At 39.4% G+C, this 144,179-nt stretch overlaps 2 protein-coding genes and 1 pseudogene across 3 annotated transcripts; all 3 read left to right on the top strand.

Moving 5' to 3' along the window:
* Positions 1 to 45,005: 45,005 nt before the first annotated feature.
* On the top strand, positions 45,006 to 100,515 carry KNDC1 (kinase non-catalytic C-lobe domain containing 1; the record flags this gene model as incomplete). Its single annotated transcript, XM_084210569.1, has 30 exons — positions 45,006 to 45,110; positions 49,651 to 49,849; positions 53,126 to 53,184; positions 67,533 to 67,679; positions 69,783 to 69,900; positions 70,252 to 71,273; positions 78,632 to 78,746; positions 81,817 to 81,888; positions 81,991 to 82,052; positions 84,247 to 84,405; positions 84,737 to 84,814; positions 85,432 to 85,522; positions 85,694 to 85,856; positions 85,953 to 86,794; positions 86,902 to 87,046; positions 88,599 to 88,690; positions 90,087 to 90,484; positions 92,332 to 92,422; positions 92,521 to 92,618; positions 92,894 to 93,105; positions 94,401 to 94,514; positions 94,920 to 95,067; positions 95,312 to 95,491; positions 96,553 to 96,768; positions 97,080 to 97,162; positions 98,420 to 98,570; positions 98,969 to 99,091; positions 99,194 to 99,253; positions 99,874 to 100,031; positions 100,284 to 100,515. The coding sequence occupies 30 exons, from the start codon at positions 45,006 to 45,008 to the stop codon at positions 100,513 to 100,515; spliced, it is 5,733 nt and encodes a 1,910-aa protein (XP_084066695.1).
* A 10,753-nt stretch (positions 100,516 to 111,268) lies between these two features.
* LOC311156397 lies at positions 111,269 to 115,898 on the top strand (annotated as a pseudogene). The gene is made up of 3 exons: positions 111,269 to 111,420; positions 114,822 to 115,481; positions 115,587 to 115,898. The product of its transcript is annotated as an uncharacterized misc_RNA (transcript).
* An 8,268-nt stretch (positions 115,899 to 124,166) lies between these two features.
* On the top strand, positions 124,167 to 126,017 carry LOC311156310 (uncharacterized protein; the record flags this gene model as incomplete). The annotated part of the gene is made up of 4 exons (XM_084210159.1): positions 124,167 to 124,205; positions 124,381 to 124,747; positions 124,919 to 125,157; positions 125,658 to 126,017. The coding sequence occupies 4 exons, from the start codon at positions 124,167 to 124,169 to the stop codon at positions 126,015 to 126,017; spliced, it is 1,005 nt and encodes a 334-aa protein (XP_084066285.1).
* Between the last annotated feature and the right edge of the window lie 18,162 nt (positions 126,018 to 144,179).

Genomic DNA, 144,179 nt, shown 5'->3' with positions numbered 1-144,179 from the left:
CACATGCCCTGCCCCTCCAACCTGCAGGAGCTGCCAGCTCTGGCCACTGAGGGATGGACACACTTTTGTCTCTGGCACTATGCAGTGGCCTCCTCCAGCCAACAGCTGACCTTGCACACCAGGAGAGTTTCACTGCAGGTTTAGGTCATTTCACAAAGGTCATTCTGCTGTGAGCTCCAGGAAGGTCCCTCTCCTTCAAACTCACACTTGCTGGCTAACCCTGAGCCCATTGCCCAAGCCAGAAGCTGGAAAGTCCCAGTCCCCTTGGCAAAGATGGCATGAGAATGCAGCATCAGCATGGAGGGGTAGTTCCCCTCCATCTGGAATAAAACATACTGAAGCCTTCCCTGTGTTCCTATATGTGAGAACAAAAAAGCAGGGAGGAGAGAGTTAAATGACCAACTAATCTCTGCTAGGATAATAAGGGGAACAGTTTAAGTGCTGCAACAAACAAAACAAACCCCCAGCCATTCTGAATCAGTATGGAAGCCTTAATTCCAGCATTATAACAATGTTGGATTCCACCTGACAGCACAGCACAGGCAATGTGACACCCAGTCAAGGGCTATAGTACATTCAAAGTAACCACACTTCAGCCACAATGCTTTTCCCCTGGAACAAAATGAGTTGTACACAGTTGTACTGGGGAAAAATTTTCTGCATCTTTTGATACACTGGTGGGCTGTCTTAGATTAAGGACCCACTTAGTGTGGACATGCACTTAAAATGTTTTTGTACTCTTGGAGTGAAAAGAGAGAAAGTTACTTTTTTTTTTTTTTTTTAATTACACAAAAAGTCAATCCTCAGTTACACTGAGATTTATTTTTCTTCAGTATGTAGATCACACAGAGCCAGAGAGCTGCATAACAGGGCACTACACCAAGAGTGAAAAACAACCACAGGAAGAGGGGAAAAAAATCCTCTTACTATCACCAGTTCTCAAACTTATCTGTAAGGGAATGATTTCAGATCATGCAATCTGCTTCATTAGCCTGCTCATCTTCTCAGTGTGTTATTAAGGTTCAACTTGCTTAACAAAACCAGGAAGATCAGAATATGCCAATCAAATCTGGAATGTCTTTAAGAGTCTGTGGTATAAGTGGTTTACATGTTTCCTTGTAGGGGAAACTGCTGATACAGACAAAACATACAGGTTATAATTTCAAAGGCCCTGGAGCTGTAGGATGAAAAAATCTTTAGCAAAAGCCTTTTTCCTTATACAAAGTAAGAAGAAAATATCTATGTAGGAAATAGGAGTTTTGAATTTAAATCAGTGAAACAATGAAAGAGACTGACAAAGAGGCATTTTGAACAGCTCAGCACAGGCTTTCCTTCCTTGTGCAACCAGTGCTGGATGTAAGAAAATGTTTAATTTATGCGGTTCTTAGTCAAACTTTTTTCCTTTTAGATGTGGAGTTGAAATTATAGGCATTATTGCCTTTCCTTTGGTTGCCCCAGGTCTCAGACTTAAATGCAGAGTGAACAGCAAAGGCTCAGCTTATAGTTTAGAACCTAAACCAGAGCAGACTGACAAACCACAGACCCCACTAAATGGAGACTTTCTGTCATAGCACGGGGTCACAAGTCCTGACATGCATCACAAAGAGAAGGATCCAGAGGAAAAGTGGGTGGAAATGAAGGAGAAATGGAGTGTAAAGGGGAGGAGGGTGTTGTGATGGGTTATTGAAGGAGCACAAGTGCCTGCTGAAATGGTGTGGTTGTAAGAGTAACCACAAGCCCTGGATGAGTAAAGGAGGGCAATGAGCAGGACCAGTGAGCCGGATTCTGTTGTGATGGTCACTCAGTAAGGATGACAAAAGATTAGGTGATGTTTGGACAGCAGCCTCAAAGATGGGCTGAAAACTGGAATTATGCTCAAGGCATGCAATGTGTTCATGTTACAGAGAGAGGGAAGAGAGGAAAAAATAATTAAGTGGTTTAATCACTGTCCACAGGTAACTAAATGCGTAGAAAGTACTTTACAGGAGGGTCTTTAATCTAGCAGCGAAGGTATGAAAAGATCCCGTGATTAGGAGCTGAATGTAGCACTTCCCCTTTAATCTGGCAAAGTAATTAACTTCATAAAAATGTCTTAGTGATATGGTATGTTGAAAGGTTTACCTCAAGAGAGCATATCTTTCAGCAGTGTATTTTTTCCTTCAAACACAAATTTTTGACCTTGACGTTATAAGAACAACAGGGTAAAATTTTCCAGGCAGTTTACATTATATTTGATGTTCACTTGATTTAGCCTCAGAAAAATAATCCTCCTTTCAGATAGGTATTGTCAAGGTGAGGTAGAAAAGGAAGGACAATGTCTCTACCTGCCTGTGGTGGTTGGGACATTGAAAATGGGTTGTATTCCAACAACCTTGACTTTGGCCTTCATGGCACTGTTCAGTTTAAGTGCTATTTTAATGTTTAGCATTCGAGGTTCTTTGTAAGCTGTACATTTGAATGGAAAATCTTTATATTCTGCAACATAATAAAGTTCCTAGTTACTGTTTATAATTAAAAACTCCCTTAACTTCTGACAAAAACCACAATGGTGCTTGCTTAACTAGATGTTATCACTATGTCCTGCAACAGTCTACATTCAACCAAACTCTTCCTTATCTCCTCTTTAGCACATAATGACCTAATTTTGAGATATATTAAGAATTTGATGCTTCTAATTTAATTTCATTCTTACAAACTTCTCAGTATTGCTGACAGTTGAATGCATTCTTAAGAGTCTTCTATTTTTCTCTTTTATATAAATAAATAAATAATTCCAGATTTCACATTTACAGTTGTAGAGAAATTGAAGATCTTGAAAGTTTCTCAAAATCTTGTTCCAGTTTCTAAGTCCAACGCTTCATCTTCCTTATTCTATATATTTACTTGATCTTGATGTAAATGACTGAGCTTTAGTCTGTTGGGAATGAGGTAAAGCACCTGTGCCAGGATCCCAAAGTGCTGCAGGGAGATCAGCATCTCCTCGCTGGACACAGCCCTGGCTGTGCACTTCCTCTTTGTGCAAAGTCCCAGAGTTTGTACCTGTGGATATCTGTACTCCTCAAACTGTGATGAACAGGATTTCTGTTCCTGGACTACACTAGGAGATGGTCCTTTTTTGTCCCTCTTTCCAGCCTCATGCAAAGGTTTTTTCTCATATCCTCCTGGTTTTCATTGCCTGACTTTGTGCACTGACTGCTCACATTGCTGTTAGTCCACTCACTTTTTCTTGTCTTTTTAGAAAGGCAGCTCGAGTTCAGTGCTGACCTCAGCTTACCTGGCAGCCCCAGGTCTTGTGCTGACAGGGTAGGTCATAGCTGTGATCTGAAATGCTCTTTGCTGTCTTTTTCTCTCTCCTCCTAGATATGAATTTATCCAGGGAGATAATTAAGCTGCAGTCCCCACACTCTCTCTGTTTCTCCTTCCTGCTGCAGCATGCTGGGTCCTATGACCAAATCACTTGTGTCCTTTCTCAGGCATGTTGTGTAACTTCAGTGCCAGGCAGCCACAGTGTCCTCTTCTTTATTCTTCCTTTCTGAAAATGCTTTTGCTGTGCAGCACATGGCTCTGCCTGATTTTCTATGTTATTTGTTTTGAAACGTCCATTTATTGGAAACGTTGTCCTGATTAAAGACCTGTGGCAAAGTGGATTGAAATTATTCTGCTTCTTCTTTTAATAATTATTTTATTTGCCCAGTCACCACTTGTTTATGAGTACTGCAGCATAAGCACCACAGGCAGTTTGGAAATGTCCTCTGCTGACATTCCCCAAAAGATGGGTTTATCTACCAGGACGTATCATTTCTCATTTATGTACTAAGCCATCTGAATTCTTCATTTTTCACTCCTGTGTTGCCCCTAGAGCTCCTTGCTATATCTTGGATTTCATCCTCCTTCTCTCTCTTTGCTCTGTGTGGCTCAGACAGCATCCAGATGGTCTCTCCCTGAAGTGAGCCTGTTCTGGAAAAAGCCTCAGCACTGTCATTCACCAGAGGATGAGGCTGACCTGAAAAGACTGTGCACAGCACAAAAGGTCATTTTTCTTTCCCTGGCACTTAGGAGTTACCCAGCTCTACACTGCAGATGTGTGTGTGTGTATGTACAGATTGTACATGTGGAGATTCACACACACACTCACACATATATAAATTAACGTTACAGAGGTATCAGCTGAGTGTGCTTGTTGCTGCCTCCTTCTGTTTTGAGCAAGCAGATGATGTTTTCAGACTATGTCTTCTAATCTGAAATATTCTGAGTATTTTTAATATTTCCTACTGGCTTTAAATGGATCCTACAATTTTCTAAGTGTTAAAGGTAGTCCAACTCTGCATAAAAGGATTTAACAATTTAAAACCTTAGAAGGTTTTTCAGTAGCAGTAATTGCTCTTTCAAGTATCTCCCCAGAGGTACAGGGAGTTATAATATTAGTGATATTTTTAACACAATTTTGCACAGGCTAGACAAAGTTAGACCTTTTATATATTTCAGATATACATTAGCAACTTTAAATTCCTTTTACAAAATTTCTCTTCCTTGGGAGTGTCTTGATTTACAAGCAAAGAATACTACCATGTGTTATTTTTAGAGAATTGAAGCCATGAGGTTCTAATTCAAATTATTTCAGATGCATGTAATTTGCAAATGGAAATTCCCCCATAAACCATTAGATATTGATGAGTTTCTCCAGTTAAGAGTTAAAAGAGTCAGACCACGGTCTATCTAGTCATAACAATTAGAGGCAGAAATCATTAATAATTTAATTTAATTATAATTACTCTTTTGACTGTGGCTGGCGTAGGAGATTGCAAATAGGAAACGCTCGCATAATTATTATTCTGAAGATCATTCAGGACAAATAAAAGTCTGAAAAAGATGTTAAATCTCTTAAAGGACTCACTTTAATTATTTTAAAGTCATACATTAATTAAGGTGTTTACTTATTAATCCTTGGAAATTGAATTCTGTACTCAGAATTAAGTGCTGTAATTTTCTTGAGTAACTAAGTGCTGTGTTTCTCATACATGAGAGGTTGAATTGCTCAACCTTAACTTTAGAATTTTCTATAATAACTTGAGGGATGCTGACAATTAACTCACTCAAAAACTTCTCTATGCCTCCAGCGAGTTTTGTGGCTCTAACATTCTCTCTCTTTAGAAATCTTGTTGGCCTAGTTTTTTTGGGTCATTTACCAGTCATTGTCTGCTGCTTCATTTCTTACTGCCCTAATTTATCCATCTGTAATTGAGGCAGAATGAGACAGAATTGATTCTGTGGCTGCCATTGCATGCCAGCTATCATAACCATCTGAAGTTGAAGCACTTTGACATTTGTGGCCACTCTGGAGAATCCCCTTCTCACAGACATAAGGGATGGGGGTGTTGACTGTTCTCACTGCTTTTTTTTCCTCATGCTGCTGGCCCTCTGAATGCAGTAAAGAATCTTCACAGGCCTTCTTACACATCACACCTCTCCTTGGAGTATCTTTATTGGTCAGAGTTTTAGCTATCACATTTTAACAGCCTAAAACTCAATCTGCAGGTTCATGGTTTTGTTCTTTACCTCTTGTGTGCACCACATGCCCCTTCCTACCCTCTCTTGGGTCACCCATATAAAACCCACACAGCACTTCATCCTCAAGCAGAGGATCAGCCTGAGTGCTTGTTTAAATATACATGATTATGGTCCAAATATTTTTTCCTAGGAAAAGTAATGTTTTGAGGTACGTGGAACATTGTAATGAGGCATGAAAGAAATCAGGTTGTTTAAGACAATGAATACTGCAATATATTCAAGGGGTTTTTCAGGCTTTTCAATGCTTACAGGTCCCTTATAGCCAGAAGAACTTCACTTTGCCTTCTGTCCTGCAGTGCCCAGGGAAAACTGACAATCCTGCATCTTCAGCAGAAATACAGAAGCAGAAAATCAGAAAATTTCAGCAGAAATCTCCCTGCAGATGAAATAATGCAAAGCCACAGTTCTGCAACAGCAGCACGTAGAGTGGCCTGGATGGGCACTGTCTCGGGAAAAGGAGAGGTGCCTTCCAGAGCCTGCTTGGCTTGGCTTGGCTTTGCTCTCTCTCTCTCACTCCCTCACTGTCTGTACAGGCTGTGAGAACTGTCACTGCACCAGCTGGAGCAGATTTAAATTTCACATGGGAAGTAAAATGTTTCCCATTGTGCTGCAGCGCAACAATCACCGTTCCCTCTCTCACAGCCCCAGCTCACAGACAAAGCCCAGCACTGTAGTTGTAACCAAGCCTGAGTATTGGACCCTGAAGCAATTTGTCTCCTAGCTGGCTGCTCTCTTCTCCCACACTGCTGTCTCTGGGTTATTTGAAGTTTCTCCTCAGAGCTCTTTACCATTTCTGGGAGGTGGCTCTGGCCATGATGGGTTGCCCTTTCCAGCAGGAGATGTCATCCTCTGAGCTACGACCACAGCAGTCTGACTGATGGCTGTTCCTGAGCTGCTGCAGAGACTGGTGGATGCACCCAGTTTGTTGTGGCCATCCCATTCCAGTCATGTGTAAGGTCTGGGCCGATGCTGGCTGTGAAAACAACTTACCTGTATTTGATTGACTCTTCTGTTTATTCATCAAAGCCTTCTAGAAAAGTCTGGACAAGCATTTAAGTGCTGAGGTCTGTTCAAGCCATTCTAAATTTCCTAAGCATACATATGTCATTGATTTAAAGTTGACAGATCTGTTGTCTGCAGCATCTTCTCAAACTACCCCCATCAGAAGGAGCAATCATGTGTTTGTGAAATTCAGTTGCCAAATAAAAGATTAAAGCTTCGGGCTTGATTGTAGCTGTTAGCAGCCTTTCAAAGACAGTAAGTCATTGGTCTAAGGTAATTTACCTTTTCATACTGTTGGGCATAGAATACATAGAATTTCTCTGAATGCCCATCTGAAATAGCTCTTATCTACAGAGTCACTTATTGATTGCACCTGTGATTATTGCTGTAATTGAGAAGGTCTATTTTTCGCACATTAGACCAAAAATGAAACATTTATTTTGACACATTGGGCTACAGCCATCTGTGCCCCAGCATCAAAACATTTTTTTAATGTTCTATTTCAGCTGTTCCAGTTGGCCTCAAAAGAGCTTAAAATCTGGCAAAAATAGCACCAATGTTTAACTGTGCACAGAAGGTATTATTTATATGTCAGTAGAACATTGTTCGCTTTCTAGGTCTTTAACAGCTGTATATAATGACACAATCCTTACACATGCTAGTTTTTATAGAATATGTCACATGGCTCTTCAGTACGAAGCTGGGGGGCAGAAAATAATTTTATATTTTTCTCTTGTATACAAGACAATACACAGGCACTGCATGGATTTTCATCATAAGCCAGATACTATATTATTTCATCAAAAGCAATAATGCACTTTCCTGGCATTTGTAGAAAATTGATTTCTGTTAACCTGAGTCTTTTCTTCAGATATTGGGTGGCCAGTTCTGTTTAAATCTCTTTGTATAGACAGATAGGGTATGTAATATCCCCACGGGCAAGAGTGAGGACTTGGCTCTCAGATGACCGAATTTTGAGAGAGACAATAAGATTACTGAACTGAGGTGCAGCTGATCTAAGAGCCCAAGGCCACCCCTAAGCTTCACTGCAGTTTATGTGATGGAAGGTCACCTCCCTTTAGTGTCTGTAAATTGTAAAACAAACAAAAATGTCAGTGGTGCAAAAGGCCTCACAGAAGCCTCTATTTTAATCAGAGGCCAGTTCTTTATTTCAAAGTTCTTTATAATACTTCTATTGTAATTTTTAATTTAGTATAAAAGACTACTGGACACAATATGTTTTTCTAAATTCTAAAAATAATTGCAACAGTCAGCAAATAAAAACACAACAATCATTTTGGCTGAATATTAGAAGAATATGATATAAGTCATCTGAGAAGTAATAACAAAATTAATGTGACAGTTAACTTTTTTTGATCTCAGATACTGATAAAATCTTCCAATTCATAAACAATAAATTCCAGATGTTGCCTGATATGACTTTTTTTAAAACTTAGGACACACATCAATCTGTAGACACATTGCTTATGAGTTACAGGGAAAATAAAATATCTTCAGACTGATTTTTAAAGGAAAGGCATGAATTGGTCTCCTAGACAAACTGTGGCAGTTTATCCACAGTTGTTGGTGCTGAAATGAAATCATTACAGAAATAAATATCATTCAATTCAAACTCCCCACATCCCATTGGGACAGCAGCATGAGGGGAAAATAGATGTTTCAGACTTGCCCAGCTGCAAGCTGTGTCCTTCCCTAAGTTACTGCCCTGCAAAAGCCAGCAAGCATCCAGTGTCCCTCTCTTCACTGGCCAATCAATGCTCAAGCACCTCAATTCAGTTAAAAAAAAATCAGAGAAAAGGGTAAAATTTATTAAAGAAGTTCTGCATTTTTTAATGCATGTGAAGTAGTCTAAATGAGAAATTAATACAACGAAGTTGAATTCATACAATTCTATGAGTGGTGAGCTGGGCATCAAAATAGCAGCAGGATGATCTGTTCAACTGCAAGCTGAAAGCCATAACTGGCTTAAAAAATAGGTAAGCTCCTGCTTTTGACTGCAGTGTTTAACTAAACTTTATTCCCTTCCCTATTTTAATGTCTCATCTCATTGTCTCAGCACATAACAAGTATTATTACATTATTTTTTTCCCACATCTCAGTGTTGCTCAGGAAGCTTGGGGTTAACAGAAGTGAGCTAAGAAGTCTATTTTTGAGACTGTCTAGGAGCTCACTTTGATTATTCAGGGATGAATCAGCATGTCGTCATCTCCGTGGGTCCAGACGCAAGAAAGGTCCAAAACCCCAGCCCAGGCAAGTCACGACTGCCGTGCAAGCCCTTTGTCTGAGCAGGGTGGGAGCACAGCCACTCTGCAGTCAGATGCAGGCTCAGAAGCAGTCAAGCAACAGCAGTTCAGCTGAAGCTCTGGGGAAGAAAAGAAAATCCTGGCCCAAAATATTGTGAAATAGAAATAACAAGACCAGTTTGGTTGCATAAGCATATGCTGAATGACATGTGAAAAGAACAATATCCTATAAAACAGAGGAGTCTCTCTTTCCCCAAAGGTAAGGCCATTCAGGGCCGTTTCAGACTGTTCTTGTGACTCTGCCATACCTGCAAATACCATCTGCACTGGTGAATTTTCATTGCCTCAGAGAGGAAGGTGCATGGGCATCTAGCTATATTTATTTAGTCAGCAGCTTCAATATTTTCCTTTCTCAGTAAAACTCATGTGACATAAATGCAAGAGCTAAAGGCTCACTAGGGATTGTAGAGCAATGCAAATTTTATAGAAGAGATCAGCTATTATCTAAAACTCACTTGTTAACAATTCTTCAAAGTCCCATAGGGAGTTGGTGGACATTAAAAGAGGTTTCCACAGAAATCTGGTGATTTGCAAGCCCATCCTTCAGGACTTTCCAGTGGAAAACCATGGTTTAGCCACTGCACCTCTGATGGGATTCCCTGCAATGTTGCCTAACCTACAGTCTTTGGTGAGATTATTATCTCAGGGGCAAAATTTTCTGATGTGGGTAAATGTAAGATACTGAGGTAATAAGTGGAGAAAAAGCTTATATTATTTAAAAATAAAATAAGTTTGTGCAAAAGACTAAAATATTGCTTCTGCCTAGAAAATATAGCTATTTGGTATGTGTTACAAGGTGTGAAGGCACAGGCAATGTTAATGAAGACCAGGGGAAGACTGTAACAGCTACAGTGGACTGTACAGAGCAAGTTGAACCATCTGATTTGCTCCCCTACATTGCAGAATGACCCTGCTGGCTTCCTACCTGTGAAAAGTCCTCAAGTGCCTTGTATGAGGTTTCTTTTTTATTCAAGTAGATTTAATACATTGATCTGTGTGTGCTGTTCTGTATTTGAAATAAAAATTCATTGCACCTTGTCTATGATTATAAGGAGGTAAAACAGTCTGTGGCCCCATACCACCAAGCTGGCAGATGCAACTCGTCCATCCAAATAAAATTAATGTGAAAATATCTGTCCAGTCTGGCCCACATCAGCACAGGATGCCTGAAATATACAGAGAGAGATATCAGTGAGTAAATGATAGTCAGTGTAGATATTTTTTAAATTTTCACGAAAACAGAGAGAGATGAGAGAATATCTGGAGAGGGACCAATTACAAATAACCCTGCACATGCATGCATAATTAACAGGATTCAAGAAGCAGTAATGATCATTCTTTTAACACAGTGTAAGTCTGCCTAGAGAGGTGAACACATCAAAAAAACTCAGCATGAAATTTTTAAAAAATCTTTGACTAGTTGGGCTTTGGGGAGCTTGTCAGTTTATTAACATTACTTTAACCTAATTTTAATTTTGTTTAATGTGATTTCTATTTCTGCGAAGCTCTTTGAAAAAACTGTTGTTTATGCAAATAAACTACATGGAAAATTGGTTTTGTAACTAAATGACAGCTGACAGACTAGGCTGTAATAGTCAACTGGGAACTTCTAAAGCATGATTTGTTTACTCTAGTGCAAATTGCATAGCTATGATTATTAGGGACAGTAAATATCTTAATAGTGGCTATTTTAATTAACAGAGTCCTACTGCTGGATCTCAGTCCCCACTAAGACTGTTTTGTACTGCTCCAGTGACAGCAAAAATAGCCTTAATTATTTCACTACTTCCTCTATTTAATATTTCAGAGGAGCTGGCATAATGAAGGTCAGATATGTCCCATTCATTTCCTACCAAAACAATGTTTCTTTTTTGACTGTTTGCACAAATCATGCATCCTATCATTTTTATCTTCACTGGCAGCTCTGATTTCACTATTTGCCTTCATCTGACTTCATAGGGTTTTTGTCTGCCTGGGATGCAACCCCTTTAAGAAATCTCTCTTCTCCAAATAATTATATTCTATTCCAGTGTCAGATCTTTGGAATTTTTAGATATTATTTCTTCATTTGAACGACAAGGTATTTTTGTAACAGAGTGCTACAGAATTTAAAAAAAAAAAACCAAAACAAAAACCAAACATAATCAGCAGCAACAATAAAAAAAACCCCAAACACCTACCTCTATAACTGATGCATTATCTGTAAGTATTAAAACAATTTTCTCACATTTTCAAATGTAGAAATATGGATGCTAAGTAGGCAAAAAGCTGTTGCACAAGTTGCCACTTTCCTGCCAGAACAAGGTTTTGCCTGCTGACGACAATTTAAAATAGCACATTATTATGGAATTATGCAGCATCATAGGCAGCAGCTTCATTTCTGAAAGCCTGGTAGTCTCAGAAATATCTTTATTAACTGATCAATATTTGATCATTGTGTTAAAGAAATTTGTGCAAACATCTGAGTCTCTGTTCTTCCTCACATCAAAGCCAGTGCTCTGTCAAACCCCCATCATCCTAAAAACAGCTCCTCTACAGAGGAGGATGAAGGGAAACCAATTCCAGAGACCATGGAAACTCTCAGCAGGTGAATTACCAGGGGGTGAAGGAGGCCACCAGCTCTCTCCTCACATGAGTGCTCTCATGAGCAAGTGAACTCCTCTCAAAATGACTGAATGTCAATGTATTTTCTCCTTGTTCTACTTTCTTAGGGTCCTTTCAGACCTGTGGATTTCCCCTATTAGAAGGGAGTGGCAATTTGCTTTCTAATCTGCTTTGCTCCACCCCTGGCTGCTCAGACTGCCCCAGGCAATGGCACAAATCAGTGAGGATGCTGCAGGGTAAGGGTCGTTTGAGTCATTTGAAGCAGAAAAAGCTGGTGACAGCAGCAGTCAGGTGAGCAGAGCCTTAAATGTAATATTCCTCATCTAGCTAAGTGATCACCTGAGACTGAGAAGTAGTAGAAATATTGGTATAGGAATTAAAATCATCTGAACAACATAAGAGATGAAACTGAATTATGATGCAAGGTGTCAAGCCAGATATAATCAGGGTAGCCCAGCAGAGGTAGACTAATAATAATAGGGTGCAACATAAATAGGAAGAGTATGCATTGTTCAGGCAAGCTAGAAATTAAAGGCAGGGTAGTGAAAGAGTATTATAATGTGCTAGTCTTAAAAAAAAAAAAAAGTGATAAAATGATAAAATGGATAAATTTGAGTAAAAAACAATTTAGGGAAGAAAAAGGTTTGGATGATGATGTCTGCTTTAGCCCTCTAGAGTTTAATTTGTGCTGGATAAAGATCTCCATAATGTTATTAGAAAGAGAAATATTAGCATTAGGGAAGATTTACTGTCTTTATGGAAGATTTTGACCTTCCAGAAACAGGCTTTAGAACAATTACTAATAATGGCACAGTGGAGGAATATCTAGCCATAGTAAGGAAAAGATCTTTTCACTGAACAAAGGAGGTAAAAGAAAGCCATGCATTTAGGAAGGAAAGTAATAATGATGCATTTGGAGTTCAACATTTGAACAGTCACAATATATTTGTGAGTCACTAATGTAATAGGGAAGAAAAAAAGTAAAAGCTGTTCTCAGATACATCAGGCAAACTAAAAAAAAAAAACAAAAAAAACCCCAGAATGATAGAGTTTATCTGCAGCACAACAAACAGTCTGGTTAGCTGTATTAAAAAAAAAAAAAAGCATTCTGATAGCAATTTGATGTTAGAGCTCTTCTATTATTTGACCTGAAAAGTACTTACAAAAGAACAATATATAACAGCATTTGAAGGCAGAATAAAGTTTGATAAAAGATGATCTTGGCTTGTTTAGAGAAAATAAATCAGTGCTTCAGGGAGTAGTAACACAAGGAAAGGAAAAGAATTATTGAAGCATAAATGATACCATTGGCTGAAAACAACTGGACCTATGCTAATTCAAATATAGAATAAAGATCATTAATCACTGGAAGATTTAAATTCTCAGACACACAAAGACAAAGAACACAGTGAAGTTATAAAGCTGTAATTTAATAAATTGAGGTGGTCACTTCAGGTGATCCTTGCATCCAGGAGAGATGAGGTGATTTTGATTATTGGCACCAATGAACAACTGAGATATTTTATCCTGAGATTTAGCATACTTTACAGAAAAGAGTGATTTCTAATTTGGTTGTGAGGTAACTGCTTTTCATTGCTCCCTGATCTTACATACCTTTTCACTTCTTTGGGTAGTGCCACAATATATACTCTTACAATAACTAAGTCACAGGCTATTCTTTATATAGATTTATTTGAGCGCATTTAGAAGAAAAATGAAAAATGAGAAAAAATTGTTATATTACATGCTATAATTCTATTCTAAATATATAATTTCACAAATTAAATGGTTTTATTTTTATTGTGTTACTATGGAGATGCTATATTGAGAGAAAAAAAGGCATTTGGTTAGATAGATGCACACTCTCATAGTAGCATAATGAAAGGGAATTAAAATGAGTATGCACCCCTCTAGAGGTGAATTCACATGGGGAGGGGCACTGAGGTTGCTTGGTCTGTTCAGTCTGGAGAAGAGGAAGCTGAGGAGAGACCTCACTGCAGTCACAACTTCTCACGAGGGGAAGGGGAGGGGCAGGCACTGATCTCCTCTCTGTGGTGACAGTGACAGGACCTGGGGAAATGGCCTGAAGCTGTGTCAGGGGAGCTTTAGGATGGGCACCAGGACAAGGTGCTTGACCCAGGGGCTGGCTGGGCACTGGAACAGCCTCCCCAGGGAAGTGGTCACAGCAGCGACCCTGACAGAGCCCAAGAAGCCTTGGACAAAGCACGGGGTGTGTGCTCTCAGGCACAAGGTGTGACTCTTGGGGATGTTCCTGTGCTGGGCCAGGAGTTGGGTTTGATGATCTTTGTGGGTCCCTTCCAACTCAGCATATGCTGTGATTCTGCGATTTTATTATTTCCCTTTCAGGTTCAAGAAATGTGACTTTTGCTGGCTGCAGATTCAAGTGGACATCTCTGAATTATTTACTTTGTTAGCAATGGTTACTACAGGTAGCCTTTCCTCCAGAAGTCAGTATTTTTCCATGAGAACTAAACCACTATGGCACGATTATCTGGCAAACTACAAAATAAAGTTACCAAATATATGGTATGGTTAGTATTTCAAACATCAAGTGCAAGAGCCTCAAAGTTTCATAAAGCACCCTGGGACTTGTTACATAAATAATATGATACAAAAAATAACTTCCACCATGGTAGGTGATAAAGTGTCTAAAGCTATTGCCTTTTTAGATCATAGTAAATCCTAATGACCTGTGTGATGGAGACTAGCTGAGAACACAGAACTGTTTATGTTGCAGATATATAATGAAATGGAGTGGAGTCTCTGCCAGTGAAGACTCTTAAGCTAATGTTAGAGATGGGGGAAACAAGCATCAAGAGAAGCAGCCTGGTCTTCCTCAGCTGGCTTTGTTTTGTCTAACTAGAATCCCCTGTTATATAATGCAATGCCATACACTCTGCCTTCCCTTAAAACCATCTTGCACTCTTAGTGCCAGGTGTTCCCAGGCAGTGATCAGGATTGATGACCTTACAGCATGCTCTGGCTCATCACCCCAGAAGCTCCTCCATGCTTTTATTGAAGCCACCACCTCACTGCTGAAACTCAGGGCTAAATGCATCAGCTAGAGCTGTCAGGGCCCTCTCAGCATCACCTTGCAGAAGTGAAGCATTCAGGCACATTAGGAGGGCTACAAAAATGCCTTGGTGACTGACTAGAGAGAAGCAATAACCCATAGAGAGCCACCTGCAGACTGTCAATTAAAGCTGCCATCCCACAGCTGAACCTATTTTGGCTCCATACTATGGGATTGCTTTCTGTTGATGCATTAAATGCAGTCAGGACATGCATCCTTTATTTTGTACCCTGATAGCTTACAAAAACCTAGCTATGCATTGCTTTGGCTTGCTATGAATTAGAATAAGTAATTTTATGACTTTGGGAACTAAAGTCTTTACTCTGTCATTCACTAAGAATTAATTTGCCAAAAAAATAAATCAGTCTAGGCTGTTCTTGTATCAAACAAAAAGATATGTCTGAGCTAAGTTGCCCCAGATGAATCATAAAATATAACTTAATAGGCACATGCATCTGTTTCATGGAAACTGCAGGGGAGAGGAAAATAATGTGAGTATTTTAAAGGTTCTTTAGTTATGATGAGTTCAATTGTATTTTGAGAATGCAAAATTGAAGTTATAAAGAGGAAGTTACACAAGAAATTAACTTCTTTTTCTCTTTTGATTCCCCTTCCTTTCTTATTTTATGTGTATTTCAATAGATTGCTCTTATGAGAGAGATTCTTTTCTGTGTGTTGCCCCTGACATGCAGATTTGTTTGTATTTATTTGTCTCCTGAAGCTAAATTCAGAATTGCAGAAGCACTTCAGGCAGAGTCTCTCCTTATGGTTGGTTTAAACTCCGAGACCACTGTAATACTGCTGCGGTTTCCAGGAATGATGTAAAGAGACAACTGACCTTTATTTTCTGCCCTCAGATACCTGACCTGTTCCAGGATTACAAAAGCTCATGGTCCTCTTACGTGGCAGAGGTCAGAATTTACCAAGATGAGCATTAACTGCTATAGAGAACAAAGCACTAAGGTAAGAAATATGAGGAGAAGAGCATGGAAAAATATCATATATTTCTCTTTTGTGATACTGAAGGGGGAATATTGGCTTGTTTTGTGCCTTGCATTATCCAGACAAGATTTCTTCAGTCTGTCACCAACACAGCATCTTGTCAGCTGTGCTGTCTGTCTTGCAGGCGCAGAAATGTCATTTTTGCTTTCATCCTTTTTTTCCTGGCAATACAGTGGGGGCAAAAAAAAAAGTTGTTAATGTTGAAGAGAACATTGCTGCAAAACTCAACAAGGACAAAAGCAGGCATTTGAGAGTCATGGAATGGTTTGGGCTGGAAGGAACCTTTCAAGGCTGTCCTGTCCAAACCCCTGCAGAGAGCAGGGGCAACTTCAAGATCAGGCTGCCCCATCCAACCTGACCCTGAATGTCTCCAGGATGGGACACCATCTTTCCAGGAAACCTGTTCCAATGCTTCACCACCCTCACTCTAAAATAATTTCTCCCTTATATGTAGCCTGAATCTACCTTCTTTTAATGTAAAACCATTAGCCCTTGTCTTATTGTACCAGCAATAAGCCCTAGTACACCCTTAGAGCACTGAAAAGCTGCAATAAGATTTCCCTGGAGCTTTCTCTTCTCCAGGATGAACAAAAACAACTCTCTCAGTCTTTTCTCATAGCAGAAGTATCCCAGCCCTCTGATCATTTATCTGGCCCTCCTCTGGACTTGTTCCAATGGATCCCTGTCTTCCCTGTGCCAAAAACCCCAGAGCTGGATGCAGCACTCCAGGACTCCCCTAGGTCCTTCTCTGTAGGGCTGCTCTGAATGATTTCTTCTCCCAATCTGTACTCATGTCTGGGACTGTCCTGATCCAAGTGTAGCATCTTGCATTTGGCTTTGTTGAACCTCATGAGGCCCAGGTCCCTCTGGATGGCATCCCATCCTTCAGGTGCGTCAAACCACCACTCAGCTTGTGTCACCTGGCAATTTGCTGAGGGTGAACTAAATCCCACTGTCTTTGTCATGGATGAAGATTTTAACCAATTCTCATCCCTGTATGGACCCCTGAGGGGTACCACTTGTCACTGGTTTCCGTCAGGTCTCTGAGCCATTGATCACAACACTCTGGATATGACTGTCCAACCAATTCCTCATTCACTGAACAATCCAATTATCAAACCCATCTCTCTCCAGTTGAGAGAGAAGGATGCTGGGGGGGACTGTGTCAAAGGTTTTACAGAAATACAGACAAATGCCATCTGAAGCCTTTCCTTTGCCCACTGATGTATCTCTCCATCATGGAATGCCCCTGGGTTGGACAGGCAGGATTTGGCCCTGGTGAAGCTGTGCTGGCTGTCCCCAACCTCCTCCCTGTCCTCCACGTGCTTCAGCAGAGCTTCTGAGAGGATCTGTCCCATGATCATCCCAGGCACAGAGAGAGAAGGCTGACAGGGCAGTTTCTGGGGTCCTCCTTTCTGCTCTCTTCAATAATTGGTGCAGTGTTTGCCTTTTTCTTGTCTGTACAGAGTGATGTAGCTGCCCAGTAATGCAAAGCCAGTTAATCTGTTGTGAGGTTACATTGCTGGCAATACAGAGAAAGCATGAAATTTGAACATGAGGTTCCAGCACACTGGCTTTTGGAGATTCCTGAAAGGGACAGATATAGTAACCAGGAGGCTGAGTCATTCAAAACTTACTTGAATTTCATGAACTTCACTGGACTGCAAGCAATTCCATTCTACACAGGGAAATTTTCATTCCTAAATGCCATCAGTCTGTGTGGGGGTTTATACACTGATCCTTGATGGATGCGCCAGCATGAGGGCAGACTGCAAAAATTTAATTTGAATAATAGAATTACTGTAACTGTGAAATTTGGGGCTTTCACCTGTTGGATTTTGTTACTGGATTAAGAAATTTTCCAACAGTAATAGTAAAAGCTCCTTGCTCTATCCTTTCCCTTTTCTTTCCCCAGCGCACATGAATAGCACTGACAGTTGTCAGCATCCCCTTTGTCATCATTGCTGACAGGCAAGAGGATGTACAGAGAAATGTGTTTATTTCACCAAAATAAAAGCCTGTGATGATCATAACTCTAATGCCTCTGAACTGTAAGCCATTCCCCCTGAAACGTCAAATAATGTAAGCTGAACAGAGAGACAAACAACTTGGTCACAAAGAGAGGATATCTCTCCTTCAAAATAAAAGAAAATGAAGCCACCACAAACACACACACACAAAAGAACAAGAGTTACAGACATTGCTATTATAGCTAGAGCTTCCCAAAGGATTCCTTTTCTCACAGGAGTTCTTTTTCACAGTTAAGAATTTTGAACAAGGTAGACATTTGCCTAGCAAATACTGTGGGCAAATGAAATCTGGAAAACATTCCATTTATGTTTTTATAAATGTATGAGAAAAATCACCCTATATTGGGAAGCAAAATTTTCACTGTCAGTCTTTCAAGGACAAAAACATTTTCCTACAGCTATTGGTTGTAAATTATGACAGTAAAAATAGCTCTTGGAAGGATGAAGGCTCTCCTGTACTAAGTAGCAGCTACACTGGTGGTTTCATGCTCTCAAAGATCTTAGGAAGGCCCCATATTTGACATAACATGGCTATATAAAAATTTTACAGTTGTATATGAAAAATAATTCTGACAAGAAACATTGTACCAAATGTCTCTGAAATTATTGTACTCAAAGGTCTCTGCCTATTGCTATGTGAAGCTCTCATTTTATTTCATGGACAGAGCGCAATTTTTCTTATTTTAGTCATGAGTAAAATTGTTTTGATAAACCAGAAAAGGCTTGATATAATAAAGTTCAATATAAATCTATTTTATATAATAAAATTAATATAAAATAGGGTTAGAATTTATCTGCACAAACTTGCTAAAGAGATAGTGTAGCAACTTCTCCTCTTTGCTGTGGCATTTCAAAACACTGACCATTTTTAGTGAGGTGTGAAATACTGGCCTTGTTATATTATGCATTCCTGAGACCAGCCCCTCATAACTCCTTTTCATGGGCTTTGGAGGCCAGAAGTGGCCACCTACTCTGACTGATATGTCAGAGCCCAGTGACCATTTTTGATTAACAAATATTCTCCAGAAAGCAAATTGACACTTTTCGTTATTACTCATTTCAGTGGTTTATCTTAAAACCTGTGCTGTCTGTACAATGTAAACCTTGTCTTCCACTTCCAGTGAGTATTTTTGATCCCTTCCAAGACTGTTCTTGGTGAGCATGTGTTGTCCTCTTTAGAGATAAACATATTAAAATCCAAACTTTTGGATTAGCTAAGCAAATTCATTTTGCTAAGTTGTTGTTTGGTATTTCTCAGGGTTCTACCATCATGATTGTGAAGCTGGTTTTGCAGTTTCTTGGCATCTTTTCTTTTATATGCTGGGCACCAGGGCTGTAAACTATTTTGCATTGCTTTCATATTACAGTTATTGGTTCAAAAAACCCATGTGATTCTATACACTAAATAACTTGTATTTATAGGGTCAGTTCCAGCCAATCTTCAAGATAATTTTAAAGAGAACTGCACAGACATGCTTTCCCCCCTCCCCTTGTGAAAGCGATTTAAGTTAAACAACAGCTCTGAAATGAGAAATTACATGGTCGTGCATATGTCCACCCTGCATAAGCCCACAGAATGAACAGCACAGTCCATTACCCCAGGCAAAGCAAATTGACAGCTTGTCTGGGGAGATTTCATTTGCTTCCCACTGGCTTGGCAAAGCCCTGCAATGTCTGCCTTGTCTGCCCATCACTGAGCGTGGGGAAGTGTGCTGAGCATGGCCTGGGACCCCTGCAGGCTGCAATCACTTGTCTGTGACACCAGGAGAGGCACTGGTAGCCAGAATTTCAGAAGAGAACTGTAGGGATGATATCCAGAGTGAAATGTGAGACTCTCTGGCTGTTTTACACATGAGAGTGTTAGAACATACCTTACACAAGTGAACCTTGCACGCCAAGAGATGCAAATCTCACCAGTCATACACTGGAAAGTTTGGCCATGTAGGCACAAATTGCAATGTGTGTGTGCCAGAGCCTGTATTGCTTTAAAATCTGCATGCATTGCATGCTGTTTACTGTCACTTTCAAATTAAAAGATAGCCTGGATGGTATTTGGTGGGCCTCTCTTTAATCTCTACTTTTATAATTCAGATATACAAGAAAAAAATTAATCTTTTCCCAGATCTAACTTGGAATTTAACTTGGTCTTTGTTGCATTTTGTTAATATAATCCCTTTTTAGTATTTTTTTTCTCCCAGAAGAAATCAGGCACAGATACATTATAATTATTTTTAAAGTCCTTCTCAAGAAACTTCTGCATTCTATAATTTGATCTTATATCTGAGATATTGTATTTTGAGTTCAGGACCTTTTATACAAAAAAAAAAAAAAAGGCAGCAGTGTTTCAGTCCATTAGTTGCTCATTTTAGTTTGATTCTGCTTTAACTGGATTGACCATTGTGCTAATGAGATAGATTGGAAATGGCCTTCAGTAGAATGAATGATTTGATGATGTCTACTAATTTGCTATAGGACAATGACCACATTAGGGAGATGCATTTTTTCTGGCCTAGAAAAGACTTCAGGCTATGTACTAATGGGGGAGAAAAAAAAAAGGAACTGGCTCCTATGCTTTTTTGATATCCCTTGTCCAAATATGTTTCCAACACACAGAAAGAGAATTCTTTACAACTAAAAAGAGCACTTAATGTGCAGATTTGCATTACATTTATATGTGTCAACTTTCTTTCACTTGTCCAAACTGTTGCTCTCATTATAGCAGAACCTGCAGCTTATGTTTCATTTCAAACCACTGTTTGTAGAATAGAGTTTCTAATCATCTGAAGAGTCTTTACCTCTCTAGCTCTGTAGTATTCAACAAGAAAAATCCTGCCTTGCTAGAAGGATGGATCAAACACATCCTTTTTTGCCCTTTTCACTAGCAGTCAGATTAGAATGAAATGACCCTGATTAAAATGCCAGTGGTTCTCTATCAGCAATGAAGTTGCACCACCAATGAAAATAGCTAGCAGTAGGAGAAAACCTGGCAGGGACAGTGTTCAGCTCTAACAAGAGAATTCCCAGTGGGTTTCCAGGCCAGCTTCCCCAAAGCAGGCATTCAGCAGTGCACTCCCATGCAGTGCAGGCTCCCAGCAAGCCCCTCCCCAGACAGGTTGCCCCAGCAAGCCAAGCCCAGGGGCCCCTCAAACAAACTGCTGTGGAGCTCAGCAAGGAGGCAAAAGAAAGGGTGAGGTTCGGTCATCCTGAATTTAGAGGCAGTGTATTTGAAGATGTGACTTGCAAGAGTGCTGAAAAATTCTCCTGTGTGTTAAAACATACAGGATCTCTGGTAGGAGTTGCTCACAGCCCAGAACATTATATTCAATAAAACCTGGCATGGGGTTGGAAGAAGAAGAAGATGCTGGGAAGAGGGTATTTTAAAAGTTCTATTGTTAAATAGTCTTTATTTGAACATCAATTTGATAATTTAAAATTACATTTTCTGTGTGTGAATCATGAAGTGGCTTTTAGGTCAAGCTAATCAGAACAGCTAAAACCACCTTCTTGCTGTCCTACAGGGTCTCATTAACCTACACAGAAGAGGAAACCTGCCACTTCTCACTGTGTTTCATTTAATTTCTGCTCAAGTAACCAGCCTATTTCCACTTGTCTAAGCTGTCACAAGAAAAAAAATTGAGCCTGAAACATTAGGTTTATAAATATTCAATGTGACATGCTTTTTTTTCTTTTGATACATAAGGCTGTGTCACAAGCAAGTCCCATGTTATCTCCAGAACTGACCAGTAGAGGAGGAGTCAGAGTGCCACCATTTACCAATATTTTGGAGCTCAGTATCCCCTTGTGCCTAAACTGAGTCTCACATTGAACAGGCAGTGTTGGATGTTGACCTTTTTTCCCCATCAGCTGAAATCTGTACCACCTACTTTCACTGACAAGCCTGGCTTTTAGAAGAGAAGGAGTCTGTATTTCATTAAGCAGTTGGAGCATTTAAAGTACTGAATGCTAATCTTTACTAATTACAGCTATTTAAATGTTAGGTATCTAAATCAAGCTTATCACAGAGAGACAACAACTGACCTTAGAGGCAAAAATTTTAAATCAAAAATTTGTCCATTCCTGAGACAGGCAGGATTTATCACCTTCTTTGGAAGCCTTGTTGTCTCCCCTGTCTAAACACAACCTAGCAAATGGCTCATACCATATGCCTGACTTCAGATGGCTGAAGTAGGTGAGACAAATCCAACCTTTAAGGAGGTAGTGCCTACCTGGTCACTCCCCTGCTTATCAGATACTCCAAGAGTTTATTCAAAAGCCATTTCTCTGTCTCTGCCCTCTTTTACTAGCAAATCACAGTTTGAGTCATAACTGGACCCATTAAAAAAGGGTTTTTGTGACCTCATTTGAGCTTGTCTCTTCTCATTTCAATATTAAATAAATAAGCAAGAACCCCCCTATTTTCAGCTTGTCTTCACAAACTCCAAAAGCTCATCTGCAGTTTGACTGGGCTGAATGGATTATTCAAAGCAGGCATGTTTGCCACTTGGAAAGGGAATTGTTTTGGTTCTATTCATCAGAACAGGAGTGAGATGAAAACCCAAATGTGCTCACTGTGGGTGCCTGTAATGCCTTTATCCATATGCATTGCTGTAGTCACATTTTGTCACATGGACCCTTCATGTCAAGTGTGAATCATCTTGCACCCACTAGTTAAGGTATTTTAGGAACACTTTCTCATTTGATAACTTTTTCCTCTGCTATCAACTTAAACATTTAAAGACAAATCATCTTTTGCCATCTTCTTGTAAATGTATAGTAGTACATAAACAACAGCATATTTGAAGTCTGTAAACTTTCATACTTATTTAGGATTTTTGTCAAAGTAAATTACTCCAGTGTCCATTTTGAACAAAAATTAGTTCTCTTGTGGCTAATTTCAGTTTACCGTTTCTCCCTAGTTTTACTGAACTTTGATTGTCATTTTAAAATAATGTTAATTTTTTTTTTAAAACAATAGATTAGTAATAGAAAACACTTCAGGAACTAAAGCAAATAAATTCTTTCTTTTTTTTTTAATAGCAACCCATAATAAAGTTCCCTATTGCTCCTGTATGTCCCTCCAGTTATGATATAAAAGACAGGGTGACAGATACACAGGAACAATGATTTTTCTCCATGGTTTCATAGAAGTTTTTATGTGAGTAGTTCAAAATTATCACAAGGTAAATGGCGCAAGGCAGAGAAAGGCTGGGCAGTCTGGGGAGATCCCCAGAATCTCCCGTTTATTTCTAAGGAATAGCTGTGCTGTTTGTCTTTGAGGTGTGATTAATGGGTTCCTGGAGGCAGCAGGTACACCCCAGTTCCAAAGGCAATTGTGCTGCCACAGGCAGGTCTTCATGCCACCTTCTCCTCTGAAATGCACGAGAAATTTAGACAAAGGCACACAGACTGTTTCTCTGCGCTGAGGCCCCGCACTCTCAGCATCTTCTTTAGCAGAAGGACACTGCAGACTGGCGTGCATGCTTGGATCAAGGCCCAGTCTCAGATGGCAGTTTAGTATAAATTATTTTAACCTTGATCAGGAGGCAGCAGACAGCCTCACATGGTCACCTAGCTCCTCCACCCTGCTGGCACACAGCTGCTCTCCGTGCGGAGCCGTCCAGACGCACGTTCGGTGTCTGGCTGCACCGCCAACCCTGGGGAACGCTTACACACACTTGGAGGGTTGAATTTTGTCCCGAGGAGTTTCTTTTAAAGTAGGTGAAAGTTAATGAAGATTGAAGTGTCATACTGGAGTGGGAACACTTCCTGGCTCCATCACAGTCACACAGTGACACAGGCTTGTCCATTCCTGTGAGTTTGAGAAGAAGGGAAATGGTGTAAGAGGCAAGGGTGACCTGAGAGTGAAGCCAGAAAAAGGTATTTTAATACTCCTGCAGGCTGTCTAGCAAAGTATCTTAAGACTGCTGTATAGTAAACTGAGAATAATGTGCTTAATAAAAATAATTTTATTATCAGGAAATGCATTTCTGTGATGAATAGGATTCCTTTAATTGGTTTGTTCATGTGGGGGGCTTTTTTCTAGTTTGTTTTTCTGGATGGGAGAGAACGGGGAGCTGCCTCCCTGCCTCATCCTGGCTGCTGCTTTCTGGGTTGGGGAATGGTAGAGCCTAGGGCAAGACACTGTAAGCCTTAGTTAAACAGAATCTTAAGCCTGGAAAAGACCTCCAAGATCATCAAGCCCAGCTCTTAACCCAGCACCACCACTCTTCAAGTGCATATATTTTATCAACACTTCCAGCAACGGTGATTCCACCCCTTCCCAGGGCAGCCTGCTCCAATGCCTGGCCACCCTTCCAGTGAAGAAATATTTCCTAATCTCTAATCTAAACCTCCTCTGGTGCAACTGGAGGCCATTTCTTCTTCTCCTGTCTCTTGTAACCCTTGAAAGAAGGGCCCTTGCAACAACCTCCCCTTCAGAGAGCTGTAGAAAGAGCTAAGGTCTCAAAAGCACCAGATTCTCTAATTGCACCACATTTTCACAGAATGCAATCTGGAGCTGGCACAGATTTGCAAGTTATGTTTGGATAATTGTAAACATTGTCTTAAAATACTCAAGAATTATTTTCATTAGCGTATTTCACATGGCTATGCAATGGAAAAATATTCAGGCTTCTAGAAAGACACTAAATTGAAAGAAACAAGTAGGTATCTTCATACACCAAACCTTCATCATCCCTACAATTGAAAACATTTCTAGTGTGTTAGGGTTAAAGAAACTGAATTTACCCTTATGCAAAGGCTAGCTTAAGGTTTTGCATTATTTAAGTCATACTTACACCATATTTTAAGGTTTTAGGTGAGATTTAAGTGACTTATCAGCTTTAAGCTGAATTTCCTCCTTAGAGAAGTAATCTATATGCAAAGAGTAAATCATAGATACATTAATTTCTTTGGTACATGACTTCAGTAAGAAATAGGGGGGTTTATGTTTTAGGACTTGAACCACCTAGAAAGCACTGAAAAAAGCCCAGTTCATCATTGAGATGCCATCTCTGCTCCTAAGGATGAAGGTAATGCTCTGTGACACTAATGTATCCTTGTACCATCTGCTTTTTCAGTCAATAACACTCAAAGCTGTTTCTTTCAGAATTCATTCATTTTAAATGTTTACATTTTCTGTGGAAAGTATTTGGATCATGGAGTTCTTTTTATATGCATTTTCATTTATGTTGCCTTTATGTGTTTTAAAATCAAAAAGGACAAAACCATATACTAACAAGCAAGAACTTAGTCGTGCAAAGTTCTTAAAATGAGCTTTTTTTTTATGAGCTATCACTGATACAGAGATACAAATCCTCTGGGAGGAATGTATATTATTCAGTAAGTTTTTCTGTACATTTAAAAGATCTGAAAGGGGGAAAGAAGTGCTCAATATTTCTTTTTCAATAAATTTCAGAATGAAGTAAAAACTCAGGATGGGCTGACAAACATAATCATGAGTTTCATGATTTTTAGGTCTGGGAAGCTGATGTGTAAACTGTAACCTAGCACTGAGCAGAGCTGTTCAAACACACAACTGTGCGCGTCAGCTCAAATCACATCCAAAGTCATCTGGGGAAAGAGGAGGAGCACTAAAGACTTATTCAGGGATATCTAAACTTCTCAGTCTCCAAACTTGAATGTTCTCATATCAAATCTTACCTGCCAATTCTCTTTGGAGATTAAGAGATCCACCAAGTCTTTCTGTATGTAGCAGTATAACCTGCAGTACTAGAGGTAATGTTTTCTTTGTCTGCCCCTGCCTGAGGACAGGAATGGTCTTTTCTCACAAGTCTGAATCTATTTCCTTAGCAAAGCCTTTGTCACCATCACTTTATGTTGCTGGAGGTTCCTCTGCTTGCTGATACAAACACTGAAACCAATTCAGCCGTGGAAGAACTCAGGGGTCCTCCACAGGGACATTTTATGCTAGCAGTGCCTTAAGACCTATATGATGAAAATCCACTTTTGTAGATGCTCCTGATATTTTGGCCAGATATTTATTAATCAGTATTTTTTATTATTAAGTATTTATTAATAAAGGTAGGTGTGCCAAAGCATCAGTGAGCCTAAGGAAATCTTCTGTGCACAAATTTTAATGTGTGACAGGGAATGCGTTTGCATGGAAAAAATTGAAAGAGACACCAGAGGAGTTACTGTGTAATGTGAACAGACAGAGCAAAAGGGCTACATGACAATCCAGGGAGAGAAAGAGAACTGTCAGATAAAATATAAAGGTGGAGCAATCACAGTGCTTGGGACTGTATTAACTCCATCAGTGCCATGCCAGGTGAGTCCCAGGATTTATTGTACAGTTTGCATTCATCATCCTGTATGTGCCAAATTGCTACGTCCCAGATAACTGTGGTTGGAAGCAGACCTCCTCTCCAGGCTTCTCTAAAATATGCAGCACAGTCATACACAAGCAAAGGATTAAAGCAGATAAAGGGCAGGAAAAATTTGAGAATATGTATTTTGCCAGTTCCTTCAGAAGACAGATTAAGAATTCATGGGAGAGGAATGTTAGACACTGCACTCCATTTCTGCACTGGTCAGTACTCACAGGCTGCATTCAAAGGTCTCGTTGAGATTCACCAATGCAAAGAGAAAGTTAATAAAAAATAGATCCTGGGTTTCTTGTTCTCATGTGTAGCTGATGTTCTGGCAGATCTTTCTCAAACTGTGATGTGAACTGGCAAGTGAGCTGTCAAGAGTGAGATGAAAAAGCATGACAGAGACTCCAGAGAATGGTAACAGTATTCTAATCCCAGCCACACTTACACTGTTATTTTATTTATTATTTGTTACATACCTGGGGTATGCTTAACACATTGCAAGACTAAAGGAAAGATATTTCTCTGGTGCCTTAATGCACTTTGCAGTGAAACACACAGCTGTGTCTTTTGTAAAAGCAGGGAGGCAACCTTCCATATTTCTGAGATGCGAGCCCTTCAGAAGCAGGAATTCTAGTAATTCAAGGAATTATACCTGCAACTGCTGTGAGATTTACTGAATAAAATGTTTCAATTAGATTGTTTTTCATGCAAAGCTGTGGGTTTTAACTTTTTATTTTCCCTGGAAAGACCACTTTAGATTTTTCACACAAACGCCATTAATGAGAGATCCTTCAACATCCCACTCGCACCTCTAGAAATTTGTATCCCATGTCTGGTCTACAGAGATGGGATGCAATTGATGTATCAAATGTGTTTTATAACTTGTATCTCTCTGATATGTCATACCCATAATGAAGCCTCTTAAATCATGATTTTCACATCTTAGCAAGCCCTTCCTTGAAGGAAATTGGGAGTTTTATTTATTTAGTAATACTCTTACTAATTAACAAAGGTGGGCCAGATGGATCAGATTCTAAAATAAGGCAATTTTATTACTCTAATTCTGCCAATAGGACTTAGAAAAGGAACACTTCATGTCTTCAAGGAGTTGTGTGCCTTAAATTACACCATTTTATAATCCTCTATGTTATTGTCCCTCCAAAGGTGCAATTTTCCTGTGTATTTGCTAATAGACCTTTGAACTAAAGCAAAAACAGTCCTCTGGTAAATCACACCTTTCCCAAGTGATTACCTGACTGGAATCATTCCCAAGGGCTGAAATAGCCACAGGCATGACATACACATTCTCTGTCGATGGAAAAATCAAACTCAGACTTCAGAACTAACCTGGGGGATAACATGTAAAACCTAGTCAATTTAAATTTCCAGTAGGTGTATTTATAACTTTGTGTGAGTGTATGAATAGATTATTTATATCTTTTTACTCCCAGCAACTGGGGTTTTATATAAATATAGATGGACAACTGCTACATGAGTAATATAAGTTGGCTGAAGTCAAGGTCAAGGGTGATAAGGGATGTATACCAATAGAATAATTTTGTTCTTTTGAACTTCTTGGATATCTTTTTCAGCTTTCAGGATAGAAAAAGTTGGTGATGCCAGAAAGCATCTCAGAATTGGATGAGGAGAATCCCAAATTTTGGTGTAACTTAATTACCGTCCTGTTCCAGGAAACGTGACTTTTTCACTATTATTAATAAATAAGCATGATAGCACTAAGGAATAATTTGATTGATGTTTCCTAATCAAATTTATATGAAGGTTCCAAAAATGACTGACAGGCTCAAAAGTGGATCATGAAGAATATTTGTTCAACAAATCTTAATTTCTAGTTCTCCAGAACTTTTATGCTGAATTTTTTTGAGACAATTATAAATGCATTCCTCAGTGTCTTACTTGGAGGCAGGCAGGTCAATATTACATATTTATATTAAAGCCTCAACTGAGAATATAGTTACATTTCCCAATCCTGTTATAACATGCTAATAGTTGGGCTCTTTCAGAGAAAACTTAATTAAATAGTTCCCTAGATGCACTAAGTTAAGCATTAAAACAACTAATGTGACATAAATCATTTAACAACCTTTATAAATGCATTTTCCCCTTACATTTCCATGTGTCTGTGTCTCGCTTTTACTCAGAATCATCTGAATAAGTTCCAGGAAATTCAGAGCCCAGCCATGCATTCTGGGTTCAGAACATACTGAATGGCTGAACTTAGAGATTTGATGAGGACTGAGTGGCAATTTGCTTATTATCACAGGTTGCAGCTGTGGTGGGCAGGTAAATGTCAGCAGGAAGAGCAGGATGGGAGTTTCAGGGTGCTTGTGCACAACAAAACTCAGGTTAAACAATACACTCACACCCCTTTAACAAACACATTCTATTTCATCCTTTTATTATTGTGGTGGTTGATATTACTTCACTGTGTCCTAGTAATCTGTCATCCTCGGCATGCACGGCACTTCATCCACTCTATAATGCAGCCCCTCTTCTGTTGGGGAGCAACCAGGGCTTGATGGAAGTGGGGCTGTCTTCCCACCTTTGGCCAGAGAGGTGATGATGTGTGAAATGGTGTCCTTTATTGCAGGAGATAATGCTCTGGCACTGTGCTGCCCTGGGAGGGAGAGAGCCTGGAGTGGGAAAGCTCATTCCCTTGAAGTAAAGGAATTAAGCTGCAGCATTTCTGCTCAGGTGAGCTGCTGATGCTGTGCTCTGTTCCCCTTGGCATGCCTTTTGCAGCTGCAGTGTGCTTGTGGTTTTCTGAACCCTAACCCTAACCTGTTCTTCGATGGAAACACTGCTGTACTCAAGTCACTCCTAAGCACATGAACAGTATCAGGACACTCAACTCTGACACTAAGTAACCCACTGGGTATCTAAGGAGGATGGTAGCCCTGATTTTCTGATGAATCACTCTAGTTTCACTGACTGCATTATGGTTACATAACTCATGGCAGCAGAGTATAGCACCATTGCAATTAATTTAGTTGGACATTAATGAAAGCTGTGTTTCAATGCTGTTTGCCATTTGCCATAGTATGAAGAAATGTAATATATCATGTAATGATATAATTCAACCAGGAACACTTCTTCTGTCCTGTAATCACTGAATCACAGAACTGACTAGGCTGGAAAAGAGCTTTGAGATCATTGAGTCCAACCAAACTTTCAGTTTCACTTCCAGATACACAGACCTCTGCAGGTGAGCAGGCATGTGCACAAGAAAACAAGAATTACTTTTGGAACACTATTCAAAATTAAATGTAATATTTATCTGGCTTTTCTTCTTCTCAGAGTGCTGTAGGAACTATGAGTATGCATTCTTAATCCCTTACCACATACTGGAAGGAAGAGGGATAAGTTTTTTGGCATAAGTTAAAAGTGTCTCTGTCAAACTGTCTCTGGTTTGCCCAGGTGTGTTCTTACTCTAAGTAAATTCATAGTTTTGGGAAGACAGGTTTGTGTCTGTGAAGCAAATTTAAGAAATTAATCTAGAATTAGGTTTGTTGGTTTTTTGTTTTTTTTTTTTGTTTTATGGAGTTTGGTTTTTAAATGAAAAAGAAAAAATGGTATTGGTAGTCCACTATTAGTACAGATGTTGGCATGAAACAGCTGGCAACTGCACTGAGTTTATGCAGCTATAGTATGTCAGACATTCTTGTTATATACTTCTAGATTTTTACCAGTTATCCTGATGTTGTTAGAGCATTCTTCTACTGTATTGGTTTTTTGCTTTTAGAGACCTAGCAATGAAATAGTTTGCCTGACATAGCAGAGTTTATTCTCTGGGTTTGGTTACTCGTGGTCTGCACCACTTTCCTGACAATTATAAGAACATTCTCTTTAACTTGACTGTTACTTTGTCCCTTGCACAAGGCAAACTATAATGAAATTACACTTAGAGAATGGATCTGCAGGTGGAATTCCATAGTTTCTAATAGATAACCAAAGCATATGAGTCAATTGAGCCAAGGAATAATATTCTGGGAAGTATCTGTTATGACTATGCAATATGGAGACTTGATGATTTACTGTGGATGGAGGCAGCTCATGTGCCACAGCTGCTTGTGTTCCCAGCCACTTCACTTAGGGACTTTCATGCTGCTCTCAAAAGATTGAGGCAAGGAGCAGATTTCATGTCCTGTTCTTCACAGAGAAATGTATACAACAAAATTGATTGGAATGCATTCCCTCTGACACTGCAGTCAAAAAGCAAAGTATTACTTTGGAAAATAGCTCTTTTAGAAAAAAAATATTTTGGAAAATAACATTCCTGGTCAGCTTTTCTGTACAAGCAAACCCATCAGATGAGATTGTTGCCATATAGTAACACTCTGGTTTTGATAGGAAGCAATTTGCTGATCAAGCAATGGCATGCAAAAAAACCTTGCATATACCTTTAAATGACAGGTGATATTGAAGGAGAACCTTTATAAAAACCAAGTTTTTACTATTAATTTTTACATTTTCTGAGCAAAACTGAATGCAGTGGTTATAAGCTTTGACCATGATCCTCTAAGAACAAAGGAAACACACCAGTCTACACATGTATGAAGGGGTGTGTGACAATTTGCCACTAGATAAATTACACTTTTATAATGAACAAAATATATTTTTCATACTTGGAAGATGCTTAGAAGGTTTTAGAGGAAAATATATCACCATATTAACTAGCAGACAATGCAGAAGAGGAGAGCCTATCAAATGAAGCAAGACAGAACTCCATTATGTAAGATACATATGTAAAATCTCTACATAGTGAAGAAAATGATTTGACTTTTCTGACTGACCTTTTTCTCACTGAAGTTGTAAAACTTTTTTAAGTATAAAAGGGAAATTTGATGAAAGTTATGGAAGGCAGCCAACCTATTATTTAATATTCCACATGACTGGATAATATTATTGATGGATAACAGGCAATTTGTTGGAATATAGTAAGAAAACATACATATTTTTTCCACTTATATGTGCAATTCCCTGTGTAAATTAGTTTTCTTCCTTTTATTATTTTTCCTGTAGATGGAAGAATAAATAGAAATTAAGGGAGATAGCATAAGGTACAGTTCTTTTCAAGAGGACTATATTACTCTTCTAATTTTGTAAAACTCTTTAAAAAATAACTCGGGAAACTAATGTGAAACAAGAGGGCATACTGATGGATTCACAACAGCATCTTCAAAATAGAAAAATGATAAATAATGTTCCCAAAGCCTAACTGTGGTATACCTTAGAGGTTTCTGAAATCAATTTTCAAATAAAGAAAAACTCATAAATCTTGTAAATTTAGTAAGAAAGAATTTATAGCATACTCCTTTAAAATGCTGTAAAGACTTTTGGACATAACAAGTCCTGAGGAAAACCTTGGTGTTTCAAATGAAGTGAAACTAGTTTCTTTGTCTATTTTATGGGACTGCTAATTTTTGTTAAACATTTTTTTGAGAGGTACTTATTCTATTGTTCTCTGCCCACTATTTTTTCTGTTATTTCTATTAAAATATAAACAAGTTACTTTAATATTACTACATAGCTCTAATTTGTCACTTCTACTCTGTGCAAAGTTCCCCTGGATCTAAGCTTACAACCTCTTTTGTCTATTTGGTTTTCAAGATGTGAGAGCATTTCTAAGGCACATTTTTCCCTAATTGGCCATAGCAGATTTTGCAGCTGTTGTCTCACAAGCTTTGCTGCAGTGACACACAGCTTTAGAAGGGCACTGAGACCCTACCAGCTTGCAAAGTCTGATGAATATTTTCATACCGACTTGGTAAATGAGTCACAACCTTTGTGAATTGCCTGAGGGCACAAAGCAATTCAAGGGAAGAGTCATTTAGAGAACTCATCTTTCCAGACTCCTCTTCTCTCTTCACTAGTTAACAAGGATCTTTTTGTAATCACAGTAAAAAGCTGATTTCTAAAAGTGAGGAGGGATCACTCTGTACACGCTGTGTTCATGTAGTCTTGTTTAAGCATGTGCTATTGACCAGTGGCAGAGGCAGAATTACTGAACTAACTGGATCTCCAATTTGAGATGGTCATCAGTTTTTATAATTAGGCAAGAGACCTCATATTCCTCCTCAAACAGCTTAAAGAAAAATATTAGTTAATTAATATGATTAATATGCATTTATTGGTTATGGGGAGGATTTACACTTAACCCAGTTCTGAGGAGACCTTGTTGAGCTGTATGAACAACCACCTCCGACATCCCTAGCAAATGTCTTTGGGAAAAGAGGGTAGGAGAGTAAGGGAGCCTGGAGGAGTTCAATATTACTTTTTGAAACTTTCAAGAGCAAGTTACAAGAGCTCTCTCAGTTTCAGTCTTGCATCTCTTCTCTCATGGTCTGGAATCACACAAGTGTAATTTAGATTAGACTGGAAATGTGGAAACAATTTGGCCAGCGGTGCATAAGGAACAGAAACCAGTTCTCCCTTTCTGATCCTCTTCTGTCAAGACAGAGTATAAAAAGAAAACCATCTCTGCCTCCCTTATTAAAATATGGTTCCTAATACTTAATATTCAAAGGGAAGTAATCCATAGAATACAAAGGCACTGTTAAGACATAGGTAATTTAGAGGGTGGCAGAATGTGTCATGTAAGGCTAGTGGAAATGCAATACAACAAGGGATTTGTTGTAAAACAGTGAAGTTTTAAATTAGACTTTTTCAAGTGTTCTTTTCACACACTGCCTGTTGCAACTGTGTGATACAATAACATAAAATTGCTGTCATTAATAGTATGGACCTATTTTGCCTGCAGAATTAGTCTCAGCAGGATGGATCATTATTAAATTGCAGAAAACCTTAAAATAAACTCTGGGTATTGAGATAGCTACCCTGGATAAAGTTTTAGAAGCATGATGCAATGTTGAAGATTATGTAACGCTGAAAAGCAGAGTGCCTAGAGTAGACACGGCAAAAGAAATTGAAGTCTGTCCTTTAGTTATCAAACGAGCAAACAAAATCCCTGGCCAGTCACAGAGGCTGTCATGAAAATGCTGTCATATCAATTAAAGCTGCTTTTCCCCTGGCTGAGGCCCAAACAAAAGACTTGTGATATCCCAGCCCAATTTCTTTTTGACTTTCTGTAACTTGCATAAAAGTAGGTGAGTGAACATCCCATTTTCATATGATTTCACTGCAAGTCTTTAGAACTGGGAGGTCTATGTTTGCAGTACTTTCAAACTAACAGCAGAGTGCCCATCCAGTATGTTCTTACTGTCAGTGCTGCTGGTGGACCTGGCATTCAGATCTATTGCCCTTACCCTGATGCAGTGCATGGGGGAAACAAGGTGCTTTGAGTTCTTTCTCTGAGCTCCCAACAACATCATCCCCAGACAGCCAGGATTCACACACAGCCTGTGGCAGTACTGAGGTGTTTTGCCCATGCTGTGAGAATGCTCTGGTTGCTCTTCAGCAACCAGCTGCTCACAATGGCCCAAGAGAGAACATTGCCACGGGAGTCACAATGATGGGTTCTTACTAGATTTGGTAAATCTCATGTGGACACAAAGAAATTACACTGATGTCATCACCTGAATCAACAAATACGGAGTTTCACTGAACTGAGAAATAGGTTCTGTATTTTTATTGGAATAAAGGATGATAAATGATCAAAGCAGAGGCATCCAAAAGGATATATGTCAATATATGTCAATGCATATTTGTCAAAATATGTCAATGCAGAAGACTAAAAGAAAAGAATAGCACACTGTGCTCCAGTTCATGGTAATTATTTCTTTGTGAAAGGCAAATACTATTGTTCTCAGGGTTGGAACATATTTTCTCAAATTGAACTTTTAGGGAATTTCATTCCTTTGATGTCACTGTCCATTTTAATTCATGATTACCCAAAAAGCCACGATTGGACCCTAGGCAGAAGGAGGAACTGAAAACTGGTCAAATTAGGGAATATGTGGAGCAAGATTGTTGAGTGAATATTTGTTTCCCTCTAGCCTTGCTGATGTTGATGGGGAGCAGCAACACTGCAGCCAGAGGGTTGGTTCCCAAGGAGCTTTGTTAGCAGGATGGCACCAAGAGCAGGTATTACAAGCTCTGCCAGGGTACAAATACTGCTTTCTCAGATAATGAGAAAAAAATTGGCAAGAGGTCTTCACAGGTATTTCTTACCCACAAACTCACCTTGTCCCCTCTTTCAAACACAGAAGCAAGGTTCATTTTTCCTTAATGCACTGTATAGTGGGGGTTGAAACCTGCAGGCAGAAGGCATGGCGCTGTTATTATTACTTACTCTTATAAAAGACAACACAGGGATTGCCATCAGTGAATCTGTCTCTCAGAGCTAGGTTTGAAATTTGCAGTCCTCAGCTACCTGGGCAGGTTTAGGGAATAATTTCTGTTATTTGTAATATATGAAGCAATAAAATGCTACTAAGAATGATTAATAGCCAAAGTGAAGCTCAGACATTTCATCGATTTCAAAAGCCATTTATTGCAAGTATATGAAAGCAAAAGAGATTATTGCTATTATACAACAAACTATAAAATCAGAAAGGAGAAAAATGCATCTTTTTCTTCTTGCAGATGATAAAAAGTATTCTGCACTTTTCCTCTCTGCTGGATTTTCCATTGGAAACACATGTTGGAGGCATGAGTGGGATCAATAACATCACAAAGCTTTAAAGACTGATTAAATGATCAAGGACAGATACATTTGAGGATAAGCTGAAAAACTGTTCACAGAAGCAGCTGGTGCCGAGCAGAAGTGACTGGACTGGACAATGAGGGTTTCATGCGCAGATACGTTTGAATTTTTCTGCCTGGAATTCTGTGCTCGTTACATAACCTCTCTTGATGAATTGAGCCCCCGTGCCAGGTTGTCAGCTGCAGCTGAGGTATGTCTGGCACAGCCAAGGGGAGCTGGCACACCAGCCTGCTGCTAGGTTTTACCCTGTTCCACCCCAAGCCTAGGACAGAATAAGCCACAGGAACACTTGATGGCCTGGATGTTCCCGTGTTGGTTCTGTACCACCTGAAGCCTCTCCTTCACACCAAACAAAATGTCACACTGGTCAGAGCAGTCCCACAGAAATTCTGACTTCAACAGAACATTCCTAGAGGCCCCATGCTCTGGTCATGAGCAGACAGCCTTTTGCACAAGGTAAAAAAACAGCCACTCCACTGGTCACGTGCCACTCTAACAACAACTAGGTCTGGGGGACCTAGAAGACATTAGGGGCATTAGGACAAAACTGGAATTTGTTATATTTCATATGTGATTCTAATTTTGTATTTATAGGTCCCAAGTGGAAGAGGGTATTCAGAGATAAGTTATGGTGAGAGGAGTTTTCCCTTTATTCCATGTAGTAGTAAAGAGTGAACAGAATTAGGGAAGTCTAACTAGGGAAGGTTGCATGCAGGTGAACTTTTTTTTTGTTTGTTTTAACCATTTTTCCTGGCTATGCTCCTACAAATAATAGGGGTTTATTTCAAGAAGTTGAATTTAAATAATTTACTGTACTTGTGAAGCAGATGAAAATTGGGGTGTATTGCCTGCAAGAGACAAATAACTGTCTCTTTTCTGCCTCTTGAGAGGTAGGTTCATGCAGACACCAATGCAGAGAACAAAAATTTCATGAAATCAATGAAATCTTATGCAATACTGGATGGAAACACTAGCTTGTATGCTTTCTGCTTCTCCCTGTGTGCTAAGAGACTTTCTTTACTGGATATTCTTCTAAGCTAAATGCTTGCTATACACAATCTTTCCCTTTTTTTTCCTTAATATAAATCAACTATCTTTACTAAAAATGAAAATTTAATAACATGTTATAGATTCAGATGAATCAATAGCTCTAATGGTTTGGAAGAGAGTTTTGCCCAGTTGATTAATTTAGATTATCAAATTCTGGAGATGTAGTCTGCAGTTTATGGATTTTGTGATGCCCATGATGACTTTGCCTTCATCCAGGAGGTAACTGACGATGCCTAATTAATGACAAATGTTTCAAACACATACTTGCTGTAGCTACTATAGTCTTTTAGCTGAACTAAGCAATTTATCTTTCTTTCTGGCTCATTAAACTCTATTTTGAGCTCAAAAAATGTACAGCTAATGATCAGATCTTTAGGAGTATTTGCAAATCAGTCACCTCTGCCCTGGAATTAGTTCTTAAAAAGTCTAAAATTCTACAATAATATAAAAGAGTGCATATCAATCCCTCAGGGCCTATATCATTTGAAGGTTGGGGGGATATTTTCTCCTTTCTCTTGATGAGATCTCTTGGTAAGAGGAGCTCTTCTGGTAAAATCTCTCGTCCTGTTAATCTGCATCTGCAATGTACAAAATTCAGTCTCAACTGTGTTTTCAGGTTGTATTTATAAATTTTATGGCTAGATTCTGGGTATCAACTGTTCCTCCTCAGAGGAGCATTTGCCATTATAAAGGAGTCCCCAGTGGGACAACAAATAGTTATTACTAATGTATCCATCAGCAAATTATCTAGCCAGTAGTCAGAAAATTGAGATTTGGTAGAAAAAGTAATTGATTTTTCTTTTCACTATTGGAGCTGAGTTGAGAAGTTAGAAAAGAGTCTTAATTTAAGGTGACTGGAAATTGAAGTGTTGGGGTTTTTTTCTCAGGATGCAGAAAGGGCATTCAGCGGTGTTTGGCATCAGGGTTCAAAGCCAAAATAGGCCTGCATAAAGGACCACTTCTTCCATCTGCCACGAGCATACTCTACTATCATAGCAGAGGTCACCCTTAGCAAATTCCCTTTTCCTCTTCAGTTGTGGCTTTGTGAAAAATAAAAGTCTCCCTGGAACTATTTTGGAAATTAAATTTGCATTTTTAATAGTGTCAGTGTGGCTCCTGCTGTGCTCTTCACCAAACATTTTCTGATACCCTGTATGAGATTTGCCTCAGTTTGTATGTAAAAAACCTCTGCTCTTCTGAGGTCAAGTGACTTTATTGGATGATCTGTACCTTTGAAAGTTTCTCCGAATATCTTTGTTACCTATTGAAGGGCTCAGCAGAAAGATCACGTTCAGCATTGTGATCTGAAATTGATTGGGATCAGACTCATCCTAATCAGCTCTGGCACAAAGTAACATAGCATAGGGCTCTCTGCCAAGAACAGTCTGATCTCAGCTCCTGAGTGCTTCACAGCAAAGCACTGCAGCCTCTGGCCTTCCATGGAGAGCAGTTTTTTTCCTAGGGTAAGAATGGAGAACAGGTTGCTGGATTAGCAATGCTTTTCTTTTGGAGGGTCTGTAAGGAATCTGGAGGACAGCACCAGATATGCTCCCAGATTTGTGGCGTTGTGTCTTGCACAGGTGGAATTTCTTAATGCTTTTCCAGTTCAGTGTCAGAAAGAATGAACTGCATTGACCCAAGTGTGAAACACAGTAGCTAAATCCTCACTGAAGACAAGTAGTCACAGCAAATCAAAAAGATTAAATTGTAAATATTGTCTATTACCTCTGTCCCTAGTAGAAAGTGTTATCTATGTTCTAGTTTGTCTTTCTGTTTTATTGAGAAAGATTCCCAGAACAGCCATGGTCATGTCTTTGGGGAAAGGAGCAGAACACAGACGCTCATGGATTGTGTTTGGGACACCAAGTGATTGTTTTGGAGACTTTAGGTCTTCAGGATGGGCTTTTCCTGCATGCTTATTAACTTCAAGAAGAATTTTAAAAATTCAGTTTGATTCACTGACCCATAGATGGAAGACTACTTTGCCCTGTTAATATTCTTCTTTTCCTTATGAGCAGCTGATAATGATCTCATACATCTCTAGAAGAAATAGCCAAATGTCAAAAATAAAAGCAATCTCAGGGTTAGAATATGGCATACACTTAGTTAATTTTTATGTTTCTTTCATAGGAAATTAAGTCTTAGTTAATCATTATAAGATGTTTCTCTGAAGGATGGTTGGTACTATGCTATATCTTATTTTCCCATGTGAAATTGCCACAGGCACCATATTAGATTTTATTATGCACATTTTCTTTTAAATTTATCTTCTGTGCAACTTTTTCTTGTGTTTTCAAATGAACACCACTAAAATGAATTAAAAGAGCAAAGGGACCAATAGGGGGTTTAAAGACAATATTGTGTTATGAAGACAATATTATATTGTCAAAACTAAACCAGTTCAGAATCAATTGCAGAATATTTTGCAATTATTGTATAAATTTGGCTTTCCAGTTTATGGCTTAAATTTCCATTTGGTATGAGACTCCTGAGTAATGCTGGAAGTTATTTTCATGATGCCTCACTTTACCACGTGAAACAAGCAGAGTGGACGACATTGCAATAGAAGCTTATTGTAAGATATTGAGATAAAGGAAGTCATATAACACTCCAGAGTGATATCAATAGGAAGAATCCCATTATCAGTCTTTCCACGTGTGTAAACACACACATGTATATTTCTGGATAGATACTGCCTTTGAAAAACCTAATAATCTGATTGAATTAGTGAGACAACAACTAGGAAATTCCCAAATACCAGACTTAGCACCAGATTCATTTTGGACACATACCTCCTCCAGTCCTAATTTTCCAGTGGTGAAAAAACCAGGTGTGTTTGCATATCGGATGATTACTAGGTTATTTGCCCATTTGCATACAAATAAAAACAATTCCAGTCTTTGATCTTGCATATCAGTGAGTTATATAGGAAATTATGCCATGACAGTTTTGCTTTTACTTCAATTTGGGCCAAATTATGTTCTTTACTTCTGCTGTCTATCTCTATTTCAGCTGGCAGAGAAGGGTAATATCCAACTGCAACAGCATAGGATTGTCATTTAAAGAATGACAAAGTGGAGATGCCTTAGAGCACATTATTCTAAAGTAGCTCCTGATGGGAGCTATCTATGCCTGGAGTGCCACCTAGTAGAGTTCATGTGAAAAGAATACAGGAATTGGAGAGGCTGCTGCAGTTCATTTGAAAATGTATTAGATGGCTGAAAAATGTCCTGAGGAAGAGAAGGGTCAAGAATCCTTTTATCATGTTTCATATGAAAACAAATGAAACTACTATTCAAAGATGCAGTGAAATCAAAGTCTTTAGACAGTGGACATGTGAGAAATTATGAAGATGAAGAAAAGCACATGCCTAAAGAAATACATCAAGAGGAGAGATACAACAGGAAAAGATCAGATCTCCTAAGCACCTAAGGAAGTTATGAAATCAAGTTTTATCAGTATTATAAATACAACAAAAGTGTAGTGTAGTAGAAAAGCAAACATGACTAGAATGGGGATTTAAGAAAATGCACTGTTAGGAAAAGATAAAGACAAAGTCAAAGGCAACAGAACAGATGTATACATAAAGTGGTGATTGGTAAATAATTAGAACTGAGATTACAAAATAAAAGACAATGTTGGGGCAGAAGTGAATGAATGTAAGGAAGGTCTGGAAATTAAAAAGTTCCTAACATGTAGGAGCAGGTGGAGTTTGATTATTTCTTTGAAAAGAATGATGTGACAGGTGTCTATAATGACTGCAGACTGTGCTTCATGACACTGAAGTTAATTGTTTTACCATTCAACCCCATGAAAAGAGGAGGCCTCTATGGGTTTCCCCATATAGTAAGCAGTCTATGCATGTAGTTTTCTGATCTTCTTCATGAGTGCATGGCTAACTCACCCCTATTGCCTTTGTAAGATTAAGTACCTGGAATACAAACTAACCTACCCCTTCAGGCAAGCAGAGCTATACTCCTCTGTGAGTCATAGCAGTAATGGGGCTAGTTTAAAAATTGTAGTTCCTTACCTTTGAATTCTTTCAGGCTTTTCAGTAGCAGCAACACAATTTGCTTTTTATTGCAATGCTTTCTCATTGCTGCCACAAAGGCAGCAGCAGTTGGCAATTGGCAGAAAACCTGTCTCTGTCTTGAAACCCAAATAACTGCTAAAGGAAGAATGGTAGTTTCATAGACTGTGAAAGTATTAAAACCCATGGCAATAAAGAGATCTCTGATTAACAAAACCTAAACAATTGAAAAAGATACAACTCACACACACAAAACCCCCAATTCTTTATACAGCAACCTTTCAGTTCCCTCAGTTTCACCCAAACTAAATTAAAATGAGAACCTTCGGGCAAATTGCCATTAAACGAAAACTCTTAAAAGGAGAATGTACAATCTAATTATAGTGTAACAAATGTGTACCTTTCATCTACAAGGCTGGTACTGCAAATTATAATAGTCAATTATGATTATATAATCTATTAAAAAGAATAACCAAAGTGCTATAATGAAAAGTTAAAACCTACAAAAGAACATGAAAGACATCTCCAGTGGCTCAAAGTGGTGTAACAGAAGTACCCTATACAATTTCCTTTCTCATGTAGCCTGCATTTAGACTATGTTGCAGAGACAGGGGTGCTGGCAGTCGCTTCCTGAATTCTCAGGAATGCATTCTTTATGCCCAGGGCCCACTGAATTATTTTTATCATACCCCATGAATGTAGCTGCCTGGAAGTAAAAGGCATGCAGTTCATAACAGCAATATCAATAAATCACAGTTAAAAGAAATGCTTCCTTTTATTTTGCAGGTCATTAATATATTTGCAAAAAATCCTTCCTTCCTTCCTTCCTTCCTTCCTTCCTTCCTTCCTTCCTTCCTTCCTTCCTTCCTTCCTTCCTTCCTTCCTTCCTTCCTTCCTTCCTTCCTTCCTTCCTTCCTGCCTTCCTGCCTGCCTTCCTGCCTCCCTCCCTCCCCATTTTTTAATTACATAACGACACAATTAGAAAAAATACTGTGAAATTCTAAAGCATGCTCAAAGTTATGGAGCAGTTTCAATTCTACAAATTAACAACTAGAGCAGGGCCTTTCAACCTGAAAAGATGAAACTAGGGGAGACAGGAAAACTTTACAGTATCATGAATTACAAAAAGATAACACATAAAGAAACTATCCACCACCTTTTTAAATACAAGAAGTTAGGGGGCTCAAATGAAACAAAGAATTTACTATATGTGTGGGTCAGCAGAGGAATTTTGTAATAGGATATGGTAGATAGTAAACCCATTCAGACTCAAAAAGTGAATGAACAAATTCATTAAAGAATTTCTACTGGTCTCTTGAACCAGTAGACACCACCACTGCCTTAGGGACTATCTGAACTGTGACACTCTGGAGACTCTGGGAACATGGTACATTACTACCTTGTTCCTGCACTCTTCTCTAGACAGCTGCTATCAACTGCTGTCAGAGACGGAAATCAAGTCAACTGCTTCGCTGCAAATGCTCCTTGTGTGAAAATTACAAACTTCCCTAACTCTAATCCATTTCCTATACAGCTTAAGGGTGATTCCTACAGAGGCTACCTGGAACAAAGGCTGGACAGTATTGAATGAATAAAGTAGGTATTTATTAAAAAGGCCTTCAAAGGATACACCTTGGGCAGTACAAGAGCTCAGCCATGGCTCTACCCAAGATGGACCTAAGATGGGGAACTGGTCACGAGTTTTCACGCTTTCATCAGTTTTGGTCCATTTACATATGGGGGTTAATTGTTACAGTTACAGCTCCAGGTTATGAAGTCACATCCCCCCAGATTGCTCTCCTCAATTCGCTGCTGTTTGCACTTTTGGGGCCGTAAGCTGCAATGGCGTCCTTGGTTCTCTGGCTGGAAAAGGATTGTTTCGTCTAACTAACCTGTGAAGGGAACTTTAACAGAGTCATAAACTATAGCAGTACAGAATCTGGAAAATATGAAAGCTAAAACTTAAGGCATCAAGGGGAGTATGCTAAAACTGGGAGGACTAAAATCAGGTGTATTTGATCCCTTCCCTCTGCATTGTCTGTGATCATACAGCCTAAACCACAAAGCTCCATGTGATTTAATCACTTTTTGGTCAAGAATTTTCTCATGTATAATATCTATGCTATATTTGGAATTTACCTTTGCTTCGCTTTTCATCTCTAATCTAGTATTAAGAAGACAAAATCTCTAGTAATTGTGATTCCTGGTGTAATTATTGCTAAAGAGATCTCAGTTCACATGCAAAACCTGATCACAGGTAAGTGAAACCTCTCTCTGGTACTTTCATAGTAAAGCCTGTCCCAAATATCCTTTAAAAAAACAATTTTAATCACAGTTTATGCATTTAATCAATGCTAAAATTTCTTATTTCTTTTCCAGCTATAGACTATTATTAGCGCAAAGTTTTTATTTCTGCCGTTTGAGAACTCTCACCTATGATAACCTGATTTGTCTTCTATATATTTGTGTTTAATGTTTACCTGCATATTCAGTCAACCTCAGACTCAGAAATAAATTTCCACAGACATACATCCATCAAAATGCTTTTCAAAAAATGCCTACCAATAAAGATGTCCTAGGAACTTACACTTCCCTAAGCAATATTGTGGAAAAAAGAATGGAAAATATGACTGCAGACAAACTGACAGCTTCATCTACACATGGGGTTCTTTATAATGCTGAACTGTGTAGTGTTGCACGTCCTCCAACAATTCCCGTGAGCTGTGACTAATTGCAGAAGTTAATAAGAATGAGTATTCTAGCCTGAGAATTGCCACGTGAATGTATCAAACAAGTTGCAATGCTTTTTCTGACAGTTGCCTCAGCTGTGAGGAAAGCAAAACAACACTATTATTGATGAGAGCAAAGGCTTAGCATAGTAATTTTTCTGGAAAAAAAGATACCAAACCATGTCAGTTCCAGGGACTGTTCTATCCTGCCCATCATGACACTTGTAATAAGGCAAAATCCACTACAAGTTTTGTTTACAGAATAATGTTGTGTATGTTTCATTTTGTTTTCCATTTTGTGCATATTCCACTTCATATAAATAGCTCTTCAGTAGAGCAAATAAGTTAACCAGAGCAACCACGAGACAGGTCTGAAGCATCTTGGATCACTTGGAGACAGTCAGTCAGGCACTTTGACAAAATCTACCTAAACCTAGATTCAACAAATAAATAGTGCATGTCCAAATAATGCAGGGTAGGTGTGTGAACCTGAGCCTGCTAACCTCACAGGGAAATGCCCTATCACTCAATTACTCAGAAAGGGAATTCCTCGGTCAAGAAAAAAACATTGATGCTTTCAAAAGTAGCATGTGAACTTCTGTACAGCTTCCACAGGTTTACGTTAAGCAATCTTTTTCCAGAAGTATTTGTGAATGCTCAAGCAGCGATTGCAATGGAGTGCCATCTAAGATGTATTGATGGGTGAGTGTAGACATTAGGCCTGATTTAGGCACCAGAGAAACTTTTCCTGTTTTCTCTCTCTTTTTTTTTTTTCAATAATGTACTTCAGTCCAGCCCACAAAAGTCCAGAATTTTCAGGTTCTTCTTGGGTAGATTGGGCTGCCTGAGGAAAAATATTTTGCCAAAAATGCTGGTAAAATACAGTTTAGGAAACTTTTATATAATTACTGTTACTGCCATGTTGGCCTTTTTTTTCAGAAGTACCAGGCATTGTTTTCCATGCTTCAACACTTGTTCACAAAATCCTGAGTTACCAGACTGTAAGTATATCCATTGTCCATACCAATTTAGTTCAAAAATGCTAGTAAGAAGACAACATATATATGAAAGACTGCAATCTGTCTGAGTTTGGCTTTTTTCTCAGTAGCATGCCATGACTGTGGAATGTATCCAAATAACATTCAATTGGGAGAAATCTTACAACAGCAGGATGACTTTTATGGGGCAGTTAATCAACGTACCTTTGTTTGTTTCACAGTGCTTGTTAATGTTTATTTTAATAGAGTATTAATCTTTTCCATAGAACACCACATACAAAAAAAAAACCCTCTTGCTTTGCTTGATTGTACTATGTGCAGATTAATTAATTAACATACTTCATTTTGACAAAGAATTATAGATATAAAGGAAAACAGAATAATGAAATTGGCACCATTATTTTCCAGTAGCTCTAAAATTTAATTACAGGAGAAAAGCGTTCTCTCCATCCACCATGTTTTGACAATAAAGATAAAAGATTGTGATGTGGCTTAAAGTTATATCAGGAGACGCCGGATCAGGGGTTACTTGTCCATTACCAAATGCCGATTCCCATTCCCAGGCTACAGCCTGTTTACTCAAAACAACCTGAGCTTTCCAATGGGGTTTACTCGAATTAAAAACGGGCTTATGCGGGTGGTGGTTTTGGAGGAATCCTTGATTGTGAACCGACGATTTCAAAGGGGAGTCTTAATGAAGTTCCTTGAGGCACTAAGCCCTGTGGGTAGCAAAAATGGGCCGGAGCTAACGAACGTCAAGCAAGGTTTTGCTTGTGGTTGTTATGGCTCGAACTGCGTCAAGAGTTATGCCATGAGCGTGCAAATACTTGGCCGCCTGTCTTAATTCTGAGCACTGGTTTATGCAGCAAACCCGGCGGTGTGGAGAGCCGGTGGCGGTAACGCGAGCCCGAGGGCTCGGGCGGGCAGGGCGGGGACCATCGCCGGCGGCAGCAGCGCCCCGGCACAGCGCCGGTCCCATCGCGGGCACCGGGCACCCTCCCGCCCGACACCAGCCCTCCCTCCCTCCCCGCCGCTGCCGTTCGCCCGCAGAGCGCAGCCGAGAGGGACCGGCCCCGGCTCCCGCGGGGCCTCGGCGGCCGCCGCTCGCACTGCGGCGGGCGCGCTCCTCAGGGCGCAGGGCCACGGCACCGCCACCCCCGGGCGGCGAGGCGGGGCGGGGGCCGCGGGGCACACAGCGCGGGGCGCGGCCGTCCCCGGGCGACTCCCGGGGCCGCCCGGGGCGCGGCGGGGGCGGGCGGCGCCGCAGGAGGGCGGGAGCCGCCGCAGTGAGGCCGCGCGGGCGAGGCGGCGGCGGCCGTTGCCATGGCAGCGCTGCCCCGGGCCGGGGCCTGAGCGGAGGGGCGGGGGCGCCCCGGGCCGGGCCCGGCAGGGCAGGGGAGGGGGTTAAAGCGGGCGGGCGGCGCCGCGGGGGTCGCTACCGGGGGCAGCCCGCAGGCGGGTGTGAGGATGAGCCGCGCCGGGGGCCGAGGGCCGTGCGCCGAGCGCACAGGGAGGCTGCGGAGGTGAAGCCTCTGCTCCCTCGCCGGGCGGGATGGAGACTCTTGGCGCTGCAGAGGACGTGTTTTATGAGGAGGAGGAGGAGGAAGAAGTGAACTGCTACGACTTTGAGCCTCTGCCGACGCTGCTGGAGGATGAGGTGAGTGAGGCAGGTGCGGGGATGGAGCCGCCGCCCTTGCGCTCACCTGTAGGGTAGCGGCCGCAGGGGCCGCCCGCGGGAGGCGGCCGGGCCGGGGCGCACCGGCCCCCGGGAGCGGCCAGGCCGCGGCCGCAGCCCCGCTCGATTTCCCTGTGTGCTCCGCCGGCTCCTCGCTGCCTCCTGGCCCGCGGTGCCCGCCACCAACCTGGGCTTAGCCCATTGCCGTGCACCGTCTCCACACAACAGCAAAGTCATGGTCCTCGAGTGCGGGATGTCTCGTCACTGCTGTCGTAGCCGTGGGTTAATGCTGCAGTCGGCAAGTCCGTGTCCTTGTCGCACCCGATCAAGGGAAATTTACATGGGTAGAATAATTTCCCGAAGCTGCCAACCACTTTTTTGAACAGCCGTATATTGCTGCCCTGTGCTAAAAGGCCTTTGACACTGGGGAATAAAAACCAAAAATATCAAACTGTTAAATCTGTTTCTTCAGTTGTTATGCTGAAAACCTGTAGCTAAACCAGTTCTTGTCATTGCAATTGTCTGGCTCTATTATTGGTTTTGCCCTTGCTTTTTGTTGCTCTTGCTCATTTTTATATCTTTTCACTTGAAATGTGTTTCTTACCCCCTTGTGAATGTTGGGGCAAAATGTTTGGAGATACTTTCCTTTTTTAAGTAAAGGCTTGGTGAATTGTATGTGAGCTGCCCATTCCCCAAACCAAATCTTGCAAACTTCCTAACTTGCATGTCAAGAATCCATCCTGAATCAGGAGTTAAATGTAAGTTTGAAAGGCAAAGCCCCTTTCAGTTTTCCTAAGTCACCCATTGGCTTGGCAGTTTGGCTGTTCCACTGTCTGTACTGTTCACTGCTGTAGGCCCTCTCAGACTGGCCCATGCAAAATCTTGGAGGAAGATGGTAATGGCCTTATTTTTTACACATTGGCTTAAGTACTTAGAGTATTTTCTCGGAATGGAGAAGACTAAGGGTCAACTCTTCTGTACAAGAAAGAACGGGGCCCATTTTTCATACCTGCTCAATGTATACTTTGATTGTGGGTTCCCACAAGTCCCATCTATTTAGTTATTACAGAAACATAGAGTTTCGGTATTTTTCTTGGGAGAAAGAGCATGACCTATCACCTGGTGATCAGATAAGTTAATAAAAAAGAGCTGCTTTGAAGAGTACTCAGAGAGCTTACTAAGGCAATCCAGTGTTTTTCTTCAGATGTGATGAATGTAATGGATGGCATTTGCCACATTTTCTCTGATTCTGGAATAGAATGTTTTGAAGTTTGTGTGAATTATTGTGGCAAAAAGTTGTCAGAAGGCTGCGAGTGCTGTTGTACTGAACTCTGAGCTGCTTAGTCATTTAGTGGAGTCTGCTCTTCTCATCATTGAACCAAGCATAAAGAATGATGCTGGTGTCTGATGCAGGTGTTTTTTTTGCCAGTATGTGAAGCAGGAATCTGCCTGCACTGAAGAGTAGAAAATGCTAAGGATGAGGGTGTGGTTTCAATTTCCTCTCTTTACTAGAACTTTATTCATTTCATACTCCTTAATATTTGATTTCAAAATTTTTAAGAAATAGTCTGTGGCCATTAATTTTTTTATTCCTACTTTCTCTTAATAATCTCTTCTTAATTATATGCTACTGAACAGTTTTGTACTTGCTGAAGAAAATTTGAGGGAAACCTGAAAGCTAAAGTGAGCAGTTAAGCATGGTTGCCCGACAGGTTTACTTTTTGTAGTTCTTAGTGTTAAAACCAGACACTTTCATGTTAAAACCAGACACGTGTCTTTTGCTGAAAGAGACAAAAAAGAGGCATCAGCATCTCTGACATTTAAATGAAGCAGCTTCCAGTGGTCCAAAGTACTGAAGCAGTTGCTCACCAGAAATTTCAGCTTGCCAGAACCTCCTATGTTTGAGTGTTAAAAGGATGGTTTTTTTCCACAGTGGTACCTCTTGGTCTGTGTTGCTTTGGAGATGCAAGCTAGTCAAATGCAAGTCTCAGTGTTTTCAATGCTTCATTCTCTACAAAGGCCTTGCTCAGCTGCAACAGCAGCTTTAATAACTAAGGTCAAGGAAGAATGATCATTTGCGAAATTTGTGGTTTCTCTGAAGTAAGTAACTTGTTGCCCTTGAGCACTGCAAATAGAAAGGCCTGCAATATGGTGGTGGTGGTATTTTGCTTTATCTTTTTTTTATGTTATTTTTATCTTCTCCTAGCCATCCACTGCTGATGGAAGCCATGGAACATTCATAGGACTTTTTTTCCTTTTTTCTTTCTTTTGTTCTTTTTCTGTATGACATAACTTTCTTATCCCTGGGAAGGAAGATAAACTAAGCTTATCTGACATTCAGTCATTACCTTTTGTTTATTTCCCAAATAACCACAGGACAAAGATGTTTTCTAGGTTTGTTCTGTAGATATCATTGCTGATAATTATTATCTGCAGTGGAGTAGAGCTTCAAAGCTTAACTTAAAAGTTCTCTCAAGTCCATATTGTGACTAGAATGTGATGCTGAGGCTGTCTTAAAGATTGCAGGTTTACTCTAAATTGAACCTCTTACCTCCATATGCACAGATGAAATACATAGTTTTGCATCTTGATTAGTGAATCATTCTTTTATTTCTCTGTTGTGGCAAATGCCCTCGTGTCACCTAGCTGGAGGATTCTAGGAGAGTTTAAAATAATTGCTCATTCATTGTTTTGATCATAGAGTTTCTATTTTTTTAACTCTTTTTGCTGGCCATAGAATAAGAAGTGGGTCTCCTCTTTCCAAGCCTATCCTTATCCCACCACTCAGTTTGGTAAGTTTCAAAGCCTGTTTGTAGGAGAGTTTCTTGCCATGTGTTTTTGTTTGTAGATAGAGGAATTTCTCTACTGCTTTCCATGCTTGGAACAGCTTCCCTATGGAAATTTGCAAAGCCTTCTCTATCCACCCTCACACTCTGATGGCAGCATTACACAATTGTACTGAGCATAGCACAGAGAAAATAAGATTTTGTGCTGAGATCTTTTGCTGTTCATTACTATGTAGGACTGAATTTGATGAGACCAGGATCCATGATTAGTGCTAGAGGGCACTGTAATAATGCTGCCATTAGTAAATCAATCCACATCTAGGCCATGTCTATGAAAAATAAGACCATTGAGAAGAGAAGTTAAGTTTGCCAAATAGCAGTGGGTGTGCTTTATTTCTTACCTCATATTTATTTATTAAGCATTATACTTTAGACTAAAAAGCACAATACACTTTTGGACTGAGGTTTGCTTCTTATTTGAAGGGTATTATGAAAGCAGTGCTTAATTCTCTGAAAGATATGTTAATAAACTGTTAACCCCTTCTGTATATGTTAATCCAGATATCGCTGATGTTCTTCAGTGCTGGAGTTGGTAAAGAAATTTATAATTGTTCTCTAAGGGACTAAAAGTTTGAACCACAACAGTTTTCTGAGCTATAAGATACTTAACATCCTCTTTTGCTGATTATGACATAATTTATTTTTTCTCTATGCTAAGCAATGTGGATCTGCATCTTCCATTCAGGGTAAATTTAATATCACTGTGTAATCAATAGTAGTTATAGCTCTGATACAAAGTAACTTCTGTAGATTACCTTCCATTTTTGTCACCTTACTTTTCCTTATAGATGGAATTGATGTTTTGGTTTGTTTGGGTTTTTTTTCCTCCTTATACCTTTAAGTTTGTGAAGACTTTACTTCTGTAGCTGTGGTTAATGTATTGGGTTTGTTTTCCAAAAATATCCATAGAGAGGCTGGTTGCTTTGAGCCAAGCAATGTTTCTGAACATCTTGACCAGGAAAGCCACATTAGAAACACATTTGTTTGGGAATGGACTCATAGCCTTACTGAGATAATAGGGTTAATACAAGTTGACTACAGTTTAGGACAGCAACTTGGAAACTTAAGTCCATGAGCTGTTTTGATCACCAAAAGCTCTGGATGTAATGGGGAGGCCTAGGACAACCGAAGTGTTTGGTTTTAAGTCCAAATATAAAACCACTTCTCCTATGGCATGTTTGGCTTTTCAAAGTTGGTCTACACCACTGACCTTCACAACAGCATCATTTTTAAGACAGGCTAATCTAAAAGGTACTTTTTCCCAAATCACAAATGGTAGGGAGAAGTGCTGTGAAGAGAATTTTTTAGTAGTTTATATAAAGACACCTGGGAAAGCTTGAAAAGCACGGATGAAACAAAATCTTTTCATTTAGTCTCTCTGCTTTTACCTCCAAGTGGTCTGTTTCCTTTGATGTAGTGTTTATGTAACTTACATATCTCCCATAGTATTTTTTTTATGTTGGCATACTGTGATATCTTTGTTCAGTTTAACTGTGCTTCTTAAAACATCTCTGTCTTAAGAGCACTTGGTGTTTCTTGGGGTGTTAATCAGTGTCCTAGAAAGTCTGAGAACTTGCTGGAAACATTACTTGTAGACAATTGTGTCAAATATAATCTATGATACAGAAAGTAGTGCCTTGAAATCCAGGGTAATTTATTAATTCATATCTTGGCAGGAGAATGTGTCCCTTGCTGATATTTTGTCACTGCGGGATAGCTGTCTTACTGAGCAAGATATTTGGGCAATTTGCCTGGAGTGTTGCCATTCTTTGAAGAGCATTGCCCATTCTGCAATCTTCCAGACACTCTGCATCACTCCTGACACTTTGGCTTTTAACACCAATGGCAATGTATGCTTCATGGAACAGCTCAGTGGTGAGTATTTATGTTTCCAGGTTGTTTGTTTTAGAACTGTGGAAACTCATGGCGAGAAACTGCAGTAAAACATTACATTCTATTTTTAAGACTTACAATTAAAATAAAGACAAAATAAAACTTACTTGGGAAGGGGTGTGTATATTTTCATGTGAAACTACATGTTCAGTTTTGTACTTGATGAACAAAGGCTGTTCTGAATTTGCTTAGAAAATTCCTTCTGGTTATTTTAAGACTTATCCAGGTGATAAGTCTTTATTTCCATTTTAAACACACAGATTGTGCACCTATGTGTGCAAGTCTCTACCTTTGTAAAGCATGTCCTTCACCTCTTACACATCTTTGGATTTCACAGATATGTTCTATTTCTATAGAAGTCTGATAGTCAGTGTATCTTGGTGTTTGTGGCCATAAAAAATGGAGCAATTATATTGCATATTTGCTATTGAAAAGGAAAGTTCTCTCAAATAAAGGCCTTTTTTTTTTTTAAGCTCTCTCTTGAATAAAAAATTATTACTTTTTTAAGTAATGATTTTCAGACTTGCCAAGTATTGGGACTGATTGAGAAAATAATTTTAATATGTTAAAAACCAGTAGTAGCATGGAAGATGTTCAGGTATAGCAGATGAACAGGGAGATGCTTGACTTTAAAAAACTTCTTGTTTCAGGTTAGACAAAAAAGCATGTTGTGGTTGTTGTTCCTTTCTCATGAGATTCATCTCAAGATAGGTCTTCTGTCTCTTAATGATTTTACAGAAGAGTAAAGAAAACCAAACAGCTCTTAATCTATGGTACTTTTAAAATTATGTTTGCTCATAACTAGGAGAACCATTCTAGTCCAGATACACACCAGTCAAGTTTTTGTTGTGATTTCTTTAGCCTAATTTATTTTTAAATCTGTCAGGATGAGTGTTTATACTTTCATGCAAAATCTAGATCACTGTATTTAGAAAAAATACTAGAATAAAAATGAGATAAGGTAACATTGCAACAAATGAAGATTTTTTTGCCTCTTTAGAATTAAAGATAGTCTTTCATATAAATGGAACATCATAAAATATAATTAATAGAGATGAAAATGTACCTTGTGTACCTCATAATTGTTGTGATATTTTTTAAATTAAATTCTTTAAATAGACGTGAGACAACTTTTAGTTCCATATTAATAGGGTAGTGTGGAATCAATTTCCTTTATTTTAAGGAGCTTGTCATACCTTGAAATTAAAAAAGAAAAAGAAGCTGGCTTTGTATAAGCCAAGGGTGTATGAAAGACTTGTTGAAGAGCATAAATCTAGTGGATGAAAAATGCCCCTCAACTAAGATCTTTGCTTGTAGTTGGGGAAGAGAAAAATCAATTTCTTCTTCAATGTTCTAGTCTAATTGAATAGCTGGCAATTGATCCAGGAATGCTGTATTTACGTACTTAAAATGTAGGATAACAAATTCCTGTGCAAAGCAAATGTACAAAGATTTAGTTTCCTGAAGTCATGTTAGTCTCTAAGGAAACGACTTTTCATTAGTTCTCTTTAAAGAAAGGTATGTTTTCCATAGGAATGCAAAAAAGTGACACCTATGTTCTATTTTTCTCACGCTTCACTGTGTCTTTGGCTCTTTCTCTCAGTTTCTGTTACTGTTTGGTTAAAAGATAGTTTGTTGTAGGCACTTGAGGAGGTTGTCCTTTTCGCTTCCCTGCAGTCATTGCCTATGGATTTATTCTTCCAGAAGAAAATGATAACCTCTGGATTTGCTTTCCAAGAGAGAAAATGAACAGCCTGTCATCTCTGCTTTAGCAGCAAGTTCTGCTTCCTGCAAGTTCTGTGGTGCTAAAGTGACAACTATTCAATAGGATATTCTGCCAAGGGCTGTGATACCTTCTTGTCTCTTCAGATCACACACATTCCCATTGTAAACATTATATTAAAAGAATACAGTGAGCTGTACCAGTGATAAGTTAAATACTTGTACAGCCTTTAAAGTGTTCTGTGGAAAGAAAGGGAAAAGGTGGTGGGGAGATAGAAAGGGGAAGTAGTCTGCAGGTGGGGGAGAGGGGAGAACAAAACATCTGTCCATTAGTTCCCCTCCCCTTCAGCATCCTCTGCCCACCTCCAAAATAAGGAAAAAATGTAGTGGTGGGTAAGAAATGCAAAATTGGTTGCATAGCCCTCTTTTTCAGTAGATAAATACATTTGGGAGTATCCTAAAGAGCTGTAAATCAATTAGTGTTTCTAGTCAGCCATGCCACCTAGCTACAATGTATGAATATGTTAAAAAAGTCCTCTCTAGTAGTCTCTGCTATCTAACAGGGTTTAATAAAACCTTTGCATTTCACTTCTAAAGTACAGGCACAAAAGCTAAAGTTACGATGATTAAGAATTAGAGTTATGATGATTATGCTGTGCCTCTGAACATACTATTTTTTTCTTCTTGTTGAGAAAGGAAACACACTTTTTGCATGTCAATCATCCTGACTTCCCAGAAGGATAGATTAGGTGAGTTGGATATGTATGTGGAGAGTAGGCTTTTTAGTTGTGCTCCTGTTGAATTCCTTGATGTTCTTTACTGGGTTTGTGTGATGTAAGTGCAGTGTGATACTGTGTACCTGCTTGGATACGGAAACAGCATCAGACTCTTATAAAATGTTCTCTTCTTCTTTACCCCTCCTCACTCAGAATTGGCTGCTGCAGTAGCTCAGTTCTCTGCTCAGCAGCACATGCATGGGCAATTTATTTCCTCTAGTCTTTTATCATAAGTAAAACAAACTAAGCAGAAAGGTCAGAGTTCTAAGCTGGACTGTAGATGAAGAAGCAATTAGCTGTTCAGGCTGGCTTTGCTGCTTGAGCCCTTATCACCCAGGTCTGTAATGGAAAATAGTGAGTAGAACCGTCCAGTTAATCAAATCAAACCTCTAAGCCACAGCTGAGCCACACCAGCTTAGGTGATAACTGGGTCCAAACATAAACGCCTGAAGGCAAGAAGTAGTTCAACATGTTAAATGTATTTCTTTGTGGGTGTTTAATCTGTTCTGTTTATTAGTAGGGAAGTTATGATACTTTCTTGGAGAAGGCTTGAAAACAGCGCTTTATTTTACTTCCAGCACTATAAACATGGATAACAAGTTCTTTGTACAGTGGGTTGGAGTGAACCAAAATACTGGTATACAAAGTTTCTTTTCTATCAGATAGGAGCATGTCATTACATTTGTACCATAAAGTTGGTTTGTGGTTTTTGTAAACAAGACTAATTTCTAATCTGGCATGTTTCCTTTTGTTTTCAAAGATGATCCAGAAGGTGCCTTTGTTCCACCAGAATTTGATATCACCGGTAACACTTTTGAGGCAAGTTCATAAATTTATCTGTAAAATAGAGGGGGAGGCTAATAGTTTTAATACCTCTGGCAGTAACAAACGCTCAGCATTCTCAGTATATCATTTTAGAAAATCTAAAGATTGTGAGTAGTAAATGGTGCTGTTAAGATATGTTTTGTGAAAAAAAAGCAAACTTAAAATGCCATATTAATTTTTGGCATAAACATTTGTTCACTAGCTGTTAAAATGTGAGAATCTATTTTGGCTGAATAATGTGTTACGCTAAACCACAGCTGGCCTATATTATGTTCACTGGTACCCTTCACTGGTTACATTGGCTTGTTTGGGGACTAGCCATGAACTTTTATGACTAAATATAAAATGTGTTTGCTAACCTCTTCAATAAAATAATTCAGGGAAGGGTAATCAGCAATTTTATCTTTGATTTAATGAAGAAACAGATTACTGTTGCTTTGCAATGCACAAATGCTCTACATTGTTAAATTAAATTAGATTTAAATTGTTTATACTAATTCATTAGCCTCCCAAGTCAACCATCTCATTGCCTGCTACAGGAGCACTTGCTTACTTAATATCCTTTTTCTTAATACGCTATTTTTCTGGCATGTATTCTTAGATAATTCGAATGCTTTAATTATCAACACATTTAATTCAAGGTATATTTTAAAAATATGGTTCTTTATATTTTGAAACAAATATCTTTTGCTTTTCAGAGTTAGAGCCTTCATAGTCATGTTTATAGTTCTCTGTTTCTTGATGAGGGGAGGTGGGAAGGAGGAGGAGAAGTGAACCTTGGAAGTGTGAATTACCACATGTTAAATGAGAATGGTAAGGCAGGAAGGGTGGTAGAATAGAATATGAAATAGTGCAGTCTTTGAAGGTTAAAGAGGCAAAAATTCAGAAATTCAGTTGTTGCTATACTTTTTTAATGTATCTACATATGCTAGCAGAGTTCTAGTGATTTTGTGCTCACTCTCCTCCTCATCCCCATAATGGTTTAGGGGGATTCTTTCTTGTGAACGAGGATTGTTAAGAGGTGGCCTGCATTCCCTGTAAACTTGGTGACTGTAGAAGCCTTATATTTAGATGTGGTTGAGGAAAATGAGACCCAAAGGTGACTGCTTTTTGTTTCTTTCTTTTTGTTGTGCTTCTGAAGCTGTACTAAGGATTTTACATAAATGTGTTCTTCATCCCTTAACAAGCTTCCAAGACTTGACACAGAAATGCTTACAAGGTTTGCGGAATTATTTGCTCCTTTGGCCAGCTGATTTCCCCCAACCCTTCTTCCTTGCCTAGTAGTTGCTGAACTTGTCTGCATAAAGTAAATAGATACACTGAAAGAGGTGCAAAGGTCAAGGAGAGATGGAACAAGGTGAAATAGGAATTTGGGAAGACTGTGGTAGTACTACGTGACCTGAAATTCTAGTTCCATCTGATAGACAAAGCCACTGTATTCCTTTTGGATAAAACACATCTGTGTATAGATCTGTTGTTTAACTCTTCTCTTTCAGCAGCTTGTACAGGCCTGCTAAGCCCCACTGAATCCCAATACCAAGCACAGCACAATCAATTAAACATTCAGTGAAAGCTGTTTGAGTCAGGAGTGGCTCTGAACATTGACCCTTTGACTCCTTTTGTAAAGGTCAGTGAAGATACATGAACGTACACATTTGTGTGGAAGAAGCAAACATACTCTGCCTTGTCTCTTGTGATGTGGGCTGAGTGCACTGATTTCTCTAAGTTGCTGCTATCTCTTCATCTAGCAAGTTGGGAAGCCTTCCAAAGCAGGGAGACCAGTGCTATGACAGTGTCCTGTTACCTCAGCTGTTTTTCACTGACCACCCTAGAGCAATACACAAGGCAGAAAAGCAAGGGCTTTCCCCTGCATTAAGGCAGAAATGTATTGTTTTGCTCGGGGATTTGTGTGGATTTGGTCAGCCATCTGTGGGATTCAGGCTATTTGTGGAACTTTCAAAGCTTTACCTCTTACCACATGTAGACTGTGGTTGAATTTTTAAGTGCTTTAGTGCCAGACCAACTTCTGCCAAGGATTCCATGGTGATCTCTGCTTGTTTTTACTTTCACAGATTCCAAGACCTCCAGTAGGTTAATGCTTATGTACTTGTTTCAAGGGTTTTATAATACTGTAGTCTTTCCAAGTTGGCCATTTCCTTCTTGGTGTTAATACTTCAAGTTCTTATCTTTTCCAAAAGTATTGAGACTTTTGTCTATCCCCTTACCCCTATTACAACCTTTTGCTATTGCAATAGCAGAATAGTAGTGCTTTGTATACATCTCCTGGCCTGTTGTGCTTTCTCAGTGTTATGAAGTTCTTTGATTACAGTAAGCTGCCCTTTATACAAAGTTGTCAAGTGTCTTGTATTAACTGCTTGCTCCTTCCTTGATGACTTGACTCGGTTCTTTGTTGGAGTTTTGCACCTGCTTGGTCTGCTTTGTTTAGAACAATGGCAAGTAATGTTTGTATTGAAATTGCCTGATTTCAATGTAAAGAGAAAAAAATTGATTTTGGAACTACTAATTATGTTCAGGATGATCTTTGATGGCTGTTACTCCAGTGTCAAAGCTTGGCTGATTTAAAATAGTTATGTCAGCCAGAGGTTTTGCTTGATTTGACTGCAACCTATTTTGTGGCTTCTAAAATGGATGCACACAATGAGATCTGTATGGCTACTGGATGACTTCTTCCCCTTAAACTCTTTAAAAAAAATCTTTCAATTAAAGCTACAGTTATTTCAACAAGAGATGTTTTGTTTCCTGCTTGGTGAATTACTGATCCAGACCTCTAATGGTATTGTGACTCTAGCCTAATTAGTTGCTAAACTTAGCTGGCACTCACAAGCACACAAGGGTAATAGACACAGGAAACAAATTGAAATGCCTTACTGTCCTGGTGTCTGAAACAACACTATTAAAAAGATGTCAGTTTCTAGTTGAAATTTCAGATAGCTAGAGATCTAAAGCTTTGTCCAAATGACAATGCACAAGACTGAAAGTAATTGATTTCATGTGGTTGGTTTTAGACTTGTGCCTTCTTTCTTGACCTGCTCTCCATTTGTTAAGTAGGAATAATAGCATCAGCTTCAGTTACTGTTGAGAGTTGGAAGGTAAAAACTAGCCCTTCAGGTTCAGTATCAGGTGTAAAATAGACTTTTTAGGGGGAAACATGGTTAAGAAGGAATTAGCTGTGAAAGGGGCTTGTGGTACTGACAGTGAAGTGCAGCTGAACTTTCCATGATGACTTTAGTGCTGCCACAGTTCTGTCCTCTGGGCTTGGAGGAAGAATTGCAGTTTCTGAGCAACTGAAGAGACCTTGAAATCACTGTGTTGCTAAGTAGCTGGAGTGGCATTGAGTAGGGCAGTTCTGGAATGTTCTCCTCTTCCAGGTGTTTGCATGGTTGCAGTACAACGACAGAAAGGCAGCCAAGCAGGTACTGCTGGGCTCTAGGACAGCACTGAACTAAAACAGAGAATCTCCTGCCTATCTGTTCATGTTATTTTTTTTTTCCTTTAACTGTGCTATCTCCTTACAGACTTCCATTACCATTGTGCTCTAGTAAATGTACTGTTAAGAATTGGTGCTGAAAGGAGAGAGAGAGAGAGAGAATAGGAGTTACGCTTTAGAGTTATGATCCGTACTGTAACTGCCAAGAAAAGGTGAATTTCTGTACAGCACACTTAGTATCATTTGCACTTCTTTTCTTAATGAAGATGCAGGCATGTGATATAACTGTGCTCTGTAAGTTTTCAGATGACTGAAGCTGTCACTTGCCTGCATTGATGGAAATATCTCCGTTTCTGCTTTTCCTCTAAGCTGCAAGTTGTGCCTGAATTTGCTATTGCAAGCATTGACCATGTCTTTGTTCTCACTGAATCTTGAGCTAGAAGTCCATTAGAGACATCTGGACTATAAAGACTAGTGTCTAATTTTATAATTTTCTACTCATCATACTGTAGAGAGCAACAAAGAATGTGAATTTTTCTGTTCTTCAAAGGAAGAGGCTGAGATGCAAAAATAGAGGCTTCTTCTAAAATTTGCCCTGATTTTGCCTTCTAAATAGGAAGAACTTCAGCCTTTTTCCTGATGAAAATGGCTCCTATTTCATTTTCTTGCCCTGAGCAGTACAGTGTTAGACTTGTGAAATTTGACCAATGGGAGGCTCAACATGAATAGCTAAATATTGTTGAGTTCATTAATAGCCTTACTTCTATCACTACAATACAAGATTGCCTCAGGTTAAAAACATTGGCTGTCTCAAACCAGTTTCAAATAGCTATTTGTCTGCATCACAAAACTGCCATTGAGGCTCACACAGAGGTTCATTGATGTGGAACACCACATTTCTAAGATATGAGCTTTCAGTGAGATGAAGGACCGATGTCCACCATGTGTGAGCTTGCATTTATAATCTTTTAATAAAGTGGCTATTCAGTTTTGCTTGTTCTAGTGAACCTTTGTAATAGAAATCAGTGAATTTTCACTCTTGTCTATTTTTTTTTTAATCTAAGGGAGATTGGATAATACTTCTGTTAATGACTTATTTCAGTATTTGGAGGTGATAAGATGCAGTAGTTCAGAAGCCTCAGTGTGCAGCAGGATTAAAATCTTCAGAAATTAAAAGAACTGAAAAAGTGATACAGAGTTAAATACTACCGTGAAGAGAAGGATGGGTTACTGAAGGGGAAGAAAGTGAAGTTCACATTGCCTCTTTTTCTCGTCTTGAGCTTGTTCTTGCTTTTATCTATCAGGATAGGAATGGGGTGTGCTGATCTCTCACCTGTGAGAGAAACACAGCTGGAAGAGGCTGAATGCTGTCACTATCTTTGTTAGAATGTCATGACTGTCAACTTGCAGTTCTCAGTGGGCTGTAGTTGATTTATATTATATTAAAAAAGTCCAAGTATTTCAGCAATCTTAAAAATAAACAAATGTACATTAAGTGGTAGAAATGCTGCAAATAGAAAAGATACAAAATAAAATGTTATTACATTTTTTTGAATACTAAATTATTAAGGTTCATAGAGCTTATTCCTATGAAATGTGACAAGGCAGTTGGAGTGATAAATACAGTATACATGCAAATATTTTATGTACATATAGATGCATGGGTTGAAGTTTCAAATGAAACAGTGTTCTGAAGAGTAGATAAAGAAAGGTTTGGGGGGGTGTGTATGTGTATGTATATTTAAATATCTATGTCAGGCCTACTGAAGAATACTCAGCAGACAGGTTCATGGTGCAGTGTTGCTCAGTACCTGATCATTACTAACCTAGTGCTCATGTCTCAGCTGTTGGTCCTTCTCTAAATGTGAAAGCCTTCATCTTTCTCCCAAATCCAAACAGCAGACAGTATAAAGTCTTGTCTTTGTGACTTTGCTAGTCTTTTAAAGCAGTAGCTTTGAATACTCTGAGATTATCCCTATTGTTCTATTTTTCTTTTGCTCTCAGTTCAGGATGAAAAAAGATAACTTTTATATGTTCTCCTAGACGGGTTTTTCGTTTTGTGTATATCTGACAGGGGAAGCAAGTCTTTTGAAACACCTAGTGCCTTTTTTCTTCAATTCTGTTTCCCTTAGTTTCATGTAGCCTCCCCTTGAGACTAATTCTATCTAACAGCAGCAAGGCTTGTCATCAGCAAATGGTAACTTATCTCCTCCTGTAGTCTAAACCATTCGATCTTCTGAGTGTTATTTAAAGCTGTCTTTTCCTTCAGTGACAAAAATAAATTACTTTCATTTGTTATGTCTGCCTCTACTGTGCTATAGAAGAGAAAATGGAATCTTCCTGTTCTTACTTTTACATCACCATCCCAGTTGAGGTCCTTTTCAGGAACTTGGGACTGAGCAAACACCCTTTAGATGCTTTACACAAAGTTAACAAAAGGAAGAATGAGGCCAATGGAATTTTTTTTACGTCAGTCTTTTTTTTTTTCCCTTTTAATGCATAGGCTATCTTAAAGTTCATAATTTGATTACCTCAAAAACCTACAGCTTGTTGCTTAGTCCTGAAGTTGGGGTTGCAAAGTTGTCATATTGGTCTTTGCATTATTAAAGTTAAGATATATAATTTTTCCCCTAAGATTTCTGAAGATTATGCCCTGATGTACAAAAGAATTTTTCGATTCTCTAATTTAAGAATTTTTGTTTGGAAAAGATTGGGAATGAAGAGAGAACTCTGTGTTCTCTCTTAAAACAGGTGATTTTTATTGTTGGAATTTACTTCTTTTGAAGCCTGAAGGGTTGTGTTGGATAAATTTGTGGATAGCTTCCATCATGGGCAAAAAACTATGGCAAAGAGAAGAGGTTGTTTTCTCCTGTTATACATGCACAGTGTCATAAATCTCTGGGCTTCATAATGCTAAAGATGCACAAATGTTTTGGATCAGTTGTTTGTCTCCAACCTCTTCTGTTTAAACTCATTAGTACTGATACTTTTTCAGCTATGGATGAAGTTGTCTTCTTTGGTCCTTGTATCATTATCTGTCAGTTTCTGGTGCTGCCCATTCAAACTCATTTCTTTGATGGATCCATCATCCTACTGATCTTACTTGCAGAACTTAGTTTTCTCTGGTCCTTCCACTTATTTCCATCATTTACTCCTCAGAATGGTTATCAATGCTGTTGAAATGTAATCCCAAACCCTTAACAGCAACATGGAATTATTCCTTATCATTACTTTTTATCAAAAGACTCTTCTTTCATTAATTTTATGTCTGTTTTATGTGGATATTCAGGTCACTAAAAGATCATTGCTACTCTGGATCTGGATAATTTATACTCCCTGGAACAATGGCAATTAATTTTTACCATTTGCACAAACTGAAAATAGAGCCATTTCACCAGTGTTTGAGAACATTTGTAAATATCACTATTTCTGAAAGGTTCAGGAAATGATTGACTTAGAAGTAGATGGTAGATGCTTTCCTAATCTCCAGATGAAGTTTCAAGACTAGTTCAGTTTCCCCTGTGAAACAGATGGTTGTAGACCATTATGTTGTTGAGATTTAGTCAACAGAGCCTTCAGGATTTTGTGACAAAATGGTTGTCACTCACATGTCACTGTCCTTAGTTACAGCATTTCAGGAAACCTTAGCAGAATAACTGTGAACATGCTTTTGAAGCTGAAGATAGTGTCTTTTGGGAAATGTATTTAGTCTGACTTAAGTTTTCTTAGATAACCTTTCAACATATGGTGAATTAATCTCTTTGTATATGCATACTCCAGGATTCTTGAACTTTTCAGCCCTTTCACCAAATTTAAAAATAAAACAAACAAAAACACGGAAAAAACCCACCCAAACAAAAAAGACCGTAAGCCAACAAACAAACAGAAATCCCCAAACAAACAAAACAAAAAACCCCTAAGCAAAAAAAGCCCCACAAAACAACCAGAAACCCCAACCAAACTTCTTCTTTCTCTCAACTGTAATACTGCTTCTATGCTTGAGTAAAGAAGGAGCAAGATTTACTTCTGCAGAAAACATTCCCCTGTGAAACAATCAAACTAAAAACATAACCAGTCTGAAATCAGCCCCTGACCCTCCCTCACCAAATGTTTACATTCCTGTAATATACAATGAGAGCTCCCTACCTTGGCTGCTTCTGTCACCTCCAGCTGTTCTTTGAAAATTGGTGTTTTGAATGTTGTCATAACAAGATATTATGCAGAGAGGTAAATACAGAAGTGTCTCACCAGCTTTTTACATTTTGCAGTTCATCTTATGTATGATCCTGATAGGGGAAAAATGGAAATCTACATAGATTATTTTGTTAAGGAAGAGTTAGCTGGTTATTGTACAGTAATTAATACTTTACATGTCAGAGTCTGGATGTCTTTGATTCATGTCATGGTAAAAGAACTGGGATGCTATTCTAGAGTATTGGCCCATAGCGTTTTTATCTGGAAGTGCTGCATATCAGTTTTTTACTTCCAAAATCTGTAATAAGTATCCCTTAATACAGAATGATGTGAATGCATTACTCTGAGTGACAGACTGAGTGACAGACGGTAGGCACCGTCTCTTAGGTTTAAGATTAAAAGAATGCAGGGGTTTTTTTTAATAACATACTTCAGTACTATGACTAACATTGTATTTGCTATAAAATTAAAAAAAAATCCTACACAGTTGAGAGAAGACAGAGCCAGTCTGCTCAGTATGCATATAACTGTTTCTCAGGCTTCCTTGTTTCTATGCCTACAGGGAATAAGTTGCGTTACCTTAATTAAGTGATAAATTAATTACCTACGGCAAGTAACTTAAAAGTAAGGAGGTTAATGGCTGATAAATCATAAGGAGAGCTGTGACACGTGAAACTCCATTTCAAAGGGAGTTTTTTAAAAATACCATTGTTCAAGAAGTTTTAAAGATAAATGTGAGTAACTTGTGCTATCTAAACCTCTGAGGTCTTCAGCAGGGTTTTTTTTTTTCAGCATTCTTCCTTACCTGTCATAATTATACTTATTCAGTCATGCAGGAGAGGAGTCAATTAGTGTTCTACTCATCTGTGTTGGGGTGCCTGAGCTTCGTGATTAAGGGAGCCTGAAAGTGGGATGGAAGTGTAAGAAACCTGTTCTTAATTTGTTTTCTTCACTCTGCAAGTACATGAGTAATTTCCTGCAAATAGCATGGTTTAAATTTGCTCAAGATTCTGTGCATGTTCATCTTCATGTGACTTTCAAGAAGAAAATGAATCTTTACCAAGATAACAGTCAATGGCTTAAGATACAGCTGTCTTTAGTACAGTAGTTAAAGTAACAACAGCTTTTTGAAACTGTATTGAGGTCCATTTGAAAAATTTGGGGTGTTTTTCTTCATTTCTGGGTATAGGTCTGAATTGACAGTATTTCTTTTCAAAGTGATTACTACTATAGATGCTGGCACATTGCTCTATGGACAGCAATCAACAGAGCCATATGGAAAGCCAAATCTGTTGCTGTTAAAATAATGTTTGCAGGTGCACAGAGACTGTTGTAAATGTATCTTATGATCTATTTAAAAAAAAAAATCTCCTGTCAAAGAAGACCTGAAAAGAAACCCCTGAGGTTAGTCAAAAAGTATGAAAAAAAAACTGACAAAAGAATGAAAACCTGATATTTTTCAAATCTCTCAAAACACAGAAATGCTACCCGAAGTCTGCAATGTTTGCAAATAAGATACAAAAGAGCTTTTCAAAGAAAGTTATAGCCAAAAAGCTGTGTAATTTTTTTTTTAATGTGTTTTAATCTTGTAGGACCTTGAGTAGCTTCACACATTGCAACTCTTCTTTATAGAGAATTATCAAAAATTTGGCTCAATTAAGAGTGTCAGAATAGACTAGTGACCAACCTGGCAAAATTAGCAATAACATAAATTTCCAGGACCAGATGGTGAAACAGCACTCGTAAAAGAAACAGTTACTTCATGTAATATTCTTTAGCTGGAAAACAATGCCCCGAGGGAAAAGCTCTGCTAGAAATTTGTGAGATGTGCTGTGGCAGCAGCCATGGAGTGAATGTCAGCTCTCAGAAGTAAAGAAGTTGGTGGCAACAATGAGATGTACATGGGTGGATTCAAACAAAATACTGCCTTTTTATGCTGTAAAATGTGGAAATTCTTGCTGCAAAACACAGATGCAAAAAGGTTGCATGTGGCTAACACTTAGACAAATTAATGGAAATAAATAGTTGGCATGAACTGTTGCAAACAAGAAGTCTGCAACTATAAAACTAAGATTAGGTTAATTAGTGTTTTCAGTTCAAACTGGATGATACAAATAGAGGTCACCTAAAGCCAGAACCAGTAAAATGCAGGTAACAAAGCCTTGCTTGTGCCTTGTAATATAAACTGATGACCTGATGTTTGCCTAACAACATAGACAAACTTGAAAGCTTTCACTTACTTTTGTTAGGTTAGTTAAAAGACAGTTTGAGAGTTAAAATGCCTGCAGACTGGCTGTGAGAAAATTGGACCTGTAGATGCATTTTGGGCCCCATTTTTTTAAAGTCTTTTGGAAAACAAGTTTTTTTCCAGTCAAGGTTAACTGTAGTTAGAAGGGACAAACTGCACATTCCAGTATTTGTTAACCATTTCAAGCTGGACTGTTTTTTGTGAGTAGTCTACAGTGGCTGAGCCCTTCTAGCACACTCTGCAGAATAATTATCAAGGTATCCAGAGTGCCAAATGAACATAAAGCTAATTTTTAATACAACACCTTCCAGTAATTACAATTATGCAGAAAGGCATTTAGTCCATTTTTAATGAAGGAAAGTATTGAAAATAATAAACCTATTTCCCTTTAATTTTCTCACTAAGGAATATTACTGACTTTTGCATAAAATTAGTGCATTTTAGAGTGACTACATAGAAAAATGACATAGGTAAATATTAAATGTTTTCTCCCAGTAGTAATTTTCTCAAGCATTACCTTGAATTTCTTTATAAAACTTTGAGGTTTAATATCACACTGAAGCTTTCTTTTATGGAACCCTTAAATGCTTTGAATTGTGAAAGGGTGGAAGTAGCTATATCTGTGCAATCTCAATAAAAGAAGAGAAAAATACGCAAAGTAAAATAAGGGTCAGATAAGAATGTCAAAACAAATTACACAATTTCTATAACTTGTCATTTAGTCAGAAATATTTTTCAGGAAGTATTAGTTGTATTATGGCCTGTCTTTTTCAGTTCTTTGGAAGACCTACAATTCTGAACTTAGTGCAATCTCAGTACAGAATATAAATGGCCATTATTCGTAATTGCTACATGCTTGTGCAGTCACTATTCAAAAGCTCTTTTGTCAGCTTTTTCCTGTAGTGTTTGTCTGCAAATGGGAGTTTCTGGAGAAGTTCAGTTCTTTAGCTCTGTCAAGCAGTAATACAACAACCCCTCTGTCACACTCTCTGTGACAGCCTTTACTTCCTCTCCTGATCTTTTGATTGGCAGATTTTAAAACTAGAGCAGATCATTATTGTTCTCTGATTTCACTTCCTTTAATGTTAAATAATTATAAAATGACATGCAGCAACTTTTACATAGAACTTGCAGAAACCTTTTGGAATATATTCCAATCATGATATAGAATTGTAACATGATGGCAGAAGCTTTCCTTGCACTTGTTAAGTGCTTCCAGTACTTAGCCTGATCATTTTTTAAAAAATGTAGTTTCTTCACCTTTTGAATTACGTTTTTGGGGTTTTTTGTCTTCCTATGCCTTTGTGCCTTGGATATCGCTCTAGTATTAAAAGTTATTTTGATTTGAAGCTATTTATATGATCATGACCTTCAAATTTTTCTCTGAAATACCATTGAGTGAGTTCCCTTGTTTCTGGATGTTGCTGAAAGAAGGACTTCTATTACCTCAAATCATAATTACTCTCTTCAAACATCTTTTTTTTTTTTTTTTGTGTTGCCATTGGGATTGTTAAAAGGCACATTATTTCCATAATGGCCTTCTCAGTAATGCATACCATAACAATTCTTGTTATGTTTGCTGGCTTTGGGCTAAGAGGGTATGTACTCTTTAGGACCAAATCTGGAGAGCTGGTTTCCTAATGTGACTTCCTCCTTTTCCTCCCATCCTTTTGAAGCTGACACTGTGGTGCAGTCTTGCTGGCATAGTCTATATATTTTTGTAACAAGTGACATTTAGTCTTTAACTCCTGAGCCTCCTTAGGAATTTTGAAGAGATTGTTTGGGTTTGTTTGGTTTTTCTTTTGGATCTCTCTGGAAATGCATGCTATTTATCAGCTATTAAATTATTACCCTGTAATGAAAAATGCTCATAATTCAAAAAGCTTTTCTCCTTATCTACATTTAAAACAAGTGGGTGTGAGGGGTTTTCTTGGGGGGAGTGTTTTGTTGGATTTTGGTTTTGGGTTTTGTTTTTTTTTTTTTTTGTGGTAGTGGTTTTGGTTGGGTTTTTTTTCAGAAATTAAGGAAAAAAGCCCTCTTAATTATTTAAAAAAAATTCCTAACAGCCAGTTCATCCCAGAAGAGAAGTTTTTTGCCAGCCTTTCATAGAGCAGACTGAAAAGTCTTTAGCTTGCTTGTGAGATTGTTTTCATTGAAAGCAGTCGCTCCTAGTAAGTATTAGATATTTTATACTCAGGAATTTGCTTTATTTATTGCATATACCCATCTTGCTCTTCTTTCCCAGGAAGTGAAATTTTCTTCCTAAGCCCAGCTGTGAAGTTTAGTAGAGGCTTTTTGAAGCTTTTTGTTGCATTAACTTGGGGAACACCCCACCTAGTGGATGATCGTAAACGCATTTTCTCATTGCTCCATTAGGACGCAAGGTTACCTTGGGTTACCTTAAATATTACCCATGTTTACTCCAGCTCTGGAAATTGATTAAATGGCTGGGTTTTCTTTCCCCTTTTATCTGTGGGGTGATGGTGATGGTGTTTGGGGAGCTGGAAGAGGGGAAACATAAAAGAGGGATTTATATGAAAGAAAGTTTCAAGTTGAAAAAGGTGTCCACATTCCCTGTAACTGTTTTAACACAGAAATGAGTTACAAGCTATGGTGCTTAAAATGGCCATCTGCAAAAGTAGTTTTCCTGCATGTCAGAGGAAAGGAAGTACCTTAACTTAGCAATTTTTAGTGTGTTGGAAAAAAAGATCTTAGTTCAGTTTTTTTCCATCACCTTGTTAGTGGACTATTTGCTCAGGCTTCATAGTTTTGTATCCTTTTGCAATGTGGTCTGTTTCATCTTACAAAAAAAAAATCATTCTGGTCTGTCAAGGGTGTGGTTCAGTAGGGCTGCTGCCACTGAGTGGATTATGGTAGTTTATGTGGCACAGGGAGCGGGGCCAGGGGGAAAGTAACCCTTACTTTTGGAGTAGATGAACGACCTTCATTCTTCTGCTTGATCAAAATAAAAATCATAGCAGCTCCTGTCTTAGTTCATCTGAGATTCTCAAAACTCTTCAGTTACCTCTTCTGCTTAATGATGAAGTCATATAACAGTGAAGAACTTGAGACTGAAATTACTGCTTTGGAAAAAAAAAATTATATTTTCTATCTAGATCAGATGGCATATAGTCTGCTTTTCTGACACTTGTCCTAATCTTGATGTGTCCCAAAAATAAATCAAAGCTTCAGAGCCAGCAGCCAGCACTGGATTATGTGTTCTTGGTTTGGGAATGGCATGGAGGGGAGAGGGGAAGAGAGGAATTGTCCAATCTCACATACACAGCTCTTCCTGATACGTGGTGTTACACTTCCCTTCATGGAGGTGTCCTGCCTCACTAAAAAGTAAATCTAAAAGCATACCTGTGGAAATCAAGTACAATTCATACAATTTAGAGACAAAAACACATCTTAATGATAAAGTTAGGGGTGGGTGGAGGAATGAAATTACTTTTAACCTTCAAGTCAGTCTTCTTTCTAAGATAAGAGATGGTAAAGTATGTAGCAAAGGCATTAAAACCTATTTAATGTATAAGTGCAGTCATTATTCTATTTATGGATTTATCTGTAAACCTCAGAGGGCAGTGTTCAGTACATCTGAATTCCCTGCAATGCTGCATCACCGTTGAAATGTTTATCCAAACTTACTCTTATATTTGCTTATAAATTTTACACATTTTATAAATATGTTCTATGAATGGAATATAAAATACCATCGTGGCCATCGTGGATAAAATACCATTGCTCAAGCAGATCTGAAAAAGTTTTTTTTTTCTTTTTTGTTTTTTCCCCAAGAAACAAGATACTTCTAAAATTAAGTGGCAGCTGTGTTGTGTGGGAAATCTACTGCATTAGCACTTGATTTTAAAAAGTTGCTGGTTCACCTAACTATAACCCATCACGAGGATGTGGGCTTTGAGAGAAGCAGAGGTGGAAAACATGGAGTATTTTTACAAATTCTTTCATAAGTGTCTTCAGTGACAAGTGGTATTATGCTGTATTTTCTCTGCTCCTTTATGCTTGATAGCACTCATAAAATATTGCTATGTAGAAAAGGGTTTTTTTCAAATAAATATTTTGTTTCCCTGCTAAGAGGAATGTCACTTCAATCTCCCTTCAATCAAACTTTTTTTTGTCATACTTACACAAAACCAGGGTTCTCAGTTTTATATTTAATTGTAGCCTGGTATAATACTTGTAATACTGGTTATTGATGAGGGGGAAAAAGAGTTCTGATTGGCCCCCACAAGATTTCTTTTTGTTTGCAGCAAGTATATCCCCCAGAGCAGGTCTGAGGCTGGTTTTGTTCATCATGTTTAAGTTAAACCACCTTCCCAGTAAACTGTTACCTTAAATTTGAAAATAATGTAAGCTTGTATGATCTTGAAGCTTTTGTGGCAGGACAGAAAGAATTGGTAACATATTTAATGTCTTTTTTTAAAATTCATGCAGGCACACATCTATTCTTTGGGTGCAACGCTGAAAGCAGCGATAGAATATATTGTAGAACCTGACACAGAATCAGAATTCGGACAAGATCTGCATACTCTACTGGAACAGATGCAAGAAGATAATCCTGAAAATAGGCCAGATATTGAGGTAAAACAGCCCTACATAATTTTTTGTTTTAAAAAAGTTGATACTAATACTTCTGCATGTGTGCTCATTAATCTCTATTTATCTCATTAGTCTCTGTAATTATCAAGATGGTCTTGATAAGCAGTATGCTCAGGTTTTGCAAGAAACCGAGGTCTTCTCTGCCTCTGCAGAAATTCATCCTTTTTTCCGCTCTAATGGGTATACAACCTGAAAAGTAGATGATGTAGATGTTTGACAGTGCTTGGATTTTTAAGAAGATTTTGTGAATACTGATATATATAAATTTTCTCATTAACTGTTTTCTTCCCATTTAGTATTTGGTTTACAGAGCGACAGATTGTCATTAGAAATAAAAGCACAGGCATTATGCTGTGAAATTTGTGTGAAAATGGGATTGCATTTAAGAAGGGGATGTAGGGACCCTGCCCCTGTTCCTTGGCATGTTCAAAGCTTTACTACTAACTAGTTTTTCTGTAAATACATAAAGGCTCAGATATGTTTATTGGATTTTGTATTTTATTCCATTTAGCCTCTTATTTTTCCTTTAGCTGTTAGAAAGAATTTGAAACTATATAGGATTTTTCATGCTGATCTTTTCAAAGAATTTACATTCCAAATGTTGGTTATTTGACATTAATGTGCAAAAGTTTAATGTTTTCGCAGACTATGAGAATGTAACCAGAGAATAACAGATGTGCTATGTGACTTTTCTGGGATTCAGTTCTTCTACTTCAGAATAGTGCTATCTACTTTTTATTTTGGGGGGGGGAGTGAGTGGGGTGGGCATGGGTGTTTCATTTTCCTGAACTGATAGTGTATATTCTAAATGGTATAGCACCTATGATCAATCCTTTGCAGAAAGAGTGCTGCAACAGAAGAATAAACAGATTCATTTTTATAAAGTAAAAAATATTGGCTCCCTGACTGAGGACTGCCCAGGCAGGAGGCATACCTGATACGGAGCCTGCTTGCTCAGCTGCTCTCTTTCTATTCATTTACTGTTAAGTTTTCAAAGGAGGGCTTGTATAGCACTCTCTCATCTCTGAGTGGTGTGTAGACCCTGAAAGCTGTTGCTGACTATTGAAATCATCCCAAAAATAATTTGTCTTAGGTAATATATAAGACTTGCTTTGTGAGTATGTTCTTTCTGTTCCTTTTCCACCGGACACTTTCTTGGGTGAACAGAGTTGTGGGAGCTATTTGGAGGGAAAGCCCCTAGACTTTTCTAGGTATTTTGCTAGACTTCAGCACAGCTGGATACCTGTCTCCCTTTTTTCTGTCCTTCCTCAATCCCATATGTGAACCAACAGGGCCAATTTTTTTCCTTTGATGCACAACAGCAGAGGTGCAGTTGAGTAGGAACTGCTGAATGGGATAGTGAGAGCATCTCCTAAGCGCTGTATGAGGTCTCACCAGTGTTTATCTAGGAATAGTTACTGAGGAAATGGTGGGATGTATTTTGAAAGGCAGCTCTCTTCTACATCCTGCCCAAAGGGACATTTAAAAACGGGCAAATATCTGTAGTTAATTATGTGTGAGACCAATGCTAATGCGATCAATGGTGCCCAGGCTGCAGATTAGAGATATGAAGTATGGTTACTTTTTGAGATCTGATAATGATTGCTTTTTCTAACTGGGAATATTGCTTTTTAGATAACTGTATTTTGCAGTTTTTAAAAGATTCAGCATTTAATTTTAATGTAATTTCAGTAATAAAAACATTCATCATCCTGCCTTTGCCACTGAATTCAAGTGAAGCGTTGGCTGTTTAAAAAAGTAATCAGCACTCTAGCTTTTTGCATTTTCACTATGTTATTCATAAAGGATAACATTTAAGATAATTTTTATCAGTTGTTCTTGATGTTCTAACTGTAGGCTAAAACTTGAATTGTATTAAATGACTTCATAATAGCCCATGGTAAAAACAAGAAATTAATTCAACCACATAATAGAAACACGCGATATAAAGAATTGGAGAAGAAAGACCTCCAATGTAGCATCATATAAATTCAGATGTACTGTGGGAGTTAACATCATTCATGTTAGTTGAAATTCACAAATCTATTCATTATTAAATAAGTATTTAACATTCTTTTTCTCCAGAGCATTTTGTTATTATGTGAAGAAAAAATGAAGGTTGCTTCATCAAGTAATATTTGTCGAAGCTTGTCTGCTGTTGGAAGAAGAGTTCTTTCAATTGAATCATTTGGTGCTTCTCAAGGTAACATAAAATGTATTTAGTCTAAAACTTCAGATTTCCTGACATATCTAATGATTTTTCAAAGACTGTGTTTGTGTGATCTCCTGTTACAGGTTCCTTTCTAGATTACAACAAATCACTATTAAATATTTGTAGATTGGTGATGGGGAAACAGGGACACGCAAATCTTAATTAACATAATGTGTTTGAAGTGTCCCTTATGATTCAAAGTGATTTGTTCAGAAACTGAGAATTTGTGTAACGTACTAAAGATATGTAACAGCAATGGCAGAAAAAGCAATGTAAAGATTTACAAGGAGAGATCAGGAGGTTTTATACACATTTAATATAAGCTTCTGTTTTTGTATCTAGATGTCTGTGATAACATGTGGAAGGGAAGAATGTGTCAGAGGAGTTTGGGATCTAAATTATATTCAAATGAGAAAAACAACATTGCAGGTGATTCGTCTGCAGTGGAAGAGGTGACGACTGCCTGTCATAACAACTCTTCTGTAGTTACCATGGTGACTGGCAGAGAAAGTGATTTAAAGGAAATGCAAATTCATCTGGATAATGAGAAAACTCAACATTCACAACTTGCAACTCAAACTGAAAAGAGCAAAGAAGAGGACAAACATGCAGTGTATACTGACAATTTTGCTAGTGTTGCTTTGGATATAAAATCATGTGTTATTGACCTGGAGAGAGATTGCCTTTTTAAGAAAGGTTCTTTAAGAAAAATGAAAACCTTTCCAAAGCTACCACTCGAACTTGCAGATGCAAATAACTTTTTTACTTCTCTAACCAACAGTGGACCACTAGATAGGAAAAATCACTTCGAAACACAAGAGTCACTACCTCTAGACAATAATAATGAGGTTACTTTTTCAAAGGGAAATCTCAATTCGTTTGCTGTCAGTAGTCCACCAGAAATAGAATCAAAGAATCGCCAAGTTGATGATCATCATTTAGGAGCACCATGTGTATGCACACAAGTGTCTGGCTTGAATCTAGAAGAACATATGTCAATTATCAATGGTAAAAAGATAGGTTTTTCTTCATCTGATCACAAAGAAGACTCTTCTGGTGCTACCTCTGAAGTGCTAAAACCAGCTGATATGCTAAAATGCCCAAGTCAGTCAATTGCTGGAGCAAAAATGCTAGACAACTACATGGTGTTGGAAGACTGTTCTGAAACTTTTCAAGGGTCAAATGAAAATTATGTACCACATTTTAACAAGATGGATTCAGTATTAACAACAAAACCCAGTGGGAACAGACATGGATCAAACCTAATTAGGCCACCAGAATTAAGCAACGGTGTGATGAGTGCAAACAATAATGAAGATAATCTTTGTGGAGGCAGAGGTTCAGAAATCAAAAGTAATGAGCAGGTAGTAAAAATAAAGTCTTCATTATATAGTTGCTGTAGTCACTTATGTGGAGATGAGATGACTTAAATACTGTGTGATTTCTTTCCCCCTTGTCCACTTTAGCATCCCAGAAAATGGAATTTTGCTAGTCTGCACAGTTAAGAGTTAATACTAGAAACATGGTGATCCTTTTTTCTTCTTAAATTAAAAAGTAAAGTGCTCCAGTGAAATTTATGCTGTTGCAGAATCAACTTCCATTTTATTTATTTTTTTTTAACAAATGGAGTCTACTCCCTGGTGTGTTAGAGCAGCATTACTTAATAGCTGATTGCATTTGTAAGAGAACAACCAAAGCATACCTGTATTGTTAACTCTTTATGTTACTGTCAATGCATAAATTTCACTACCTTGCAGTGAGTCTCCCAGGTGCTTATGAAAATTGCAAAATTCCTGACTGTAAACCTGACCTCACTGAAATCAATGGCAATGTCCCATCAGCTTCAGGAGGATAGAGTCTGCATTTTTTTAAATCTTCCATGTACATTTAAGTTTTTGGAAATTGTACATATGCTATATTCGTTCTGTGTTCTTAAATTGCTGTCTCTGTTTGTTATGTATGTTTCACTATAGAATTTAAATATGTGCACAATATGATGGGTATGTTGTCTCATGCATTAAGTCTTTATAAATAGCTAAATAACAGAGGGAGAATCTACCAGAGTTTGTTGATAGATGATTGTAATATGGTCTCTTCTCTGCTCAAATTACATATCTCAGGGTGGACAAGTTTGGTCTCTGACTAGATGGTTTTCTTTTGTGCCACACTCAGAGGTGTAAATAATCCATGTGGTAGGAGAGCTTCTGGCAAAAACTGTAGGGTTGTTTATCCTTCTTTAGCTTTGTTACGGCAGGATAAAAATGAGCAGCACAAACTTCACACATTTTGTTTCCAGAAATTATTCTTAGGTGAAGATGTTGGATTTTTTCCTTGCTCATCTACTGGCAAGTCAGCCTTGCTCTCCTTGTTTACCAGCCCATCTTCCAGCCCTCCCATACAGTGGCACTTAGGGTGATATTCAGTCTCTGTCTGTCCCTCTTTTCACCGTGCCCGAACACCTCCTTTGGAGCACTAACCTAGAATTGTCAGGTGTGTAACGAGCCTTTGGTTCATCATAGCTCAAAAACCAGAGCAAACTGAAGAATCTGTCCCTTTTCTGTCTCTTCTCCTTCAACAGGTGTGCTTATTAAATTCGTAGTTCAGAAGGATGGGAAATGTGGATAAGTACCACATGGCATGGTTTTGCCTTCTGAGGGGGTTATTTGCTGTGTGCGTATTGAATCCTTTATTTAGGTTTTAAGCCCTGCAAGTGCACTCTTCAGACTCTGAGAAATAATCCATTTATTGTACACACATCCTTTTTTTATCTATTTCTGCCATTACTTATGAAAATGAGTGTAGTGATAGGGGTTCTTTTTTAAGGAGGAAAAAATGTTGAAATAAGACCTATATTCTGTCCTTGCCCGATTACCAGGACAAAAGTTTAAGTCTGGATGCATGAAGGTGTTTTAAGAAAATAATCTTCCCCAGAATTATAGTTTTCCAAATTCTTCCATTAAATTAAAAGCTGTAAGAAATTTTAATTGCTTTTTTGCAGCAGCACCTGAGACTGACACACAGAAAAGTAAACCAAAACGCGTTTTCATCTTTTTCTGCCATTCTTCTAAAGTCTTCTTTTTCTTCAAATATTTCATCATCCATTTAAATAAAGTGTCCTTTCAGCCTAAGCAAAATTTCATTCTTGCAAACAAGTAGCCTCTTATTAACAGTGAGGTTCTCCTGCTCCCACAGAACTCACAGGACAATCACTGTGAATTAGAAAAGGTAACTCTTATTCCAGGTACCCTGGAAGCAGTGTTGTAATACATAACATCTGAAAAGAAGACAGCAGGGTAGTGGTTCTTTGTTATATCAGAGGTTTATAACTGTCTTTTCAATAGAAGAAACACTTGATAGACTCATGCTCTACATTCTCTTTTTTAGTAAATTATTTCAGCAAATGTTCAGTTCCTGCCACAGAAAAATGTGCTATTTAGAAAAATCTTTTTGGTCTTAAATGAAAAAAGCAAATATAATAAAATATTCTTTGATTATTTAGCTGCTGTAGGGAGGAAAAAAAACCCTTAAAACCCTTTAAGTATATTAGAACCTAGGCTTCTGAAATGGCATCCTGAAATGCTGAATTTCTAGCCTTGTAATCCTTTGTTTTCTGAAGGAAGGTCGTTCATAGTTAGTAGTTGTTGAACTGTGTAGCAGACTTTATTGTGAGTGTTCTTAGAGAAATGCAATGGGTTAATGTTTTCAGCTTCTTTTTTTTCTTTTGGAAAAGAGATTTTATTCCTCAGGCTTCCAAAATATTTTGCCTCTGTGTTACCTCCTGACAACTGAAAAACAGTCACACTGTGCTATCCTTTACATGACAAAAGGACAACTGCTGTCTCTCTCTCAAGTTCCCATTAGCCAGAATTTAACCAAATACCTTTTTTTTTTTAAGAAAGCAAGCCTGAGTCTGAGTTTGTTCATTTACTGCAAAAGCACAAGTGCCAAGCCCCAACTAATGTAATTTCTGTCTTGTGGGGTAAATAGAAAACACCTCAGAGGATTTGCAGTGCTGCCATTTTCTGAGCTCTCTATAACAGGTTGGCATGATTGCAGCAAGTAGAGCTTTTAGAATGGTGTCTCCAGCATTCCTTTCAATATTTCATGTTGTTTAGAGAAAGTGCAATACCAGCCCCATCCGGTTGAAGATCAACCTTGTCTACTCTGGAGAACAGACAGTTTTTCTTGCCTGTCAGTACTTCTCCAGTGGACAATATTTTTCTAATACTCAAACACTGCTTCTTATTGTTGTGTGCTTTACTGCTAGTAAGCATTACTAAAAATACTTGCTTGCTTTTGTCTGGCTACTGCAATGTATCTTGTGAGGGTTTTCCTAGTAATTTTTATAGTTTTGCATGCCATAAATAAATATTTTTCACTTCAAGTTTGAGTGGGGATCTTTTATTTCTCTAACCAGTTTCATTCCAATCAGGTGTGTCTCATCTCTAATCCTTTTAATGTTTCTCTGTGATTTAAATGCTATGGCCTTTACTTGGGAATGGTTAATGGAAACCTGGCAAATGCAAGTTTGTTTTCTGTTGGTCATTCATACCCTGTCAAGCATGAGAGAAGTGAAAAGTCATGTAGTTAGAGGCTGACACTTTAACACTGGGAAAATAACATGAAGGAAAGAAAAGTTGTCAGTTCCCAGAATAATACTTGCTAAGAAAAGAATGATGAAAATCTTGCTTTGGCTATTTAAAACATGCCAGCATTATGTTGATAAAATAGATTATGTTTGCATAGATGGAATGCTTTACTAAATTTGGGGGTTACAATTCTGGTACCAACAATTAAGTAGAAGATCTGTTAAACTATCTTTGCAGCACTGCAAAAAACCCATTGCTTTTCCAACAAGTAAGGTGTAAAATGCAATCTTTGGGCATAAACCAAAATGGCACCAGGTTATAGGTGTAGGCAATAGTGGCTCATTTGGCTTTTTTCTATTTTCTGATAAAATTTCAATGCTGTGAAAACATTTGCTTACTTTAAAAAATGGATAATATAATTTCTGTTATGAAAAGGTCTGGTTTAGACAAAAAAAAATTTGCAAAGAGACATAAGATTATAATTTTGTTTTCTCTTTGGTGCACTGATGATAATATATTAATGAATGTTTAATAGCATTATTAAAATAATGTTAATGGTTTAAATGAAGTGGGCTTATAAATGCTGAAGAATTGTCTTGAGCTTGCTTTGCTAAAGTATGTGAATAGATAGATAAGTAACAATGCATGCTACAGATGGTTTGACTAAAAGCATTTAATCATACATTTTCCAGTACTTCAGATTTTTTTTTCTTGGTGTTTGCGTGGGGATTTTATTTTTATGTTTTAGGAAATAGTAATAGCCATGAATCAGAGACTTGCATGTTAAAAATCAAAACAGCTAAACCTGAGGCATGCCTACTTAAGGAGTCTTACACTTATATTTACCAAGGTTCAGTGGAGTCAGAATATGTATTGTGTTAAAATATCTCAGAGGTGAGGTACCAGGAGTATTGCATTAAATACCTTTGCTTAAGGATTGAGGCTTAAATAAAAGTTGCCTCATAGCCATAGGTTGAGAAGTGTATTCTTTTTCCTTTGAAAACTGTTTGAACCAGACTGCATGCATTTTTTACCACAAATGCAAATGTGTGATGAAACAGGTCTTGTCATGTACCTTCACTACATGGGGTAACTTCTCCAAGGTGTTAGAAGCACGGGTTAGAAGTCCCCGGCAGGTCTGAACCCTCAGTTTTCATCTGAAGTCTTCCACATTTCTCTTTCTGTTGGAGGAAGGTAGGAATTTGGAATAATTAGGACACGAGAAGAATGACCTTCTCAGGTGTTTCTTTGAGTAATAAAATCGATATGGTCAAGGTGAGGAGAGACATGAATTAAAGTAAGAGACAATAGCACTGCAGATATTTATTAGCAGGACAGAAGACCACCTAGCGCACAAATACCAGCTAACAATATTATATTTGAGGTTTTTTATTTCTTTAGAATGATTACCAGAGAAACTATGAGTATTTACATTTAAATAAAGTTCTCCAAACTGTAACCAGACTGCATCCTTCTTTTTCCTGACTCTGTTTTGGCCATCCCATAGATGGCAGTGATTCTCATTTATGCTAAGACGTGCTTTCCCTATGTACCATTTTCTTCCAAAACAGAGTTTTTCTGGTGCCTCTTCATCCTTTGTTTTCTAATTTGTCTTTGACACTTCTGTCTTACTGTAAACTTTTGCTGCTGCTACTAGGATTTATTCCTACTCTCCTGCCATGCCTGAATTTCTTTTTGTCATTTCCTTCTTACTCTAAAGAGCTTGGATATCCCAGAGGTGATGAGAAATACTTCGCAGCTTTCTGCAGTACAACAAACTTCAGTCTCCAGCTCACTGAGAGATTCTTCTTTCCCTGGCTAGCCATTCATCACCTTCTCCTGAAGTGAAAGGTGATTTGTATATGCAGTAAAGGAAGTCCATTTTTCTTCACTGCAGCTTTTAGAGCCTCTAAAGACATAAACTTCAAGAGGAGGGATTCTCCTGCAGAGAAACATGTGGCACTAGTGTGTGCTTACTAGAAGAAAATTCCTAAATCCCAAAGCCTTCTTAATGTTTTAGTCAGTCTGAAATTTCTCTTACGGTTTCTCTTCACTCATGTCAGCTGTGCAGGGTTAATTTGAAGATTTGAGTGCTCCTTTCTTTGTAAAGTGTCTGTGAGCAAAGACACTTGAGGCACGTGAGAACCACAGTGCTCTGAATGGAGAAATAGTGCTGCTCAGGGATAGGAATCTATCAACAGTATGAAGCTCTATCCTGTATGCTTTCTAGACTAATTCATTCTTTTGACACTCTGTCCTTTTCCTTCCTGCTGTGTGATTGATGGCTTTTTATCGGACTGTTCAAGACCTTACTTTTCTAGATACAGTAAAAGAACACATGGATGAAAGAATTTTGCACTCCAGGGTGCTGGTGATAGCAAAATTGAAGAATGAAATTGAATCTTATCACCTGGCTTCAAATCTGTCTGTGCTGAAGTTACTAATTTTTGCAATGTGCCACAAGGTAGGATAGAAGAATAATAGCACCAAGTCCATTTTTGTCTGTTGGAGGTAGGCAGAATATGAAATATTTTCAGTAAATCAAAAGGTGTGTTTCCTGACATATTTTGTTTTAAAAAATATACTTTATCTGGTTCACCTTCAAAGACTATTTAGATAATATAAGCCTAAAGTATTGTGTTCTTTGAGAAGGTCTTCAGGTTCAAATTATTAACAAAGTTTCAGCTACAGAAATTAATGTCCTTCTTTTCTCCATAGATTGCACTGAAGCAATTTCTGTTTGTTGAGCTTTATGCAATTCAATGCAGTAGTCAGATCATTACGTATCTCATGATAAAATCCAAAGAGCATCTCAGTAAAAGGATGAAAAATTTATTTTAGTAAATGACAGCGCAGAGGCTGATTTGTCAAAGTTAATGATGTAGTGCCATTGTGTGTGGGAGAGACCCTTAGTCTATGCAGATTTTACAAATACTGATTGGGATATAAAGGTGTCTGTAAAAGCAACAAAACAGTTCAGAGGCGTTTTTGTTTGTCTCCTGTGCTTCAATTTTGTGTTTAGGGGTTTTTTTAATTGGTTTGGTCTGTTTTTTATTTGATTGATTCTTGTTTCTTTGGGGGGTTTTTTGAGGGTAAAATGGGTTTTTTTCCAGAGTTAATCCTGAATTACTTCTGGAATTCTTTTCCCTAACATGGCCTGAAATTGACTCATTCAGGACAGCGTATGTAAGAGAAAATATGCTGTGCTCTTTTTAAAAAGGGTTCTTTGGGTCTGCTCTCACTCAGAGGTTTCTGCCCACAATGAACTTTTTGGCGTTCCTTTGGTAGATGAATGGAGATCATGAAGTGCAGCCGATGTCAAGAGCCTCTACTAGAGATGAGCTTTTCCATTAGCACAGTTTGATCAGGGTCAGTGTGCCCTACTATAAATCTCCAATTCTTAGATTCACACAAACACACACCACCCCCCAAAAAGAAAAAAAACCACAAAATGTAAAGCGTGTCTCTGAAGAACAGTAAGTTTCCATACAGCAGTATCTCTGTCACATCAAGGTATTATGCCAGATATCAAAAGCTAAATTGGCAGTCAGAAAAACAAATGCTGTTACTACAAATTGAGCAGCCAGTGATTAAAAGCAAAACAACGTGCTGGGATTTCGAATAAACCTGTCATTAATTCTGTCAATATTGTTAACATCTTTCACAGAAGAACAGGAGATGTTGATGAAATCTTTAAGGTAAGACATATAATACAACTGTCAGGGTAAATCAGGTTTTGAATGTGGGACTGTTTTGTTGATGGCAATCATTTCAGGTTTTTATGTTTTTCAGTCTAGCTGTTGTCCCTATAATTATGTAATTATGTTTCATCATATGTCTATTACACAATGGACTTTGTAAGAGTCTTTTCTTAGTATGGTAAGAAAGACCTTCCAGACAGCTCACTTTTCCTGAAGGAATTAAGAAACAATTCATTTATACAGTTAGCTGACTGTGCCATGCTTTTTTAATAAATGGTATTAATTCATTACTGGTAAGTGCAATAAATATATTTTCTTATTACTTTTTAAGTTGAGTTTTTTATATTAGGATTTACTTTTCTGTTGCATTAGTAAATATTTTAAATTTGTGATAATTTTTATAACTTTCTGCATCCTCACTGTTTTTTTCAGTGGATCTCTCTAAAACTCCTGTTGTCCTGGTATGGTAGGCCTCTGAAAGACCATGAACTCTGGGCATTATGTCATGAGTGTTTATGTACTCTGCAGACTTGCATAGATTATCCAGGTATAGTCTTAATTATCATGAAGTATTTTGTCTAATTATTTATGTTCACTGTGTAATATTTCCTTTATTCTATTGATTGAAAGGATCTTGACTTTCATTTTGTGTGCAGATATTTCTATTTTGATTCCCTTAAATTGTGACAAAACTCAATTTGGAGTTTTCTTCCATATATAGGTGAATGTCTCATATATAGGTGTTTTTTATTCTGAATCTTGATGGCTTTTGCAGCAGAAATTAATCTTTGGCTTCAAGCAGTGAAACAAATTTTAGACTTTTTGGGAATGGAGAATCTGTACTTTGGCTTTTAAGAAAAACACTTGTGACTTGTAGCAAGCAGGAGGAAATAAGTTTTACACACACACACACACACACACACACATATATATATATGTAAGCAAAAAACTTCCTCTTTTGCCTGGATTTCTTTGTGACAAATGATTCCTGGCTTATTTTCTACAGTACAGGGCTTTGTCATTTTAAAGTACCCAGGATCTTGTCATGGAGTTAGTCCTTCCATATCCCCTATGCTTCAGTTTATGGACAAATTATCAGAAATAAACTTCTGAGAGAGGAAGAGGGAACTGTCCTTTGACAAAATTGGAATATGTTGTATGCAACTCAGAAGACCATCCTAGATCTCCATGGACATTCTGAATGATGGTTTAGCTTATACTAATGATAAGCCTATAGCAGTTCTGATAAACAGAGCAGAGGTTTCCACTACCACCACCCTTTCTTTTCCTTAATTTAAAAAAACTTGGTTTTGAGAGTATGGGCAGGGATGAAGTATGAAGCCTTTAAGTGAATATAAACAACTGGATAGTAATGTACAGAAAACTTACTGCCTCTCTTTGGATTTCAGCTTCAGTTATTTTATTTCTATTATATAAAACTGCTTAAAGGGAAATAAGCCATAAATGAAGATTCTGAACACTTTAAGAATTGTAACCCATAAAACTAAGAATTTAATATACCTTGTAACAGAAGGATTATTTCAGCCTCATAGCATGCTCCTTATGTTTCTGAAGGTTTCAGATAACTGCACATAATGGCTCAGATTCTAATGTAATATGCTTAGCCAGCTTCAGTTACTGCTCTCTTAAGAATGCATGTCTTAAAAATATTAAAAGTTGTTTTCTGAACCTTATGTAGCCTGTAGAAGGGAACATGATGACACAAACCACCAAATAGAAGACCCTTTATTTTAAAATTCTGTATTTGACAAATAAAGCTACCTTGAAGTTGAATATTGGTTTCAGATTTAGAGTGTTTCTGCAAGAGGATTCTCTGCCTGTTCTGAGGGGAGTGGTACATTGTGGAAAGGTTCGTAGTGGTGTTATTATTTCATTGCCCACACACACATATAAAGCTCTCTTGACATTCCTTTGGAATAATACTTACTAAAGGTGAAGCTGATACATATTTTGAATACCTCTTGTAAAAAAATCCTCTGTCTTGATAATGGTAGAGTGCGATTGGTAGCTGATGAGCCATAGTTAAATAGATGAAGCTGGATTATTTTTTATTTATTCACATAGACAGCCTTTTTTTCCAAATCCTTCCTTGATTACACTTTTTTCATTATCCTAAGCAGGAATTACCTGGCTAAGAAAACATATCCCAGAGCTAGCCTCTTCTCCACGTATTTGTTAATTCAACTCTGCTACAGAAGTTGTTTGTAACCTCCATTGGGACTTAACTTAATTCCTCTCCTCTTATCAGAGGATGTTGCTTACATGTTGCTCGTGGGTGATTCAGGGAGCCCAGGTGAGGATTCTTGTGTTGTACTGAACAAGCTGAGATCTGGTTTGTGTGAGCAGGGCCAGGGGCATTTACTGCTGACAAACAAAGACAAGTAAGCATGAAGCTGCCTCTGCAGAAATAACCAGCAAAGGTTCTCATTTGGGAAAGCTTTGCTTTTCAAGACATATACTTCAGGTCCAACTTGAATATTATTAAGGGTAATAGATAAGCCTTTATGTTAAGCATAGTGAGTAATTTAATTTTAGATGTGGTTTGAATAGATAACTAAAAAAAGGAAAAGTGTTACTGCCTTTTTTCTTACTTTCTTTTTTTTCTTCTTAGACCACTTCAATTAATTATTTATCTATAAATTAATATTTGTGTGTCTCTTAGACATCTTTAATATTTTATTTCATAATTAATACATTTAGTGTTTTAATCTCTTATTCAATTTAAGAATCTATTCTTCCAGTACTTTGTTTTTAATAAGAAAACAGTGCATTTGATGGCAGTCTAGAAATAAAGGACTATAGTTGGACTGCAAGAGAACTACTTACTGGCCAGTTGGCTTAATATATTAAAACATGTTAAATTAAAATGTTATTTGAAGTTAGCAAACAGATAGACACAGTTTTGCCAGAAGATTTTCAACACCAAATTTATAGGACATGATCTCCTTATCTTAATGCTAAGCTCCTGATGACCTCAGATCATTTAAAATAGTTTTAGTAGACCATTATTTATTTTTTAATAATGGAAAATTTCATGGCCTTGCAAATACTCACCTATGTAACATTTCTTCTCTGAGAAAGAGTGATTATAACTAGTTGTGAAAAACTGGATTTCATATCCTGTTGCACCTAGAGAAGTTTTGGATCTGGCCACTTGTGTGTCAGCTTTCTCCAGATGATGACCCTCTATTTTCATGGGGTTGCAGGAGGAGAAGAGGAGACTTAAATTCTTAGATAAATTTATTGGTGCTTTGTGAGAAGACTAGAATATATCTACCTATTGTATTTATTTCTTTTTGTTTTGTTTCTTTTTTGACCTTCCTTTTCAATGCTGGATATGAAGAGAATAAATTTCCAGTTTCTTGTCTTTGTTCTGCAGAAATTACTTTGGGTAATTACACAGCTACTGTCTCTTCATTGGCTTGTGCCTGTTCTAGCATAAATGTTATTTAAAGCATCATTTATTTGAGGGTAATTTCTGAAACTATAACTTTGTTAAAATTATTTATTTTTATTAGTGCTAAATAGCTACAAGAACAGATACTTATTAAACCTTGCCCTTTTGTGGCTTTGGTTTGTTTGGTTTTTTTCTGCAGTGGTCTTATGTTTGGACTCTGTGCTGATTGACTGCCATGGAAGGATCCTGTTTGCTGCTCCAAAAGCTGAAGGTAAAATAAGAGATTGCATGTTCAGCTTTTATTTCTTTTCAGGGGAAGTGGAGAAGAAAGCAAACATCTTACCTTTAGTTTCTGATTTCTTTTCTCATTTAGAATCTTGTGATGTATTTTATTTAGCTCCTGAAATTGAAGAAGAGGATGTGGATACTGAGAAGGTAATGTGGTAGGTTATGTAGATTGCTTTGTACTTTATCAAAGGAGAAGAAAGCTAAACTTCTGCTAAGCTTTCTGCTAGTTGGAGAAGAAAGCGAAACTTCTAAGATTGTGTTAATATTTCTCCCAATGTTTCTTGGTTATCTGTGAGGCATTTTTTGATATATTGATCTCTCATGAAGTCAGTTGCTTTTATAATTTTTCCTTCCAGGATTCTTGGATTAACTGCCAAAAATCTGCTATTTGATGATTTTCCATAAGACTTAATTATTTTCAGTTTTTTAGCAGTAAGACAGACTTTTAAATCATTTTTTCACATTCTCAAGGTCACAGTAAGACCATTAACTTAGAGTATCTGGGCAAAAGCCCAAGCATTATTCACACTTAGAAGACTGGATAAAAATATCATTATCAGTATGGTTTTACTTTGGAAACGTTATGAATGATGTCTTTTTCCAATATAGTTTTCTTAGAGCTTTTTCCTATAGATAAAAACCATAAGGAGCTTTTAGAACAAAGATAATAAAAATGTCAAATAGCAGGTGAATGTGTCTCCACTGCAACTACTTTTGAATTGCAAACTGTACCCCAGTGATCTTAAAAGTCAGGGGAACAGAATTTACAGCACCTTTCTGTTATGTAAGAAGAAGAGAGGTTAATTAATATGGGCCTTGTATCACATGAGTTCTTTGGAATTAGGCATAGTAATCATGAATCAGAAAATAAAAGCTCATAAAAATCTACTAAAAACATTCAATTTTCTGTAAAGCTATCTGTAACTAGAAAATATTTTTATATCTTTCCTAAATTTCTTTAACTGCTTTGATCCAATGTGCAGGTTTTTCAAAGGCTTCAGAAGCTTAAACTAACCCTGAAATATAATACAGCAGTTTCACCAGACAGTAGAAATTGATAATCCTAAAGTCTTTGTGCCTTGTTTCCTTTAGGATATTGGAAGTAATCTGTTTCCTTGTTTTTCTACAACAATTATTCTATTATATATAGAATAAGCTGGTGGGCTTTCTTGCCTTTTTTCTGATGGCTGTATAACTTTCTAGTTATAAACATTCAGTTCAATTTATGGTATGGGAATGGAGACTGTGTAGTGTCAGTCACAGTAACAGTAAAAAGAACTTTCTTTGAAGGTTCTGATGGCTTGGATGGCAAGTTTTTCCTAAATAAATTTAGGGCAATCTTGGAGTTCTAAACCTAAGAGGAAGAAAATTATTTTTGTCTTGATTGAGCTGCTTTCTCTATTTCAGGTGGTTTTGTACCTATTAATAACTTTTGTTCAATGGTTCAAGTGGAACTATTCAAAAAATTATTTTGTTTATAGTCAACTTACTTGCTATGTTTTGTTCATTGCTGTTCACTTTGCTCAAAAGTGTGCCAGAAAACATTGTTTTATGAGAACACATTGGTTTCTACTGTGCTTATGGTTCTGTCCATTGAGCTTTTGTAATATCTTTCAGAGGCAATGTAAAGTGTGGTGCTTTAAATTTCTTAAAATTGCATTTGTAGTACATGCTAACATATGAAAACTAAGCATTAAGTGGACTAAATCTGACTCTGAAAATTGTAATTCTTCAAATGAAACGAGAAAGCTGGTAAAGACCAAGTCCTTTTCAAGGTCCCTTATTGGGGCAATTTCAATTGGTATATCTGCAGGTAGCACAATAATTGCTAAAATAAATATGCAGTGCCTCATTCTTCTGACAGGTGTAATCTTCTCTATAAAATATGACTTTTGCTGGCTAGTGTGTAATTACTGTGTGCCACTTACTTGCTGAATTATCATGACCTTTTTTAAGTAAATTGCAGCTGGCCACATTTTATGGTAGAACTCTGAAGCTTGCAGCAATCTTTTTACATGAGAAAGGAATTCTTCAAAATGATTCTAAAATACATTTTTCTTAGGTAAAGAATAAGACAATTAATGTCTGTTCCTCCAGCAGTAGAAAAATAGCTGCTGGTTTTGACCCTGCATGCATAACAACTAGATTTTGAAGTGGGCTGGGATTTTCATGAGCACCCTCAAAAGCCAAATGTAATCTGTACTTTAAAAGCTCTAGTAAGTTTTTTTCTTTTTGGCAGGAAATGGGGGGAATTTTTGGATAATTTGCTGGAATTGTTTTTGAAGTGGGGACTTTTTTCAGTCTGTTTAAATCTTTCTTGTCTCTTACATTCTACCAATAGGTCTGTGTTTATGGTGTTGCTGCAGTTCTGTGGATGGCAGCAAAATACAGTGTTCCACTGAGTCACAAAGTCGTATTGCCAAGAAAATTTAAAAAACTACTTCTGGATATGGCAAGAAAAAACCCCGAAGAAAGACCTTCTCTAACTGCTGCAGTTAAGGTTACTAGATTTAATTGTGTCTAAAGTCTCATTTTAGTGTTTTTAAAATCAAAATAATAGCTTAATACTTGTAATATACTGATATCTAATTAAATAATAAGCAGTCACTTTGGGTTTTGTTTTTAAAGTTACCTCCTTAGGGACACAGAGGGGCGTGTTTTTAATTTATATTGAAATTATCAAGGTACTTGGACTTGGAGAAGCTTCATAAGACTTCCTAAACTTAGATTACTTTTAATTGACTATTTATCTTGACTTTGTCCTTGTCCAAGAATACCTCACTTGATTGAAAACTTATTTACTGACTGAAAATTACAATTTTTTTTTTTAGACTTGCAATCATTATTTACTTGAACAAGGTATAAACAGCAGAAGTATTTTGACATTATTGGGTAAGCCCGTCTTTAAGGTAAGAGTGCCACCTTTCTTTAATTTTGTATGTTTTTTCAATTAATTCTGTAAATATATTCCAGTAAGATTTTGTTGACTGCAAGTGTAGCTAGATTTTGGGTTTGGTTTTGTTGGTGTGATTTTTTTGGTTGTCTTGGTTTGTGGTTTTTTTTTTTTATGTATTTTCAAGTAGTTTGTAAGTATTGCCTTTTCCTAGTTCTTGCTGTTGAAGTGATTACTCCACAGATTGTGATGCTCTGACTCCACAATCTATATGGGTGAAGAACAAGTAGCTAACTCTTTTTATTTACCACCCCACAGAATAAATTAATATATAATTGTTGGGTTCTGTTTGTGTTTCAAATGTGTTTCTATAATGCAGACAAGATTCAGTCAATCCATGGAACTGAGATTATTCAAAACTTTGAGTACCAAGTTATCCAGATTTCCAAACAGTTCTACCAGTCCTTAGACTTCTGCATGTAATTTGTTTAATTCCTCACCTTGGCATGACTAGGCTGTTGCAATATTCAATGTATATATGAGGATTGGGTTTTTTTTAAATAATGTGCTGAGGAGAATTTGAAAAAAGAAAATGCTAATAACATCAATTTGGGCTTCAATGCTTATTGTTAGGCTGTTGAGGAAGAAGTCTTGTTTCAAGATCATGTCACTTTTGAATTTAAAAATGAGAAACATGAAATGGACCCTTCAGAGTCAAGTCCAGGTAAGCAGTCATGCTCTGACATGTTTCCTCTGATTTAGTATTCTCTAGTTCAGTTCTTCACATAAGATTTTCTCAGTCCAATATGCAATTGTTTTCCTATCTAAATTGATTGTTACTTACTTTACATTTATATTTTACTTATTGATCATCTTTCTGTGTTTTTGCTTTTAGGATTTGTGCCTTTTACCAGTGAAAGTAAACTTGTAGCAGTTAAAGGACCAGTGCCATGCCAGATTTCACTAAATTGTGAGAAAGCAACATTACCTGTTGCATTCACCTCTCCTGCAACTCACTTTAAGCCTATTATTTTGCAACAAGATGCAAATATAACAAAGTTAGTATATTCTAAAGCAGAATAAATTAGAGATTAAATGTCATTGTTAAATCTATTTGAATTTTCCTTTAAAAATTCTTTGGGCTTTTTTTCCAGAGAGGTTCAAACACCAGTTTCTGACCAATTCAAGAAAGAGACAAGGAAAGAAAAACATATGAACAACAAATCAGTGTATATAGAATACTCCAAAAGCTGTGGTATGGAGGATACAGGTGTTATTGAAACTGTTCCTGAAAAACCTGAGTGGGATTTACAAGTTCCAAGCCACTCATTCCAGATGTCTTTAGAAGAGCAAAACTCAGGCAATATGTTTGCTTCTACAGTTACATTACCATCACCATCTGATTCCTCACATGCTCTACAAGAGAAGAGCTTTTCATCTGAAGATCCCTCCAGCTCTTTAGCTTGTCCTACATCTCCTAATTTTCTTCATATAAATAACATCATTCTCAAACAGGACTCAGGGAAAAGAGTTCTGACATTTGTACCAGTACATTTGGCTGTATCAGAGCAAATACCAAATAAGCCTCTTCGCTCAAGAATTGCTTATGATTGCTATCACAGTTTGCCAGTGCTACTTTCAAGTACTATTGCAAATTATAAAATGAGCATGCAAGCAGAAAATGATGCCTCCCTTTGCAATGTGCAAGGTCATGAGACTACTAATACAGAGAACCAGTTTGATAAAAGTAGCCCAGTTATTCAAACCAACTGCCAAGAAACTGAGTGTGCTTCCAGCATAGACAGTTTTTTCGCTGAACAAGAATGCACACCATGTACTTCAGTGAGTAAAGACAGCTGTAATTTCTTCAGTGATGAAGTCTTGCCCCATCAGAACACAACAAGTGACACTTTACTGCAGGAAGTGATTCATCTGATACAAGAGGAGTTTGCATTTGATGGTTATTTAGAGAATGGAGCTGAAGTTTTTGATATGGGTATGTGCATTTTCTTCTGTATGTTATTTTCATTGATTTGTAAGAATATTGCTATTAATTTTTTTCTCCCTCTTCTATTTGTTTCTGTTCTTTTTATTTTAAACAAGGTAACTTCATTTTAAACTTAAAGGGAATTAAGTTTGGTATGTTCTCTGATAGAATTTGTGAGAAGTTTTGTGACCTCTACTGGGATGAAAAATTACTGGAGAATCTCTATCAGGTAGTAAATGGAGGAACATCTTCACTTTTAGGGTAGGTGTTTTTCAACTTTGACCTTCTTACATTTGAATTTAATGCTTTTATCCCTACTTTGTAGAAGCAGGAAAGAATTTGTTTTCTCTTCAGGTATTCATGCTTGTTTACTGTAAACTGTTCATTTCACAGTTTGAGGTTTTTCAAAGCTTTTTCCATGGCAAATTGTGCTTAATGGTTCAGTCAAAGATATTTTCTACCATCATTTTCTGTAACTCCATCTTAGGATACCTGAATAATGGAAACCTAATTCTGATCAATTACAACCATTGGAGAGCTTCATAGTCCTGTTAGAAGAAGACTTTAATCAGAAGTATATTGTTCTTACTGTTCAGTTTATTTATTCTGTTTGGTATTAGTTCTTTATACATCATGTATTCTAATCACTCCCAAGAAAGAGGAAATTAATTTAGCTTTGCTAGAAATATTTTGTTTAACTGGTTTAATTTGACTCAGTGTTCCTCCTGGCAGTGTTTTATAAGTAGCCTGTTAAGTGACAAAAACCAGCTAAATTTATTTCTCATTTTTCTTATTTAATTTTCAATGACATATGTATCTACCTGAAAAACAATTTTTAAATTCTTGTTTTACTGCAGCCTCCAAATGTAACACACTTTTGTAAAAGTGTCTTGCTGAAGACTGTTGAAAAATATAATCAATTTATGTCAAATTTAATTTGGGGGTTTTTGGAACTATAAATTTTAAGTTTTGACAAAGGAGCTTAGTAGATATAATTTAGAAAAACTTCATTGTTGAAAGGTGTGTAATCCTTACAACAAATTTCAGAGATAATAGATTATGACCTCCAAATACCCAATCTTGGTACGCTGGCCTATTTCCCATTTGAGTTGGGATTTTTAAGGAGATGTTGAAAATTGGTTGGAAGTTAGGCCCTTAGTTCCCCAAAGTTCCCCAAAGTTCAGTGATATGGTAGGAGAAACCTGAGCTCTTGCAGCTAAATTACTGAGATGTGTGAAGGGTTATCCTTTATATGAACTTCTGTTACAAAGTAGTTTTTGACAGTGAGAGATCATAATTTATTATCCAGAGAAAAATGCAGGTCTAGCTTTTACATCACATGCAAAGCCTGTCTTAAAATATCTCTCAGACACTGCTTACTGCTTACACTTAGTTTGACAAAGACTATAGCAGTTTTTCAGTGTTAGCTGCTTTGATTTAGATTATGATTATGATTCTAACTAGGGATGACTTAGAGTCAGTTTTATCCAGAGGTTGAATCCTGAGTGAAAAACCCACTACAGTAACTTCAGCCTGTAGTTATGCCTTCTGTCTGTGTGTGCTCTGATCCTTCTGTTGAGGTTTTGCCAAATGCTGTGCAGGAAATCTCTATCTTATTGTACTTGAATAGCCATTTGAACATTTTTTTCTCATAAAATAACAACTGCAGCTGAACATGAAAATTTTAGGAATTAGATAAATGCTATGAAGCTTTATATGTGCATGATAGAGTCACTTGTAAGATCTCATTTTACTGATGTAAATATAAAAGTATAGGAAATACTAATTTTTCCTGGTCTCCTTGTATTTTCAGCATAACTGAGACAGATGAGGCAAAAGGCAACAATATATTCCAAGATGTGAAGAAATCTGAAAGCTGTTTGGCAAGCAGTGATCAGACAGAGGGTGAGAAGGGACTTCATGTTTCTAGATCTTTGTGAGTGCTGGGAATCCATCAGTGTCAGAAGCTTTGAGACACTTTGCTTGTGTCTTCAGGAAAGCATTCTCTTTTGATAGTTACAGACATTTTCACTGAATCTGAACATTATCAATGCCTTAAGGACATTAATATCTTTTATATAAAGCTTACACAGGACCCAATGTTATTTTGTGGGATGTCATTTGCTTTAACTGACTTTTATTTAAAAAGTTGAAAACCTTAAGGATGGTAACTGCTGTGTGTGGTTTTCTTGTGTTTGAGTAGATATTCTAGTGCCTACTATATAAGTGGTTTGTTTATTTATACTTCTTCAGTTTGGGGTTTACATTTCTCCTGATACACTTTGTGATTGAAAGTTTACAAAATATCTATCTTTCAGTAACTGAACTCAAAACTGAGCTGGGACTGGTGAATCCTAATATTACAACAAAACCATTACCCTTTCTATGCTTGGTGCATTGATGGACAGCTTCTATTTAGTTGCTGTTTTACCAGTGTGAGGAGTTTTCCAAGATAGTTCATCCAAATTTCAGCATTTAAACTTGGTTACCTCCCTGTTTTGAACAAAGTGAAAATGTGTGTGCTTTACAGAAAGGCTTATACACTTTTTGTAATTTTTCACTCGGCTGTTGTTCAATATTGCAGTTTTCCATTTTGGCTCAGAATGAGTGCAAATGTAGAGACAGACTTTACCATGGTGTGATTTCTTTGCACCAGGAAATTGGTTTTGTTTGACTCCAAGGTGGCATATCTAAGCCCTGGAGGGTTGCTCAAGGGAAAAGGGAGACTTCTGGCTGGTATAAATGCTCCTGTCAACATTGTACCGACCTTTGACTGTCACTTCAGTCCCTGAAGGCTGGTAGTAGTTGTTACAACTGAAAAAAGTCCCATCATAACTCAATGGGTTGAGTCCTGTAGGAGTAGAAAGTTTAACATCTATTGGCTATATCAAGTATTCTTGCCCTTTCTGTATGGAATAAAGGCTTCAAGACTTACAGATGGAAAAAAACCTCAAAAGCTAAACATTTTACTAATGTGTGCTTAGGTCTGACATATTTAACTTCTGTTTTAAAGTTTCTCAGTGTTGTTTAAATGCTTGTTGCATTTGCATGGAAAATATTTTGTGCTTTTCAGAAATTTATTGTTTAACTATTGCTTAATAGTTCTGAAATGTTTTTAGCCTTTATCATTTTACAATGTGCAGTTGAGAAAAAAAAAAATTTAAGTCACAATAAGCATCTAAAGCCACTGCTAGAGCACATAGTCTCATAATAGTGTTTTGTATGTGTCATGTTTAAGTTCAATAAAGCATGCATTACAGCACATGACCATTATTTATTTTCCCCTACACACCTTCTTTAGGAAAAGGGGAAGCAGACTTCAATGTGAAGGCTGAGCCTGTGATAAAAACATCATTAGTTGAAATGGATTTTGATGAGTCACCTTTGGATAATATCAAAAAAGAATTGACTCTGCAGAGTACAATCCCCAGAGCAAAAGAGCAACAATATTTGCAAACCAATACCTGTAGTCCAGGCTTTGCAGAAGAAAATACAAGTCCAGAGGAACAGGCCATGATGAAGACAGCTGAAAACAGCTACCTGGCATCTCCCAATCTACCTGACTTTTGTGGCTGTAGTCCTGGTTGGAGCAGTGCATTTTATGGAGCTGAATGTTTTGATTCAGAAGTTCATAGTTACTTGAAAAACCTTGGAAAGCAGAAATCAAGTGAGTCACAAAATATAGATGCTAAAAAAGTGGTGAGTACATTGATTTTAAATCCTTAAGATACATCTTGCTGGTTAAAAGTGTGATAAAATTTGTTCTGTTATAGTGAATCACAACTCAACTTCATTTTTAAATATTGATTCTTGAGCAGTTTAAAATACTCAGAATTTGTTGTGTCTTGGCAATAAACCACAGGAGAGGTGTAGTATTCCAAAATAAAGCACACTGACACAAATGTGCAATCACCAATCTACAACCCATTTTCTGCTCTTAAAGTTGACAGGAAAAGCATTGTCTGCCCTTTGCACCAACCAACCCCATGGTGGTGATACTATAGGAAAGAGCTAAGAATGACTGTTACTGGAGCACATCACAGGCATAGAGCTTTAGCAAAAGTTTTTATACTCTAGGCCTACCTGAATTGGAAAATGTGGTGAAATAGACAGAGAATTTGCCTCTGACTTCATTGCTACTCACCATTGCTACTCTTGCTAATCCCCAGATTTTTTAGGGGACAAACTACTTTGTCCACCGGATTCCAAATGGTCACTCCTTCTAATTCCCTTTCTGTTTACATAGTCTCTTAATCGCCTTGGTTTTGTTTTAATTGATGAAGCAAAAGCAGACCTTGAAGTAAAAGCAAGCAGCTTCCAATTAGAATCTGGGTGATAGATTTCCTGTGCTTCCCCTGTTCTCTATGTAATGCCTCTGTAGGAGTACCTCTTTTTAAAATCCAGGGGGCTTTTATGACTCTATGCTAATGAACTATGTTGTTAAACCTTTTGAGCTTTTCTGAAAAACAGTGACAGGTTTTTCTTAAGCTCAAATTAATTTTGAGCAAGTCCATCCCATTAAAGCTAACCTATTTACCAATCTGTTGTTTGATATGTTAGCTCTGAGCTGTGTGTTTTCTGATCGCTCTGCTTGTGGGAGTTGTCTGCTGCATTGCATGAACTTATTGCATTTAAAATGCTATTTCATGTAACTGGGTCACTGGTAGTTAACTTAGGACCCAAGTGCAAAAGTCACCTCTTTTATAAAGCAAAACATACATCATGTTTGTTTTTTCATAATAAATCAGAAGCTGAGCCCAAAGTGGATGGCCCATTTTCACTGTCTGGTAACATAATGAAACCTTTGATATGCAAACAATTATAAATGTAAATGTTTGCTTTTAAATTTATATGTTTTGAGGGGCCTGACATACTTTCATTTCTACTCATTGCTTAAGTTACATAATTCTATAGAAATTTAGTTTCATTTTTTCAATTTTGTGAAACACATAAATAGAAAATATGAAAGTTGAACTTTGAAATTTATATGTCCTTTATTTCTAGAGCAGCTCTCTTGTCTGCCTCCTGACCTGGTTATATAATATCATGTAATTATACTTGTTTGGAAGCCATTGATTTCAGTCACACTTTCAGTTCTTGCTGTAAATATAGGTCAGCTGTTTAAAGTGTTTCTAGGGCCTGCACTAAATTCAGAACATAAAAATTTTAATTTTGGATTTCTGATTTTAAGTTTTAAAAATACGCCTGAAAACAACCAGATAAGTGCAATTATAACTAAAGGCATATTTATGTGAACAAATTCAGACAAACTTCCACACAGTCTGATGATACACAAACCTGCTCCAGTTCTTAACTTGTAGAACTGTGACATCACTGATGCTTTTCTGGGAACAGGTAACTCCTGCTGTATCTTGCCTGTAAACACAGATGTGAAAGGTAGTTTTTCATTGTTAATAACATATTCTTGTCCGTTTGGATGTTCTTTTTTCTTCATACAAAATAAACTCTCTTCTAAAGCTTCACTTTCTTACTAGAACTGCCTTCTGCTTACAATTCTGATCAGAATCCTATTTCTTTTTAAATAGGAACTAGAACAGTTACTAATGATGGAGACAAAAAATTACAGAAAGACCATAAAGTTTTACCAGAAACTATTGCAGAAAGAAAGAAGCAAAGGTAAAATTACAGCAACTTGCCAGTAGTGGTGCTTTTAAGGACCCACTCTGTAAATCTGAATCATTGATGTTCTTATGCCATGTATTTTAAATCTAAAGGTCCTGAAACTAAATCTATGTTGCCCAAACTGAGAGGACAGCTACAGGAGATGAAATCAAAAGTGCAGTTTCTTGAACTGGTAAAGAAATATGTGCAGGCAAGTCAGACTTTATTTCACTTGTGCTTCATTTGTCATTTCATTACTGCATCAGTGTAACTGGCTGCTCAGATCACTGTATGAAATTTGAAATGGTTTGTGTCAAACTGCCAAATTAAGATCCAAAAGAATTATTAAAGGTAATTGCTACTAGTATTGCTTAAAAAGAAAAAAAATAATTGTATGAAATGCAATTTGTCTTTAAATTGATTGCATTTTGTGTGACTCTACCTCTCTAACTTCTTGTTTTATCATGGCCTTGCTTCTTTGAGCAGATGATGTATGCAGAGCAGTGGGGTGTGGAATCCTATGTGCTGCCTACAGTCATTCACAGTGGGAAAGCTGACACCATGGACATGGCACCTGTGGATGAATCATCACTGCTGCTTTACTATAACACAGAGAAACACCAGTGTAACAATCAAAATGGAGTGAGAGTTCTGCAGGCCGGTACACCACTTGGTTTAATGGCTTATTTATATTCTAGGTATAATATATTTTACACATAAAGTGGGAGTGGGTTAAAGCATAGTTGCTAAATCAGGAAAAACTTGTTTCTGTGATGAATCTTAGTTACTCAACATTTAATAAATCCTCCTCTCTTCTATCAACTTTGTGTTATTTCCATGAACACTCATTTACAGAAATGGAGATGAAAATGTCAAAAGATCAGCTGGCTTTCATTAAAAGTATTTGATAATAAATAAAAACTAGCAATTTTAAACTTTTTGATCTTTGACTTACTTGAGGCTTGCTCTGATAGTTGCCATGGAATCAAGACTTGAAGTTACTGTCAGCAGTACAGCAATTCTTCAAATAATCATATAATCATATAATTTGGTAATTCTTATTGATAAGGTCTGGATATGAATATGTTTAGGTTTGTTTCTACAGATTGTTGCCCCAATAATCATTCCTTGGCACTGATCAAGATGCAGCCTTATCTGAGGGTTTAAAGGGGAACAGAGGTGTCCTTCAACTCTGGTGAGGGCAGTGTTGTTTTAAGGTACCTAAGCTGTAATAGTTTGAAGGAAATTGCCAGAGGCTCCATCAGACTTGTGCCACTCTAGAGGGAGCAATTTCCTCCCAGCTACTTCTCCCAGTTCATCCTGACTCTTGAGACCCAGTTACACTGAGTGCTGCTTTTCCTGGTAGTGGATATTTTGCACAAAGTGAAGGAAATGTTTTAGAATTGGACTTTTCACATTCATCAAACCCAAATTTCCATGGTCAGCTGTAAGCCAATAGGGAGAAAAGACAATTAACCTGTGTTAAGACCTTGAGAGTGTGTGTGTATAAAAAAATAAAATGCCCTCATTTTTAATGCGTATAATAAATGTATTCTGTTGTTTAAGTAACTACTCCTCTAATTAGAGCTACAGGGAATATTTTCTTGCTTAATGTATCTACTCCTTATGCTGTTATTATAATAAAAATGCTTTAAAGCAGCATCAAGTTAGATGATAGAAAAAAAAGAAAATGTAATATGTTCTTCCATACTATTTAGATTGCAACTTTCCTTAATAATAGAAATGTCAAAGTGGTTATTCACAAGACTGAAAGCAGAGAAACTCTTTATAAAACAAATTATGCTTTCAGAGTTGGCAGTCACAGTACTTGATGTGTAAAAGTAATTTTAAAAAGAATCAAGGTTTTATGAAGAGCTTGAGAATTTAAAATGCCTATTCTTGATATTTTGAGGATTTTTTTTTCTGCTGTTGTACTTGAATGCAAGTTGAAGATATGTTCTGGCTTGTCTGAAGTTTTTCTTGTGCTTTACAGAAATGCCTTTTTAGAAGGTTATGTACAGCAGTTTCTTTACACATTTCGCTATTTCTGCACACAAGAAGAATTTTTGCAGTTTCTTCTTGATAGAATCAGCAGCACTTTATCCAGGTACAGTTAATTCTCACAAACAACATTATCAAAGCACAATTGAGTTTCCTCCCAATAACAAATTGCTGTTTCTCAAAAGTCCTACTTAATTCAAATTAATTTTTAAGTTTGTTTTCATATTATTCTCTTAACAAGGGAGAGCAAAATGAGAGCAAGAGCTGTATCTGACAATGTGCTTACTTCTCAGTTCTGCTTCTCACTTTTCCCAGTGATCCGCTAATGGATCCACTAATTACAACCCCAGCTTTATTTCTATGGAGCAATGGGTTCTAGAAACATGAAAATTAGGAATTTAAGATACTACATTAAATACCAAATAAAACTTGTGGGTTTTGTCAATGCTTATTTTTAAATTGGAATTGGATATCAATTCTGGCATAATAAGTTTCTTTTTCTTCTCACCAGTGCAAGCCTGGATCCTTCCACGTCCCTTACTAAAATATGTAACCGCAGTTTCTACATCCTGCAGGCATGGATTGAAGACTGTTACAGTGTAGACTTTGCAACAAATACTGATCTTCTGGGTACCCTAAAAGAATTTATTTCTTCCAAGGTAATTCAGAATTTCAGTAGACCCTTTAAGAAAAAAAAAATAAAGTCAGTTATGGGATACGTAACACAGTTATTGCAAAAAGCTGCCCTAAGTACAATAAAAGTAAATAAAAAAAAACAATGCTGTATTTGACAGCTATGTTCAGTATGTCTGGTTTTGGATGGGTAAGAATCTTACAACTGTATTGTAACTTGCTTATGATTTCTGGGAAATTGAGTTCTGTTAGTCTATTTTGCATTCCCAGGTTGCTTCATTAAATGGCTACGGGGAGCGCTTGTTGTCACTGCTCGAGGATGCCTCTGCCAGGAAAGGTGGCAGTGCTGATCTGTGCCCTGGTGTGGACAAATGTAAAGAGGAAAGTGAGGAAGGCAGAAAAACATTACATTCCCTATGTAAAAAGCTCTCAGAAGATGTTTCCAGAAAGGTGTGTCTTTTCTTCAGACTGCAGTGTATGGAGCATATTTCCATGTATTATGTTTTGACAAAAACAGAAGTGTCCAACTTAGAGTCCAGAACTACTTAGTAGGAATTATGTACCTGCATTTTAAATTTTCTTTTGAAAGTATGTAAATTCAGACAGTTCTGTAACCATGACAATAATCTTAAGTTTTAACTCCTGACAGCTGTTTCAATAATCACAGATCAGATAATCAAAATTTTGAGAATAGAATTCTTCATTCTTGACATTAGCATGTGACTCATAGTTATTAGGAAACATTTGCCCCCTTTTTGTCAACCATTAATGCTTTTTATTAGGCATCTTTGTAAGACTATAAATACAAGAAAACAGCAGGAGCTATGAGGTTCCCTGCTAGAACTTCAAAGCTTGTAGCAAGAACTTGTCTGAACTTTTGTCTGTATTTACTATTTTTTTGTGTTCTAAAGCCCCAGAAACCAGAACATACTGTAGGCTTTTCCCAAAAACAGATCTCTTTACAGAGGGACCAAAATAACATGTGGAAGTCAAATGTATCAACAATCTGCAAGCTGAATTAAACATCAGCCTCGTGATAAAGGTGCACAATTCCATGGCTATACTGGGGATTCAGCCAAGAAAGGGCAAACAGAGTAGAGGAACATGCACTTTTTTTACTGTCACTGCACAATAATGGTAATGGACAATTGAAGAAGGGAAAAGAATGAAAAAACAAGTGTTTTTTGGCAAGGGATGTTTGATTCTAAGCAAAAAGAAGTAAAATATTTTATGGCAGCAAGCTTGAATACACAGAGGTTTGTTTTAAATACTGATTGTTGATTGAGATCTGGCAGCCTCCTGCTTAGATTCATCCACTGTGCATATTATATTAGCTAAAAATAGCAGTGTTGAGTAAACCAATTTGTTCTGGGCTAACCTTGAAGGTTAGCTGAAGAGTTTTGCATGTACAATGGTGTTTCTCTTAACAACACTTTCTTGAAAGTTACATCAAGGGGAGACTTGGTGTTTGTTGCAGAGAAGTTGTAACCTTACATTTATTTTTTCTACAGAACTTCTACTGGAAGCTATCCAAAGGTATGGGACCAATTGCACAGTATCAGAGAGGGCGACTGCACACAGGTTCAGCAGTTTTGCCAAAGCCCTGCTGCAGCAGTTTCACAGAAGACTCCTCAGTCTCCCTAGCCAGAGTGGATGAAGTGGGGCCAGTTCTCTTGACTGAGTGCAGTGCCCAGCAGCTTTGTTGGCAGCTGACACTACTGCAGCAGGTACAAAGGTCTAGGCTTATTTGGAAGTACAAATAATATCTGTCTTCATACTCTTTCTCTTCTTTTTTTATCATTTCCCAACCTTGTTTCAAGCTCATTTCATACTATTTTATAAGACTTTGAATTAAAACTTTTCCCTTAAATCTCTACAGTGAAATTTAGAATATCTAATGCTATTCTTAGGTGGGATCCCTCTCATAATTCATGCAGGTGGCGGGGGGAGGAGGACCATACTCTGTCTTTTTTATCCCCAAGCATTTTAAAAGAACTGTTAGAACTAACAGCAGATATATCTTGCTTTTTTTGTTTAGGAAGTATTTAATAAATGTCATCCAGTACACTTCCTAAATTCCAGAGCACTTGGCGTTAAAGACAAATGCGTTGCTGTGCCAAAGTAAGTTGCTTGTTTTAACTACACTTTGATTCTGTTGATGCACAATAACTTAGAGTGTTACACTTTTAATACAGCCAGAAACAGAGAAACAATTTAAATACTTTATACTTTTTTTACAGACTAGGTAGCCTGTTTATATGGGTTGTTTAATTGCAGGAGATTTCATATGTGGATACATGCATGTATGGGGAAGGCTACATTTCCCAGGTGATTTCTTTAAAATCTGAAGTGAGTTGAGGCCAAAAGTTCTTATTTCTAAGAATTTACATTAGGGGTTGCTTGAAAGGTTTCATTTTTGGCAGGGAAAAAATGTCATGGGTTCTGAAGTAGATATGTGGTCATGAATGTGTGTATGTATATGAAATCTCAAAGACATTTACAGAATGTCTTACAGAATAGCTGAGGTTGGAAGGGGCCTCTCAAGATATGTAGTGCAGCCACCCTGGAGAGCAAGGTCAGCTGGACTAGATTGCCCAGGGTTGTATGCAGTTGGGCTTTCAAGGCGGATGGAGACTCCGCAGCTTCTCTGTACTCATCTCCCTTCTGTAGGTTAGGGAGATGAATTATTTGTATTCAGAGATACAAAGGAATTTTCCTGTAGTTACTGGAGTGATACCAACCTACCTAAATTATTTGCTCATCAGTAATTAATGTTTTCATCCAGCCACATAGACCTAGTTATTTTTGTGGTGGTCTACTTCTTACATACTCAGTGGATTCAGTTAGCTTCTAATTGGTAGCTGTTACTTGCACTACCTGTGGTAGATTTTTGCTTCCAAGGACAGGAAATGAACATCTAAAGCAACTCAGGTTGTTCAGTGGCCAAGATTAGATCACCTGGTTTATACAGATTTTGGGGCTCAGTCATGGGAAACAACATGAGTGGTGCCACTTGATATCAGGCTCAATTTCTTATGTGGCTGCAGTTCTTGAGTTTGGGTTTCTGGCTGCTATTTTGTGTCAGATTGGCTGGGATTTTATTCTGCGCTAATAAAAGTGGTGAAAATGTTTTTATGGACAGAAATGTATCCTGTATATGCTTTTTTTTTTTTTTAATCAGATATACTTACCTTGTAATTATAAGGAATAAAAGTAACGTCTCACTACATACGTCATGAAGTATAAAATCGGGATGCCAAGCAATATAAAATTATTTTAAATGATTAGAAGTTGACATCTTCACAATCAAGGTTTTCTTTAAAAATCCAATATCAGCCAGAATTATTTTCGCCTTTTTTTTTTCTGTATTTTCCTTAGGGCAGTTTCAGCTGAGACAGTTTCCCTTAAAGTCTGTAATCTCTTTCTGTCCAAGTGCATACAAGACCAGTACCTTCTGCAATTATTGAAAAATGCAGACAGCATCAGCACTTGGGTTGCTGCTGAAATTGTAACATGTCACACAACTAAGGTTTGTCATTGTTTATTGTACTATTAACTACAAAACAGTAATGTATTTGTCATTATCTATGACTTATTATGTAGCAAACCTGCAAGAAATAGTCTGTGAGTGGGCAGTTTGCAATTTGGTTTGTTGTCACAAAGAGGGTCTTGGATGCTTTTTAGTAGCAGGTGTCAAAATCTGACAGAATGTAAGAAATGGATTGTCTGAGGGGAATATGAGTCAAACTTTTTTCAAGGACACTTGAGTGACAGGAAGGGATAAACTGTGTGAAGGGAAATGTTACTACAGTTAGCAATTTTGATAAAAATTGAAAAGGGGATACCTTTTCTTCCTTCTCATTTAATTTTATTAAGTAGATTTACTATGTATATGTGTATATTATATATATCTTAATTTTTTTCCAGCGGCAGGTGAGCTTGTTATCAAAATTTCTTCTTATAGCAAAATGCTGCTATGAGCAAAGAAATTTTGCTACTGCAATGCAAATCCTAGCAGGCTTGGAAAATCTTATTGTACGACAGTTGCCAGTAAGTTTGGGACTCTGTTCTCTAACTATTTTGCTTAATGTAATCTTGTTCCAGTATAGACACTAACATGAAAAAAATATATATATTCTGTTTTATTGTAAGGCCTGGAAAATTCTACCTGCAAAAGTAGCTGAGATAATGGAGGAGCTCAAGGCTGTTGAGGTATAGTATAAAGCTCTTAATGAAAAATTACCTCTTTGGGGTTGGAGAAGGTGCAAGATCTGCTTAAATGGCTGTCTCTTCAGGGTGGAAACCATAATTATTACTTTTCATTGTGAGTTTAATTTGATTGAAGACTTTTTACTCCTAATCCAAGAGTTTACATAAATTTTAATCTCTATATTTCTTTAACATTTGTCCTATGTGACAAACCAAAATTTCAAAAGCAAGCTAAAACATTAGATATGCTACACTGCATTTGAAGATTTCTGCAGAAGCTTTGCAGCTGTAATGTGTTTTGAAAAATCTTAAGTTCCTGTTTTATTATAGGCATTCTTTTATTGCTCTGTACAATTTTGAAACATAGTGAGATTTTTAAATGCAGTTTTGCCTGTAATTTAGAACAATGGAAATTATGTATGAAATATCTTTTGATTAAAGTTACTTTATTTGTGTACTTTAAAAAGTTTGCCACCAGGTGAATTCATAGTGTTGTCTTCAACTTCAGTGCCAGAATTTAGTATTCATGACAAATAAATGGATAGTGTTAAGTACATGGAGAACTTTTAAAACCTTCCCCAAGACTTAATGTGAGATTAATTTGTGTGCATTTTTTTAACTAGGTGTTTTTAAAAAGTGATAGCTTATGTCTGATGGAAGGAGACAGGTTCAAAACTCTTCCAACAATTCCATCAGCCCATGTTTTGGCTATGCATGTCCAGCAACTTGAAACTGGAGGATTCACAATGACAAATGGAGCTCACAAGTGGACTAAACTTAGGTAATTATTTTAATTATGTACATATATCACCTATGTTTTTATTATTGTCTAATGAGATAATGAGAGCTAATGCAACATTTCACAGTTAGCAGTTCAAATAGTTTCATTTGTTTAGACATGTAACTAGAGGTACATATACAATAGAATAAAGTGCTGGATGCTTTTGAATTTCCTTTAAGGTTTGTTTTTTGTTTTATGCTTTTGTTTTTATCATCAGCAAAACTAATCTTTTTTACCATATTCTCTTACAAGAAATATTGCAAAAGTCGTGAGCCAAGTTCATGCTTTTCAAGAGAATCCTTACACATATGCACCAGATTTCAAGCTGCAGTCTTACCTCAGACAAAGAATAACTCGTTTTAAAGATGCAGACATTTCTGCCTTGGCAGCTGACAACTGTGCCAACTTCCATCAGATACCAGCAGAAAAACATTCTCGAAAAATTCAGGACACACTGCGCAGGATGAAAGCAACATTTCAGTAATTATTTATGTTTCACCTGTTCTGTTCTTGGTCTAGACTGTAAAAGTGGATTAAGTTGACTTCATCTACTGGACCTACTTCCAAGAAAATACTTAAGTGAAGCGCCATAAGATACTTTCTCAAGTTGAAATTATTATATTTCAGAACATGGAATTATAAAATGCTGACTAATGAAATTTGAATCACTGGCAACTGTATGGCAGATCAAAAGAATAAAAAGAGAGATAAAATTAAAGAGAGTATAGATAAAAAGGCTTATTAATTTTGTTACTCTTCTTTAGCATAAATAATTAATTAGCCTGAATACCAATATCTAAAAAATACTGTGGAAAAAAGTTAAAATTCCAGCTTCTGTTGCCAAGCTGGCCTAGGAGAGTTCAAAACATAGTTCATTAAATGTTGAATCTATTTTTATATAAACACAGTACACTTATATCCTGTCACATTGTGCACATAATTCAGAAACACAGATCCTCTGCTATTCGTTAACTGTTGGTGTGTCTTGCTTTTATGTTGTGTATTATGAAAACTGTAGCTGACATAAATAATTGGCTGTCTATTTCTCCTACCAAGGAAGAAGAGGAATGCTATCATTCAACATTATTTTTTTTTGTTTGATTTTAAAGTCATCAGACTAACCTGTTTCCGAATGAAAGTAAGATCTGAATGTAAGTGTCACCAATTTGTTGCTCTGCTTCTGCACTCCTGGCATTGTGAAGACAGTAAATGTGAAATTGCTTTTTTCATCTGTATTTGGCACAAGAGTCACTTTGCCAATTTATGTCTGTCTGCACATTTAAGTATGGCTTTTGCTCCTGAGGTTGTTTTTGTAAATCACAGTGCTCCAGCAGCATCCAATAGAAGATAACCATGTGAAATTTGGATCTGCAACTTGTAAAACTGTGGTGCTAACCTATTCATAAAGCTTATACTTACAAGACCTAAATGGCCATGAAATGTGTTGCTATTGCTAGAAAATTTGTTGAGCTACCCAGGTTTATGCAGGGCCAGAATGTTAAGGCTAAAAATTAGTTAAAAATACAAGTATTTCTACCAGAAGGAGCAATGGTAGTGTTGAATGAGAAGTAGGGAAGGGTAAGAAACACTTAAGCACTGTTCTGAAACTGATTTGCTTAGAACTGTGTTAAAAAAATTAAAAAGAAAATGTTTTGAGAGAAGTGAAGGGCAGATGTGAAGTATCTCATTGAGCATTAGTGACGGAGAAGGATAACGATGTGAGAAATGGGAGCATGTACATGTCTGGTGTTTTGCAGTTGTACTGTTGTGTTTGACAGAAATGCATGTGCACATGCTAAACTGTAGCTTTCTCAATGTATAAGAGGAAGGCTTCTCCTTTTCTTTGTCAGTAACAGCAATATTACATCTCAACCCTCTTTCATCTTCCTCAGTAAAAATACGGTGTGTGCATACTTCCCTTTAAATACTCAGTTATTTTTTCTTACTAATACAATATTACTAATTTTTGGCTCTTATTGGTTTAAACACTGAAGAACTCAGTCCTCAACAGGGTTTTCTTGCTTTTGTCCTACTTTTAATATGATTTATTTTATTTACCATATGTAGGTTTAACATGTCATTAATTATAGTATTCTGACTTACCCTTAGGGAAGTAAATGATGTTGCTATTTCTCTAAAGGTTGTCAAATGTGAAAACATTTACTTCCTACCTTTATGATTTAAGAATGTTGATAATAATGTTTTCTTCAGACATACATTTCACATATTTTTATCTGTTTGCATTTATTTTAAATAATTGGTTTTGTTAGTAGTTATTTAGGGTTTTGTCAATTAAAAATTACCATTCGCTTAAACCCGCACCTTGCCTTTGAATGACAGTAAAATTTTAAGTAGCATAAGTTTTACTAATGTAAAATACTCCACAAGACTTGCTAACCACATGATCTTAATAAATTCATTTTATACAGTTACCAGTCAGACTTTTGAAATTGCTTTTGTGGATTTTCTTATAATTTATATTTTGCACTCCTGAGAATTCGCTCATGTATTTCTTAGCTCTGTGTTACTACATCTAGAAAATATTGTTTATCCTATGACAATAACTGGTGCTATACAAGATTTTAAAAATCAGCTCATGTTTTCTGTAAGTGCTTCAGTGTATCAAACTTTATATTGGTATTAATGCATAATATTGAGTTATGATACTACTTTGGGATGTTTCCATCAATCAGACATTTCAGATTTTGTGTTTAGGCACCACTCCACAACAACAACAGCAAAAATATTAATAGCTAATAATAAAAAACCCCACTCCTTTACAAGGAAACTGGTTTGGTTTTGTCCATGAACACTGAGGTATGTGCATCTTATATAACACAGATTTCAGAAGTTGCACCTAGCATATAACTGTGCTGCTTATTTATAACTAACAAGCAGTTAGTTGGCTTGAGCTGAAGTTTTTTCTCTTTGTGGTGAATGTCCTTTAAGAAAAAAAATGGGACAAAACATATCAAAGAAATATGTTCATTTTTATCTAGTTGGCAAAATATTATTGGCATCAGTAATCATACTGCATGAATGAGGGACTTTGCAGTCTGGCCCTGTGCTTCTGTTCCAATACCAAACTAGAATTTTTGGGGAAAAATATTTGAGTTTGTTCTTTAAGCCACAATTGTCACCAGCCGTCCTAGTTCTTCCTCATTTTTTTTTTCCACATTCCCCTCATCTTGCTTTTTTGTCTATTTTTCAAACAGTAACCCATGGAGTTCTGAAATGAAGTCTGCTCCTTGGGAGACTTTACAGCTGCTTTGTGTATTGGTGCCTTAGGCAGATGATTGCCCCCAGGATCCCTGGGGTTTTCACTCCTCTTATGAGAGAGCTGGGAAGTGTGTCCTTCTTACACCAGCTCCCTTAGAAATCAGGTTTCCAGTTCCAACACCTCCAGAAGCCTGCCAAGAAACAGGGATGGAATTCAGTTAGATCCAATGAACCAAGGGGCTGGCATATAATTAATGAATCAACACTGATTCCTGATTCTGACAAATTCCTTTCCTTAGAAAATTTTCAGCCACTTCTAGACTTGGCTTTGTGTATTGGATTGGTTTCATAAGCGTTGCTGAGACTCAGCATTTCTGTGAGCACTCAATGTGATTTGCAAAGGATTAAAACCTGAGGAAAGTTTGTATATTAAAAAATAAATAAGCTACAGTTAGAAAGGGGTGGAAGCCATCATTTTTTTCAGTTTTAAACACAGAGTTGATTGTTTCAGTCCTTGATATTATGATGGTGGAAAGAGTGCAGATAAATTCTTTTTCTCCCTCATACTTGTTTAAATTCAATCCAAAGCATAACCTTGTTTAAATTCCAAGTATTCTGTTAGAACTATCTTATCTTTTTTTTCAGAAAGTCTTTTTTTCTCAAAATATCCTTTATAAATGTTTAGTTTTAAATGGATGCTGAGCTTTGACAGACCCTCAAAGCATTGGAAATGCAGGTTTGAACAATATTTGAAAACTAAAGTCCTATAAATCAAATTTAGTTGAAAGGTCATCTTTGGGATTGGACTGACTAGGAGATACTCTTCACTTATAAATGTTTTTGCTTTCAATAAGTTATTATAAATGTAAGACACTGCCCTCACTGCAGTTTGGACTATAAAGGTGTTTTGGGTTTTGGTGTCTTTTCCCCCCAAGAAATCTTGTAATTATTACGTACCAATAAATTACTATTTTGTGGAGGAATATTCCACTGGAGATTTTAATATGGTTTCATAGTCTGATAACCCTCTAAAATACATGTGAGAATGAACAATTTCACATTTTGAATTCCTACTTAAAAATTCCTACAGCAAGCAAGTTTGAAGAAACTTTAAATGTGGCCGTTATTAATCCATCAATGAGTGAGAACTCTGCAAATAGATGCTTATTTGCTGTCATATGGGATAGAATTCATAAACTAACCGCAGTCAATTATTCACCTAAGTAGCAAAATTACAGGATAATCAGCTGCACAGTCATAGATGAGGATTATTGGGTTTTCTGGGGAAAAGGGAAGAAGTTTCTCCATGGAAGAAGTTTGGGGTTTCTGGGGAAGAAGTGTCTTGATATCCCTTCAAGATATCTCCTAGTTCTCATTTTCTTGATGCAAGGAAGTGAAAGGGCAAAGGACTTGAAAATAAAAGGTAGAAGAGAGCAGATGATTCCTGAGATGTGACTACAGATCCACAGACATGAGCAAAGTAACTTTTCTCCATGAAGGTAAACATGAAGGTCAAAGGTTGAATAATTCTGTTAAAGACCACTGTTGGGAATAAAAAATCCCCCAAAATTAATTCATTTAAATAAAAGAGAATGGACTGAAACCTAGAGAAAGATATGAAAAACACATTAGAGTGCCAAACAATTGTACTTTGATGTTTAATCAACTAAGCTAATGAAATACTGAATATCCTAGGCTGCATCTGGAAAGTGTGAGGATGATGTCTTTGGAAATGTCACATATAGTCTCTCATTTATTGTTTCTCCAGAGCAAGGGATGTGTTCAAGTACTCTGTGCTCACATCCCTACCCACACCACCTTCTTATCCCTCTGATGACAGCCTGGATGCGAGTTGCTCTGAGCCCAGCATGAGCACACTTCAGATACAGCTTTGCTAGTGCTGGAACCATAGGGAATAATCTTACTGTTTAAGATTTTACAGTGTTTAATAGATAAACTGTTGAAAATCTGCATGTGGAAAACAATCAAGATGAAAGTAACCGTGGAACAACAGAGTTCATGATTCAAAGGACAGAAAGAGATGAAAGAAGCAGAATAATAACACTGGGCTTCAAAAAAGCAAACTTCAACAAATTCAAGGAATTGAACTGAGGTCCTGGGGAAGGAGGTAAAACACAAAGAAAAGTTCAAGAGAGCCAAGAGTTTCTAAGAAGAGTTTCTAAATAGAGTTTCTAAGGCTGTATTTAAGTATAACAGTCTATCCACATGCAGAGGAAAGAAAACTCAGGGAGCACTGTGGCTGCATTAGGGGCTCATCAATTACCTGAAAAAAATCAAAAAAGAATACTGAAAAAAAAAAAATAGAAACAAGACGGCTACATTATCAAGAACAAATATAAAAGAATACCACAGCAGGTTAGGAGCAAAACTGGACAGAAAAACAATTTTTATCAGCAAGGGAAAAGCAAAGCAATAAAAATGGATTTTTAAATATCTTTCTATTATACAATAAAAGCTCTCTACTTACCAGAAGAGGTAAGTATCAGATGGCACAAAAGCCTGGGGTGCTTTCTGTTCCCCTGCCTCCCCTCTAAACAATGCCCATCATAATCAAAGTTAACCAGGAATGCAGGTCAGAGGCTATCAAGTTAATTAGATGTATCATTACATTAAGTTCTGATTAAATCTGTTCTATAATAATATGGAAGGAAATTGAAATAATCTTGGAATTACTGTATTTTTGATTGAGGAAGAATGAGTTCCCAGAGAACCAGAAAATAATACTACTTTTTGTAAATGGGCAAGACCACAGGAATGAGTGGAAAGGCAAGGTAAACAGAATGACAGAGAATCAGCAAGGAAAACTTTGACACTAGAAGAGTTACTGAAAAAGCTGTCTGAAAATCTGCAAGCATAGAGACTAATTGAAAGGGTTGACATGCTTTTGTCCATGAAGTAGTTTTTAAATGACTTAATGGTCAAGGTAACTGTCCCAAGAGATAAAAACAGCATGTTGTATGTTGAAGTCAATAAATGCTCTGACAACAGCTCCTCCTGGCCTGATTATATGTTTGGTTGCTCAGATTCAGATGATGGGCCTCCAAGGTGAATACACAACTGGTTGATAAATCATTTCAAAGGGTAATTAACATGCTTGTTGAATTGTGAAAGTGAATTGAGTGGGGTTAGGACTATGCAGATGTTGTGAGAGAAAAGCAGGTGCAGATCCCTCAGGGAAAAGGCACAAAATAAGTGAGAGCTTTGGCTTTATCAAAAGTGTAGCATTCCCACAGTGGGAATCCTGGAGCAGCAATCAAACGAGGACCCAAGGCACTGGAGCCCTGCTCAGGAGTGAAGCTCCAGGGAAAGTGCTGTGGGGGTGAGTAAAGAAATCTGTGCTAATTAACATTTCATACATATGCAATGTCCTGTTTTGCTCATTAGCTGCCCGATGTAATGCAGGTGCTGCTGTTTGAATTCCAAGATCTGCAGCTGGCCTTCACCCTGGCACCCCTGCAGATGGGGGGAAGCAAATTATCCTGCTTTACAGTAATGAGGTAAAACATGCTTGGTGCTCAACACACCCCGGTGGTGAGAAGGGGACTGTCACAGTAACAAGAGAAGACCTGCTTGGGACTCTGCATGCTCTGATGAGGGAAGCAAACTCTCCAGGATTATGATAAGGCACCCGTCTCCCAGCCTACACTGTATGGAATTTTTGTGCTGAAATATAAGGTGGGATGGAAAGCACAGTTATACAACATACAAGCTTAGAACTCACAATAATCATGATGACAGTTTAAATTTCAGCTTCAAGTCTTATGGTTTTGAAGGATAAATAGTAAATGACAAATCACTACAGAGCTTCAGTAAAAATCTCTGGGGACCATAACAGATCACAGGCTGAGTATGAATCCATGTGTACAGTTTGCAGAAAGAAGAGAAGGTGGGGGGACAAGACCTGAGGCGTACTACGCAAGAACTGCACATGACAGAAGGTAATTATTTTGCTCTGTTTGGCAATAGAGAAGCATCAGCAGGAATACTTTACCATTTGGGCACTGCAGCTAGGATGCCTACAGCCAAAATGAGAGAGAGTAGAGGACCACAATATATTTTGAAACATAGACTGAGAAAGACTGAAAGAATTGGACCTACGTAGACAAGATTGGATTATGCAGACCTGTGAGTGAAAAATGTTGCTGTAAAAAATTTTACTAGCTGCAGGGGGTTTTGAGGTTTTGTTTTTTGGTTGTTTTGGTTTGGTTCTTTTTTTTTTTTTTTTTTTGGTGTGTGTGTTCTGTGAAGCTTAAGCACTTGATTTTGAAACAAGGCTGATTTTGTTTCAGTTTTTACACTGGAAAGTTTCCTGTGAAGCACTGTAATAGGTTACTCATCTGTAACAGACCTCTGAGATCTGCTTTCCTGTGAATTTTTAAGAAAAAGTGAGATAAAACTCAGTCATAAGTGCCCAGGCCTCCTTGTTCCTGTGAAGGGAGAGGGACTCAGTAGGGATCTTCAGTAAAGTAAATTGGGCGCTAATTCAAATACTTGCTTGCAATCAGGGAATTATATTAATTTGATTATTAATTTAATTGTATTCCAGTCAGTTCAATTTTCAGGGTTTTATTTGCATTCTTTCACTAATACATACCAAAAGTAGGTGATGCTGTGGGATGAGTTGCTAGAATTGATGTCAGAGATGTTCTAGAGGGATGCTGAATTCCCTTTCTCTACCTGTGCTAATGCAGTGGAAAAGTGACTTGATGCTAAAAGCAGCAGCAGGGGCAGCAGAGGCCACACCCAGGGTGTGCTGGGTGGATCCTCTCAGCTGCCAGGACCTGAGTGACCACCCCGGGAGTGTTCCTAGGTACATGTGGCACTCAGGGACATGTTTCAGTGGGAAACTTGGATTAAGGGCTGAACTCGGTGGTCTTAGAGGTTTTCTCCAACCTGAAAGATTCCCTGATTCTATCACTGCCTCAGCTAAACTTCCCCCTCTTCCCTTCCCTTCGGCAGCAGTTTTCTGGCTGTGAAGTCTCTCCATAACCAGGAGATGGCACACGAGGCTCTCCGCAGCCTTTTCCATGTTGCTGCTGGACCGGGAGCAAAGGGGGGCTGAAAAACGATCGGCTGTTCAGATGTCTGCCCAAACCTTGCCTATTAGAAACATGCAAACACGAAATAGCAGAGGGTTTTTAATATTCCATTTGTAAAATGAACATGTATTTACAGTCAGCGTTCAGCTGTTCCCTTTAATCTTTTAGAGAACCTGCACACACATCGTCATTGTCTTAAATGCTGTTTACCTTCTATCCATGTGTAACACACTCATTTCTGTAAAACCTGGCAAAAGAATTACACTGCACTGTCTGCAGGAAACGTAGACACCGAACTGCAGGTTACAGGGGCACAGTTAAGCATCTCAGCCTAACTACATTCCTGTCCTCACCCGCTGAGCCCAGCTTTTCCCTTCTCAGTAAAGCAAGGGAATGTCAGGGCATGTCTGTGCTCCCTGTTTGGGATAAGTTAAGGAAGACGTACAGTGTCATTTATGCTCTGTTGCTACAGTTCCATATCCTGCCAAAATTCTTCTCTTCTTCAGGCAATAGTAACATTTGCAGGATAGTTGATGGAAGTGATTGGAATAGGGAAATTGGAAGAAATGGTGTATAGTGAGGAATACAGATGAAGGGGAGAAGTAACTAAAAATGTGAAATGGAGAAGAGCCTTGAAGTCAGTTTAAAAAAAAACGGTAAAGGTTATTTCCATTTAATTTGAACAGATTGGTTTTGGAGCAATACAAGGTCTTGATTTATTTTAGGTGCGAGTTAGGGGGGGAGGAAGAGACAGTAAAACATTTACACTGCTGGGACCAGTGCATTTCAAAGCAGCATTGTATGGCACAGACCGGGATGGGCACAGAGCTGATAGCTGTCCCAGGGCTGCCAGCTGTGATAGCTCATTCTCCTGCTGCCTGACTCATCATGCTCAAATGCTAACTCTTGAATCAAGGGGGAAAATTATTCTTTCTTTAATAGCTGAAATTGAAAAGTTACTTTCAAGAATAATAAATGCTTTGGTCAATATAATTTCTTTCATTTCTTTCTGAAGTCCTTGATGTAAAATGTGAAGTTAGCCTCTCTGTTAGGTTTTGAAAAGATTGCAAGGTGTCTAAGTGTGTCTAATTGTTTTTAAAGTCTAATTTCTAGTCCAAACAGAATTAAACCAACTACAGATTTCTGAGCAGTTTCATTAGAGCAGTGTCCACAGAGATCTCACTCTGGCAATATGATAGAAATGATTGCTGAAGTAGGATTTACATTCCTGAAACTTGGATGGTTTTCCAGCTAGAATAGTTTGTCTAATAATGAATAAATAAACAAAATACTCTGCTTCTGTACCTTGCTTCTGTAACAAGAGCAGTACATGTTCTAAATGTGGTCCTGCTTCATACTGAATTTGACCTTTTTTTAATAAGCTTAAATTTGGGAAAGGAGCCATTAAAATAAGTGTTTTCTTTATTAATATTTGAAGCATATCTCTGCAGAATATATATATTTTTAAAACTTTCACTGATTCTTTTTAGCTGCTGGTGGCAGCCTTGTGTTAAGGAGCCATGGGAGCTCTTGGCATTTTAAGTGCTGTGTTGATTTAGATCAATTCCAAACATGATGAGACATTAAATTTTCATTTGTGCATTGTCACTATGTTTATACCAGGCCCTCCTGGTATTTATGCACATATGGTCTTTAAGTGCTTCGTGGAAAAGTTGCTCTTATTTTGTCAAAGAGGATAATAATTGATAATTAAGAGATTGGTTGGAGGCCATTTGTAATGCTTTTAAGTCCTAAATAGTGATTACTCAGAAATGGAATGTTTGGATAAGCACACCAGGACAAGGACTGTAAATTGCATAGCAGATGCCATCAGCCCTGTTTCCCTGGGCAGACCTTCATGGGAAATCTGCATGTCCACAGGTGAGCACACGGCCCCTGAGTGGCATAATGCCCTGGCTTTTACTCCTTGAGTTGCATCACCTCCTTGCTACTCCTAAGAACCACAAATTCCCTCTGCTCGAGTCTCACAGGACCCTGCCATGGGAAAGGGTCCCCAGCTGGTATAAAATGTCAGTCCCTTCCTGAGCCCTTGTGTACCCAGCAGCAAGGCCAGGTGGTGGCAGCTCTCCCTGGTCCCGGAGGGTTCTCAGCTGCTCCCTTCAGTTCCTGCACAGCTCCAGGAGCGAGGGGACATCTCAGCACAGTCCTGCCCCCTGCACAGCTCCAGGAGCGAGGGGACATCTCAGCACAGTCCTGTCCCTGCACAGCTCCAGCAGCAAGGGGACATCTCAGCACAGTCCTGTCCCTGCACAGCTCCAGCAGTGAGGGGACATCTCAGCACAGTCCTGTCCCTGCACAGCTCCAGCAGTGAGGGGACATCTCAGCACAGTCCTGTCCCTGCACAGCTCCAGCAGTGAGGGGACATCTCAGCACAGTCCTGTCCCTGCACAGCTCCAACAGCGAGGGGACATCTCAAGTCCTGCCCCCTGCACAGCTCCAACAGCAAGGGGACATCTCAGCACAGTCCTGTCCCTGCACAGCTCCAACAGCGAGGGGACATCTCAAGTCCTGCCCCCTGCACAGCTCCAACAGCAAGGGGACATCTCAGCACAGTCCTGTCCCTGCACAGCTCCAGGAGTGAGGGGACATCTCAGCACAGTCCTGTCCCCTGCACAGCTCCAGGAGCGAGGGGACATCTCAGCACAGTCCTGTCCCTGCACAGCTCCAGGAGCAAAGGGACATCTCAGCACAGTCCTGCCCCTGCACAGCTCCAACAGCAAGGGGACATCTCAAGTCCTGCCCCCTTGCAGGGCTCTGGGCTGGCTTACTGGGGCACAGCTGAGCTTTGGGCTGCGAGATGTGGAGCCACAATTAATTCTCAAAGGCTGGGATGTAATCCCAAAGTATTTCTATTTATTATGTATTATCCAATATTTCTAAATATTATCAACTGTCTAGTAGGCAGCCAAGTGGGAAGTTCTGCAGAACCTCCTCAACATGAGGCCAATGTTGTGTGTGAAGATTTCTGCAAAGCTGAAGGGGAAGGTGCTGCCTCCCCAGAGAAGGCAGCTGTGTATTCTGCAAACATCTGCATAGAGCACTGCCATTATCTATGGTAATGGATCTCCAGACTCCTGCTAGTGGCAATCGTGTTGGTATGTCTGAGCTCTTTGTCTCTGCCCCCCTGTAGCAGCAGAGTAAAATCTACTGTCTGTCCCTGTCCCTGCCCTACTCTGACAAATTTCATTAGCATGAGCAGGTTTGCATCCCGTTGGTAATGTCACTTGATTTCAAACGTGGTATTTCTGAATCACAGTTTAGCAGGAGATTTTCAAATAAGCATTTAATGAATAATAGATAGAACAGAAAGAAGGCAGCTGAAGAATTTTAGATAAAATTAAACTAGCAGCTGTTAAATATTGTAGCAGTCATTACATTCAGAAGTTATCTGCTACCTGTCCAGGAGACTTACACATTTTATGTGTAATGAAAATGAGATTTGGTTTAATCTTGTCACACCATGATCAATTTGTGTCTCTGGGAGCTCAGCATTTGACACCACCTTTCTGCAGTGCCATTTGCTTCAATGCCATGCAATTAATAAACCAGCAGTGTATAAAGATGCAATTTGGCTCAGATGGTAAAAAGTTATCAAATCAGTAAAGGCAGATGTATCAGTGGATGATAAAACTCAATATTTTCTATTTTTAGAGCTCCATCATAGGTCATGTATTATTTTTTTCCTATATGACAGCTTGCCAAGTGTTTTTATTTGTTCACATAAAGCTGGAAAAAGTAATGTCATAGAAATAGACTATTTCATATTTTTTACAGTATTTGTGTAGAGATATATATGTTATCTAGAAGAACATAAGTAGTGTATTTTATTTATACTTATTCATAATATTCTGTAAGAACTAAGACTGGAAATAATTCTGGGCACATGGGACATATTTATCTCATTGGGATGGGATTGTGCCCCATCTGTGATGCAGAATGCTGTTACAGTGATCAGAAATACTTAAATGGAGAAGGAAGCTTGCAGAAAAGTTACACTTTCTTTTCCTGATGTTCATGAGAATTAGTCCTTGAGAATGGCATTTTGCCTGACTGCAGGGGAGGCTGGGCAGGATTCTGCAAGCAGGCAGTGGCACTGATATTCCCAGTTCTGACTGGAGAGCTTGCTGCCAGGCCACGTGTTAAATGCAGCTAAGAGACTTGTCCTTCAGTAATTCAGGGAACAGAGCACATTCCTGTCTGTCTCCTCTCCATCTCCTGCCTGCTTGGTCTGCTCTGTGAGATAGGTTGCCAACAGAACTGTCTAATGCTCAGAAGTTCTGGGATTTTAAAAGTTATCCTCAGGTCTGTGGCGAGGGAAGTCTTCTTTTCTTACCTAAAGAAAAGAATAATTGGGAACCTGAAATATTCAAGGTGGGGTAGGGGGGTTGGTGGGGGTGTGTGTTATAAAACAGGAAATTTAAAAGCAATTTTGTACTGTCTGGTCAAACAAACTTTCTAAACTTTCCACTGTTAATTGGAAAATGCTTGGGAATGATAAATGGATGACGATTCAAATAATTAGATATCAAACAATTCCATTTGTTTGGTGAAAAAAACCCACAAATACATACATACATACATAAGTATGTGTGTGTGTCTGTGTGTGTGTGTCTGACAGGCTTTGTCCATGCTAGAAATGTTTGTGGACTTCTTCAGGTAGATATATGGGAGGCATTAATGCTTGAATGTCTATTTACACATTTTTACACCATTTTTCCTCTAGGAAAGTTGTTTAGTGGGCTCAGGCTGCAATGTCAATTCCTGCCTACACAGGCCAGAAACAAAGGGCTCCAGGAGGGCTCTGATCATGCGTGGTTGTGGTTCTAAATTGGTTATTAGACACCTTAAAATAAAGGTGACAATTTTGTTTCTGGTTTTGTTTGGTAAAAGGCAAACTCATGAACAGTGTCATCACTGGTAGAGCAAGCTAGGACTCACACTGTGCCATGAAAATGAACAGTCAATGACAGACAGAGCCTAAAAGGGGTTCACAAGTCAAGCTTGAATACAGTTCAATGAAACAATTTTCTGAGGAACAAAAAACTGTAGGATTTCTTGATTAATGGATATAGCAACTGTATTTGGAGTGGACAAGAGGTTGAAATATTTGGTTTAGGAAAAGATTGACAAAGAGGATTTTAATAAAACTTTTACTGGGTTAATATAAGGAAAAAATATATCTGTGTAAAATTAAAATTTAATACACTGGAAGATTTAGACATAAACTAAGTAGGAGGTTTTCAGTCTTCAAACCTCTACCTCACCAACAGTCTAAGAAAGAGTTGGAACTGTGGTTACAGTAGCTGTAATCACAGAGAAAGTGAATGCTGAGAAATGCAGCCAGAGTGGCAGAATAGCAGGTTGGCCAAGGCACAGGGTAGACAGACAGAAGCGCACTGGGTTTGTGTGCAGGTGGTGGGTGAGTGTAAGCAGCAGGCAGGAACAAGGACAGATAAATGAGATGTGCAATCATGATCTCTGGAGGCAGACTGATACCAAGCAGGGCTGTGATGGGAATGATCAATGCACTGCAAGTCCCACTCTGTTCTTGCACAGGACAGGAGGGTGAAAAGGGGAGGGAATTCATGGCTACCCTGCGGTGAAAAACTGCCCGTAAAGCACCAAGAGCCTTTTATCAATGTACTACAGAGGCTTTACTGCAGCAGCCAAGTGTTCCTGTGGCACACAAAGCCCAGAGATGAACGGGAGCGTTTCTGAAAGACTCACATAAGGTAGTAAAAAGAAAAAGGTGAGATAGCAGAGAAATCTGGATGACCTGCATAGCTGCAAGAGATCTGGGAGGGAAAATATGACATGAATTCTGTAATTTCAGAACTCTCAGCAGAATGTGAATTCTAAGGCAGTAATTGTCATTTTCTGACTCGTTAGTCCAGAAACCGTACTTTTATATAAACGACCAGAAGCCTGTCGATTCCTAGATTTCAATGACCTTGACATTTACCTTTTTCTATTTCACAACCTTCTCCTCCAACTCCTCAGCCTGTGCCTGGTGCTTATAACGTCATGCTGCAATCCCAGAGAACCCAGTGAGTGAGTTTCTCCGCTTGCCTGGCTGAGGCTGTCTCGGGAACGCAGTGCTCAGCCCCGAGAGGTGCAGACTTGAGAAGAACAGTGGGCCTGGTGCTTGAAAAGGAATGGAAAAGCAACTCCAGGGGAAGGGAGATCGGAAGTAGCAGCGTCCCTTCTCCCTCCAGCGGCCGGGGATGCTGCGCTCCCCCGGGGGTACATTCCCCAGCGCCGTTTGAGGCTGCTCAGCTCCATAAATGCCATTTGCATGGGGATAGGATGGAACAAGAGCTGTAAATCACTGACGGCGGAGTGAACTCCTCAGGGGCAGACACGGCGGAGCCGGGCCTCCGAGAGCTGGGGCAATGTGTGAACGATATCTTTTGTTGGGGGGGAGGTCTGATAGCAATTAGATGATACTTATCTGGCCCTTTGATGTGTATTTACACAAACAACGTTTTCCTCCGGGAGTTGCGCTATAAAGGAGAGGCCCGTGCTCCCCGGCACCCTCCTTCCCGGCATCTCCGAAACACGGCACGATGACTAAGGCCCCTTTCTCCGTTGAATGGTTGTCCCAGAGCAGCCAAACTCTCAAGAGCCCCACCGAGGGCTCCCCACACCGAGCATCGTCCGCGGGCCACCGCCCCGGCTCCGGCTCCAGCCTCGGCCAGAGCGAGCGGGGCCCGGAGCCGCCGGCGGGCCCGCGGCACGGGGACGGGACGGGCGGCCGGAGCAGGGAGAGCGCAGGTACCGCGGGACAGCCCGGGGCTCCCGGGCGGGGGCGGCGGCTCTGGGACACCCCCGGCCTTCCCGGGAAGGTCCCGCTGCGGTGGCTGCTCGGGGGCGGAGGGGGCGGCGGTTCCCTACGCGGTGCCCGGCCTGACCGACCCTTCGCTCGTCCCCGTGTCCAGGAGCAGGCGGGAGGCCGTCGGGAGCGGTGCCGGAGGAGGGTCCCGAGTGCCCGGGCCCCGAGGAGCCGTGCGGCCGCGGCGGGCGGCGGCTGCGCACGGCGTTCAGCGCGGAGCAGATCAGCACCCTGGAGAGCTCCTTCCAGCGGCAGCAGTACCTGGGCGCCGCCGAGCGCCGGCAGCTGGCGGGCAGGATGCGCCTCTCCGAGGTGCAGGTGAGCGGGGCGCTGGCGGCGGCGCGGCTGCAAATAACGAGATAATCAAGGCTGGGTGGCGTTGTAACCTCGTCTTTTCTCCTTTCCCTGTACCCTTTCCCCCAGATCAAGACGTGGTTTCAGAACCGCCGGATGAAGCTCAAGCGGCAGCTGCAGGAGCTGAGGACGGAGCCCTTCTGCAACCCCGCTCTCCCTTACGGACCTCAGGGCGCCGTGGTGCCCCTGCCGCTCACATACGTGGCCCGGCCACCACCTCTGCCCCGGCAAGGAGCCGCCTCCGAGAGCTTCCCTTTGGCGCCCCTGCCCGCACCCGCCCTGGACCTCAGCAGCGCTTGCAGAGCACAGCCGGTTGGCTTTTGGGCAGCGCCCTGCTTCGTGGGGTACCGGGACCCCAGGGCCTTCCTGCTGGGTGTCTGACCCTCTGATACCAACCAGGACTAAAGAGGATTTGCACTACTGACAGATACCTGGGCTGCCCTCGTCCGTAACTGCTTGGCGGAGTTATGATGAAGCACCGATCTAAACATTTGCAAAGACATGCTGGACAATCTGAATCATGGACTTCAGGCCCTTGCATTTATAGGCAACTGTAAAATGTAAAATAGAAACGGGGTGGGGCAAACGATAATATAAATGGAATCTTTTAATAAACCTAATTTTTTTTCCAGCTTTCATGTGAATTCCTTTGTCAAGGATTGTAGAGGTATTCATCCTGCCCCAAAAGAAAGCTCCTCTTCACCTAAAGAAGCACAGACTCCTTCCTATCTAGATTTGTTCTGCCCCACCTGCAATTTATTCTGCTGCTGAATGCAAAAAAGCATGAATTTCCTTCTGTCTTCTAAAGCAGGTATCCAACCCTTCATGGAACTGTGCTTTTAGCCAAATATGTGGATACACCTCTCACTTAATACTGAGATTGCTATAGTAGCAGAACTTTAAGATTTAAAAATGCTTTTAAGATGCTTTAAAGATTTAAAAAATTACTTTCTAAATAAGTATATTACATCTTCACGGTTTTATGAGCTGCCTCAGTAGATTAGTAAAAACCTCTTACCTAAACAGATCCTGGAAAGGATCTTGAAATTTCTTATCTAAAAAACAGTATCTGGTCATCTTACATGCAGTTATCAGGTTACAAGGGTGATGATCAAAAGAATTTTAACATTCCAAAGGTGGTTTTCCATAAGTGGCAGTAAAATTCCTTACCACTGTGCTATGCACTTTTGAAATTTGGATAATGAGCTAGTAAACTGATGATCAAAATGGCCTGATTTCAGGCCAGGAAAAGGGCTCTGAGAAATGATCTTTGACTGTAAGTTGACATAAATCTTTCAAAGTCAATTGTCGATTAACATGAAAAGAGCAATAAAAATTTCCATGACTTTAGAGGTGATCTGGGGGGTTACTAAGATATTTCCGGCGCACTGGTAATTTAAACTCCTGTAATGAATGGTGCGAGGGTTCTCTGTCAGCCTCCTTGAATATCTTTTGTGTACAGAGGCCAATCTCCCACTCGAGTAGCCTTGCCTGGAGAAAAGCAACATTATCTGCTGCTGTGGGCAGTGGGCTTTGCAGTCACCTCTGCAAGTCTTGATTTTTTTTGTAATCTATGCTGTAGCTTTCTAGACTTTTGAGATAATAGTATTTGTTTGCAATTGCGCAAATTATGGGTCTTTAATGCAAGAGTTTCAGCTAAATTAAAAAGGTGCTATCAATCTTGCTGAGATCTCAGGAACATTATACACTTATGGATTAAGGAAGTTTGTTGACACGTAAGTAAAATTGCCATTCGATGGAGGCTTATTTCTCCAAGTCAGGTATCATTAAACGGTAATATTGATTTGAAGAAATTTCTCTGACTCTTTCAAACATCATTGGGGAACTGGGGTGTCTCCAGAAAGAGCTGTAACCGTGAATATTTTCCTCTCCTCTAAAGCAGTCATGTTTAAAATAACAAACCAGTCAAGGCCAATAAATGTACAGCTTATGGTAGAAAGCATTAGACTCCATGTGGCTATTCTATTTTCAAGGGAGCAATGGTTGCAGGGTTAGGTGCTCCCTTTATAATCTCGTATGGCCACAGAGGAGAGCCCCCACCACTCCTCCAAATGCTCTGCTCAGCTCATACGAAAGGAATACTTGTAATAACCCTTCCTGCTCTCAGAGGCCAGAGCGGCGGTATGGGAAGCTGGGGGCGGAGGGCCGGAGCGCTCCCGGAGGGCACCGGGACTACCCGCAGCGTTCCGGGAGCGCCCCAGCCCGGGCCAAATGGGGGAGGGTGAAAGGGAAGTGGGCATGGGCAGCGCCGCAGCTGGGCCCGGAGAAAGTGAGAGACAGATGGAAAGGCTCAGAGAGAGGGAGAACAAAGTGTTCCCGCCTGCGGAGGGGAGCTGCTTCCTGGGAGGGGAACTGCGGGGATGGAGTTTGCGCAGGGGAGGAGGGTGTCATCGTCCCCCCCCACCCCAATGCTAAAAAGGGAGAGGCGTGTCCCCGGGAAGAAGTGATTTGGGGTGGCTCTGAAGAAACCCTCATCCCCTGGGTCTGCCCTCCCTGCTCCCGGGCTCGTAACGCGGCCCCAGGCTGCGCTGCCCTGCCCGCCCCCGAGCTCGGCTCTGCCGCGTCCGGCGGTGCCCGGAGCGGGGCAGCAGCTTCCCCTCCGTGCGGAGGTTTAGAGCCAGGCAGAGACAGCCGGTGCTGCCGTCCTTGCCGTGGTTTAAACCCGCGCGGTTTGTGGGCTCCGCGCTGGGCCAGGCGGGGCTGCGAGGCCGAGCGGCGCCAGCCCCGGGCGGTGTCGGGGATGGAGCTCAGCGTGCCCGGGTGGGTGTGCGCGGCTCATCGTGCTCTGGCTGAGGCTGGCGGGGTTCGTGCTGGTTAGCGGGACTAACCGGGCATCCCAGCCCCGGGCGTACGAGCTGCGCAGCGGTTGGCGAGGCAGAAGCCGATCTCTGTTCGAGAGGGTGCTAATGGTCACTTAACATAATGACTCCTTGGCCACAGCTGTGTTCAGCAAGCACATGAAGTACCTTGCCAGTGTTTTGGCAGGGCTAGCTTGCAAATACTCTTCTGTTTCCCGGTAATTGCTCAAATGAACGCGAGAGGTGATGCTCACTTGGCTGAGTCCTTATTGGTATCAGGTTCCTCCGAACGGTCTACATGATTATTTCTCGCCGACCTGCAAAAATCTGCTTTTTCTAGAAGGCAACTACTACGTTCCAGTTGTCTAGAAAGCTGTATGTGAAGTAATTTCATTTTTGCTAAAGCTGTCCAACTCTAGCATTAAAATATGAATGCACTTTTCTGCTTTGATCTGAGAGAAAGAAACTCGGACTTCATGCTTATTCCTGCTAGTTTTAATTTCTCCTTCATTATGTTTTAGCCCTGTCAGCAGTAAAGGGGCACTAGCGTCAGTGACACCTGCACGGTACCAGCCCCTCGCAGGGGATGGGATGGGAGCGCTCCAGCTCAGGCGCCGCACGGGCCCGCAGCCGAGCCCCGGGCAGCGCGGCGGGGAGCGCCCGCCTTTGTGTCTTCAATAGCACCGCAATAACCCGGCAGCACAAAGCGGTGAGGCCAAGTGAGCTACAAATAGGAAGAGGGAGAAGACAAAAAAAAAAAAAAAAAAAAAAAAAAAAAAAAAAAAAAAGGCCGATTAGCCGGGGAGGAGTAGTTTAATGCTCGTGGGGTGAAATTGTCGGAACCCCCCGGCCCGGCGGCTCTCGAGGAAGAGGCTGTATAATCTGGAAACTGGGCTCCCCGGGGAGGAAAGGGGATGGGAGGGGAAAATTGCCAGAGCGCTAACTTCAAAGGCCTTCTCCCCTGCAGTGCGTGCGCGGAGGGGGAGAAACCTGATTGAATTAACACCGCGGGGCGGGGGAGCCGCCGGGAACCGCGCGCGGAACCGCCCGTCCCAATTTGGCTAAAGCAGCCATCAGGGGACTGGGAATAGGATCGGGGTGTATCACCCCCCTGCAGCTCCTAGACATGGTGGAGCCACTCCAGGGACCTCTTTACAAACTAGGTGAAGTTATTTGGCGTTGTGTGCTAATCGAGAGAGATCTCGCACTGTTAGGCCATTACATCTAATTGCTGCCCATTATCTCTTTCTTTGATACTCAATTAGATGACAATTAACTTGATAAATCCCACCGAAGTGGCTGGGGGAAGAGGAGACTTCTTGGTCTCGGCGTGCTCCTTGTGTAGATTTTACTCCCTTTATATTTTTGTCTTAAACTCCTAGGCGTCAACCTAGTGTTATCCTCTAATAGTACCTAGTAGGGAGCTAATCCCAGTGTTTCTTCGGTATTCAGGTAGGCTAAGTGCTTTAATTCTTATTTCAGCTCTTAGTTATTCTGCCTGGGCAATTCTGAACAACTGTGGAGGTGTCACAAGTCCTCAGGCACTGGGGCGATGGTGCGCATAGAAACTCAAGTGCTAGTTTGTTTCGAGCTAACTTGTACTTAACTTATCTGGATGCTTTGTCCATTAGTTCTGCAAAGCGCACAGAAATATTTCCCCGATAAATGGTTTTTCATGCAAAGTGCGTGTTTGCTCCCATGGTGGCTGAATGGGGATATCTGGGCTTGCGGCGTGAGTCGGGAGGGAAGAGGGTGAAGCGCTGCCGGCTGAGTCAGTAGCATTTGTCATTTATTGCGTGTTAGCCCGCATTGTTCCCGTGGGCAAAGGAGCGGCGGGGTGATGGCACTGTTAGTGTTCACGGGTACTTCAAACAGAAAAGCATCTATTCCCAAACAATCGATCTCGTTGATGCCTAATTGACTATCTAATAGCACCTATCAGGACATCAAAGGAGATGCTGAATAACCAAGTTAGCATTTCCAAAGGGGAGCAGTGGAGGGTACAAACAGCCATCAGCTGTCCCACCGGCCGGGAGCCCAGCCCGGGCCCTGCGGCTGCCTGTGGGCCTGCCACTACTGGGGCCCCTTCTGAAGCAGAGCAAACTGTCCTGCCTTGCCTGCACTTTCAGCCGTGTTAAAACCCTGTTCCTTAAAATGAGTTTACTTACCTCTGAAGGGATGCTCCACTTCCCCAGGCTCTCTCCTCCTGCCCATCTGCAGCTAACCTTGGGTTGTTTTTTTTTTTTTGTGGTGTTCCAATATTGGAGTCTTTTTGGTTTGGATTTGTTGGCGTTTTCGGTTTCTCATAGTGAAGTGGATGGCATTGCACCCCCTATCATCTCCACTCCTCCAGTTTTGTCAATAATATATTGGGAAATCTGTGCTTTTCATAAATATAACTAGGATCTGGCTATGATGAAGCCACTCTCCCAGACCTGGTGGCCTAGTACATCAACTCTCAATCTATGATAAATGCTATGATAGTTTGGTCTGTATATTGTTTAGGGGTTTTTGTTTGGTTTTTGTTTTGTTTTGTTTTTCTTTTTTTTTTTTTTTCATGGTCTACTTTCAGATATGGCTAGCAGGTAGAAAGTTTGCAACTTGAAGATTTGCCCAACTATCCTAGCAATTATTCCCTTTGAGAAGGCCTATTTTTCTGTAGGCAAAATATGTCCACTTTTTCTTTATGTTTTCTTGCAAAATCAATGTGATGGTCTGCTGAAGGTGGCCTTGGCACACCAACAGCATTCCTGGACAACAAAAGTGCTTCAGCATCTGGCAAAGGATGAGTAACTAGTGTCTTGCAGCCTGAACGGTGGGCTGGACCTTCCTCAGGCAACACCTTTGTGCTGTAGAGCTGCTCCAGTCCTGCCTGTTCCCATGGGTTTATATGCCGTGTGTGCATAAAGCCCCAGATGAAATATTCCCAGGCATACCAATGAGGGAAATTTACCATTTGTCCTTAGAAGTCTTGTCGAGCTCACATGGGAAGAGCACTCTGTCCTGACAGCCGTATCTGTAATTATCACATCCTGGCACGAATCTCTGCACTGACATTCAGGATATCATACCAAGTCACAAGAGTGAATAAGCTTTTCCAGTACATTTCTTGAAGCAGCAAGCGTGTTTCTTATGATTGCGAGGCTTACGTACAAAGGCAGAGGAATAAATATTTTGAAACGTGATTTGGAGAAATGGGTCCACCATGTTCTTAATATAACACGTGTAAGAAAAATCTACCCATTTTTCAATATTATGCAGTATCTGAAGTTCTGAGTATACAGAATTTTCTAAGAAAATATGAATAGAATTCTGAGTATACAGAATTCTCTAGGAAAATTCCCTGAGAATTTAGATTTTTTTTCCACCATGCTTATATATAAGATCAATTGAATGCTGTAAAAATTTCGCATTATAGGAAAGAATTGAATGGAAGTAAATATTTGTCTCATATGAGTCCCATACTACTGCTCAGTGAGGGGAAGATTTAACTGCAGATGCGGCACCTCTGTCCACCCAGGGTCGTTAAACTTTTCAAGTTTCTCAAGCTGCCACCTCTTTCTTATGGGAACTACAATAGCCACATAACACCTTCCACACTTTTCCCATCTGTTCCAGGGTTTTGTGGTCCACAGATGCAGCTACTTTCATCTGGAGTTGGGGGGATCCTGGTGTTTGGTTTAAATATCCCACTAAATAGGCAATTCCGATTGGCGTATAATTTTTAAAAATCAGTTTTTGTTGACTTTCAGCAAACTGTGTGACATGTCAGCTGCTTCCCTGCATTCCCAGCCAAAGGTGAGGGAAAAAATGGCAGCAGCTCTTCAGGGTTAATAATAGTTGCCTTCTAGAAGGCACACGCAATGTATCAGTGCAAATGTTGGCTCTCTGGGCACAGTGCTGCGTGGTCCTCTCGTGTCTGGTTCGATTTTGGCAGCTGGGGATGAAGTGTCTCTCCTAGAGGGCCGTCCCTGGGTGTTTGTGTGCTCAGGTGAGGGGCTTGCAGGGCATGGGGGACCCAAGGCTGCCTGGCTTGGCACAGATTTCTTCTGCTGGAGAAACGGTGGGGGAGGCTGCCCTGCTGGAAGCAGGGTTCGTGCTGCTTGCTGGGTGTGTGCTCCGTTTAGGAGGTCCTGAATACCAGTGGTTTTCATGTATTGTGTCTAAACTTATTTCTGGTGAGGTAGTCAGGCTCTGCAGATAGCACTCACTGCTTGACCAAGGACAACTTGCTGTGCGTGAGTTTCTATGTGGCAGAACGTGGGTTTTTCTTGGATTTGTCTACATATGAGGTTATTCAGAAATGGCTGTTCTGAAATAAGATCGGAGATAACAGTGATGTGTTTGCTTCAGAAAAAGAGGGACCAAACACGAGCGGAATAGTTAAGGAATAGTTATTAAATCCTGAAGTTAATAAAATTAATGTGCAGTCTCTTAGCTCATTTGGGAAACAAAACCTATCCCTGCTTGACCGCAATGTGTCCGGGATTTAAAGGTTCTTGTTGCAGTGGTTTTGGCTGGGTCAGTGGCACTCAGAGGTGTGACGTTCTGATCCAGGGTGGGATCCAGCTGTGTTCAACTGCTGGGACATTTGCATTGGCTTGTGCACCTCAGCCAAAATGACAGTCTTGTGCCAGCAGTAAGTGAAACTCCTTTAGTGGCTGTGCCCGGCACCCCTCAAAGAGCAGGTCCTCTGTCGGGGCTGTGCCGAGGCAACAACAGCCTTTCGCATCCCTGCCCGGAGAGGATGGTGTTGCAAGCAAAGCTTCAGGAGGCATCCAGCTCTCGGGCTCTGTGGGCTTGGTGAGGTGTTTGCATTGCTCGGGTGCCTGGGCTTTATCCCTCCCCCGGGGCCAGCGTGGGGATAAGCCGACTTTGTGGGATGGGTGGGGTCGATAGCCCTCTACACATTCCCGCGGCCACGGAGTTACGGGAACACCTGAGACAATGAAAATTAATAGCACGAATATGAGGGTTTTTTCCCAAATGATTTTCATAATAAACTGGGGAGATGATTTAGTTGGGGTTTGGTTGACTTCTTTTTTCCTTCTCACATTGCCCATGTGTGTGGGAACCAAATTATTGCTGTGTTTTAGAAAGAAACAAACTGCTTCCCTGTTAGACCCAGGTTTATGGCGTCCGCTTCTTCCGGTGATGCATCCGAGCAGGATCTCTGAGGATTTTGGAACCGTCATTGAAATTGAGGTCCTGTCAGCGCATTTACGCAGTTAGAGGGATTGGCGCTCGCTTCCATTTTTCTTTAAGCGAGGGTTAGAATGTGAGTAATTCACGTATCGGTACTGCCGGCGTGCTCGTGCTCGGTGCCGTATTTTTTACTGGCGTGACCAAAAACCCGGTGAAGCTGAACAAAAGAAGAACCTGGAGACAGGCTGAGCTGCCGAGATGCCCCTTTCCCTCAGCCAAGCGGTGCTGGGAGGTGTCTTGGTATCCTCCCTGCATTACAAGGGCACCGTCCTTCTCGGGAAGCGGCATATGGATTGGGGTCGTATGAAGCTGATGAGGTGCGAGCTCCGCAGCTCACTCAGCGCTTTGATCACTAAACGATTGCGGAGCTGGGCTGCGTTTTCTGGCTAGACAGACGGCGCCAAGTTCAAGCTGAGAGGGCCCGAGGCTCTGCTCACCCCCAGCCTGGCTCTGGCCCGGGGAGCGAGGGTTGAGCCCCGTGGATAGGGACTTCTTGACGTTGGCCCCCCATGGCTTTTCCCATGGAGGGAAAACGACGGCGGGACTGGCAGGCTCTACCCGAGGTTCCTTACCCCTCATCCCTGCCGCGGCCCTGTGGGTGGGGGTCTCGGGGCTGGTTTCGGGCATGTGTGCAGTGTGGGACCCCGCGACTGAAAAGGGAGCGGTAAAGCCACGGTGTCTTTAGATACCCGTTTGCGGGGCTGGGGCTGCCGTGCCCTGCCCTCCAGGGGAGAGGGGCAGCTTTGCACTTCAAGGGGGTCTCCCCGGCCCCGCAGACACGCTGGAGCCAAGGGCTGTAGACATTTGCCAGACGTGTGAACTTTCCTCCTCGCTGGTAGCTGTTATCTCTGCCCGATTCCCACTTTGATGTGTGTTCGCACTTACAAACGACCCCTCCCGGCACGGAGCGCCCGTATAAGAGCGGGCCGCGGCCGTGGGTCGCCCAGCCCCTCTCAGCCATGGATCAGGTGAATCAGGCCCAGATCACTTCGGCGGAGACCAAGCCCAACGGGGTCAGGCCCCACATCTGCTGTGCGCCCCCTCCCCGCGCCCCCAGCTCGCTGGGCAGCCCCACCCTCCTGGTCAGAGCCAAGCCCCGGAGGAGCAGCCCCCAGCCCGGCCAGCCCGCCGACAGCGAGCCCTGCGCGGCGGAGCCGAGCCGAGCCGATCCCCGAGACACCACCGAGCCCTGCCCGTCGGACACAGGTGGGTGACAAGGGAGACTGGCTGGGAGGCCGAGATAAGAGGGAAGCGGGCTGCGAACACGCCGGGATCCAGACTGCCGCCGGTGCAACGGGCCGGCACGGCTTGAGGGGCGGCGGAGGCGCTGCCCCGGCCGGGCAGGAGCCTCACCGCCGCTCCTCCCTCTCCCTGCAGCCCCCGACGGCGGCTGGCTCAGCGCCGACGAGTCCTCGGGCTACGAGAGCGAGAGCGCGGGCACGGAGCGCGGCGGGGCCGCGGCGGAGGGCGGGAGCCGCGGGCGGCAGCGGCGGGCGCGCACCGCCTTCACCTCGGAGCAGGTCTGCCGCCTGGAGAAAACCTTCCAGAGACAGAAGTACCTGGGCGCCACGGAGCGGAGGAAGCTGGCGGCCGCCTTGCAGCTCTCGGAGATCCAGGTTAGTCCCGCAGGAAGCGGATCCTTCCCCGTCCCGTTTGGAAGGGGCAGCCAGGGTCGGCTCCGCATCTGTCTTTCCTGCGTTGAGCAGACTCTTCAGTGTAGCAGGGGCTGTGGGATCCCTCGGGGATTAACGAGTTAGCACTCCGGGAATTTTGCGTCGCTTTCTATCGGGAAGCCATCAAGGTTTTTCATTTCTTAGTGAGATAAAGTGTCATGGATATATGGCGATCTGCATGTAGACCATGCAGAGTTCAAAACTGGTCTTAAAGACTGATTGATTATTGTAAAATCCCTGAACACAGACACTCTCTCCTCTACTTCCCGCAGATCCTCTGCCTTTTGCTAAGTAGGGCAAAAGCATCAGTCCCTCTGAGTCAATTCCATCTGAAGCAAAATAGCAAAAGCAGCTGAGATAACGTTTGTTCATAGTTTGCACATTATGCTTACACAAAGTCCCTGATTTGTCTCCTGCATCTCCCTCTTCTTTTTGTTGCCTAGATTAAGACCTGGTTCCAGAACCGGAGGATGAAACTGAAGAGACAGATACAGGACCACCAGCACAGCCTCGTGTCCCCTGTTCCGTTCCACAGCTACGCCCCGGGGACCTCCCCGGCTCTGTTTCAGGATGGTCTCCACTACCCCTTTGCTGCCCAGCACCAGAGACTCCTGCCTTTCACCCCGATGCCTGCTGTGCAGTTCGGCTTCTCCTTTCCCAGATATGAGGCATCGCAGAGCACCTACCACTTTCTGGCAAATGAACTGCCCTACTACCATCAACACCTTCTTCCTCATCCTTCTTTCCATCCAGTTATTCAGAACAAAATGGACAGGCAATGCCACCCAGTATATGCATTATAGTGATAAAACTGTGTTTTATACTGTAATATATTTCATGCTCAGAATCTCTGGCGTGACTTGAAAGAATGTTTTTATTAAGTTAAATGTGAACGTTAATAATTTTATATTTGATAATTGATATTAAAATATTAATTAATCTAGTCAAATGTTATGTAGATGGTTTTCATTGTTCCCCCCGTTATTTTCTTAAATGTGTGTTTATATACATTAATAAAAGTTGAACAGGATTATATGTGTCAACTCTATAAAAGATTGCACTTGTGCAATGCAAACTGCAGTGGTCACTTGTCCTCCTGTGTAAAGGTAATGGATTTAATGGCTAAATAGATTTTGTCTGACTTTCCTACTGTCCCACCGAGATTGTCTGTCTGTTGTTGAGTGTTTGGTAGCCTGGACAGAGGCCCTGCACCTAATTGCCCTGCACTGTGCTTTGAGCTAAGTACATCCTCCAGAGGAAGGATAAGCTGTCAGCGAGTTTCTCTTCTGGATATATATCAAATATTATAAGTCCAGTCCCATCTTCCATGTGAAGGCAGCAGAGGTAATAATATTTATGAAGTCAGCATGTCATTTAACAGGAATGAACAGATTAGGCCTTCATTATGGAATTTTAAAGTTTTACAATTGCCAAAGCAAATGCTAGGCAAAAAAATGTTGGGCTAATTGTGTCTGGTTCAAAGCCATAACCTCTTATAAAGATTGTAACCTGAAAATTTGGCCTTTCTCACCAGTAGAAAAGAATTACAATTGCGTACTTGGCAATTTGCACTTCTTTAAGCAATTTGATCTGTTTCCTCTAAACATCCAAAGTTTTGTTTTAGTAATCCTGAAATGTGTTAGGTTTTTTTAGTTCCTCCTGGGAGTGGTGTTCTCTTCTAAAAGCGCCTACTTAACACTTTTTTCTTAGTCTAGATTTTAATGAAGTGTCGCTAATTCACCTGTAAGGCCTTTTAGATACATGACTTGATTGTTGCATTGTAGTCTAAATTTCCACCCCTCGCCCTCTAATTCAGTGAGTCGTCAAGAGTTTCGATGTAATAGCCTAGGGGCTTCTCACTTGTGAAAAAAAAAATACTTGGAAGGGGTAGAGGGAATTTTCCGTGAAGTGTGTTCAAAGTGACCTAGAAATGCACAGGTCGTCCCTGCAGCTGCCCGGCTGTGTCACGGGTCGGTGCTGCCCTGGTGGGGCTCAGAGAAGATGTGGTGGGGGAAATTCCTTCGAGTGTTTCCCAGCTTCCCTCCTCCCTTTTGTCCACCAAACGCGATGGAGGGTGGCGCTGGGGGGAGGGAGGAGAACGGAGAGGGAATGCATGGCACAAAGCTGTCGCGGTCTCATTTTTTTTTCCCCTTGGGAGCAGGGAGAGGGAGGGTTTTGCTTTCTCTCTTGGTGGTGGTGGTTCCTGTTGTGTTTTGTGGTAATTTTTTTCTCTCTTAACAGCTGCAAAGTGGTCTAACCATCACCTAGCAAGCAAGTTAGATTGGTCTGGATTGGGGAAGGAGATGAAGTCACACCTGCTGCAGCTGCTTCATGCTGATGTAAGGTCTCTGGTTTCCCAATTTCTAAAGGCTTAACTCTGCCACTTTCCATAAAACTTGCTTTGTGACTTTTAGGAACAGCCCTAAGTGTTCCTAAGATCAAGCCTTAAATTATACTGCAGTTTTAAAATTAGGGAGGCTATCAAGTTACAGCAGCAACTTTTGGAAGTAAAAAGTGAAATATTTTCTTTTTGAGTGTCCCAAGAGATCTGAATTGGAGAAGAATTCGTTTTCATAAGTAGATTTAAATTGCAAGTATGCTTGACTTTGGCATCAACATGCATGCTTGCCTGTTAATTCCTTAGCTTTAGCTCTCTTTTAGTGCATAAATGCCACATGTCCATCAAAAAACAGGTGAGACCGCTCGAAGAATGGTGCAGAATATACAGATAACCCTTGCTAACATTTTAATTTAAATGTGCTTGCCTGTAGCTCATAAATGTTTCCTTAAAATACCCCACTCAGGTAGAATGGACAAAGTTTTTAACGCCATTGCCTATTAATGACATAGCTATTACATAAATTTCAGTGTATACAGTACTCCACTTTTTTAGTGGATATTCCCACATGATTATAGGTTATTTTCTGAAAACTTTTAGACAGGAAAATTTATATAGAAATTTCTATACAGCATGGTGACAACTGTAGGAATAAGGAGATTTCATGTCCTCCACTTCCACTCTCATTATAACTTCTTTAATATGGGTAAATTATTTTCTCCTTTAGTCAAACTTTTTAATATAAAGAAAACAATTCAAAGAATCTTTAGTTTATTAATATAACAAAATAAGTTAAATAGTTAGTAATAGAGATATTTGGCACTTTTTTGAGATTACAGATAATCGATGACATTTTTAACAGGAAGGAAGATCTGGTTGGAACATCAGTCTTTTATGTTCAGTGGTTACAGTCACTGCTGGAAACACAGAAGAGTAACAGGATAATCCTGGCCCGGGAGGCAGTAATAAAGCTGGACTTGGCAAAACTGTCTGGAGAGACTGAGCTGGAACAGAAGGTAACAACAAGGCAGGGTTTGGCACAGCTGGGTGAAGGGAAGCAGCAGAGGTAACACTGACATCCAGCCCATGAGGATAGCTGGATGTAGCCGTGTCAGGGTAACAATGATAGGGCAAAAACAAGCCCGAGAAAAGAGCTTCAATCCTGGCATCTTGAGTCTGGCGTTTGAACTTCATACGACGATTCTGAAACCAGGTTTTTATCTGAGGATAGGAAAAAAAAGAGTCAAGAACCAAACCCATTATGCCTTTTCCATATACTTATACACGCTGAAGGCAGACATTGTCAAAGTAACAGAATGCATTAACAGTAAAGGTGTAGCCAACTAATAATGTTGGCCTATATTTAATGCAGAGTAATTGTTTTGGCACGATGATGAATTGAACCGTGAACACTCCGTGATGCATGGCAAGCCAATACTCAGATATGGACCAGGGCTGTAACACAAGATTTGTGCAGTGGGGATAAAAAAGCTGGGTAGGGTGGTTCTATTCAAAAATCCTGCAATGTCGCTGTCAAATAGATACATAATGCTAAGAAAGAATTAGCCTGTAAACTGAGGTTCTGGAGATCACAAAAGAACTTTTGCCCACAGTGAAGTTTCAGCTTTAGTACTTGCATTCACCATTTTCCATTAGCCCCTTGTCCCTGGAGCCCTCGGAGCTGAGCCGGGGCTCTCAGCGTGCTCAAGCCCCGGTTGCAGCCCCAGGGGCGAGGCTGTCGGGCGGCCCGGGCCGCCGCACCTGCGGGAGCTGTCACTGTCACTGTCACTACCCCGTCCCCCGGTGACCGTGAGGTGCCTCCCACCCCCGGGGGCCGGTGTCCCGCTCGGGCGGAGGGCGAGGCCGCGCTCACCTGGCTCTGGGAGAGGTTCAGCAGGGCGGCCAAGCGCCGCTTCTCCCCGGCGCCGATGTAGCGCTGCTCGCGGAAGCTGCGCTCCAGCTCCTGCAGCTGCGCTGCCGAGAACTTGGTGCGGGCCCGCCCGGCCACGGCGCCCGCCGGCACCGCTCCGTGCCCGGGGCGCTCCGCGGCCTCCCGCTCCCGGGGCGACTCTGCGGGGACAGATGGGGGCGTCTGAACGGGGGGGACCCTTCGGGGCACCCTTCCCTCGGCGGGCCCCGGGCCCCGCGGGCGGTGACGCGGTGGCGGCCGCGCCCCGCCCGCGGTGACCGAAAGCGCCGCGGCCGCCGCCGCGCGGGGGGACCCGGAGGGCACGGCCGGGACTCACCGGGCGGCTCCCGGGCTCCGCCGCGGCTGCTCTGGGCCAGCCACTCCACCGAGAAGGGCCCCTTCTCCATGTCCCCTGCCCTGCCGGCCCTCGCTGGTGCCGCCCCGGACGCCGGGGCAAACATACAAAGCGCCGTCCCCGGCGTGGTTTAAAAAGGCCCAAAGCATCAAATGAGGCCGGGGACAAAGGACCTCATTGAGAGGCGCTTTAATCTCCCCTTTCAGGTGATTGTTACATCCGCCTAATCTCCGAGCGCAGCAGTTTGCAGAACTCAAGGCTGCCTGACCTGGCGCCAAGTTCAGCGCGGAGCCGTCTCACCACGTAGGTGCTGGGAATTGCATCAGGGCCCGGGCTTCTCCACGCTGCCCGAGCTGCCCTCGGCCCCCGTGATTTCCAATCTTTATCTTCTGCTATGAAGGACGAGGATTCAGAAACTGACTGATAACAAAGAAGGACAGGGAGAAGCATCTTTTATGAGCCTTATGCCCAAATTTTGCCACCCTCTTGCCTGTTTGATGCAAGGCTTGAAAGAATCCTCTTGCATATCATAAGCAAAAGAAGTAGGGACGTGAGGTAGGAACAAGCAAGTAGTCCTCGACTGATAGAAATCTTGAAGAAATCTAGAAGAAACACTGATACAGTATCTTATCAGTATGCCTGTGAACAGCTCAGTGCTCTATACTGAGTCTGGGTGGGTAGAGGCTGATTGAGTTTGGAGTTACTTGGAAAGTGCAGGGTTAACTAGTTTTTGGTGCTGTCCATGAGGCGGAGTGCTGCAGCCAGGGCTCTCATCTTCCTCTGAAGTCAGACTTGTTGACTTCAGTTTATGTAGAATCAGAGATGTTAAGAAGTCTTCAGGGAGAGAATGGTTGAAACTAGAGGACAGACGTTTGCATAGAAATTTGTTAGGTCACTTTCAGAAAGCAGGGTGGGAAGTTTTGAATAATTTGAGTTCATGCTTATGAGTTTATTTAAGAATAAGATTAAGCAATGAGCAGTTATGTGTCAGGACGTTGGACAGGACAGGAAACACTGAGAAAATTACGAGTTCGCTTGACTTTATCTGTTCATGTCTTAAAACGCCATCTCCTTTCCCTGCATCCCAAGAATGAAATGTGTGCATTTCAAAGTAAACAGTTCTGATCTTCTTATGAAGTAGATCAAAGAAGAGGAGTGTAAACTCTGTTCAGAGGCAGTCTGTTCAGGGATGATTCAGATAAGGGTGAGAAAAGAACCACTTTTACGGTCTGAAGTGGGCCTGGGATGGCACAGTCCTTATCCTCTGCAAACACGGGCTAACACATTTACAGGTTGTTTCAGTAAACAGTCACCGCTGCTTGAATTTATACAGTCAGAGATAATGAAGCAGCTTCCACGCGGAGCGGAACATGTTTGAGACAACGTGCTAATTCTTAAACTTCAAAGAAATTCATGTCACCTTTTACGAAGGGTGATGCGTTTATAGGGAGATGGCGTAAGTGAAATAACGCTACAGTCGCAGCTCTCTCCTTAGGTTTTCTATATTTCTTAGGATTATTATTTTCTGCCATAAAATGCAATGTAAGTTTGTCAACTATGCTGAAGCATGACACACGTTAGAAATTTTTACACTCTGATTTTGTATATTCTTCATATACACATTCATCTGCTTTTATAAAGTCTTTTACTCTTCTTGTAGTAAAAAGAAAAAAGCCCTACCATCTCTTGAATATCGACCTGAGCAGTCTTGTTTTGTTTTGTTTGGTTTGTTGGTTTTTTGTTTTTATTTTAGATGAACATGACAACTTTCAGTAGGTGACTACATACGCTTCCAGGTAAAGCAACGACTTGGCTGACCTGTCACTTAGTTTTAAAGAAAAGCTCTTCTGACTAAACTGACTAAGCAACAGTGGTTGCATTTTCTTCATGTGCTTCTGATTCTACCCATAGTAATTTGCAGCTCTTAAAAGCAATTAAGATGCAAGTTGAAAGTTACAGCTTTTCTTTTTAGTTAAAACCAATCCAAACTCACCAGCACCACCGCCCCACCCCCCTCTTAGTTTCCATTAGGTTATAGTAAAAATTACTGGGAAATTATTCAGTGTGCAGGAAGATTTGTCTGGAAAGGACCATCCAAATAATGGACCATTATTTTTCGGTTAGCCTGTTTCCTAGTCCCATAACCCTGCAAATTAATCCTGGAGAAAGTAAAGTTTGGTCTGGAAAAATGAATTGGTACTAGACAGTACCTGAAGTGAATCATTGTAATTTCAGTGTTTAGGTAAGATCTAACCAGAAGGATTAGCAAGATATGGTTCCTTTGTTGTATTAATGTTTCTCGTTGTCCATTAATATTGTGCTTATTTTAATAGATGAACAAATGTCTTGAAACAATGAAGTTTTTGCCACTATGATGGCAGTTTTAAAATTCGTATTTTAGTATTAATAAAACCTGTAGATTTGTGGGTATTTTGGTTTTTTATCCTGCAATCATCGATTATGTTATTATCTGACTATACTGTAATAAACGGTTGCACAATTTCAGGAGTAAAGCCCAAATTTCAAAAGACGCAGGAAGCTAATACAGTATTTTATTTGCCTCTAAGGAGAGCAGTCTTTCAGATTATGGTGAGGCTTCCTTCCTACTTTTTTCATGCAGAAAACCGTGTACAAACATAAAATGAAAGTGACTCTGGTGGCTGCTTTAGACACTGTCTCTTTTATTGTAAACAGAAGTAGATGATACTATGACTAAACTGTCCTGTGCTGGCATATGGCTGCACTAAAGAAGATGTATAGTGTTCTATTATATTAGAAAATCAATATGAATTTTATTTTGTTTTTAATGGGTTTTGATCTCGTTAGTGTGATTATTTTCCCCTGTAAGATCTTTCTATTATGTTTCCTTTGGTTGATATTTAAAATTTAGATACTTGGGGTGTTGTGGTGTGTGATTGATTGATTTTGGGGAGGCAGTATCCTAATTAACAACAAGTTTTATTTTGCCAACTGTCATTTGACCTGCAATGTTAGAATTAAACAGGAAGCTCAACAAAACGAGAAGTATCAGTGGCTGTGAAGGTGATAACCACCAGCAAAAATATGCTTGAAATACATGATTTTTAAAGTATGCTACTGTTCATGCCTGGAGTGCTATTGTGATGATTTACATAAGATACAGATCATGGCCTGAGGCAAAGCTCCCGTTAAAAGGACTTTGATGGAGTGATTGGATGTCATAAGCGACCATTACCTGAGAACAATTACAAGTCAAAAGGTAATTGTCGTGTGTTTCTGGTTAGCAATTACCATTCGTCAGAACCTGTGATGAAACATTTATCCCATTTTCCATTGATTATCAGCACTTTTTATGAACACGTGGGCTACAAAATCCATGATGACTCAAACTTGGAATAGAAATGGTAAGCTGTAAGTGTAGTGGAGGTGCCACTGATCCACATTTTACTGCTGCGATTTAATGACAGTTTTTCTTGACAGAGCCCTGAGTGAGAACATCTGGTGACACCCACAGCTGTGCTTTCGTTGTCTATTTGTCTTCTTGAAATAACTTTATGATGCGTCTCATAGCTGTTAATGTTTTTAATCATTGCATCAATTGTCAAGATAATTTCCTGCAAAGCAACAATTAATCTTCTGGTGTTGGTTTGAGCACAGAAAATATTACTGCATAGATGTAGTAGGATTTGTCAGTATGCTAGCAATGAGAAACACTGGAAACAGGTTACTCAGTTATTTTAAGAAATACTAAGGGCACTCATCAGATAAAAGGGTTACAAACTGCATTAATTTCTATCTCATACAATGGACATGCCTATCTAAATGAAACACGTTGGGTAGAACTGCCAGCTCTGCTGTTGGGAGGAATTGATTCACTCCTCCTGCTTCTGTCTTTCTGGCCATGCTTTTCCCCATATCCTCTGAGTTTAGGTGGCCCTCTGACCTATCAGGGAATCTGTTTGGGTTTCTAAGCCAGCAGGAAACAGGGGGGAAAGAAAAAAAGAAAATGCGGGGGTTTTTTACAATTTGGAGGTGTACCCACTTACTGAAAAGTTGGATGAGCTCTTTAACTTGTGCAGAGCAGTGCTTGAAGCAGGAGGGGAAGAGGAAGAACCAGGGTGATTCATTCAGTAGTGAGTAGATTTGTCGCTTTATATGAGCAAATGCAGGTGTCTGCAGTCAGTATAATTCCTCACTTTGTCCCGAAGGAGAGACTAAGGTAGAACAAGGTCAGAACTGGATTGATGTGCAGATGGAGATGTAACTCACTAGTAAATAAACACTGATTTTTGAATACGACTTCTCCTTTCCGGGCTTCCTTTTTGCCACCTTTTCCAGCAGTTTGCCCCCTGCTCCGGCGCGGCTCCGGCCGGGCTCGGTCACCGCTCGGGCAGCGCCGCCCGCCGGGCAGAGCCGCGTGTCCCTGGGTCCGCAAGTCCTTTTCTTCCTTGAATTAACCGCAGATAACGGACATCATCTTCTCCCCCCGCTCCCTTTAATGCAAAACAATGCTTATTTTTTAGAATTGACTTTCAAATACTGCTTAATCTTAATTTAACCCCCTCGACATATTATACGGCATGGGAAAAAAAAGGCAAGGAGGTTTTGTCAAAAACTTTGACCCATCTCATGGAAAATCTGCCTCTGTTTGCTGTGTCACTAGGCTTTCTTCATTGTAATTTTTTTTTTCTTTTTTTCCTTGCTTCACTTGATCTCCAGCTTCTCTTACATATAGCTGTGAGGCTTTGGTCCTGCAGAGTGGAGAAGGAGTATGGGAAAAAAAAAAGTAATAGTTTATTGGACTGAAAATTCAGTCCACATTGTAAGGCATGTTTTATGGACTAGATTGAAGTGTGAATAATGCCAGTGTGTTTTTACTTTTAAGCCTGTGGTAGTTTGTGTAATACCCCTAAAACCCCCAAATTCTTCAGTCTTAGCAATAGATCTTGCCTTCCAATATTCTCCATAAACCCCCGGCCCTTCCCTTCCTTCATCGTTGCCTCTGCGAGCGCTGCGAGCCCGGCTCTGCCCGGGCGGTGTCAGCAGGGGGAGCGCTGGGGGAAAGGATCGGGCGATGCTTTCGGAACCACGGCGCGTCCTCTCGGGGGCTGGGGGGAATCTGTCTGTCCAAGTATTGAGAGACGGCAGAACTATAGCTCATTGATTAAATTGATGTAGCATTTATTCACTAGAGCAAGAAACCCTTGGGTTAGTCCCAAACAATGTTCACGTGCATGGTGTGTAAATTATCATTAAATTGCTGTTCTTTAGTGAAAACCCCATGAAGTTAGCAAAGACTAATATACAAAGTTGATGTGGTGGATTTTTTTTCCTTGTTCATTGGTTCTTCTTTGCTTTTTGTTTAACCCCAAAGCTAAGAATTTTTTTCTTTTTCCTCTTTGTGTCTTTGGTAAGAATAAATAGAGGCTCAGAAAATTAGCCTGAATTGGTCCAAGGTAATCAGGAGGAGGAGCAAGGCATGACAGACTGCTCCTTTTCAGCATCAGTGAGCTGTTTAATCTGCTCAGTTTTTCATATAGAACTGCACCTCTCTCGTTCATGTGGTGTAATGAAGCTGACCTGTTGGCATCCAAAAAAAAAGAAAATTCCATGTGGATGCTGGAAGAGTATTTGAAGATGTAGCTTCAGTTGTAGTAACCAATGAATGTAAGTGTATGTTGCTCCAATTTGTGTTGGTTTTGTAGCAAAACCCCTCTATTTGGATGTACAGACCATGATTCCTTATTGCTTTTCCATTGTCACTTCTGGCAGCGCTGACAGGTGGTGTTTAGAGATTAATTACATTTACAAGTGTCTTGTGAGTCTTTGAAACAGGCAGAGATGAAGATTTTTCTCTAGGACAAATCTCTCATGGGTATTTCATGTTAGGCATAGTGGGTACAGGAGAAGAGTAAACTTTTTTTTCTCACACTGCAGAACCAAAGGGAGTCATGGGAACTGCAGGATGAGTCATGCATGCACAATGTTTCCAAATATGAGGGCGTGATTTCCAAAAAAAGGCATCTTGTGTTCAATTTTTCCTGTTTCCCAGCAGTTACATGAGCAGTGGCAAACAGAATGAGCAGCAGGAGTATGTTTGTGCAAAGGAACTTTGTTAAAGCTTTCCCTGCCTGTTTAACTCAGTGATATAAACTGTGATGCACTTGCTGGACAGTACAATCCTTAATACTGATTTCCTTTGTATTGCAATGTTTTGTGGGTTTTTCCAGCCCTTCATTTTTACACCACTGAGTATTTGCTATTCAATAACATGACACAGACCTCGTTATGTTATTTTCATTGTTTTGTTCCATTGGTTCATGGTATCCTGATGTTTTTAGGAGGTGAAAAAAATATTTATAGCAAAATTCTGTCTTTCTATTTAAACACTACAGAATGGGATCATCCTGTCCTTACGTCCTAGGTTTATTGTTCCCACTTAAAATAATAACTTTTTAATGATAATTAGGGAGTATCTTGCATTATGCCAAAGAAAAAGGGGAGGAAGCTCTCTCCACCCACACTTTAACCCTCTTTAATACTCTCCTTTCAGCCTTGTTCAGGAAAGTGTTTAAGCACGGGGTTGTGGTTTGTGTTTGAAAGATTAGGCATGAGCTGGATAGAGGTAAAAACCCTGTAAATTACCTGTGCTTCACTGTCCCATTGCTGTCCCACCCCTCCTCTGGATTTGGTAGCTCAGGTCCCAATACCTGTTCAGGGTTTTATCCTTTATATGTCCTGTTGTTTCATCACTTTATGGATGCTTACAGAGGCTGATGTTTGGAGTTTAAGAACTATTGGAGGTTTTGCTATGGCCTGCCAAATTTTCACTTTAGCCACGGGAGGAGGGGTCAGTAACCAGTGGTGTTAGGAGGGAGAACTAGATTTGCTCTCCTTAAATGATTTTAAATGCAATATGAAAACTCCAAAAAGCCCATCAACCCTAAATCATACAAAACCTCAAAATCATATAAAAGAGGTGTTTGTTTATCAGTTCATGTTGTTCACTTCAGTCTTGCTGTGTGCTCTGCTGCTACTGTGATTGTTATGGTTGATATTTGGCCTGCTATTGTTATAGGTTTCATCCTAATTCAAACACTTTATTTTCTGTTTTTGGTAATGGCTGAGATGACATTATTATTCCTATTAGCTTTGAATTTAAGCTGTGCATTCTGTGCCATGAGAAATAAAGGAATCAATTGCAGTCCTGTTACATAGGAATCTTATAGGTATTAGCCTATAGGTCTTAGCCTATAACAAATACATAGGTATTTGTTATAACAATACAAATACATAGGTATTTGTTATAGGCTAAGGTTTAAAAGAGATGTATTAAAGGTAAAATAGATACTTTTCTGTTGCAATTGCTTTTAAAATTTTATATTAATGTGAAATTTCTGTGAAATATGAGGAACTAAGTTATATGGGGGTTGTGTCTTGTTTAGTTATACTTTTGTTTGTTTTTAATGTATTTTTCAACCTCTTGTGCAGTAATTCTGGGAGTTCATTTAGACTTTAATGACTATTAATAGGTTTCATTTTTTTATATATATAAATTCAAAAAACCCTTACAAGCTCTCTTTAACACAAGCTTTGATATGAAACCAGTGAATAAAGATATGGTTTGGATGTAAGTTTTTGAATTGACTTTTAATTTGACACTGTTATATTAGAGATAGATGAAAAGTAACTTCTAGAACATTCATTTTATATTGAATAGTGTAGCATAACAATAACCACCAGGTAAAATTACTTGTAAAGTTTTTTGCTCTTTCTGAACTCACAGCTTTATAACACTTGTTAGAAACTGTGATGCAGCATAACACAAACTGTTGGTCTGTGACTGAACCATTAGATATTTATTTGACATGCATTATGTACAGTTACATTGTCTCATAACAGCAGAATTTTCCCCACAGAATTGATGTGACACATTGCTATTTAGAGTACATGAAAGAAATTGGACAGAAACATTAAAATTTCGTTTTTCTACTAAATGAAATGAGCAAAGAGAGCTTCTACTTCCACCTCCAAGACACCTGTGGGTGAAAGAAAGAAAAAAATTAGTATGTTTTTAATTTGATTTACTGTTAACTGAGTTTTACAAGAGGAGACTTTGCAATTCCACACATGCATGCATCATATAAGAGGAACTTAGCATCTTAAAGGACAAAATCCTAAGAATATCTGATATATTACAGACAACCCACTTAGGCAGCATTTGCATGACGGGGCTTTACACATGTGAGTCAGCATTACCTGGATTCAGGGACAGTGATCCCAGCACCTGTGAGACAGGGACAAAGAGTGGCATTTTGGGCAGTTTGTGTGACTGCATTTTCACTATTTTCAATTGGACTTATGGGAACAAGGACTACAGGGATAACTGCTTATCTATGCATTTACATTAGACCAAGTGACATATTAAATAATGGAGTTGGAGAAATGCTTAAAATATTACTCTTGTAATAAGCCAGGCTTTAGGAGGAAACCAAGATTTAGATGTTAGATCAGAGTAGTGTCTTTTGCACAAGTTTTGAGGATTAATTGAGAGTTTCATAAATTCACCTTTCCTTTCTTGGCCTGTTTTCTCCAAACGTTTCTGCTGCTGCCTTCACGATGCTGCCTGAGATGAGGGGTGAAGTACCTCAGTTGCCCCATTTTCCCATGCCCTATACCTCTTTAGAATCAATTCTCAAAGAAGTATATGCATAGGAAAAAGGAACAACGAGCCAGATCATGATCCACTCCACTTGCGGCGAGAGGAAACCTGGAACATAAAACTATATGTTAGGGAGAATAAAAATAGTTTCTATTCTTTACACAGTACCATTTCTTTTGAACTATAAAGCTGTAAAGAACTACTGCAGACTAAAAGAGAGGTTGAAATATGAAATAACCAACATTAATGCATAGGATTCAACAGTATTTAGTATGTTAAAAATTCATCAGGGAACATTTTTGAAATACATACAAGAAAGCGCTGAGTTCTCAGAAATAACGAAGTGCAGCTCTGCAGACTTGACCTGAAAATGAATTACAAGTCAGTAACAATATCCCCTTTTCAGTATATTGCACAAAATTCGACGCTTTTATATTTAAAACCTGAGAAAATACTTACTTGAATTACTGAACAAATGCAGGAGAGAAAGAAAGAAAAGAAAAGTCTACAAATGTGGTAAGATCAGCGCTACGAGCAGCAATGGGACTTACCTGGTTCGCTGTCTGATGCCTGATGTGCAGTGACTTGGTTTTCATGAGAATTTATGCTTTGCTCAAGACCTTGAAGAAGAATGAACTATACAGTGTTACTGTTTTCTTAAGTGATAATCGCTTTGCCCCTTGCCAAGGTATTTGCTGCACCTGCACATTGGGTACACAAAAAGCGCTGCTGAAAACATGGGAAGTGTTGCTCACAAGTCGGGGGAGTGCAGTAGACAACAGAAGTGATAGGAATAATTAAAGTGATGTCTTGAATTGTGGGCTGAGAATGAGAATTTATCGTCTGTGTTTTCTTTCACATACATCAGCGGTGTTTGGAAAGGGTAAATCTGTGAGAGGACCTTTTGTTCTCAAAGCCTGTGCTGTGTTTTCAGTCTAACTCACCCCCCTTTTCCCCAGCACACTATTTTGAGAATCTCTATCAATGTCCTTCAGCTGCAAACGCAGCTTTACTGGGGAGATAGCAAGGTCTGTGTACAAGGCTTTCCTCTGCTTATCCAGGCACCAGGGAAGCTCTGTGCTGGATGCCAAGGCTGGGAAACATCTTTCACCATATTTAGTCCTATTTGCTAACAAATTCATTAACCATTTGCTTTCAAGTTGCTGTCTTTCTTTTAGGTCATTTATTACACTATAAAACTGCATTTCATCTCCCATGTAGTCTGGTTTATATATTAGAAGTTACCAGCTAAAGTTGTTCAAAGTGGTTCAAATGAATCCAGAGAGCAGCAATGTCACAAGCAGTCACAATACTAATTGTTACATGCTGTTGTTTATTCATAAGTTTGGATACCCCTGAAATGCACTGTGTGTTCTTTCAGTGTCAGAAATTTTCAAAGTTTCTTTAATTTCCTAATTTTCCTTTTCTAATCTCAGGTTCAGTTTGTTCCTTTCTGTCATAAGAAAAGGCATTGCATTCTGATTTGTATACAGTACCTTCAATTTTTAAAAAATCTGGTTTTCAGTTTAGGATGAATGTTTCCCTAGATTGATTCTTTAAGCTTTTCTTCAGGTTCAGTGTTTGTGAAACCATCCCAGATGTGATCTGAAGCAAGTACTTAGTTTTGTGATTTTCACTCCTGCTGGGCTTTCTGCCTTCAGTCAGCCACATCACCTGGAAAGAGAAAAATTGTATTGCACAAAACCAGAAAGTGTCCAGAGCTGTGAACTCATTTCAACAGCTTTTGACATAATAGCTGTGCTGGGGGAATTGCCAGCTTTGGTTTTGCTGTGTGCTGTTCTGAGGGAGAGAGAGAAGGTTGTTTGTTTGGTTTTGTTTGTTTTCCTGGGGGGTTGAACACTAAATTTCTGGATTGGCAGCTGGAGTATAGATGCTATTTAAGCTCTAGTCCTGGGTTCTAAGTGGGCCATCTAATGCCATTAGATGGAGGGGGAAGCTCAGGTTAGGGGCTCTGTGCACAGAAAACCACAATGAAATCTGGTGTGGGGTCTGAAGGCTCTGATGAGAGTCCTCACTGAGAGTAATAAGATTGTTCACTTGTGTATGGAGGAGCAGTCTCTTGCTTTTTGTGCTTTATATTTGCTATTATTTATTCGTGGATTTGGAAAGTACCTGTTACAGCTGATTTGTAATGTATCAATCTTTCTACAGTTAAAGCTGGTTTTGATTTAGATTGCAGAATTAAACCTTTATTAAACTGTGTTATATGCAGAAATAGAGCAAGCAACTTTGAAATTTTAGAAAAAAATTAACACACCAGTGGATTTTGCCTTTGCTGTTGAATGCAAAGCAAAGTTCCCTAATCCTTTTTAACTTCAAGGCATGTTTTCTGAAATTTACTCCATTCAGGCACTCATCTGAAAGCCACAGAAAGCTGGTAACTGGTGGAAAATAAATAGCCTGAAGCATTCAAGAATGGACATTTCCAATATTTTATGTATTGTATGTGTAATTTGATATCATAAATATTTAACAACCATTTCCTCTAAAAAGACTCATGCAAGCTTCATAAAACTGATTTTGAACCATGATCAGAGAGGATAAAACAAAGCTTCTTAAAAAGAAAAACAAAACCAACAATTCAGGCCACCCCCCAGCCCTCACCATCCCAGTGCACTTGTTATTAATTTATTGATTCCTGCCTTGAGGGAGACAAGGGGTTTGGCATTTTTAAACTGATAGTTAAAATCTTGTGGTCTAAGTAAAGAACAGTCTTAATTGCATGTAGTTGCCAACTTTTGAGCTTGAACAGCCCCTTTTGAATGCTAAAAGCCATTCTAGACTGCTGCTCTAAAAACATTTGTAACCTGTCCTTTCATGAAGGATTGCTCAGAGCAGATGCAGGCAGATGTGCTCTCTAATTTGTCTGCACTCATTAGTGAGGCTCATTGTCTCATTATTTTACCTCCCCACATCTTCTGTTTTGTACTTCAGTGTATGTTGCAAAAATGATGTATTTTTTGTTCTGTGATGATTCAGGGCCTTTCTCTCTGATGATGGACTGCTCTTAATGAAATTACAGCCCCACAGTGCCCTGTGTGATTCACCAAAATAAAATCCACACACAGCCTCTTGATAGGTGACCAGGGAAGCTGAAGGGCTTTGCAGACAAAACTGTTGAATTTAAATTAGCCAGGTTATAAGTTTTTAATTAATTCTGTAATGCAACATACTTACCTGGACAAACATAGAATTAAATTAGTATTATTTGTAGCATTTGAGGTAAAAGTATAATGAAAAGCATTGCTAAAAGACAGTGAATACATAATTTAAATATATAATTCTTTGGAAGTTTTATATAATAGTGTTCTGCCCAAGTTCAGTTTATTTTGTGGATATAAAATACTTCACTGTTTGGTGCATAAAGTCTTTAATGTTTAGCTTAAAAGTATGACCACTGCAAATTAATTACAGGAAAATGTAGTGAATGCATAAAACCATCAGTGAGCCATCCTTGCAAAAAATCCCCACTTGCACAAAATCCAGTTATAGAACATTATGTAAGCAAAAGAAAATGAGCATTCCTGTTTGCAAATGCCAAGATATGATTTTGTATCAAGATGCATTATTATTTTTTCTTTATTTTTTTTTATTAAATTGCCTTAAAGTGAAGATGCATGAAATATGAGCAGACAGTTGAGGCATAAATTACAAAAACTATGCAACTGTCAGGAATGGTAATATTCAAAGCAGTTGGAAAGAAAGCTTCCATATTTTGTCTGAAAAAATGAAGCTGGCAAATATCTTAACTGCTAAAGGAACACAAGATACAGTAGTTGGCCTTCAAAAGTGTTTTTTCTGAGCTAGGTCATGTGAACAAAGTTGTTTTTTGCAAACTGCAGGAAGCAGCTTATGAAAATAAACTGGAAAAAAATCATAATCAGAGACCTGATTCAGTGTCTGCTGAAGTCAGCAAAAGATTCCCAGGAAAAACACTGGAACCTCAAAATCTTTGGGGTGTTTTTTCTCCTCTTGTTCTGAGGGATGAAGTGCCACTATTTTACACATCAAAGCTGAAACCCTGCTTAACTGTACAGATGCACCAGAATCCCAACACAACTAGTAGAATTATTTGGGTTTTTTTTAAATTAAGGTATTTGATTGAAGATATTTGATTGATAATATTTAAGTTCCATTTGATATATGTTAACCAACACAAACATATCTTGAAACTACCCTAAAAAGATTTTCCTATCCTTCAATTGCCTCTTGCTGTTCTTTTAAAGGAGGAAAAGCTTCTATTCTTTCCAATATTTGATTTGGGATCAATTTTTTTCTTCCCTGTGAGTGTGCCTTTTACTCTTTTTTCTTCCCTCAAAGCACTGTGCAGCTATGTGCTCGTAGGGTGATCTCCTGGTGCAACACAAACATGCAGAGTTACACTTTTCTCTGTTGTGGTACTAAGGCTGTCTTTAACTGCAGATCCCTCTGGGCTACCAAAAATGATTAGTTTCAGTTTTGCACACTAGGGCAGGCTGAATTGGAACCCTTCCTGCTGTGCTGATGCTGTCCACTGTCTCCCTTCCAGGCAGTGTTTCTGAACTGGAATGCGCTGCTCCGTTGTGCGCCCGTTCAGTGATGCGCCTCGGGTGGGATACAGGCTGCCAGCTGCTCCTGCACAGAGGTGTCTCCCCCAGGGCCCTGTGAGGAGAGAAGCTGAACAGCTGAGTAGCTGGCAATGCCCTCCTGTCCCCAGCAGGACAAACAATTTGCTTCACAGCTGCCTGGAAAGGATTCTTGAACTTACACCAATGTTGTGACTGGGGGGGATAAGCTGCCCCAAGCCTTTTCATCTCTGCCAGATATGTAGAGAGTAATGAAAGCTCCACAAAATGGCTTTGCATGTCTGGCTTCTGATATCCAAACTGTATATTCCTGTGTCACCTGAGTGGATCACTCTAATTAATTCAGCAGTGTAGTGTACTCTAAAATAATTTGTGTTTTAAGTCCCTGCAGACAGAGTGACTTTAAGGAAGACAAGTTGTGTTTAAAGTTGAGCATTGATAGAAGTATTTGAACCACTGTCACCTTGTTTTTCACTAGAAAGGAGCATGTAGAGAGCAGCTTTTAAAATTTTTCTCAGTTTGTCAGTGCTTGCAGGTGACTTTGCTGCCTTCATTCATTGTGCTTCATTAGTATCCTAATTGAAGTGCTGATGCATTCAGTGTGACCCTGGGAATCCAGCATGTTCAGAGATAAACCTCTTGCTCATCTTTGTGGAAATACAGAGGAAGCTGTAGATAAAAGGTAGGGTAATGAAGGTAAATCCCTAACTGAGTCAGTTCTGAATCTTTCTAAAGGTTCTGTTTCTTGACATCAGCAGAGAAAATCTTAGTAGAGCTTTGCTACCTCTTTGCTTTTCCACTGAATCCAAGACACATGCCTCTGTTGCTTATTCTGTGCTGATCCTGGCTTTTGGTGTTCCTCTTCATAGGCCAGTTCAAGTCACTAGTTAGTATTCAGTAGGGGATTAATTAAAAACAAAAGTGGGAATAGAGTCCCCAGGCCAAGACTTGCTGGCCTGACTGCAGCACCACACCTTCAAAGTATAAAAAGCCAGAACTGCAGGAATTTTTCTGTGCCTTGTCTCAGAATGGTGTTACTGCTGTGTGCCATTTCCACACACCAGCTTTTGTCTGTAACTTAAAATTGATAAAATTTTGTCAAAAGAATGCATTTCAGATGTGGAAAAATACCTACA

The sequence above is a fragment of the Fringilla coelebs genome, assembly GCF_963513975.1.
Source record: "Fringilla coelebs genome assembly, chromosome: 8".
Lineage (NCBI taxonomy): Eukaryota > Metazoa > Chordata > Aves > Passeriformes > Fringillidae > Fringilla > Fringilla coelebs.
The sequence above is the reverse complement of the archived record's forward strand: the minus strand, read 5'-3'. Positions and strand labels throughout refer to the sequence as shown.